Here is a 141,063-nt window from a genome sequence, read left to right on the forward strand (position 1 = left end):
AGCTCCATTCACCCTCCATGCCTCTCTTTCTACAATCCTTTCCACCCTCTTTCCCTTCTCTGCTTCCTGCTCATTCACAGCAGCCTCGCTGAGGCCCTCCTCTTCCCCTGTCCCCCTGCCTGCCCACCCCAAACTGGGACCAAACCAAATCAACAACCCAGAACCAGTGTGCAGGCACCTGGCAGGAGAACCCAGGAAGCTGGACCCCCGGCTGGAGAGGAGGGGTGAGCCAGCATCCAGACCACCCTTCTGGGCTGGCGGAGAGAAGAATGGGTAGAGTAGAGGGGCTTCCTTGAGGTGGGCTCCCAGACACCTCACTCGGGAAGGCAGTTATGCAGGGAAGGGCCCCGGGATGGGCTCCAGCAGAGGGGGCAGCTCTGAGGAGGTGCCCTGGGCTCAGGCCCAGGACGCCAGAACCCACGGACAGCCCCGGGTGTCAGAAATCCTGAAATATGAATCACTCACATCTTGAGATCAAGATGAATGTCTTACTCATTTCATTTATGGTAAAGACATTCGGTGAACAAAACTCTCCTCTACCCAGCATTACGCACTGAAGGTTCCAAATTCAGTAAGCTCCTTCCAGACCTAGCCCTCCTGCAGATAACAGGAGATAAACTTTGGAGAAGTTACCAAACAACTATCTGATGGCAATGGAGTGAACAAAAACTGGCCAGGACCTGACAGAGAGCTGCCACCTGGAGAGGAGATATAAGGGTGAGCTTCCATGATTATAACTTTAGCCTGGGGCAGTGGTAGCCACACAGAGTGACTAGATGCCGATAGAAAAGGGCACCTCTCTGATCTGAAGAGCTAGAGGACCGGGCTCAGGGCCACCACAGCTGCTGGAAAGTGAGCAGAAAATCCAGGAGCAGAAAAAGCCAGAAAGGAGGAGCCTCAACTTCTGTGGATAAATCTGCCCAAATTAGATCATCAGAATTTCAAACTTCTTCTTGTCAAGGACACTGTCAAGAAAAGAGGCAGGGCTTCCCTGGTGGCGCAGTGGTTGAGAGTCCGCCTGCCTATGCAGGGGACACGGGTTCGTGCCCCGGTCCGGGAAGATCCCACATGCCGCGGAGCGGCTGGGCCCGTGAGCCATGGCCGCTGAGCCTGCGCGTCTGGAGCCTGTGCTCCGCAACGGGAGAGGCCACAACAGTGAGAGGCCCGCGTACAGAAAAAAAAAAGAAAAGAAAAGAGGCCAGCCACAGACGCAAAGCAAACGCGTGTCTGATGAAGGAATTACATCCGGAAGAGATCAAGAACTTCCACAAATCAAAAAATAAGACAAGCCAGTTAAAAACTAGAAAAAATATTGAACAAACATTTCACAAAGAATGTTATGTAAATATCCAATAAGCACACGAATAAATGCTGAGTCGTTAATATTAGCTAAAAAGGACATTAAGGGGAAAAATTGACGAAATTTACATAAGGAGTGGGGATTGGGGGAATCATACCAAATTACATCAAGGTGAAGTTTCCTGATTTGGATAATTCTACTGTGGTTATGTAAGAGAATGTCCTTGTTTCTAAAAAATACACTGAAAAACTTAGACATATCTTACATTCAAATGGTTCTGAAGAAATAGTGTATATATATACTATATACACATGTATATGGTATACATACATGTATATATACAAATAACAGTATATAATATACTATTATATTATTAATATACTATTATAGTATATAATATATACTATATATAATATATATAATAGTGTGTATATATATGAAATAGTATGTGTATAGATATATATAGCATATCTATAGTATATATACTATACTATAGTATATATAGTATAGATACTATATAGATACTATACATTCTATTCTCTTTTTCTGTCTCTAAAGCAAATGGGGCAAAGATGTAAGTAATCAAGTCATTGCTGAGCCAGGTTAAGGAGGATAGGGGAGTTCCTTTTACTATTCTTGCGATGTTTTTGTAAATTTGAAAATACATCAAAATAAATTATGAAAACACTGAGGAAGATGTAATGAAATTTTCAAGGACTAACAGAGTTGTGCCCAAAGGACCAGAAGCCAGCATGAAGAGCTACCACTGGCCAAAGTTGTGTCTGTTTCAGCACGATAAAGAATAAGAATTGTAGTGGATTAAAACACATGGAGTCCATGAAAACCCAGGAGTCCATGATGACGGCTCAAAAAAGAGAGGTCCAGAACAAACTAATCTGTTACCCTTTGAAGCATTTATCGAACTAATGTCTTGCTTTTAACATTGGTAATTCAAAGGAAGGAATTAAGTATTTACGCTGTCTTCCCAGGAGGACAGTATTTCATGGGAACCAAATAAATGCACATTTTACAGCCTGATAAATGCAGAAGGAACGGTAGTTAGAAAAACCATTTTTTTTAAACCGTAATTGTAGTGGGCTGAATGGTGGCCCCAAAGATAGCAGGTCCTAAACCCTGGAACCTGTGAATGTTACCTCATTCGGAAAAAGGATCTCTGCAGATGTGATTAAAGATTTGGGGATTATCCTAGATCATCCAGGAGAGACCTAAAGCTAATCACACGTGTCCTTGCAAGAGAGACAGAGGGAGGTTTGATACAGATGTGAAAGGAGGCATCGACGCGGTGATGTGGCCACGAGTCAAGGGACATGGGAGCCACCAGAAGCTTGAGCGGCAGGAAGGATCCTCCCCCGGGGCCTCTGAGGGAGCACGGCCCTGCCGGGACCTCAGTTTTGAATGTCTGGCCTCCAGAACTGTGGGAGAATAAGTTTTAGTTGTTTAGAGCCACCCAGTTTGTGGTAATTTGTACAGCAGCCCTAGGAAACCAAGACAATAATGAAATTAACTCAGACGAAGGTTATCCACTAGTGTTGAAACTGTCAGGTAAGTGACTGTGGGGAATTGGACGGGCACACAGAGCCAGAATCACACCTGGCACACACTTTGAGCAGCAAAGGGGACCAGAGGGGTATCGGCCACTGTGCTGGACCAGGGTCAACCATGACGGCGGGTCAGCCAGGTTCACCACACCTTCTGCTTAATGAAGTGGGGAGTACACACGACCACAAACGGTGAGTCATCACGCCTTTAGCTGTAACTTCTAGAACATAAGGAATATGGGGACAGAAGAACAAGCTAAGAGAATCCAGACACATGGAGAAGGTCAGATAGTCTGCCAGGGAGTGGCTCAGTTTCTTCAAAACCAGTGTTGCTAAAAAAAATTACAAAAAACAAAACCAAAAAACCCCAGCGATGTGAGAGGGACTGTGCAAAATAGAGTGCGAAGGGCAGAGGGGATTTATCGTGACTTCAGCTCACCAACCTGGGCCCTTCCAAGACCCTGACTGTGCATTCATGTGGTGACTTTTTTGGTGTAGTTGCGGAAGCGAAGTATTTTAACCATAATCACCTGCGTCCTCCGTCTCTTTTCTCCCGGCTCATTCAGACACGTCCTCACGATGGGGTCACTTGAACAATCAGGGGCATTTTTAGAATCCGTTTAAGGGAGCACTGAGTGAGCTGAATTGAGGATAGACTTAGGAGTTTGGGTTTGGTAGAATACATGTATCTGTGCGTGACAGGTTTGCAGTAACTTCCACGTGTAGTTCTGTCATTGCTAGCTGTTCTGGAAAAGCTTCCAGAAACACTCCTGCCAGCCATTTGGATAACTTACCCAGGCTTCTGACACCCCAGGGCGTGGGGTCAAAGGTCAAGTCTCAGGCTGAACTTGTCTGGTGAGTCCAGCACCATAGATGTGGGAGTAGAGAAGGAGTACAGGCTCCAGGCTATGGGAAAGTATTTCAGTCATCAGATGTGCAAAGCTGTAAGGGAGGTTACTACTGATGCCAGATCAAAGCAGAGTATCTCCTGTGGGGAATGTGATGATACAACCCATACAATTTTTTTTCTTTTTTTTTTTATTGAAGTATTGGTAATTTACAATGTTGTGCTGGTTTCAAGTATACAGCAAACTGACTCAGTGATATATATATATATATATATATATATATATATATATATATTCTTTTTCAGATTCTTCTCCTTTGTAGGTTATTCCAAAATATTGACTACGGTTCCCTGTGCTATACAGTAGGTCCTGGCTGTTTACCTATTTTATATACAGTAGTGTATGTATGTTAATCGCAACGTATACAATTTTTGAGGGACTCACATGCAGTGGGGTTTATCACAGTGCTTGTTTGAAATGCCAAGCTGGAGCAATTTTGTGAGTAGCAACACGCCCGCAGGGGAAGATAAGCGTTTTGTGCCCCTCGACCATTGGTATTTCATAAACCACGCTCAAGGAACAACTAATTTTCTTGCTAATGTCCCTAGAGAAAACCTTACAAAATTACTGTCGTAAGAAGAGGCAATCAAAGAACATGCCGGCGAAAAAACTGCAGGAAAAGAAATACTAGAGAATTGTATTAGGCAATGAATTAGCAGCAGTAGTCTGACGGTTTTCTAGTTGTGCTATATGTGGATTAGTCACCTTTTAGCTCACAATCATTTTGAAATTCCTCATTCTGAATAAATATTTGCTTCATGTAACTTTATATCCATAGTGCTGTGTGCTGTTTCTTACAGAGGCCCCACGTTCAGGGGCGTAACCACCAGATGCAGTGCGTGACCTGGGGCTGGGCAGACCGGCTCCCAGGGACATTTTGGGGTGAACTGGAGACGCTTGCCCTCTGAGTGACTCTGGGAACAGGGGAGGATGGGTGAAGCCGAGCTGGAGAAATGGGAGGCGGGGGCTCCTCCGGAGTTCATGATTTCAGAGCAGTGCGGCCTGAACTGGTGCTGGGAGAGAAAGGCGGGGCCAGGAGGGATCAACGCAGGCAGACCTCAGAGAGACTGCAGGTCTGGTTCCAGATGACAGCAATAAAGCGAACATCGAGGTAAAGCTAGTCACGTGAATTTTTTGGTTTCCCTGTGTATATAAAAGTTACGTTTACACTATACTGCAGTCTATTAAGTGTGCAGTAGCCCTAGAAAAACAATTTATGTTGGTGGGAATGTAAATTGGTACAAATATTATGGAGAACAGTACGGAGTTTCCTTAGAAAACTAAAATTAGCAATCCCACACCTGGGCGTATATCCGGAGAACACCATAATTTGAGAAGATACATGCACCCCAGTGTTCACTGCAGCACTATTTACGATAGCCTGGACATGGAAGCAAACTAAATGTCCGTCAACAGAGGAATGGATAAAGAAGATGTGGTACATATATACAACGGAATATTACTCAGCCATAAAAAAAGAACGAATAATGCCGTTTGCAGCAACATGGATGGACCTAGAGATTGTCATACTGAGTGAAGTAAGCCAGACAGAGAAAGACAAATATGATATGCTTTTATCTGGAATCGAAAAAAACTGGTACAAATGAACTTATTTACAGAACAGAAATAGAGTCACAGAGGTGAAAAACAAACGCATGGTTACTGGGGGGAAGGTGGGGGAGAGGGGCAGGGAGGGATAAATTGGGAGGTTGGGATTGACATATACACACCACTACATATAAAACAGATAACTAATAAGGAGGCCGAGTATAGCACCGGGAACCAGGGTCCACCATCTAGAGCACAGGGAACTCTGCTCCATACTCTGTAATGAGCTATATGGGAAAAGAATATAAAAAAGAGTGGATACATGTATGTGTATAACTGACTCACTTTGCTGTACAGCAGAAACGAACACAACATTGTAAATCAACTCTACTCCCATAAAATTTTTTAAAAATAAAAATCAGTGTACATACTTTAATTTTAAAATATTTTATTGCTAAAAATTGCTAACCGTCATCTGAGCCTTCCGCGAGTCAAAATCTTGCTGCTGGTGGAGGGTCTTTCTTGGATGTTGACGGCGGCTGGCTGGTCGGGGTGGTGGCTGCTGAAGTTTGGAGCAGGTGTGGCAGTTTTTGAAAGAAGACCCCGATGAAGTTTGCCACGTCAACTGACTCTTCCTTTCACGAATGATTTCTCTGTAGCAGCAGTGCTGTGTGATAGCATTTTGCCCGCAGTAGAACTTCTTTCAAAGTTGGAGTCAATCCCCTCAAATCCTGCAGCTGCCTTATCAACTAAGTTTATGTAACATTCTAAATCCTTTGCTGTCGTTTCAACAGTCTGCACAGCATCTTCACCAGGAGTAAGATTCCATCTCAAGGAACCACTTTCTTTGCTCATCCATAAGAAGCAACTCCTCAATCGATTAAGTTCTATCATGAAATTGCAGCAATTCAGTCCCATCTTCAGACTCCAGTTCTAATTCTACTTCTCTTGCTGTTTCCACCACATCTGCAGTTACTTCCTCCATGAGGTCTTGAAGCCCTCAAAGTCATCCACGAGGGCTGGAATCAACTTCTTCCAAACTCCTGTTAATGTTGATGCTTTGACCTCTTCCCATGAATCACGAATGTTACGAATGGCATCTAGAATGGTGAACCCTTTCCAGAAGGTTTGCGACTTACTTTGCCCAGATCCATCAGAGGAACTATCATCTATGGCAACTACAGCCTTCCGAAATGTATTTCTTAAATAGTAAGACTTGAAAGCTGAAATTACTCCTTAATCCATGGACTGCAGAGTGGATGTTGTGTTAGTAGTCATGAAAACAACGCTAATCTCACTGTACATCTCCATCAGAGCTCTCGGGTGACCAGGTGCCTTGTCAGTGAGCAGTAATATTTTGAAAGGAATCTTTTTCTCTGAGCAGTAGTTCTCAACAGTGGGCTTAAAATATTCAGTAACCCATGTTGTAAACAGATGTGCTGTCATCCAGGCTTTGTCATTGCATTTACAGAGCACAGGCAGAGTAGATTTAGCATAATTCTTAAGGGTCTTAGGATTTTCAGAATGTTAAACGAGCAATGGCTTCAACTGCAAGTCACTAACTGCATTAGCCCCTAATGAGAGTCAGCCTGTCCTCTGAAGCTTTGAAGCCAGTCACTGACTTCTCCTCTCTAGCTATGAAACTCCTAGACGGCATCTTCTTCCAATGCAGGCTGTTTTGTCTACGCTGGATAACAGATGTAGCCACCTTCATTAATTACTTAGCTAGATCTTCTGGATAACTTGCTGCAGCTTCCACATCAGCACTTGCTGCTTTATCTCCTACTTCTATGTCAGGAGACGGCTTCTTCCTTAAACCTCATGAACCAACCTCCGCTGGCTTCAAACTTTTCCTCTGCAGCTTCCTCACCTCTTTTAGCCTTCACAGAATTGAAGAGAGTTAGGGCCTGGCTCTAGGTTAGGCTCTGGCTTAAGGGAATATTGTGGCTTGTTTGATCTTCTATCCAGACAAGTAAAACTTTCTCCATACCGGCGATAAAGCTGTCTCGCTTTCTCATCATTCGTGTGTTCACTGGGGCAGCGCTTTTAATCTCCTCCAAGAACTTTTCCTTTGCATCCACAACTTGGCTGTTTGGTGCAAGAGATCCAGCTTTTGGCCTGTCTAGGCTTTCAACATGGCTTCCTCACTAAGCGTCATCATTTCTAGCTTTTGATTTAAAGTGAGAGACACGTGACTCTTACTTCTCTTGAACATTTAGAGGTCACTGTAGGGTTATTCAATGGCCTAATTTCAATATTGTTGTGTCTCAGGGAACAGGGAGGCCCAAAGAGAGGGAGAGATGGGACAACAGCCGGTCAGTGGAGCAGTCAGAACACTCACAACATTGATCCATTTAGTTGGCCATCTTATATGGGTGCAGCTCATGGTGTCCCAGAACAATGGCAATAGTCATGTCAAAGGTCACTGATCACTGGAATTATCACTGAGCCATAAAAAAAGAATGAAATCATGCCATTGGTAGCAATGGATGGACCTAGAGCTCATCATACTAAGTGAAGTAAGACAGACAGAGAAAGACAAATATCATATGATATCGCTTATATGTGGAATCCAAAAAAATAAGATAAAAATGAATTTATTTACAAAACAGAAACAGACTCCTCACAGACATACAAAACAAACTTATGGTTGCCAAAGGGGAAAGGTCGGGGGAGGGATAAATTAGGAGTTTGGGCTTAGCAGATACACACTACTATACATAAAATAGGTAACCAACAAGGACCTACTGTACAGCACAGGGAACTATACTCGATATTTTGTTATATATATATATATCTGAATCACTTTGCTGTACCCCTGAAACTGACACAATATTGTACATCAACTCTACTTCATTTAAAAAAAAAAAGATCACAGATCAGATCACCACAACAAATATAAAAATAATGAAAAAGTTGGAAATATTGTGAGAATTACCAAAATGTGACCCAGAGACGTGAAGTGAGCAAATGCTCTTGGAAAGATGGTGCCAATAGACTTGCTTGACACAGGGTTGCCCCTAACCTTCAATCTGTAAAAAAACACAGTATCTGCAAAATGCAATAAAGCAAAACACAATAAAACAGGGTGGGCCCGTACTCAAGGAACTTGGATGGGACGTAGGTGTCAGCCCCCAGCCCACCAGGAGGCCTGAAGAGCGTACACACAGGCCAAAGCCATCTCTGCGGTCAGCCCTGCCCCTCAGCCTTTTGCGGGCACCTCCCGGCAGGGAGCCCCAAAGCCCACCCCGAGATGCCGAAGGCGCAGAACGGATGGGAGCGCCCGCTCCGGCGGCACCTGAGGGTTTCTTACCCAAGCCTGACATGTATTTGTTACGTTGTGTTTTATGAGCATTGCACACAGGAATTCTTATTTTCTAGGTGTTTTCCTGGCTCGCTTGAGGGTAATTTGAGAGAGGGACTTCACTATCTAGTCACTCAGCTAACTTAGCCAGAATCCATTTCCATTAACCATCTTCAGCAGAGTTACAGTCCTATGATGTTTTTCTTTCTCCTAGGAGAAAACAGCACTAAAAAAAATCATGGCAAAATAACCTGGTAACTTTTTTTGTTGGCTGCGTTGGGTCTTCATTGCTGCACACGGCCTTTCTCTAGTTGCGGCTAGCAGGGGCTGGTGGCTTCTCTTGTTGCGGAGCACGGGCTCTAGGCACGCGGGCTTCATTAATTGTGGCACACAGGCTCCGTAGTTGTGGTGCACAGGCTTAGTTGCTCGGCAGCATGTGGGATCTTCCTGGACAAGGGCTCAAACCCATGTCCCCTGCATTGGCAGGCAGATTCTTTACCACTGTGGAACCAGGGAAGCCCCAACCAGGTAACTTTTAAAGAACTGGAAGCAGAGGCTATTTCATAAACAAAGGATAATGAAGAAATTTATTTGCAACTGTAAAACATCTTAACAAACAACTAAGTAAGAAAGATTAGTGATAGATGAGTAATAACTACCCTGGTAACAGAAGCATCTTTAAGACTCAACCTCCTACCACTCGGGCTTTTGCTTCATCTTAATCCAGCAGCTCTGGCTGTCTGGCTTCCTCTTCTTCAAAATTAACGTTTCCTGGGAAGAAAAAGGAAATGTGAGTGTGTTACCTTTTTTCTATTTAAAAATGCATGATTTGCTAGCAGATCTTTTGCAATAGGTATTATAAATATTAAACATTTCTGTTTATCAGGCAAAATCATGGAACGTTAAATTTTATCTTATACAGGCTTTTATAGTTTTTCTTTTGGTACCAGTAATAAACTAAGCAAAAGGTTTATTCAGAGTAAATGCTAAGACAAAGAACATCCATGTAAGTGAGAGTAAGGTCCAGCATTATCTTTTGCCTGCGCGCACTCATCAGTGAATAAAATTGCTGGACTATAATTATAAGTAACACTGTTGAAACTCTGATCTCTGTGGAAGCTGTACTCCACGCTTCCCACCCTCCTCCCACACCCCCGTAAGAGCATTTGTGTATTAATGCTGAAAAATTAAATGGTAAAAGCGTTTAAATTTTGAAGGTGTTTGCTGTATATTATTATACGTGCGTTATTATAAAGCGTTATAAAGGTGAAAAGCACGTAGTAAAGTGAAGCCGTGGGATCAATCGACTGGGACCTGCAGCCCGAGGCGTGCCGTATTGCTGAAATGCAGATTAGCAAGGACCCAGTTAGAGAGAACATGCATCGCACGGCTGTCCCTACCAGGACACCTAAGAAGGAGCGACATTCCCAGGGCAGGTCCTCTGAGATGTCCCATCCCTCAGGCCTGGCCCAAGGACGGCCTCGGTCAAAGGCAGAGAAAACCCTGCGCCCACCCCGGCGTGCCTGGTGCCTCCTTCCCTCCCGCCCTCCTGGCCCCCAGAGCGCAGGCTCACCCTGCTCTAAGCTGTCGTAGTGGAATTCCTCTCCGTCCTCCCTGCTGGCGTCTCCCTCCTCCTCTCCAGGATGCACTGAATCTAATTCCCCCTCTGACATGTCGTCGGTCAGAGGCTGGACCTCCTCCACCGGCTCTCCCCCGTCTGAGATGGAACAAAGGGAACCGGTATCAGCAGACGCCTTGCCACACCCACCCTGCTGACAGCAGTGCCCGCTTCTCCATCAGGGGACCACCCCCTAACTCAGAGTCACAGCTCCACCCAGGCCTGGCATCTGCTCCCTCATCCCCATCACAGTGATAGGCTCAGGGATGGGCATCACTGCTCTGAAGCGCTAATTCCCAAGGGCTTTTTATTTTAAGTATACAATATATATCCCAAGGGTTTTGATGAGCATTTGGAGAGAGAAGCTCTCTGTTCCCTAGGGTTCTTGAGCGGATTGGGTGGCAATCTGATAAAGTCACTGAGCTTTGGTCGCCAAAGGGAAGAGGATGCTGGCAAGCAGAGCCAGTGCACAGGAGAGAGGACATCCGGGCGCGGAGCCCTGATCCAGCCACACCTGAGGCTCTCACCCCCCCCACCGCTCCAGTTGTATGAACCAATGAATTAGTATCAGTATTTTTCCACTTAGGCCAATTGGAACTGGTCTTCAATCACTTGCAACAGAAGGGCTCCTGCCCAGTGTAACCTACCTTCGACACTCCACAGCCCCCTGAGGACTTCTTAGGAAGCCCCCAGCGAGGGTCACAGAGAAACACTGTCCAGATCCCCTTTAGGAAGGACCTGTCATCCCAGCTGCTGTCGGAGCCTTGCCCAGGTCACACCCACCCAATCACTGACCAAGGGGAGGGACTCAGAGCCTGCTTCCCGGGGAGCCCTACTCCATCTGCCCCCCAGGGCCTCCATATACCCTCAGCTCCTGGGGCCTCGCCCTGGCTTGGTCCATCCGCAGCGGGCTGCTCCTGGGGGTGGGGCGGGGTCCACAAGGCCAATTCTGTGATTTTGGTCACTTTCCATTTTGGAACGACAGTTACCGGTGTCTCCTCCTCATCCTCTTCTCCTCTTTCCTAAGTTAAAAAATGTAACTTGACCAACATGCATGGGACATTTAAAGTGAGGGGAGACGGGACAGGTTTTGAATTGCATTGGGGCATTTTTATAACAGGATTCAGTGAGCAGAGTAATTGCCAACCCTCCGTAGTATAGTCCAAGGGCTGAAAATGAATCTTGAAAGAACGAGGATGAGACACGAAGGTGAGGGCAAGGCAGTTCCTGTACTCATTCCGCTGACGGCACAAAAGGCGTAACACTTCCCAGTTAAGAAATGACCAGGACTAAGCGCCCTTTGCAGCCGCTCAGCCACATTTCAGCTCTAAGATTCTTTAAACATAACAGAACAAACACTGAAACTGAGCAGGACCTCGTGGGGCTCCTGGACACCAAAGCCTTTGTGTGCCCCGTTTCTTGTTTTAGGGAATAGGCCCCAGCCTCCATGACCTTCCCTGAGTTCCAAAGGGCAGGTTCAAGCGGTTACTAATCAGGAAAGGGAGGGGATGCAGAGATAAGAGGGGAGGAACCAAGAAACAGTGGTGCAGCCTTGGGGCAGGGTCCTCGTTCTGCCTCAAGGGATACACAAAACAATGTCGCTGAGCCCTTCTGCAGAACTAAAACCCCCAAGAAATGGAAGATGTTCATCTGAAGATGTGCATTTGATGAAACTGGAATGTTTCATCACTACTTGACGAAACATTGTTCATTCCAGAGAGAAGGTCACAGTTTGATAACCTTGAGAAGCTCATCAAGAGACCCCCTGAGGCCAGATTAAAGGAGCGCAGGCCCTGCACACACCCTGATCCTTATCAGCAACCCCACCCTTGAACCATTGCTATGAAATTCCTCACCAAATTCCACCAGGTTGGGACACACAGTTTTGAGGGCATTAGCCCACTGTGTCCCCCTTTGCCTGGCAAAGCAATAAAGCTGTTCTTTTCTGCTTCACCCAAAACTCTGCCTCTGAGATTTGATTCAGCACAGGTGTACAGAGGCCACGTTTCGGTATCAACATCACTGTAAGAAAAAGCCTAAAAACACACAAAGACATCCATGGAATGACATGGAGGGGCATAAACCCTGAAGCTCTCGTCTCAAGGGTTATGGAGAGAAAAATAAAATGCAGTGGAAGTAGACAAAGTTCATCAGTTCCAAACGTGGAATAATTTATAATAATGAATAATTCCAACAAAGGTTAACAGCCAACACGTGGCAATCTTACCAAGCATATTGGTCTACGTCTCAGTTTTGTAACTATCACAAAACGCCAAAGATTGAACATCAATCTATAAATATGGAAAACTTCACTGTCGCAAAGATGATAACACCTGTGACAAAGAGTGACAGACCCCTGCCTATCACTTCCGTTGAGTCACTCAGAAATGCACTGCTCTCCTCCGTGTCCAAATGTCTGAGTTTCTCCAGGACAGTGGTGCTTAAACTTGAACTGCACCAGAATCCCGTGGAGGGGTTGTTGAAGTCCAGATCGCTGGTCCCAGCCTGAGTTTCTGATTCAGGAAGAATGGGGTGGGGCCCAAAACTCTTCATTTCCAACAGACTCCCAGGTAGGGCCAGAGCTGCAGCAGGGACTGCGCTTTGAGAACCGCCCCCAAGGGTGTCTGCTCTCTCATTGGCTCCTGTGTGATCATGTGATCCACCCCCCCCACCGCCACCCCCACCCCCCCCACCCCCCCACCCCACCCCCCCCACCCCCCCACCCCCCCACCCCACCCCCACCCCCGCTTCAGGCGCTCACTCCTCCAGCTGCTGGGCGTGTTGGCAGCTGGTTGCTCATAACAGAGTTCCTCCCAGGAACTGCCCTCCATCAAAGGAGGCCACATTGTCCAGGTTTCATGCCCCTGTCCACGGGCAGCCCACAGCCGGTGACTGGTCCACACGTGGGTCACAGGTCCTGGCCTCCATTCAGGACACTTTGAAGGGTCATCCCATTTCAGAGCTCCCATGGGGTCCCTTCAGAACCCAGCTTCCCCTTCTGCCCAATCCCCTTTCCTATACTCCCTTGGGGCAATTGGTCCCCACGCAGATCTGTAGGATCCGTATCACCAAGCAGCTCGTTTGCCTATGAACGCAGGAGTGATATAGACTCTGCAACCTACCACATCTGTTAAGCGATATTCCCCGTGCTGTTCACAGCCAATATCAAACACGTACTTTCCAGGGCCAACGGGCTACGAGCAAAGAGAAACCAAGAAATACTTCACTCTTGAGCGTCAACACCCAGTAGAAAGTACAAAATGCTTTATAAATGTGACTTTCATAAAACCTACCCCGAATCATGGAACTGGGGAAAATTCAGTATGGATTAAAGATGCTTTTGTGAACTAATGGCTAATGGAATGCAAAGTATAGGCCCCCTTTTGTTTGTTTTAAAAAAAAACTTTAACTACATTTTATCTCTTTATAAAAGTAATGTATTTATGACAAAAATTTCACTTAGTTGACCTATACAGTCAAACTAGCTAAAAATAGTACTATTGATATTTTTTTAAATTTTACCTAAATATAGTTGATTTACAATATTGTGTTAGAACTACTAATATTTTGATGTAGTCTCTGTAACCTTATTTCTAATACAGAGTTTTTTTTTTAAATAAAAGTCTGACCGTAACTACACGTGCTGACTCTTATTCTATCTTTACTTAGAAATAGGGCATGAATGACCTCCCACATCACAGATATTCTTCCATAACATCAGTTGTCAACCTGGTATGTTATTTCATCAAAGAATCATAATCTGTTTTACTCACCTACTATTGTTGACATTTGGTATGCTGATACTTTGGCAAAAAAATGCTATGGTGAACATATTCTGAGTTTAATCTTTAGGTCCACCCGTGGCATTTTCCTCGGGGTAAATTTTCAGAAGTTGAATTTCTGGATAAAAGTATGTGTTTATATATATATATATATATATATATATATATTTATATTTATATTTATATTTATATATATATATATTTTTTTTTAAAACCAGAATAAGGCTCTAATAATTTTCTTTCCCACAACAGCACTTAAGAGCCTCTCGTCCGCAAACCCTTATTTTTTCTGGGCTTAACATTTGTTATACTTTTACATTTTTTATATACATGTAAAAAACAGGACCTCATCCTTTGAAGTCACACCTTTTAAGTTATTAGTAAGGCTGAATTTTTTTTCAACATTTTTGAAATGTAAATCACGTTGATTAAGTGCTTTACAAATTAAATGTTACAAATATCCCAACCCCTTTTGTCAGATAGCTTTTACATTTTCTTTATGGTGCTCTCTAATCTATACTGGCTTATTTTTATCAAGTGAAACCTTTTGGGTTTTCCTTTCTATTTTTGTATAGAAAGTCCTCTTCCTCAATCCAAAGGTCATAAATACTTATTCTTCTATCTGTGACTTTCTTGTTTGCATTTAAATCTTTATTTCTTCTAGTAAGTATCTTCCTCTACATGCTGGAGGACAAACTTTGGTTTTATTTTTTCTCCCAAATGGTCATCAAGCTGTCCTAGCACCATTTCTTTTTTTTTTTTTTTTTTTGCGGTACGCAGGCGTCTCACTGTTGTGGCCTCTCCCGTTGCGGAGCACAGGCTCCGGACGCGCAGGCTCAGCGGCCATGGCTCACGGGCCCAGCCGCTCCACGGCATGCGGGACCCTCCCGGACCGGGGCACGAACCTGGGTCCCCTGCATCGGCAGGCGGACTCTCAACCACTGCGCCACCAGGGAAGCCCTCCCAGCACCATTTCTTGACTTCTCCCCACCATGCCTTTTAACTGGAAATGACATCCTTTCAAGTGCTAAATTATTTTATATACTTCGATCTGTCTGTGGACTCTCTAACCTGCTTCACTGATCTATATTTCTCTATCCTAGTATCACACTGTTTTCATTATTGAAGATTTATAGTGTGTTTTCATAACTTGTCAGCAAGGATGTGAACAGGTAATTGTCTGAAGGAAGAAAGTCAAACCAGCAATAAAAGTGTGTAAAGGTGCTGGGCCTCACCGGGAATCAGGGAATTCCACATTAACACTATGAGATAACATTTTTTACCCACCAGATTTGAAAAGAAAATGTTAAAGACTAATACTATCCAATGTTGATGGAAGAAGTGATGAAGAGACTCCCATAGCCTGCTGACCAGAGTATAAACTGGCTTAGCTTTTCAGGACAATTAGAGTAGCCATCATCATTTAAAGTATCAATACTTGTAGATTTCCCAATTCCAGTAACTAATCTACATAAAAACTTCTGAATACACAAAGAGATAGCTTTTTGGGGGGTATATTTTTGTGTCCTGATATAATGTGGTTCTATTTATGTAATTAAAATCCCCATGCTGGGCTTTCCTGGTGGCGCAGTGGTTGAGAGTCCGCCTGCCGATGCAGGGGACACGGGTTCGTGCCCCGATCCGGGAAGATCCCACATGCCGCGGAGCGGCTGGGCCCGTGAGCCATGGCTGCTGAGCCTGCGCGTCCGGAGCCTGTGCTCCGCAACGGAAGAGGCCACAACAGTGAGAGGCCCGCGTACCGCAAAAAAAAAAAAAAAAAAAAAAAAATCCCCATGCTGTAACTCTGTATAAGCTGTACGTGTAAGTCTGTGCCTTTGCGATGCTTGAGGTGGGCAGGTGGGATCCAGAGTCTGGGCGTTTCACGGTTGGAACTACGCTCTGGCACGACTTTAAAGTCTTTTTCTAACTAGCAGAACAAAGCCCCACTCTGCTCTTACTCCTCAGATGAGTCTAGGTTCGCAGCATTCATTGGTTCCTCCCAATTAACTCGTATCAAATTCTCTTTCTTCCACCCACCTCCGTGTGCCGAAAACTATCTCATGAGATTTTGCTGGGAGTGACGTATTCCACGTACAGATTTGAGGAGAACGTGCCTACGCTTACAAAGACTAAAAGCAGAGTCTGCGATTAGGGTGTGAATTATATGGAAATGAAAACTGAGTTTTAAGGGTCTGAGGCTGCTTTATTAAATCAGTTAGATGTTCCTCTGTCAAACTCTTAACACCTTTCATTTGCTCAGCAAACTCTTTCTTCGGGGAAAGTTTCTGCTCAACCCCTGATCAAGGCTACATGGCAAATGCAGGGTGGTAGGTAGGTTTCAAATTATTCAGGGTTTCTCTGCATCCCATCAGGGCTCGGGCAACAAGGACAGGTAAGGCCACAGAGTCCTCCAAACAGAAATGACCCATCACGGGTACTGCGAACCGGAAACCTTCAGACCCAAGGCCTCCAGTTCCACCACCACCTGGAGCAGGTGGGTGGGCTTGGGGCTCCAGGGAGGACCTGGTGGGTCTTCCTCCCTGCGGCTCCGGCTGCGGGCCTCCCGGGGGAAAGAAAGTCAAAACACCCACAGGCTCAACTGCAGGAAATGCTCAGTCGTTCCAGACAAATACGTATTTCATATCCGATTTACTCATGAGACCAAGGTCAAGATGCCCCCAGTGCTATAATGATTCCCGCTGCTGGGAGAGAGCATGAATGTTACTGAGATGCAGAGAAACTGGCTGAGCTGCCCCCGCCCCCGCCCTGCCCTCTGTGGGTATCAGTGAGGCTTGGAGCTCAGCACAGCTGCCCTGTTTCCCTATCTGGAGGGGGTGGGAGGGTTTGCCTGGGTTTGTCCTATTTTCTGCTCACACATTTACACAGGCTCGGGGAGGAGGGTGTTGCTTATTTCATTGGCAAACATCGCTGCCCGCTGACTTACATTTTTGTTCAAGAACTTGCCCTGGTACTTGTGGTTCAGGTGGATGAGCTCGGCCGTGCCCTTCTGCTGGCCGTTCACCCAGGTACCCACGTACTTGCTGCCCGTCTCCGCGTAGAAGTAGGTGCCTTGCCCGTGCCTGATGAAGATGAGGACCGCGATGCACTCGGTTCCGTTGCAGTGAAAACCCTTCCAGGTTTATGAGACACACAATTTTTTTTTTTTTTTTTTTTTTTTTTTTTTTTTTTTTTTTTTGCGGTACGCGGGCCTCTCACTGCTGTGGCCTCTCCCGTTGCGGAGCACAGGCTCCGGATGCGCAGGCTCAGTGGCCATGGCTCACGGGCCCAGCCGCTCCGCGGCACGTGGGATCTTCCCAGACCGGGGCACGAACCCGTGTCCCCTGCATCGGCAGGCGGACTCTCAACCACTGCGCCACCAGGGAAGCCCTGAGACACACATTTGAATCAAGGGGGGCCTAGGCTGAGGTGCGCTCACAAGTGGCTTCTATATCTGGGCCCAATCGAAGCACACCTCCTGCTCGCGGTCCCAGCTGAGAGCAGGCATCCCTGCTGGACAGCGGCGGCCTCCTGCCTACCAGCTGGCTGGCGCGTGGAAAAGGCAGGGCTCCTGGGAGCTGCAACTCAGCGCCCAGAAGGTTCTCCTGTGCCCTCCGTGGCCTGGGGCCCGTGGGTGGGTTCCCGGGAACCTGCAGCAGTACCTTGCTCCCACGCTGGCCTTAAAGCCATGAACCATGGGGCAGAGCTGGCCAGTGGGCTCTCCAGTCATGATTCTGTTGCTTAGTCACCGTCATGTGCTCATGACGTGAACTGATCTGCGGGCCCAGGGGGAGCACCGAACCTTTGGTGAGCAAACCACTCCCCGGTGTAGCTGTCATTGTTGACGTAGTAGTACACGCCGTGGCCATGCCTCAGGTCGTCCGCCCACTCCCCTGGAAGGGCCACACAAAAGCAGGGGTCAGGAGGAAACAGCTCCGCCCTTCACCGCTGTCCCTGCCCACTCTGACCCCCCTCCATCCCTGCCTCTCGGCCGGACCGATGGACACCTGGAGTGGGGAGCCGGCGGAGGGAGGCTGAGCCGGGCCTCTGGGGGGACGGGCTGGCAGGTGTATGTACTGGGCCACTTTTTCCCACTTGGCCGGCGGCACAGCAAGGCTTCAAGCCAGGGTTTGCTGCCCTATGGACAGTGGCCCCAGCTCCACACCCCTGCTGCCTCGTGCGCGTTCAGTGATCCAGCAACAACTTGAAGCCTCGGTGGTCTATTCTCAGCCACGTGCCGGCATTTCCATCTGTTTCCCACCTCGCACCTGCTCCGGCGCCTGGGGCCGCACCCCCCCCACACCTGTGTGGAGCATCCTCACCAAGTGGCCGCGAGCCGGTCTGAGCCCCTTTCGGCCAAAGCAGCGGCGAAGAAGTCCCACGTTAACGTGGACTTTGGGCCGGAAGACTGTGGACTTACTGAGCTAAAATGAGTACTTAGCCTCCGACCTCAGAGAGGAAACCCCTGGGCAGTGACTGCGCCCTGCACCCATTAAGGTACAAACCCATAAGGGGACACGACAACTTACAACTGCCTCCAAAGGCGTTTTATATGTTAGCTAATAACCTTCGCAGTAAAAATTCCTTCAACCCCCTACTCTGAGCGCGTATATGTGTATCTCCACATATGCATATATCTTCTTATACATCACATATATAATATATATAAATAGATACGTTGTTCAAATTAGATGAACATCCACGCTGAACTCAAGATGACAATAATGAGATTAGGTCCATCAGAATCTGGAAAGAATTAAATCCTAAATTAGATTGTGTCAAGTTGATTTAAAAAGCAGATGGGTCCTACGTCTGGAGCCAGGCTTCTAAGATTTACGAAACAAAACCAAAGAGAATATTCCATCTCTAGTAGGAACAGCAGTGACACTGTCCACCCAGGTGTCGGACTCCAGCAGAAGCCCTGTTTGAGGATGCCTCGGTTCTGGTTTTATGTGGCCACCAGACCCGCAGCTCCAGCCCACACCCTCAGAGGGTGGAATCCGTGGTAAGAAGCGCCGCTATCGCACAAGCTGCATTGTGGCCCCCCGACGTTTACTGAACACATACGATCCGTCAGGTCTGGTTCTGAGCATCTCACGTGTGTTCACTCCTCTGATCCTCGCACTGCAGGGGAGAAGGCTGAGGCAGGGAGGGATGGGGTCCCCTGAACCAGGTCACACCTACTGTCACACCAGTTCCAGGGTTGGGCTCACAGACCTTCTTGGAAATCTGATGAAAACTAGATAACTTCCCAGAAAAGCAGCCCAGAACATAACCTTTGCACACCGTTGGCGAGGCTCACAGCCCACCCCCGCTCGTCTCTCTCCCTGGGTTAGGAACGGCCGTCACCGGTCTTTGGGGTGAGACGTCACACTGTCGTCACACCAGGTGACAATGGTGGGTGGGGCGGCAGTGCGGTTCTTGGAAATAGGGGGACAAGAGTTCCTGAGCCACATAACACTGGCACGTAACACACTGCGGCAGAGGTAAGGACGCCACTTTAACGAGGCAGAACGCCTCCCAGATCAGAAGCCTTCGTGAAGGAACCACCATCTAAACCAACAGCGTGCTCATCAGAAGAGGGGCTGGTCAGCAATGGAAGACAGCAAGAACAGCTCCAAGGACACTCTACCACTGAGTACCAGTTGACCTGGGTCCAACCCACCCCCCGAGGTCCGTGCTCGCCCAGCAGCCTCTCTCAGCGCATGGGCCCCCAGGAGGGAATGTGCAGGCCACAGGGACAGTCACATGTCCCCCTGTGGATCCGTTCACTAATTACAAGCCTCTCTGCTTTCTGCATTAACCCTGTGAACACAGGAACATAGATCGTATTTGTTGAATGACTGGGGAACTTGAAGCTTTCGTGTGTGTCTCAGCAACCCCAAGTCCTCCACAACATGGAAGTCTGCTTTGTGGTAATACTTTACCTTCATATCTTGATCCGTCTGGATAGATAAAAGTGCCTCGACCGTGTTTTTTATTTTTAACGTATTCTCCAATGTACCGCGCACCACTTTTAAATTTGTAGGTCCCCTGAAACACATTGATTATATAATTCATATCAGTCCTGAATTTAATCATTGCTAACAGAGTATTAAATTGGGTAAACCACCCACTCAAGCCACCGATTCTGACCTGGCCGTGCCTTTTACCATATTCATATTTCCCTTCATACGTGTCCCCATTGGGCAGTCTCGCTTTCCCATGTCCATGCCGCTCACCGGCCTCGTTCCGCTCCCCTTCGTATTCCTGGACCGAAGAAAACAAGATGATCACAGTTACCATTTATTAAGCACTAATCAGGGACCTCCCTGGTGGTCCAGTGGGTAAGACTCTGCGCTCCCAAAGCAGCGGACCCGGGTTTGAACCCTGGTTGGGGGACTAGATACTGCATGCTGCAAGGAAGATCCCACGTGCTGAAACGAAGACCCAGAGCAGCCAAAATAAATTTTTTAAAAAATGAATAAAATAAATAAAAGCACTAACTATGTGTTAGGCATTTTATAAATAGTATTCCATTGCCTCCTCCCAATCCTTGGCCTTGTCTTACAGGTGAGGTAGGTACCACACCTGGGTGACATGGAGCATCTGTCCAGGGTCACACAGCTGGCACCTGTCCATGGTGGGACTTTCACTCTCTCCCTCCAATGTATTATGATAATCCTTTACACTGTAAACAAAACTGACCATTTTGAGGAAAATGCGAGGTGCACCAAGTTGTGTTCTTTATAGGAACACATTTGAAGTAGCATTTGCGGGTGGAACGTGTCCTAAACCCACCTTCCTCCAATAATACAGAACTTAAAATGCAAATCATCCCTGGGGTGTCTGTGGCCCGAAGACAGCTTTGACCTTCAAGGATGGTGGGAGAGGGGCGGGGGGAGCTGAGGAATAAACTGGGCTCAGTTGTCAACTTGAGTCTCCCAACTCAGTTTAGTTTATCTTATTTTTAAACTCCTCATCAAGAGACTTAAGGTTCCAACCCTCATAGCTAAGATCGATAATTAATCTATCTTAAAAGTAAATCAATAAAAAACGTAATACAAGCTTGTCGCTTCCCTATTTTCTCCATCCTTCATGAAATAAACGTTTCTCAAGCACCTAATACATGAGCGTAGAGTGCAAACAATGAATGATGAAATGGCGAGGAGCAATGAAATGAAATGGCGTAGAGCAGTGACTTGCCATGGCGCTGGATCTGGATAGACATTACACGTAAGCTCAGACACGTTCCGTCAAGGGCTTCAGAAACAAACATTTTTGCAGTTCTTGTGCTTTTCTAGCACTGTTTGGCTCAGAAATTCATGCTCAGATTATAACGCAGAATTTTATAACCTTACAAACTTGTTTCAGGGTTAGTCTACGTCAAAGTGTACAAAAGGCTCCTCCTGCCGCCCCAAAGACCTCTCGATACACCCAGTACTGAGACGCTGGGGTGCCTGAATAGGAAGAGAACCCTTGAACATGACCCCAACTGTGAATCGAACCTGAAAATTATGGACACTAAAAAGTTACAGATCGGTAGGGCCATTTGAGGGGATGAACTAGAAAGCTTACTGGGAAGGTGATGTAGCTTGGGTTCCCCAGAAGCAGACCTTGGAGAGAGATCTTTTTTTTTAAGTGCTCCCAGGAGAAACCAGCAAACGGGGTGCGAAAACAGACGTGAAAGAGGCGGCTGCCAAGCATGGGTGATGTCGGGTGATGTCCCAGACTCAGCCTCATCGCACAGGGGGTTCTGGAGTGTAGATCCCTGCAGTCTGTCCTGCCTTTTAGCACTAGCTGCTGGCTGTCCCGGGATGCGTACATCCTAGGCACTTCCGCCGCTCCCTGCTGGCCAGGTGGCTCCAGTGCACAGAGGTGCTTGTCTTGAGCAGCAAATCAGGCAGAAGCTGGAAGATGGGTGTGCAGAGCTAGTAAAAAAGGTCTGAGCAAGCACACCTATCTCAGCAGGGGTGCTAGATTTTTCAGGTAATTCTGAAACTATTTCAACTCTGTACCCTGCACACACACAGCGGATGAGGTTCCCGACCTGCCAGCCAGGCAATAGTCACCCTCTGGTTTCGGGCAGCACAAATACGCCCACATGGAGCCCAGCTCGCATCACTGAATGTGCATCCCTTACCTCCTCTCCGCTGTCTAAACCAGGAAATATTTCCAACGACCCGGGTCATTTCCAACAAGAGTGAAGAAAGCACATGTGATTACAGGCCTGTATGGTGATACTTCCGGAAGCCTTCGCTGAGCCTGGGACCGCCTTAGCATTTCTTGAAGGCTGCCAGGAAGCAGCTTTCCTCCATCTTCCTTTAATCCTGAGGAGCCAGGCTCCATTACAGAAATAGTTTCAGAATAATATACAAAAATACATTCAAGAATAGTATGGTAGCTTGGGATGACCCAGCCATCCAAGGAAACTGCCTCGATGAAGGGTGACAGCAGGGAAGAGGACGCTTCCAAAGCCTTGGATTTGGAAATCTTTGCCTTTAACGATAGGAGGAATTGGTGGAGGGGGGAGCGAGAAGGGATTCGGCAGGCGGACGTCATAACGTTTCACCTTTCACAGCCATCTTGCAGGACGCAGCGCCCGCTGTGGCCTGCGTGGTCCTTGCTCTTGGCTCGGCCTCCCAGTGGGACTGTGGCTGGCCTCCAGGCCACCCCACTCTCCGAAACCGGCTTCCAAGGGTCCGCGCACCCCTGGGAGCTCCCCCCCCCTTACCCGGAGATCTCACCCCAAGATATTTCTCTCCCTCCTCCTCCAACTCTTCCGAGCCCAGGTCCGACATGATCCCGCCCCAGTCTGGATCCCGGCTGCCGCCTGAGCCTTTCTAGTCGGTAGGTACCAGCTGCCTGCACCGCGTCCGCCGTCGCCACGGAGACGCGGCCAGGCCCGCCTTCCTCCCAACTGGGGCGTAGAAGCCGAAAGGTGGGGGTAGGAGTCACTGTTAACCATCGCATGCTGTCATAGCAACGGGATGCATCCACCAATCGCCGCTTGGGACGGGAGAGAGGCGGGGCCTGGGGCGGGAAGGCGTAGGGAGAAGCCAATGGCAGCCTTCGGGGGCTGTCATAGCAACGAGAAGGGGAGCCTCGGCCAATCGTCGCGCAAGAGGAGGGAGGGGGCGGGGCCTGAGGCGTACTAGGTACCCACCTGCTCGCTAACCTGGACACCACGTGGCTTGCCCCGTTTAACCAGCTGCTGGGTGATGCTGCAACGAGGAGGGGTGCAGGAAGCGCGTCGGGCCAGTCCTCTTGAGGCCTTCACCCCTGCCTAGGGCTGGGCACTGCCCCTTCCCAGCCCCGGCCACTGGTTCCTCGGATCCCTCGGCAGGCCCTCTTCACCTTTCTGAGCTCTCTTCTGATCCTTCGGTGTTGGCGGTCCACAGAGATGTGTTCTTCGAGATCTTTTCTCGTGTTTGTAAACATCTCCTCCTGACTCAAGGAGTCAGCTCCGACCTACTAGCAGATGCAATCTACCCTGATGCCCGTCAGGGTTTGACGCCTCTCCTCCACCCTAGGTGTGAGTCCAGCCCCCTGGGGTTCCCATATGGAGCTCGCTCCCTCACACACGCCTAGACAGTCACTCACACGTGCACACATACACCTGCACATGGACACTCACTCCCACTCGTTAATGGGCCCCTCCTCCTAGCTTCCCTCCGGTCATCTGACCCTCGGCCTGCCCAGGGCCCCTCATGATCTCCTTCCCAACTCATCTGTCACCAGCCCTGATCCCAGCCTGTAAGTTCTAGCAGTGGTCTCTAATTCAACCTCTCTATCTCCAGCCTTTGGTACTCTTCACCACCTCACGTTCCTCCTCTACTCCAAAGCCCAAATGCAGACCAGCCTTATCCACTGGCGTTCAGTCCCTCCATGTTCAAGCCCTAAGTCATCCTCTCAGCCTCACAGCACACCATCCCCTTCTTATACTGGTTTAGATGCTTCAGACAAAAGAAAACCACAGGCACTTGTCCAAGTACATCCTTCACTTCCCCACTTCTATGCCTCTGCCCGTGCCAGACCCTCCCTGGAAAGTCTTCCTTCCCCCAGCCCTGCCTATCAACAGTCATAGCCATTCATCAAAGACTGGATAAGAGACCACTTCCAGAAAAAGCTCCAAATTCATGATAAGGGTACCCTCGTGGAGGAAGAGGGGAATGGGGCTTAGAGAAAGAGGAAAGCACTTCAGCTCTGTATCATCTATCTGGCTATCATCCATCCATCTACCTATATATGTTAAAGGTCTGAGTGTGACAACATGCAAAATTTAATTTTAAGTAGTGAGTTTTTATTAGTATATAATAACCATATTTCTCTGTATTTTTAACTTTCTGCTCTAAATGTTGGACACCTTCCTCCAGTTTCTATTGATCCTTCAAGTTAGCTGTGCTCACTGTATCTCTCTTAATTCCCATCGTACCTTTAGCCATCTTCATCAAACACACAAGACAAGTTCTGTCTCACGTGACGGTCATCTGGGTATCAGGAGCCATGCCGCCCTCATCTTCGTTTCCCCCTCAGCACCTCATGTTCTGCACACAGTGGATGTTCAACCAAGCCACAGAAATCCAGTCCATGTGGGCCTTTAGATCCCCTGGTGAGATGGAAATGTTTCTCCTTTATCACTTTTACTTAAAAGAATCTCTGTTTTGTGTGTGGAAGTAAACAAACACCACCCAATGAGAACAAGCAAAGACTATTTATTCGCGGCTTGCTATAGCAAGGGACTCAGCCACCATCACTTGCATTTCGGCAGAGACTCAAAGGCAGGCAGAGGAGTGGGAAAGCTTTATAGTGGGAAAAAGGAAAGGGGTTGGTGCCCTGACTGCAGGCTGTGGGTGTGGGAAAGCTGCCGGAGGGCTCACGAGAACCGAGACAGCCCGTGTGTTTGGTTACAGTAAAAATTCAGCTTTCTCTGGTTGGTCCTAAGGGGGAAGGGGGGGGCAAAAATTAGGGTGCCTCTCAGTTATAATCAAGTCCTGGCCATTTGGAGCCCATTGTTAAAGGGGTTATTGTTTGTTAGTGGATCAGCTAGTAGAACTAGCGACTGACTTCCTGCCAGTCTGGCCTACAGTAGGCTGGCTTCTTGCGATGGCTACTGTAGATAGTGGGTTGGTTTCCTGGGCTTTGTCGCTGCAACTTGTGGGTCAGAGTTCTATTTCTGTATATGGTTTGGCCATCGTACATTTGTATATCCAATTTTAACGTGTTTTTGCAAATTATACAAATAACTGTGTTTCATCTTAAATCTAAATATTGTATGGTGCTCTTAGCTGCTTTTGAGATTTAATACCTTCAACAATAACCCCAACTTTTTGTTTATTTAAATCTAATATTTAAGTATTTTAAAAAATTGATCTAAATGGAGGGAAAACAGGTCTTAAAGTCATCATCATTTAGTGGAAATATTACTCCCCTAGAGCCAGAATGCCCAATGTCAAATTCTGGGTTCCCACGGCCTATTCGCTTTGGTGACCTCAGGCAACTCACCTGCCCTGAGCCTCAGTTTCCTATTCTGTAAACTGAGGGGAATAAACCCTTCCAAACTCGAAGAGCTGCCCTGGGGATCAAAAATGGTACCTTATTAATGTATCGTTATTTATTATGATAGCTATATAATGCCATCAATGAAGATCTAACAAAGAAATCACATATCGTTAATAGAAAGTTCTCCTCGCACCCACCCACCCCCCTCCCAGGTGTGTCGTGTGATGTTGCTGGGGGTGGGGAGATGGGGGAGGGTAGCAGTGCCTGAGGAAACACAAAGGCCAAATCCATGAGGTGAATGGCTGAATAATCAACAGATCTTCCAGAAGACACACAGCGTGCCAACGTTTCCCTCTGAAACAATAGCATAATGGAAGGTTGCAATCTCAACCGCATCTCAGGCCCAAATCCATCACTTACCGAAAAAAGAAACAATGTACAGGCAAATTAACACACAAGACCCTACAATTATATTGTTTGTTAGTTGCAAAGAGAAAAAGATTGTAAACACCCCAAATTAACAGTTTTTCTTGTGGGAAAAAGTGGGGACTTTAGAAGGACCGATGACTAAGATTTTCTTCTTTATACTTGTCAGTTGCCACATTTACTACAGTGGGGTGTGTCTTTTTATAATAATACCTCAAAATATTTTAAATATTAGAGATCTGGAATGGTAATACAATCAAGAATATGCAACCAGATGTTAGCTTTTTTGCATATAAAAATAAATGTCAGGAATTCAATTTTCAAATTTTCTCTACAAATGCCAGTGAGTAATGTTTGCTAAGTTCTGACTCTGTGCTGGCAGTGTTTGAAGAGTTTTATATATGAATTATCTTAACAAATCCTCACTGTCATTTCTCCATTGTACAGCTAAGGAAACGGAGCCACAGAGAGGTAAAGACATTGCTCAAAATCACACAGCCAGTGGGACTCAAATCATGCCATTTGACCCAAGCTATTGCTGTAAATCACTACACTCTACTGCCCCCCCAGATCTCTGATTTAAAGGCATAACTATGCTCTTCTGGGAGTGACTTTAACCATCTACCAAGCAGAGAACCACTGGCTCAAAGAGCCTTCGATTAAAAGACTCAGAAAGTGGTTTAAGCACACCCTGCCCTGGGTCACATCATAAGCAGCTGGGTGCCTAGCCATTGAATTATTAGATCCTAAAATTTACAACTGGATTTATGGCTTATGCAAATTAGTCAGAATCCTCCCCACCCACCAAATCTTTCAGTCAATCCATAGTAATTTCATTACCCTGCAGGTTTAACAATCGTCCAAATAAGGCAAGATCAGGTAAACATCAGGACCGGCCTCCCAGCCTCCTGCAGCACAGAGCCCAGAAACTCCTTCCAGAAAGAGGCTGCTCCCCGCTCACTGCAGGTAGGAAGCCCCACCTACCCTCTCCCTATGAGACCTGCGTAGTCCAGAAAGACCTCATTCGGCCAGCCTGATGCCGGGCAGCCCCAAACTCCCTGACCCTTAAGCCCCACGTGACACGCAAGTACTTGGTGATCACAGAAGCAGCGATTTCAAAATCCGAAGGCCTGCGAAACTGTGGCATAGCTCATCCTCCTTTCCCGGAGACAAAAAGGTGAGGCCTCACTAGGAGGAGTTTCTTCACTGGAAAAAGGAGGAAATCCTACTTCTCAACCTTGACAGGGAGGCACTTCCCCTACTCCCCCAGCCGGCCCTTCCCATCACCCCCCGGGAGGGGGTTCCCATCCTCTCCCCTCCCCCTCCCCCCCCCCAGCGCAGGGAGCGTGCGCAGATGAGCCCTCCGTGGAGAAGGGAGGGGCGAGGCGGCAGGGCTTCAGGTGAGCCGCGGAGGTGAAGGGCCACGGTTCCTCCCAGCTCCATTCCCCCAGGCAGAAATTATCTTCTTGCTTTTCTTAAATATAAATGAGACCCTCCTCTCTCTACTTCTCCCATCTCCGCCAAAAGAAGGGGTGAAGGACACCCGATCCGTGGTTCTGCCCAGAGGAGCTGGGGATAGTGGCTTCGGCTTCTACGGTGGGACCGCCCCGGGGGAGGAAGGTGACTTGGAGGCCTCCTGGGGGTCCGCTTCCCGTGTTCCACAGCTTTCTGACCCACCTCCGAGCTGGGTCGGGGCTGCCTGGCCGTTGCCATGGCGACTGGCTGAGGCCCTGAGCCTGTCCCTTCTGGACCGTGGAGGACAAGGCAGAGGGGGGTCGGCAAAGTGCGAACAGGGTTGTTTCTGTGTTTGTTTACAAACTGCTCAGATAAAAAGGAGGGACTTTCAACAAAAGGAATTCAGGCCCATCTTCGGTGTGGAAACGTGTGGTTGTTTATTAAAATACTTGTGTTCTTGAGAATGGAACTATTTTATATATATATATATATATGGATATATATATATATATATACGCACAATTATAAACATACACTTTTAGGTATATCTATAGGTAGATACAAAAACACAGGCCTTGTAACTTCTTTTTTAAAATGGAGTTTTTATGGCATTTAGTGGGTAGGAGTCAGACCCAGGTTTGAAATCCTAGCTCTGTTTGCTTCTTTCTGAAGCCAATTTACCCATCTGTAAAACGGAGGTAATAGTTCACTGCCCTTTTAGGGCTGTTGTGAGGTCTAAATAAGATGTTTATAATGAGCTTAGCACGGGCCTAGCACACAATAAAACATCTAGTAAATATTAGCTATTACTAATAATTGTATTATTGTTACTCTGCACTTAGTAAATGTTAGCTATTATTGTTAATAATTACACTGTGGTTACTCACATAGTAACCAAGCACGTTCTGTCTATCCATGGGTCTTTGGGGAAGTTCTGACGTCAGGTTGTCTTGGTCATTTTCAATTGTGTCTTCCCAGAGAGGATCAGATTGCCAAAGATGTTTCAACCAGGTAATCGTGACAATCAGAAGTTAGTCTGTGAAAAACAGATTATGTTTAATGCTTATATCCATTAGCACTGATACACGTGAGGATGGGAAGAGACCGAAGTTTCTAGATAAAGATATTGACGAGTAGATTCTTACGTAAAAGGAACTCTTTTAACTGTTTGATGTTATGTCTCTTATAAAAGTGACAACTGACAAGGAGGAAATAAACAGATACACACACCCCTACACACTTACGTGAGGTATGCGGTTTCATGGAAGGATATTGAGAATGCTATAGTCCAGAAAGGAAGTAAATTCTTTTCCATCCAGGTAGTGGGATTATTCAGTAATTCAGCAGCAGCAGTGGGCGGACGGGTTCATGCAGTCAGGCAGGGTGGAGCCAGGAGACATCAGGAAGTTGGGCCAGCTCGAGTTTATGTTAGGCAGCAACTTGAGGGCACAGACTGTGCTCACCTGTGCTCACCTGTGCTCCCCTCACCACCACCCCCCCATAGCAGTGCCCGGCACATAGTAAGCCCTCAATCAAAGAAGCTTGTGATCGTGGTGTTAGGTAGCATTTTGTAACAGAGTTGTACTTTATGCAACACTTGGGAAAGAAAAAAAAGGTAAAGTATATCAATTTCTCATTCTTTTTTTCTTCTATCTTGTTTTTTTTATTCTCCTTAAATCAGATTCCATTTTCCAGGGGCTCTCTCAGTATGTCAGGTAAATAACTATGTCTTAGTGTGTGCTGGGCCCCTGGTCATATACTAGGGGTTATGAGGAAATGAGGGAAGAAAAAGTACAGACCCATTTGGGGCAAGCTTGACATTAATCCATGCTATTTAAAAAATTACCCAAACTATGATATCTGATGACTACATGTTAGTGCCTCAACCTAGAATGGATATCCTTTCCGACTAGTGGATAGGAAGGTTGCTTCTGTGTTTGATATTACCTGTCACCTTGCTCTGGCCAGTGGTAGAGGTGGTGGGAGAGCCCATGGTACAAGGGGCTGCACCTTCTAGGCCTAAGGATGGAGCAGTCTCTCTGAGCAAGGAGCAGGTGGGGAGGCTGCAGGCCGCTCTTCCCAGAGTCGGGCTCACCCTACCCAACCTTCAGGAGGTCGTAAGGACCAAATAAGACGGTGAGGATGAGAATGCTCTGGAAACGGCAGATGCTGGAGAAACGTAATGTGTAAGTTGAACTCACATTTTTAATTCACTGATTGTACAATATTTGATGCAAACAGAAGAATACACGTTCATATGTGTCAGTGATGTAGCAAAGTCACACACAAATACCCGGGAACCTACTTCCCCAGATAAAGAAATGAATGAAGAAATAAAGAGAATCACCACGGACATCTGAGTACAGAGATCTCTGTCCACACCTCAAATCCGACTCTGTAGAATTTGGTTATAGAGAATGAAGAGTTACTGGGCCGGTGGGAAGGAACCTTAAGACTAAATATCTACTACCACATTGCCTTTTAGAACGGCCGGCCTGGGCCTGCTCCCTCCAGCAGAGTGACCGATTCCTGCTGCTGCCTGGTCTGCTGTAAGTCATTTCTCTTCTTTGCTAATTTGCTGGGCAAAACAGCGACTCCCCATGCCTTTACTTTGTACTTCCTTGATGATTTGTGAAGATAAGCACTTTTCCCTAAGGCTCGTTCTCCATCTACATTAGCTGTTGTTAACTATTTAGATCACTTTTCTCCAGGACACCCTCAGAGATGCGTGTATGTCGTGCTCTCTTTCTGAAATGCAAGACCTACCTGGGTCTTGTTTCTCTACCTGGGGAATAGTTCTTCAACTTTACCCAGATGTCACCTCCTGGGGACGCCTTTGCCGGCTGCTTCAGGCCCCTCTGACCATCCCTCTGGTTGTGCCTGTTGCCCTCCTTGCATAGTTGTGACTTGTGTTTCGGGGTCAGCCTCCCTAAGGGTCCCAGGGCCTTGACCCCTGCAGTCTAGCGCAGAGCCTAGGCTCGGATTATTAAAAATTACTAAACGCTCTTGGCAAATTGGGGAAATACAGTAAAGTACAAAGAAGAAAGTAAAGAGGACCACTAACCCCACCTCCCAGAGAGAGGTGCCCCTGCTGGCATGTGGTGCGCGTCCTCCCGGGCTTTTTGAATGGGTACATATAATGTGTGTGCTTAATTGAAGTCGTTTTATTTATCACTTACCATTATGGGGTGACATGTCCAAACTTCTTCAAAAGTGTTTAAAAGACTGAAAAGTATGTCACCTTAAGGATATACCAAAATTATCTTGACTCGATCAAGATTTGATAAAAGAATGAATGGGAATGTTTAATACAAGTTTGAAGGATGTAGGGGGCGTTACCTAAGGAAATTGTACTCCATTGTGTTACTAAGAAAATACCGTTTCAGGTGTCTTTTCTGGGTACCTCATTCCCCCCTGCTCTGGGATGACCCCCTGAGGGGTCCTTTCTCAGCTCTGGGTGCTGGCCTCTCCTCTGTGGCTCTGGCGTACCTGCTTGTCTGTATGTACAGGCCCAGAGGGACCTTTAAAGTACAGTCCCTTGGTTTATAACACGTATTTTACCGAACCACACCTAGGCTGAAAAGTACTGAGCCTTGCTGAAGACCGTATAAAAATATTCCAACTTGGTTATCCTATTTATCTGCACTAGCTCAGCTGAGGGGTGACTCCCTAGTTGATGGACCGGTTTCCTATTTCCCTTTCCCCGACCTGCTATGACCTTAGAGGCTTAAAACTAGGAGGAATTTACAGCGCATGGGCTCGGGCAACACGTGAGCTCCAGAGGGGAGCTCCGCTGCCAGGAACACTTGGCCGATGGCAGCAACAGTCCCTGCATCCGGTGCAAGCCTCTCCAGCAGCCCCGCTGGAGTCAAGGCTCTCGGGCGCCCTCCAGCGACCACTCCCCTCACCCCAATACAGAAGAAAAGCAAGAAAGCGCTCAACTGGAAAAACTGCCAGGGCCCTGGAAGCAGGGACCTTTGCCCACCTGTCTTCCACGAGCAGTTCGCCAAGGACCGCCCTCGCAAATGGCAGATGCCTCAAGTGTTAGGTGTTATCATCGGACTCACAAAGCTCCTCTCCCCCAAATGCGTCCCACCTCGGGTATCACGGGGTCTAAAATCCTACCGCTAACAAGCCGCTGCCTAGGCTAAGCACGTCGTTCTATCTTTTTTTTTTTTAACATTAACGTTTATTTTTATTGTTTGAAAATACACGGCTTTGTCCTTTTTGTGCCTCTTCTCACAGCCCAGAGGCAACTGCTTCCCACTCTTAGCCTTTTCTCCACGTTTCCAAAGACGATGAGTGCACCGCGACTGTACTGTCCAGCTTAGACCTCTTGCTCTGCAGACGAGATCTAGCTCTCTGACATCCCCGAGGATAGTTCTAAGTGCTGTTAAGGCTGCTGCCTGGGCTTTTCCCATCCAGGAGGAGAGCCTTGGGTCGGGACAGAAGGGGTGACTCACAGAATACGTGAGTCAACTAGGGTCGAATCAAGAGATCTGCAGCCCGAGGCAGCCGGAGGCCTGGCCGTCTCCTCTCTGGGCCCCTGGGGACCCAGCAGACCTGCTCCTCCATCCTTGGTCAGGCTACGGCTCCTTGGTGTGTGGACTCTTGTCTCCCTGGAATACAAGATGTGCTTCTAGTGCGAGGCTCTTCATTCGGTTCTTTACCAACAACATTAGCAATGGAACCAAAAATCTCCCCGGCTCACCGGTTGAGCGCCCCATACTGCTAAAATTCTTGCTTTTTGATCAGTGGAGATAAAATGAAACGCCTTCACGGTCAGGAAACGCGTTCCGTTTCCTTCTCTCTCTAATAATATTTCATGCTTTTCTGCTTTCTAAGCTGGAGGCATTTTCACGAGCTCTGAAGCCCAGTATCCTCAAAGCTCCCTACAGGGAGCCATCGGCCCGCTTCCGCCCTCCCCAGGCAATGTCTGCTCCACCCTGGATGCACACGCCTCGTGGTTTTCCTGCAGAGACAGAGCTTCTGGGCAGAAGGTCCTTTTCTCCAGTCTTATTTCTCCTTGCAATGCCCAGCACTAGCACAGAGCTTGTTTGCGCGTAGTAGGTTTGCATTCCTAGTGCCTCTCTACCATGGATGACCCAACCCTCCAGCAGGTGTCAGAGTTACCTCTTTCTTAAGACCAGGGAACAGGAGTGAGTCTTCCCTGCGAGTTGGGGGCCGCGAAAGCCAACCCTTCCAAGTGGAGCTGTCCACCTGTCTGTCCTCTCTCAGCGCCGCTGGGGCTCACGGACACGCTTCCACCACCTCTCAGATGGGCGCTGAGAGAAGTTCATTGTCTCATGACCCTCTGTCTTGTCTCCAGGCCACACCTGCTGTCCCCTCCCCAGGGTTCCCAATAGTTCCCCGGAACCCTCTCCATTTCCCCAAAACACCTCCTTCTTCACTTTCACAACTGACTCCCTTCTGCGACAAAGGGGACAGAGGGAGGAACCCTCCCCTCGTACCAGCCCACCGGCAAAGTGACGGCTCTCTCCCCTTTTTCCATCGTCTCTTCTCCAACCCGAGGCTCATTCCTCCTCACATGTTCTGGATTCCTCGTCTTTCCGCCTCTGGAGGGACATGTGTCATTCAAGCACGCAGCTCCCTTTCCTGGACGTGTGGACACCCACCCTCCCTTCTGGCTGCTCTGGGACCTGGGCCTCCCGTGAGAAGGGGCTAATTTCCAGGTCTGGGGCAGGAGGTGCATGGGATGAGCTTGTGAGGACATCTTGTCACCCTAGAAAGCAAGGACACTATCAAAGGTACCCGGGTCACGTCAGAAGGACTCACTGGCCAATGCGATTCAACAAGGAGAGTAACTGGAATGGATGCAAATACAGCAACTGTGGCTCAGGCCACTCGTGCGGAGAATAAAAAAGCAGAACAAAGGAAAACTCACGGCTAACTTTTGAAGAATAGTAGAAAGTCAACTCATTACTTTGACAAGTGGCAAATAAAGGAATTCCACGTGTATCCTGCCTCTCCCATATGAGCCGCGCTTCAGAGTTAACTAACTGATGAGGGGAAGTTTCTCTTTATAGAAGTAGGCTAGCAAATAAAAAGGAAACAATGAAATTATGATGTCCATTTCACAACTACGAATTCTACTTCTAATGAATTAATGAACTTAGGCAAGGAACGTCTAAGTACGGCAGAAGATGACCAGATACCAGGTGCCTCACTGGCTTGAATCGTCTGGAATCTGATCAAGCCTCGGGAGCTCCTTGCCAATTTCAGGTAGTACAGGAAGTACATAAAGAATATGTTCGACCCCATCACAACGATGGGGTCAGCACAGTGCAAAGCGTAGGAGACTCTGCAGGAAGAACGGCCTGGCCCCCGTGACAACAGCAAGAAACTGCTTAGGACAAAGAGGCAGGGGGATCTCCAGATGGAGAGATCTAGGAGACACATCAGACAATACATGTGTGGACTGTCTGGGTCCCCATCCGAACATACACTGACAGAGTGAGACCATCTATAGGGCACTCAGGGGAGTGAGAACACGGGCTGGGGATTTGATGCTATTATGGAATTATTCTTGCTTGGGGAGCCCTGATGACGGTAGAGTGATTATGTTGAAAACTGTATCTTTTAGAGATACACACTGAAACTTTACAGGTGAAATAGAACGTCTGGGATTTTCTGCAAAATATCCTGGGAGAGGAAGTGGGTCAAGACAGAGGAAACAAAATCGGTGGCGCATTGATGAAGCCAGGCAGTGGGTACCTGGAGCTTCGTTCTAAGGTTCTCTCGACTTCCATCTACGCTTGAAAATGTCCATGCACTTCCCTGGTGGTCCAGTGGGTAAGACTCCACACTCCCAATGCAGGGGGCCCGGGTTCGATCCCTGGAGGGAGAACTAGATCCCCCATGCACGCCGCAACTAAGACCCGGCACAGAAAGAGAGAAAGAAAGAAAGAGAGAAAGAGAGAGAGAAAGAGAGAAAGAAAGAAAGAAAGAAAGAAAATGTCCTTGCGTTTAAGAAATGTCCTTCCTCCCCGAGTCCTTCTCCAGCTTTGGGCCCTTCACTTCTCCCCAGCGCAGCCAACCTTCCTGAAATGGTTTTCTGCTCTCCTTCCTCACCCCCACCCAGGCCTCTGCCACCCCCCACCCAGGAAGCTTCACGACCTCCAGGGTGAGGCCAGTAGACAATGACTTCCTTGCAGCCTCCAGCTCCACGCCCGCTCCCTCCCCATCAGCAAACACTGCCTTGCTGCGGCTTCCTGGACATCACACTCTCTGGCTTTTCCCTCTGCTCCATCCACAGCTTCCAGGCCCTCCTCCCTGCCTGGCCCTTGGATACTGGCACCCCTGGGGGCTCAGCCCTAGTCTCTGGGCCCCGGGCAAGCTTTCTCCTCCCCTGCTGTCTGTACCAGGCCTCTCTCACCCACCTAGGATTCTTCCAGAGACTCCAGACTCACACATCCAACCCCAGTTAACAGCCCACGGGAACCAAACGCTCAACAAGTATAAATTAATTCCTTGCCCGCACCCTGCCCCTCAAGTCTGCCTGTCCTTCGTCTGTCGCCTCGCTCCACGAAGATGCCGCCATCCAGCTCGCTGCCCAAGCCAGACAGCTGGGTGTCATCCCAGCTCCGTCTTCTGCTTCCTCTCACCTCTTGGGCCTTCCTTAAGTCTGTGCTCCCAGACAACCATCCTCGGGCTGGATTGCTGCCAGGGTCCTCAGCCTCCCCCCTCCCTTTCCCTGCTCCGTCCCCGCTCCCCATACCAGCCTGCGGGCTCGTGTCCACGCTGTGCCCCCTCTGCACAGACCATGTCCCTTCTCTTCCCCGAGCGCTTGGCCAACTCCTTGTATGCTGCTGAGATGTCACCTCCTGTGACCATCAAGTCTGGGTCAGGTGACCCTCTTTTGCACCCCATGTCCCCTACTGCACTGTGTGACACAGTGCTGTGATGATCGCTGGTGACCTGTCGTCTGACCTCTCCACTAGCTGGGAGCTCTTGGTGGGGAAGGACCACATCTGTCCTGGGCTGCACTGTGTCAGGGGGGCTCCCCCGGCCTCCGCCCCCCTCCTAGATCAGGGCAGTTGGAGGGCAGGAGGGGAAGTGGGGCTGCGGACTCCCTGCTTCTTCCCCGCTGCCGCTTCTCTACCAAAGTGCCGCCCTGGTCCAGGGGGTCCCTCTATAGCCTCAGCGCCCTGGGTTCCAGTAATGGCCCACTTCCCTGGCCTCTTCAGGCCTCGGGTGCCCACTTCCTGCTGCCTCTGGCCTGGGAGTGCCTTCTCCACCACCTGCTCAGACTTATTTAGCCTCGTAGTGGGTTAAATAATGTCCCCCTCCGGCCCCGCCCTGCCCCGCCCCACAAACTCATGTCCCTCCCTGAAGCTCTGAACGTGACCTTACTTGGGAATAGGATCATTGCGGATACAGTCAGTTCCGTTGAAGTCCTCCCAGAGTAGGGTACAGCCTAAATCCAACATGACTGGTGTCCTTACAAGAGGAGGGGGACACAGAGACACAGACACACGGAGAGATGATGTGAACACAGACAGGCCAGGTGACGACAGAGGCCTATTAGAGCGATGCACCTACAAGCTAAGAAACACCCAGGATTGCCAGCGATGCCGCAAGCTGAGAGAAGGGCACGAAACCCATTCTCCCCTGGAGGCTTCAGAAGGAGCACAGCCCCGCCAGCATCTTGATCTAGACCTGTGGCCTCCAGACCTGTGAGACCATAAACGTCCATTGTCTTAAGCCCCCCAGTCTGAGGTCTTTAGTTATGGCCGCCCCAGGATATGAACCCAAGTCCCTTCCACTCTTGCCGCAAGCCTCTTGCTCTGTGGATTCTGCAAAGGCAAGGCCCCAGTTGACTGAGGCCTCAGCGCCTGGCACGCTCTGGCCCTGGTAGGCACCCAAGACACATCTGTCGGATAAGAGTGAATGTGCCTCTCATTTGGTCTGTTCCTCTTGTTCTGAAATAAAAATCAAAATAAATTCAAAGCAAGCGTGGAAGTCTCGAGTTAAAGCAGAGGCCCGGCCAGGCAGGTGTGCTGAGCGGGCAGCCCCAGGTCTGGGCACCCTGGACTCATCTCTCTGGAACCCTGGCCATGGGCTGTGGCAGCGGCAGCCTGAGGGCACACCTCCACCGGTCCCCACGCTGTGTCATGAGTTCGAAAAGCTGGATATGAAAAGTTCAACTGGGTTGGAAATTCATTTATTGATTCGCACAAGAAATGTCAACATTACACCTAGAAAGAAAAGGAAGAGTGTCAGATTCTTAAAAATAATTTCAACTTTTGTGAAATTTGTGTGATTGTAAAAAAGACTTTAAAGTTATCATCTACCTGCGCCAAGAAAGAGTGTCCAGAGTGACATCCCAGCTGTGCTCCGTCCTGAGCTTGTATGCAGTCATTTCAAGCATAACACCTGATACGACCATCAAAGCAATCACACGTTTTCGTTTCAAAATGTGAACCGTTTTATTTGGAGATTTCATACAAATTTACTAACTTCCTTAATTCATTTTTAGGTGTTTCTTACAATCATACGAAAGATTAATATAGAAACTAATATTTTCTAAAAGATTAATACTTTAATCTTTGTAAAATTCACAGATGAATATTTTCGGCAAGTGTTATGTAGACCACCTCAGGTCCGTCTGGTTTTCCCCGGTGTGCCGTACAAACATCATCGTTTTCTAGGTGAGAAATGGTGTGGAAACGTGGAGCATCCCCGTGCTGAGTCCTTCCGCACCTGTTCATGCACTTGGCAAACGTGGATGCGACCTTCTGAGTAGGGCAAGGCCCCGAGAACCCCTCCAGTCCCAGGCTAGGGGCCAGGAGACAGATTTAGAAATAACCAGTACCAGTTGGGTGTGCTAAGTCAGGAGCAAGAGGTAGCTACAGTGCCCTGGGAAAGGAACAGACAAACACCTGCCCTGGGTCTCGAAGTCTGAGCTCACTAGGAAGAGCCGGGGTCTGGAGGGCTAAGGCAGAAATAGCCACTTAACGTGTGAGAAAGTCCTGGAAACTAGAAGAGCGGTCCTGAGCTTTGGTCGTGAAGTCGAGAGTGGGTTAGGGTCTTGTTTTCCAGCTACTAAGGACGGAGGCTCTTTCCTGATCCGGAGGGGGATCTCGAAGGGTTCTCATCAGGAACGCCAGGGTCCCGTCTGCTTTAGGAGGGCAATGTGAAGGGCTGGAGGAGTGGATTCGGGAGGGGAGAGCTTGCAGGCAGGGAGGCTGACGCTCAGGGAGAGAGGAGGAGCCCGGAGCAGAGCCTGGGGTGGCTGGAGAGAGAGGTGTGCCAGGGTGGGCAGGCTTGCATCACCATGAAAGGAGAGTTAGGGAAGGGAGGGAGGAGGACTGTGAGAGAGGAGGTCTGCGGAAAGAGACCTCGCCAGGGGGAGGGAGGAATCAGGAGGCGCGGGCCACCTCCCTTGCAGGATGAGGGGCCGGCAGCCATCCTGCGGCTGAACCTCAAGGCTACAGTGAGGCTGGCCAGTCTCCTTCCTGCACTGAGAACGCTTCTCAAAGGCCTACAGAAGCGATGCATTCGACACCCAACTTAGCCAACGGGAAAGGATAGCAGGGTGTCCCCAAGCGCAGGCCTGGCAGGAGGTGGGTACCTGCCAGGAGGCTGTGCGCACTCTCCTTCTGACGTCTTTGGGCAGTTACTGCCAGGCCTTGGATTGGTTTTATTTATTTATTAACATCTTTATTGGAGTATAATTGCTTTACAATGGTGTTAGTTCCTGCTGTATAACAAAGTGAATCAGCTATATGTATATATATGTCCCCATATCCCCTCCCTCTTGCGTCTCCCTCCCACCCTCCCTCTCCCACCCCTCTAGGTGGTCACAAAGCACCGAGCTGATCTCCCTGTGTGATGCAGCTGCTTCCCACTAGCTATCTATTTTACATTTGGTAGTGTATATATCCATGCCACTCTCTCACTTCGTCCCAGCTTACCCTTGCCCCTCCCTGTGTCAAGTCCATTCTCTACGTCAGCGTCTTTATTCCTGCTTGGATTGGTTTTAACTTTAAGCATTGTTTTAACAAGGGGGAGACTTCTTCCTGCAATTTCTTCTGCAAAACATGCTTTCTGCCTCACTGGGCCCTTCCAGGGAGGTGCTTTCCTAGGAGCTGGGCACCTGGGCTGGATTTAGATGCCATGTGTCTACCGCGGGTGCTTTGCAGGTACCCCAGGAAAATAATCAGGCTTGTGCGGGGCGGTGCCCGGTCACTTTTTGGCAAGAAGTGAGCGTGGGATTCGCGAACACTGTTCCTGGGTGAGGTGGGAAGCCTGTTATGGTACCGGGGAGGGTCCGTCTGGTTCAGGAGACTGAGACCCAGTGCGGTTCTCCAGCACAGCCACGTGAGGGGCGTGTCACACACACACACACACACACACACACACAGGTGTGATCAAAGATGGTTCACCACAGCCGATCGTGGGCCCCATTTTCACTTAATACGAGGCTAGTCTCATGAGTCTGACCCCTGAGAGGAGGTAATAAGAATAATGTCCAGGAGACCAAGGCTGGCCCCCTTTAGTGCCGGTCCTTTCTCGGGAAGCCCGGCTCCGCTGCTGTCCGGGAGGACTTACCTTGAGGACAAAGGGTCCTTGGGGAGCTCTTCTTTGGTCAGTTTCGAACTCAAGCCCGGGCGCCCGCAGGCAGGTGCAAGGAGCGGGGACCGCGGGGAGGAGTCCTGAGCGGCGGTGGCCCGGGGTCTCCTCGTGGCGGCGTCCCCGCCCGGCCTCCCCGGGGCTGGCTGGGCCTCCGGGTGCGCTCCGGGGCCGCGGGAGGACCGGCGAGGGGATGAGGGGGAGGGGCCGAGCCGCCGCCGCCGCCGCCGCCACCGCCCGGCCGGGCGCCCCGCTGCCTCAGGAAAGTGAAAGGGCCGCCGGGGCCTCCGCGCGCCGCCCCAGGAAGTCGCGAGCAGGAAGCGCCGGCGGCGCCCGGGCCGGGCAGCGGGGCGCCGGCCTGGGGGCGCAGGTGAGACGCGGGGACCGGGAGGGGGCCGGTGGGGAGCGGGCGGCGCGGGGACCCCCTCCCCACCGCCCGCGCCGGCCGGGCCGCGGGACTCGGGCGCCGCGGCCGAGCGACACCTGCCAGCGCGGGCGACGGGCGGGGAGGCCGGGGGTCCCTGCGCCGGGCGCGCGTCTTTGTGCTCGTCCGGGGCGGAGGCGTCCAGCGGGCCCCGGGCCCGGGGCGGCCCTTGCAGCGGGCGGGGGCGGGGCTGGAGGAGCGGCCGGGCGCCCCCGGACCCGGCGAGCGGACCCCGGGGGAGCCGGTGCCCGGCCAGCAGCCGCCCAGCGGAGCCCCGGGCGGGGGCGAGCCCAGCCGTCCTCCGGGCCTTTTCCCCGGCCGGGCGACCGCGGTGACAGCCCAGCCCGGGGCTCGAGAGGGGAGCCCCGCGCGGGGTGGGCGGCGCGGCGGGACGTGGGTGTGCCCGCCAGTCCTCCTCCGGGACGGGCCGCGGGGGAGGAGCCGACGCCAAAGCCGGCGGGAGGCTCGGAGCGCCGGCTCCCTGGGCCTTCGGCTTGTTCGTCTGAGCAGCTGGTTCCCGGAGCCGGTGAGCCTCCTGGAGGGATTTGACTGGACTCAAAGCCCCGGAAAGTCACCCGGCTTCGGGGCCCCAACCGTCAGGCTCTTTTTTCCAACACCCCCCAGCCGCCGGCCCTCCCAGCCTCTGCAGCCACGCTGCTGATCCTGGGGACCTGGCGACCTAGGACTGCGACCAGGATCCTGGAAGGCCCCTCTGCACACCGCCAGGTTTGGATTTCTCCGGGTGGAATTCCAAAGCCCGCCTTCCCTTTATTCTCCCTGAGCTTTCTGTCTGGAAAGTGCCCACCTGCCCTTGAATCTGAATTGTGTGAGGATGTTCGAGTTGGTAACTAGATTAGATCTCCCCCTCCCCCCATGACTCCTTCTTTAATGTCTTTTAAGGTCAACCTTGAGAACCCAGGGCTCTAGACCTCCAGTGTCTCACCATGTGGTTTTGGAACGGCATTTGCATGTTCTGTGTTGTACCTGCCACCTTGAGGTTCTGTTTGTTGGTGGGAGAAAGTGGTACAGGTAGAGGATTCCTTTTTGTATTTAAGCCCAGGAAAGAAATACTGGCTATTGTCATTAATTTTTAATATTGCTTACAGCCTTTAAAGCACAGACCATACAAAGTGTTTTCTCTGAAAAGGAAGTTGTGTTTCTCTCTCTCTCTCTCTCTCTCTCCTAAAAGAAAAATGTCTGAAAACTTGTTTGGGGAACATGCATTCCCCCCCCCCCGCCTCCTGCATTTCCCTTAAAATAAGACCTACTTTGAAAAACCTTGCCTTTAAGTAGATTCTTTAACATGCGCCTGGGGCTGCTTTGATTACTGACCACAGTGCTTCAGTTGTGGGAAGACCCTTTCAGTGTTACGCGCATCATTGCTTTTGAGACTCATTTTCGTCTCCAGCGAGTACGAACTGTTCCCCAGGTAGTGTGCTGAGGGTTGGGCTCCAGAATGTGTATTGCCCTCAGGTCATCCCATTTTATAGTTATGTAGTTTATAGAGTAGGTTGGGCACTTCCGGAACATGGGTATAAAAATGTATATTTTAGATTGTAAGACAGATGCTCTAATGGGGTGTTTCTGAAGTTGCTATCTTTAACAGTAGAATGAAACTGGGTATTCTGACACTTTTCCCTACTGGAGTGGTGAGTTCCAAGGGTGCCTATTAAGAGCCGTTTTTTTTTAAAGTAGTTTTCTTTTTTATGTGCTTGGATTATGTGCCAAAAACGGGGCTTAAACCAAGTGATCTGCTCCAGTTCTGCCGCCCTCTCTTTGGAGGAGACCTGCCCAGAGGAAGCAGGTTGGAGGGAGGAGGGCACTGAGGGAAACTGGACCAACCTGAATTTGCCCCACAGCGTCCAGCCAACCCAGATCAGCCTCCGGGCCTCTTCCTCGACAAGGCAGTGGGGCTCACAGGAGAGCACGGAATTTGTCACTGGTGACCTTGGCGGTCTTGACTGGCTGTCGCTGGAATGATTTTCAGTGGGCACCGTCCAGGCTTTGGAGGAAGGGGCCTCATTAAATAGAGCTCTTAATGTCCTACGTGTAAAATCTCTATGTTTACACATCTTAATTGCACTTACAGTGAAAACTTATAGCGCTTGAGTTCACCCATTTTACAGAGGGGTAAGAACCATGGTTTTAAACGGAAATCAAGATTTTTTTTTTCCTCCTGACTTTTCCAGTGTCTTCTGGATTTCTTTTTTTTTTTAACATCCTACAGGTTTTACCAGAATTGAATTGAGGTTCATTGATTAGTCGATGTAATAGATGGCAATAGAATATTTCCAGATGAGCTGTAGGTACCTAGAGAAGCAGCATCTGGACAGAGGAGGAAAGTTGACTCTGACCATCCATTTCCAGGTGCTATAAAACTTAGCCCAAATCCTTTACTCTAAAGGAGTCACTCAAAGATTGTTTCTCAAAGTATATTTAGGTCCAAACAGGAGTCCACTCATTCTGAGCAGAATTTTAGTAAAATGGTTTTTTTAAATATAGAGATTTGAGCAAAAACATTGCGAAGCACTTGTGGAGCTTGGTTCAGCGCATCTCCTGACCGCTCGCTCTGTGCTGGGTTCAGACCAGGGGATGGGGACCAGGTGGCTGCCTGCAGCGCTGGGCCTTCCTCCCTGATTTCTACTGAGACGACACCAGCTGCTGTTTACGGAGCATCTCCTCCCCACCGGGCTCTGTGCTGAGGGCTGTCCATAGATCACTCATTGCATCTTTATAACAACCCTAAGTAGGTACCATCATCCCTATTTTCTAGCTGGGGAAGGTGAGGGAGCAGAAAGCCGGTGGCGTGCCCGGGATTACCCAGCCCAGGGTCAGCTGTCGGGGCAGGTGGCACTCTGGTGGGATGAAGAGCTGCGGCTGTGACATAGTTAGGGCCCCGGTGGGGTGTGGGTGCAGGCCGAGTGGCCGGGCTGGCTGTCCAGAGCAAAGCTGTAGGTCCCCTGGCTGGAGCAGAGGGGCCTCAGCGCCTCACTGAGAGGAGATGGGAGTGGGGAGGGTGAGAGAGCTTGGCAAGGTGCATTTTGAAAACTCACTCTGGAGGGAGAGCGGGAATGAACACGGGAAAACTCTTTTAATCGGGAAGACACAGGCGCTGAGGAAGAGTTGAGGTCTTCTAAGTCGGAAGTACTTGCTATTACTTATCTGTTCTCTCAAGGAAGTTGTTTAAAGACACTGAATACATTTCAGCTTTAGCTCCAGATGAATGTTTAGTCCAAAGTCGCTTTCTTGGACACCGTTATATAACCTGTGACTTTTCGATAAGCTTCCGCATGCACTGCGTGCTGTGTGATTTAATGCATGGGTCCCAAAGGTTCCTTGTCACCGAACACAGGAGAAAAACTGAAGACTGGCACGAGTCGTGAGGTTGGCCTTGGGGCAGGAGACCAGGCCTCCCTGCGCCTTCCTTCCCGTCTGGCTCTGCCTTCAGCCCTGACTACAGAATGGGGCCGTTTTCCAAGGCCTCTGAGGTGACCACAGGTGTGAGAAACGAGGTGGCACAGACGAGCTGAAGTTCACTCCCACGGCATTCGTGCATTTAGACTCCATTGCAAAGCCACAGTCAGATGATGGGCTTCATGACCTGCCACCTTGTCCAGGCCTATGTTCCTCTCTGTTACTGGCTCAGACGTAGCCCGGGACACAGCTTGGGGGAATGGAGCACGGCCAGTTCCCTGGCACCCTGGTGACGGAGCACCTGGTGCGACCACTGGGCACATATGGGTCTCCTGTGAATATGAATGTTAGCTCTGCAGAGTACTGTGATTGGGAGTGAACAGGTTGATCTCAGGAGGGCTTCCAGATAAAGACGAATTCAGTGGTTCTTTCTTTTTTTTTTTCCCCACTGTCCATCTGTTTATTATTTTTTTAACATCTTTATTGGAGTATAATTGCTTTACAATGGTGTGTTAGTTTCTGCTTTATAACAAAGTGAATCAGTTATACATATACATATGTCCCCATATCTCCTCCCTCTTGCGTCTCCCTCCCTCACACCCTCCCTATCCCACCCCTCCAGGCGGTCACAAAGCACCGAGCTGATCTCCCTGTGCTATGCAGCTGCTTCCCACTAGCTATCTATTTTACGTTTGGTAGTGTATATATGTCCATGCCACTCTCTCACTTTGTCACAGCTTACCCTTCCCCCTCACCATATGCTCGAGTCCATTCTCTAGTAGGTCTGTGTCTTTATTCCCGTCTTACCCCTAGGTACTTCATGACCTTTTTTTTTTTTTCCCTTAGATTCCATGTATATGTGTTAGCATACGGTATTTGTTTTTCTCTTTCTGACTTACTTCACTGTGTATGACAGACTATAGGTCCATCCACCTCACTGCAAATAACTCAATTTCGTTTCTTTTTATGGTTGACTAATACTCCATTGTATATATGTGCCACATCTTCTTTATCCATTCATTTGTTGATGGACACTTAGTTTGCTTCCATGTCCTGGCTATTGTAAATAGAGCTGCAATGAACATTTTGGTACATGACTCTTTTTGAATGATGGTTTTCTCAGGGTATATGCCCAGTAGTGGGATTGCTGGGTCATATGGTAGCTCTATTTTTAGTTTTTTAAGGAACCTCCATATTGTTCTCCATAGTGGCTGTACCAATCCACATTCCCACCAGTACTGCAAGAATGTTCCCTTTTCTCCACACCCTCTCCAGCATTTATTGTTTCTAGATTTTTTGAGGATGACCATTCTGACCAGTGTGAGATGATATCTCATTGTAGTTTTGATTTGCATTTCTCTAATGATAAATGATGTTGAGCATTCTTTCATGTGTTTGTTGGCAATCTGTATATCTTCTTTGGAGAAATGTCTGTTTAAGTCTTCTGCCCATTTTTGGATTGGGTTGTTTATTTTTTTGTTATTGAGCTGCATGAGCTGCTTATAAATTTTGGAGATTAATCCTTTGTCAGTTGCTTCATTTGCAAATATTTTCTCCCATTCTGAGGGTCGTCTTTTAGTCTTGTTTATGGTTTCCTTTGCTGTGCAAAAGCTTTGAAGTTTCATTATGTCCCACTTGTTTATTTTTGGTTTTATTTCCATTACTCTAGGAGGTGGGTCAAAAAGGATCTTGCTGTGATTTATGTCATAGAGCATTCTGCCTATGTTTTCCTCTAAGGGTTTGATAGTGTCTGGCCTTACATTTAGGTCTTTAATCCATTTTGAGTTTATTTTTGTGTGTGATGATAGGGAGTGTTCTAATTTCATACTTTTACATGTACCTGTCCAGTTTCCCAGCACCGCTTATTGAAGAGGCTGTCTTTTCTCCACTGTATATTCTTCCCTCCTTTATCAAAGATAAGGTGACCATATGTGCATGGGTTTATCTCTGGGCTTTCTATCCTGTTCCATTCATCTATCTTTCTGTTTTTGTGCCAGTACCATACTGTCTTGATTTCTGTAGCTTTGTAGTATAGTCTGAAGTCAGGGAGACTGATTCCTCCAGCTCCGTTTTTCGTTCTCAAGATTGCTTTGGCTATTCCGGGTCTTTTGTGTTGCCATACAAATTGTGAAATTTTTTGTTCTAGTTCTGTGAAAAGTACCAGTGGTAGTTTGATAGGGATTGCATTGAATCTGTAGTAGAGTACAGATTCTGGGTAGTAGAGTCATTTTCACAATGTTGATTCTTCCAATCCAAGAACAGGGTATATCTCTCCATTTATTTGTATCATCTTTAATTTCTTTCATCAGTGTCTTATAATTTTCTGCATACAGGTCTTTTATCTCCTTAGGTAGGTTTATTCCTAGATATTTTATTCTTTTTGTTGCAATGGTAAGTGGGAGTGTTTTCTTAATTTCACTCTCAGATTTTTCATCATTAGTGTATAAAAATGCCAGAGATTTCTGTGCATTAATTTTGTATCCTGCTACTTTACCAAATTCATTGATTAGCTCTAGTAGTTTTCTGCTGGCATCTTTAGGATTCTGTATGTATAGTATCATGTCATCTGCAAACAGTGACAGCTTTACTTCTTCTTTTCCAATTTGGATTCCTTTTATTTCTTTTTCTTCTCTGATTGCTGTGGCTAAAACTTCCAAAACTATGTTGAATAATAGTGGTGAGAGTGGACAACCTTGTCTTGTTCCTGATCTTAGTGGAAATGGTTTCAGTTTTTCACCATTGAGGACGATGTTGGCTGTGGGTTTGTCATATATGCCCTTTATTATGTTGAGGAAACTTCCCTCTATGCCTACTGTCTGCAGGGTTTTTAATCATAAATGGGTGTTGAATTTGTCAAAAGCTTTCTCTGCATCTATTGAGATGATCATATGGTTTTTCTCCTTCAGTTTGTTAATACAGTGTATCACGTTGATTGATTTGCGTAACATTGAAGAATCCTTGCATTCCTGGGATAAACCCCACTTAATCATGGTGTATGATCCTTTTACTGTGCTGTTGGATTCTGTTTGCTAGTATTTTGTTGAGGATTTTTGCATCTGTGTTCATCAGTGATATTGGCCTGTAGTTTTCTTTCTTTGTGACATCTTTGTCTGGTTTTGGTATCAGGATGATGGTGGCCTCGTAGAATGAGTTTGGGAATGTTCCTCCCTCTGCTGTATTTTGGAAGAGTTTGAGAAGGATAGGTGTCAGCTCTTCTGTAATCAGTGGTTCTTTCTTACACATCATGTGAAGTTCATTTCAGTGACCTTTGAACAAGCTGCCCCCCACCCCACCCGAGGACGGATGCTCTAGCCCTACCTGGTGGCTCTCATGGTGGGAGCGCCCTGTTGCAGGGAAATCCAGCTCTGCTGTGGGCTGGGTGGCCACACCACGTGCGGTTACTTCTGCCAGGGCCTCCGACGGTGCCATTGTCAGAACACTTGACTTTTCCACCCCTCCTTCTCTTTATAGAGAGCCGAGCTTCTGCTGGAAGGAAGAGGGGAGGTGAGACCCCACAGGACACCCCTGCATGCTTCCCAGGATTAAGAACCTATTTATGAAGCATCTTATTTCGTGACCGAAGCTCCACGGTCAGTGAGACGTAAATGGCCCCACTTCCCCCCGGCATTCGCTTCATCGTCTCGTTCTCCAGGGATCAGTGGTAAGTCCTTGGGCACGGTGCGTCCGTGCAGCCAGTGCCCCCTGCCCCCAGTTTCATGATAAAACGCACGTGGATGACCAGCCTCCCCAGAACTGTTGAATGGTTTATTGGTGGTGGAAGCGGTGACCAGGAACACGGCTGAGCTGTCCATCTTTGGTTCTGACAGTGACAGACAGACTGAAAACCTTCGAGGTTTTCAGTGGTTTCTGGTCCACTGAAGATAATCCTGGCCCCCACCCACAGAAAAATGACCACTGACTACTGGCAGGGTAATAAAAGGGCTGTGGGTGAAATAAGTGTATTAACTCTGAGCTTAGTGAGTGGCCTCGCTGGGTCAGGACTTTCAGAGAGAAAATGAAACCTGAACAAGTTACACGCAGATCACTTTGTGTTCTGAGAGCACCTGGTGTGCTCTGAGAAGCTCTCTCCCAGGAGATTCGCGAGTCCCACACTCCCTGGAGCAGGCGGATGGTGAGGGCGGAGTGCAGAGCGGGGCTGTCTAGTCTCTAACCCACACTCTCAGTGGGTTTTCTCCCCTGCTGACCTCTGTTGGGAAGGAAGAATTGTTCCTCTCCCCTCTTAGGTTGAATGATTGGGGGCATGTGAATTAAACGGACAGAAAAACAGATTCACAAGAGAAAAGACAGATTTAACCACGTATGTGTGGGAGTTCACAGAAAAACGTGACTCCAGGGGGCCTTAGAATTTGGGGATTGCATGCCATCTTAATAGGGGAAGAGGGGCAAGAGAAGGGTGCTTTTGGGAGAACAGGTAACTTTTTGGAAAGGTAGATGTGCCCTTAGGAGACTAGCTGAGAGCTAGGATACCGTTGTGCCAGTGTCTGTTTAGGTGTGACGTGGACACGTCCCGTTTCTGGCATTAAGACTCAGTCTCTCCTGGCTGCTCCCCGGGGAGGATGTATGACAGCTGAGTTCTTTCTCAGAGGCTCTGCTTTTAGGCAGATAAGCGATTTCAGGACTCACGCGTCTTCTGCTCAAAATAACGCTGATGCTGCAGCCGCGTGTTCTGAATCCCTTCAGCTCCGTCTCACTGGCGCACTCTTGGCCTCCGCGCCTTTTGCAGCGTCTCAGGCCCAGGCTGGTGGGTGGAGCGCCCACAGGATCTCAGGTGTGACTTCAGACATCTGGCTCTTGCCACAGCAGTTCGCTTGTCCACTCGTCTCCCGTCTACTGCTAATCTAGCCACAAGTGGTTCCCTTTTAGTTAGCGGGTGTTTATCTTTCCCTTGTTTTGAAACTTTATTTTGATACAATTTCAAACTCACAGAAGAAAATAAGCATGTTACCAGGAGCTCCTGTAGAACTCTTATAATCACAAATTCTGTTTTTTTTTTTTTTAAGGCTGAGACCTACAGAGATAGAAAGGTGCTTCTCACACTTAGTGTGCCTGGGAATCACCTGAAACATGTTAAAATGCAGATTCTGACGCAGTAGATCTGGGTGGTGACTGAGTCTTCATTTCCCAGGTGATGCGGTGCTTTGCGTCCATAGACCACACTGTGAGTTGCAAGAAGATAGCGTATTTGTCTTCATTTCTATTCCATCTCTACCTCCAACTTGCTCTTTGACCTTGAAAGGTTATTTAACCTTTCTAGATCTCAGCTTCCTTAGCTGTAAAAGAAGAGAATTAGCTTTTCTTCTAACATTCCTGCGAAGGACATTTTTTCTGTTTTTCTACCCAGCATGCGTTGCCTCTTCCTCACAGCACTTTGATTTCCTTTGGGGAATAGACTTCCCTCCTTTGTGTGCAGGTGTGATAGGTAGGTGAGTCTCAGGATTTTCCATCCCGTTATGGCAGCCCTGTGACCTTCCCCCATAGCCCAGGTCCAGCAGGAGGCAGGAGAGGACCTAAGGTGGGCTACGGGCCTCTCTCTTCTGGGACTTTCCGTCTTGAGTTGAGTGAACCTAGGGCAGAGGAAATGGTGAATCGCCTCTGGTCCAGCCGTGGGGGGCCAGGTTCAACTGGCAGACAAATTCTTAACATTTGTCCTCATTTGCTTCTCCCCCTACTTTCTCTCATCTCTGTGTGTGTGTGTGTGTGTGTGTGTGTGTGTGTGTGTGTGTGTGTGTGTGTGTGTGTGTGTGTGTGTGTGTGTAGATGTACGTATACACACACACACATTTTTTCCTGAACCATTTGAAAGCAAGTTAAAGACATTATGCCCTTTTATTTCTAAATACTTCAGTATGTACTTCCTGTGAACAAGACATTTTCATATAACTGCACACAAAGATCAAAACAAGCAAGCTTAACAGTTATAATGCTCTTATCTAATCCACAGTCCACACTCAAAATTATATCAAATGTCCAATAATGTCTTTTACAGATTTCTTTTCCCTGGGCCAGGATCTCGCCTGGGGCCCCACTTTGCATTTGGTTGTCCTGTGGGTTTAGTCGACTTTAATTTGGAGCTGTTTCTTGGCTGTCCTTTGTCTTTCATGAGCTTGCCATTTAGGAAGGATACAAGCCACTTATCTTATGGACCGTCCCTTGTTGTGTGTGTGTCTGGCATTTCTTCATGGTTAGGTTCAGATTATGCATCTTTGTCAGGAATAACACAGAAGAGAGACAGCTTCTCGCTGATGGTAAAGGAGTTACGAATATTGGTGGCGGGGGAGGAGGGACAGAATGAACCATGTGGTGTTGGGTTGGAATTAAAGATATCAAGAAGAACTGGAGAGGAAGTAGGGGGAGAAATGTGTGTGTGTGTGGTGTGTGTGTATGTAGTAGGTGTGTGTGTGTGGTGTGTATGTATGGGGGGGTGTCGTGTGTGTGTGTATGTAAAATGCCCTCTCTCTGCCCGCTGAGGGGCCCTGGGAACAGTAACACCCGGCAGCAGTGAGCACACCCGGAGCTGCATCTCAGTTTCTCTGTAACGTTTTCCACCGAAGGAGCCAGTCAGGCATCCTTGGAGGCTGGGTCAGCACTGGGCAGAGAAAGTGAGATGAGCCTGGAATATCTTGTGCCAAGAAATAAGGAAGTGCTTAAAAATGAAGGGGCGCTCACTGGCCCAGTCTGGGATGAGATTTGAAATAAACGATACCAGTAATGGATTATAGCCCATTGAATAAAACAAGCATCCAGTGAGTCCATTCTGCTCTAACTAAATAACGCATAAATGGGAGGAAGGAAAGCTCCTTCCTGCGGTACAACGCCAGCCGCTAAGTAGGGCAGGAGCGTCCACGCTGGAGCGTCGCCCCCTGAAACCATCAGGGCTGCTTGGCTTAGGCAAGGATCATCGATGGACACACACGACGGGGGGAAGGTTGGAGGAACAGGATATCTAGATAACCTCAAAGTACGTACCCACAAACTCCTTATTGACTACTAGAGGGAAAAACTGTAGCTCCTCTGAGGGGCGACCACGCAGAAAGCCCCTAAACCAGGCGGTCAGTGATAACGTCACTGACGTGGTGGCCCTCCTTGAGGGTGCTCTGGAGAGACACGGTAGGCCTCGTTTCCTTGTTCCCAAATGAGGGATGTCTGCTTACTAATTTCTGTGCCAAACGATACTGTTCAGTGACTCGTCTAAAGAACTTTTTACTTATTTGCATATGACCGAGATAAATAACACTCAGGTAAGGAAAGAATATTCTCCCTCGAGTCTCTGAATTGTCTGGGAATGCCTGCAGCATTCTAGAACATCGCTGAGGAAGCTTTGAAGGTGCCTCGCTGAGATAGGCTTTTTTTGCTAGAAACTTGGGGTTAACCCAAACACTATTCTTGTAGTATTGGTGCATACAGAGAATGCTATCTATTGTTACAGAAGGTAAGTGGAACACTGATGAAGTAAAGGTTTAAATAATTCATTTTTAATTGTATTTGCTTAATATTCATAAGCCTAAATGTAACACAAAGCAGAAATGAAGCATCGGATTATATTCGCATCCTGGCGCCGCTATAACAAGTCCACAAACTGGGTGGCTTAAAAGAACAGAAATTGGGGCTTCCCTGGTGGCGCAGTGGTGGGGAGTCCGCCTGCCGATGCAGGGGACGCGGGTTCGTGCCCCGGTCCGGGAAGATCCCACATGCCGCGGAGCCGCTGGGCCCGTGAGCCATGGCCGCTGAGCCTGCGCGTCCGGAGCCTGTGCTCCGCAACGGGAGAGGCCACAACAGTGAGAGGCTGCGTACCGCAAAAAAAAAAAAAAAAAAAAGAACAGAAATTAATTTTCTCGTGGTTCTGGAAGGCAGATGTCTGAGATCAAGGTGTCGGTAGGGCCATACTCCCATGGAAGGCTCAAGGGAAGCACGCTTCCTTGCCTCTTCCCGTTTCTGGCGGCTGCTGGCGGTCCTAGTTTTCCTTGTCCAGCTCTACCTGCATCACCACGTGGCCTTCCTCCCTGTCTGTCTCTGTGTCTCCCCCTGGCCTTTTATAAGGACACGGAGCTGGATTTAGGACCTTAGTGGATTTTAGGTCGTACATGAGTTAAGTATGACCTCAACGTAACTAATTACCTCTGCAAGACCCGATTTCCAAATGAGGCCAAATTCTAAAATTTATGGTGGACATCAATTTTTGGGGGGACAGTATTCAACCCACTGCAAGATGGATAATAGGAAACAAATATTATCCAAAGTCCTTGCTTCACAAGTGATAAAGGAAGAGGGTGGACGAGGATAGAATTACAAAATGAGAAAGGGCTTCTGGAGGATTGTTTAATCCCCATAACCCAGGATAACCCTGCAGAAGTAAAAAGTCTGCTCGCTCGCCCGGACGGGGGTATTGCCATGGCCGCTAGGAAGGCACCAGCCCCACAGTGGTTTAAAAGTGACCAGTGGGGCTGTGTTTAGGCCTTCCAGAAGTGGAAAGCTCAGCCTCTAGCTGCTGGATCTTCCCCTCTCCTCAAATGCTATGTAATAAGATGAGGAAGGAGAGAGGAAGGAGTTGAAAACAGAGGGAGTAGAGTTGGCCTGATCCTGGCAAAATGAAAGATCGGGTTCCTCTTTAGGCGACATACATTCTGTGTGTGTCTAGGAAACTCCCGGTTTGCAGGGTAGGTTGACCCTTTGCCCTGATTCTGCAGAGCAGGTTCCCTCCGAGAACCCTGCTAACTGGCAGGCCAGTACTCTTCCCAAAGGACCTGATTCATCAAGGTGTTTCACCTCCACCCAAAACTGAACTGAAAATGTCTGGAGGCAGGTTCTCCACTCTGTAGCCCTCGGTGTTCTCGGGGCTTTCATGGTTGTGCTCCAGCGTGTGGCATCCCCCAGCACGGGGCGGTCATGGGAACCACTTCCACCCCTGCAGGCTCTGGGCAGGTGAGCATCCCATGCAAGACCGCCCGCTAGACAAGAAGGCGAGGGCCCGGGAATGGCTGCTGGGTTCCAATAACCTGGACAGCTTGACAGCCTAGGAACGAATGCAGGTGTGTTAGGGCCCCAGGGGTCTTCAGACCTGATCGAGGCATATGGACGAGCTCGTTATTTCGGGGTTTATTTATTCTATTTAATAAATATATTAAATGCACTTAATAAAACTAGAATATTTATAAGTGGAATGTTCTGGGTAGAGAGTGGAGACCATGAACCTGAGGCCCATTTTCCTTTTAAATTTATTTATTTGATTTTTGGCTGCTTTGGGTCTTTGTTGCTGTGCACGGGCTTTCTCTAGTTGGCGGCAAGCGGGGGCTACTCTTCGTTGTGGTGCGCGGGCTTCTCATTGCAGTGGCTTCTCTTGTTGTGGAGCACGGGCTCTAGGCACGCGGGCTTCAGTAGTTGTGGCACGACGGCTCAGTTGTGGCTTGCGGGCTCAGTAGTTGTGGCTCACGGGCTCTAGAGCACAGGCTCAGTAGTTGTGGTGCACGGGCTCAGTTGCTCCGCGATGTGTGGGATCTTCCCGGACCAGGGCTCGAACCCGTGTCACTGCATTGGCAGGTGGATTCTTAACCACTGCGCCACCAGGGAAGCCCCCCAAGGCCCATTTAAGTAGACCTGCTCTTTCCAAATCCTTGTGAGCTGGGTGATGATGAAATTCAGAGTCTCCTGGCCAATGGCACACCTGTAAGCTGGTTGTGTGTAGCATCCTTGAGGGCTCCAAATCCTCTCAGACTCTGATTTGGGAGGGGCTGGAGGTAACTCAGACTGAGTATTTTCTTACTCCTTGTGGAGATGGGAAAAGGGAGCTCTGTACCCAGATGGGGGCCGATCGGGGTCCCCCACAGTCCACACTAGCCCTAGCAAGTGGGCATCAAGCAACCAATGGGTCTACCTATGGGCTGGAAATTCGGGTGTTGAAAGTTCCAGTGGCCTAGAACCTTCATAAGCTGGTGCAGAGGAGCAGGGGGTGGGATGCGGAGAGCTTCCAGCAAGGAGTTGAGAGACCTCCACCCCCTACCAAAACGATGACTTTCAGAAACACAAGGACAAAAGCCTAGACTTTTGTCACAGGTCCACTGTACTTGCATAGTCTGTGTTCTTTGCGATAGACGACACACTCACTGGGTTTTAGTTTCACTTTTTTCCTACCTGCTCACTGGCAGGGGCTGGAAGAGAAAAGTCCCAGGAAAACCATGAGTCAGTGTTTCCTTGATGAAGTGGGCGTGCTGTGCCCTCGCTAAGCGCAGGTGTTCCGGAGGTTGACGGTTTGAGTCCCACGGTACTACCAAGCCCTTTTTTCCCACCTGAAATATGACCTTTTGTTAAAACGCTGGCAATATTTATTTGACTCCTGCCTTTTCTGGTGGCCAGGGAGCCAGACGCCCTCAGGAGTCTTCGTGTTAGTCCAGAAAGCTACCCTTGAGAAGTAAATCACAACATTGGAAACGTGGGTGGGAGACAGGAGGAAGGCCCTCTCCTCATCGAGGGCCTTGAATGAGCCGCCTCCCCGGGGGCCGTGGCCCCCCCTGCGGCCCCTGTCTGTTCTGTCGCCCCTGCCTCCGCCTTGGGTCATTACGGGTTTAAGCCCGCACGCAGTTGGAAGGTGATTGGCCTTTGCAGACCAGAACAGGACGGGTTCTTCAGGGGTAGGGGCCCCAACGACTTTATCCTCCTGACCCGTTGTCTTCCCCGAAGGGCCGCTTTTCTATAGGGTGGTTCAAACATTTAGAACCACATTTAGACTTCTTGCTAAAGTATCTTCTTGTCTGTAGTCTCCATACACCTCAGCACTTCCTCTCGAACTGCTTTTCTCATAAACCAAGCGCAGCAGCAGGGCTTTGGGCCACTAGTTTTTATGCCGTTGGCCTTATTCATAGCTTGTCAGCGTCACTGAGTTGTTCTCACTGAGGCCGGTGAAATAGTTATATTTCCGCCTTGCTGTGTCCTTCTAAAAAGTAAAAAATAAATATGATCTTAAATGCCCAGGGTAGCGGGCTTATAAGTCGCTTGCAGTTGATTCCGTTACGCACTAAATCATCATTCCTTTTTGTCTGCTTTGTAAACCCATGTGTACATCTGTGTCCCAGGTTTCTCTTTGGTTAGTTTTTCTCATGATGGTTTAAATAGTTTCAATTAACAAAGTAAAAGTGGCACATTTTTAAAATATTGTAGGGGTGTTATAAACAGGATTGATCTTTGATGTAGGACTAAGTAAAAAAAATACAGCATAAGGAAATTTAAGAATCCCGTTGCAATGGATTCTTAATGCACCTTTTTTTTAAATTGAAGTATGGTTGGTTTACAAGGTTGTGTTTAATTTCTGCGGTACGGCAAAGTGATACATGTATGTGTTCGTTATACATGTATATGTTCGTTTTCATATTCTTTTCCATCATGGATTATCCCAGGATATTGACTATAGTTGCCTGTGCTCTACAGGAGGACCTTGTTGTCAATCCATTCTCTATGTAGTAGTTTGCATCTACTGATCCCAAACTCCCAGTCCAGCCCTCCCGTCCGCTTCCCTCCCCCTCGGCAACCACAAGTCTGTTCTCTATGTCTGTGAGTCTGTTTCTGTTTTGCAGATAGGTTCACTTGTGTCATATTTTAGATTCCACACATAAGTGATAGCATATGGTATTTGTCTTTCGCCTTCTGACTCACTTCACTTCGTATGATCATCTCTAGGCCCATCCATGTTGCTGCAAACGGCATTGTTACATTCTGTCTTACGGATGGGTAATACTCCATTGCATATACGCACCACATCTCGTTTATCCATTCACCTGTCGATGGGCGTTGAGGCTGTCTCCACGTCTTGGCTATTGTAACTAGTGCTGCTACGAACAAACAGAAGGTGCATGTATCTTTTCGAATTACGGTTTTGTCTGGGTGTACGCCCAGGAGTGGGGTTGCTGGATCGTACGGCATCTTATCTTATTTTATGTCATCCCTGCCACTGTTTTGTGTTTCAGGTACAGAGCCTTCATTTTTATTTTGACATTTTTGCTGTATGCAAGTTTTCACTTATCTCGAAAGCCTATCAGCATAGTTAAGGTAAGAAATCATTAACAGCACCCGATGTCATTTCCTGCCTGTAATCTCTGTAAGGAACTGGTGAGCCGGTTGGGGGGAAGGGGAGTTTGGGGGAGAGCAGTAAGATAAATGGAGAAAATGGATTGTTGAGAAGCAAGGTACTTTGCTGCTTTGGTTTTTAGTTTCTCTTTTCTGAAATTAATAGCTTTAAAATGGTTTTGGGATTTATAATTTCAGAGGTGGTATACTTTCGGTTATATTCGTTGACTGTCCCAGAATTCTAAAGCTTAATTACATATCTATTCTGTCTTGTGTGAACTTTCCCTCCGAATATATCCAGTCTAAAAATGTGCCCCAGATTGCTCCTACGGTCATTAGCCTTTGATCCTAAGTCTGGCAGTGGTGGTGTTTCTCCATTATTCTTAGAACACTGAGTTCCTGTGTGAGTGATGGGTGGGCAGGAAGTTATTAAGCAGGCATTTAACTCGACTTGGGGAAAAGAAGATTAAAGGAGACAGTCCTACGTAGTAGCCAGTTGTAACCTGGGGAAAAGCAGAGTCGTTTTCTTACCCTCACTGGAATGACGTCATTTTGCCTGCAGACCGTCAGCTGGCTTGAATGGCTGCTGAGCCTTTATCATAGAAGGGACAAGGAAATCGTCCAGGGCCAAAGGTAGTTCATTTACAGCCCGACTACCCCTCCGTCACTTTCTCCTCTTTGGCCGGGACGCAGGTCCAGGACTGTGACTCCACTGACCTTTGTAGTCCTGCCTCCTCTGCTCCCCGGGTCGGGGGGAGGAGGGGCCGACTGCTGGACAGCTGTCGTCTCGGGCTCCCGGCCGGTGGCAGAGGCAGTGCCGAGGCTGTTGCTTCCCTGGACGGTTCTGTGTTCCCTGGTCTCCAGCAACTCCCAGTGGGCGTGAAACACCATCCCTCTACTCCAAGGACCCTAGAATTCCTCGACCCCTAGTAAGCAGGCATTTCCCCGGCCCTTCCGGTCGCTTGCAAACTTCTCCCTTTTTTAATGTACGAAGTTTGAATAACTATGGCAATCTTTGCAGACCTTTTATAATGCAGTTTTCAAAACAGAGCAAAGGATGGGACAGGAGAGGGTGGGCCGTCCTCCACTTGACCAGTGTCTCTAATATCAGTACCAAGGACCAACCCGCCCCTGTCAACTTAAATACTACTAATTCCTGCCTTCCTGGTTAGGGAAGTACACATATGGCTCAAGAGAAAGGCAAGTTATGAAAAGGGAAGAGACCGTTGAAGGGACCTTAGGGAGTGCCTAGAACTGAAGGAGCCGGCGGGGTCGGGAGCCTTCCTGCGGCTCCGATGGATCCTGCAAGGCCGGGCGAGGGTCCTGGGGCCAGTCCTGGCCTGCTGGGGGCGTCGCGGTGCAGCAGCAGCCTGGCAGGCGCGGGGCCCGTGTTGGGACCGAGGCAGCATGCTGAGGGGGGCTGGCCACTGGAGGGTCTCCTTCTGGTGGCCACGAGGGTCCCCATTTAGCCAGGAAGGGATGCGGCATTGTTCCAGGCCACTCTCGCGGCTTCCCCGTCGGGGGCTTGGGGCTTAGTGATGAGGGGTCCGGCTCTTAGTTAAGTTTTCATCAGTCACGGTGACTGCCGCTGGCTGAGCCCCGCGCCTGACAAGGTGCGTGCCTCCCTTATTTAATCTCATCGTCACGGCCGTCCTGTGCGTGTCCTTTTGAGGAAACTGAGACTCAGGGGCCTAATTCCTCTGTGCAGGCCAGGGCCACCTCAGGTGAATTCCACAGGGTCCGGCTGACTCCAGGGTCCCTGCCCTTACCCTCCCTGCCACGGGTCTCTAGGGCAGGTGTAAGAAGCTGGGTACAGTCACAGCATCACACCCAGATTTTCTTCAACACGCAGGTTGTCTGACTTAGCACCTTAGACGTGCCTGGATGTGTGGATTGGCCTAACGCAGAACCCCGGGGCTTCTTTGCCTTCTGAGATAGATCAGATGTCACACTCCATACGATAAGTTACTTTGCAATGCCTTGTGCTGTATTTAGCTCATCTTATTTATAAAACTAGAAGTAGTAACGGTGCTGTTGACCCAGGGAACAGCCTGAATTATCTATAACCTACATTTATTAGCACATTATGAGCAAAACAAAATTAAAATACATTTGCGTACCTGGAACTGATCGCCAGGGGTGATGAATCCTAAAGTGATTCGTATTCTTTAATGTCACTTCCAGGGACGTGACATGTCGTGGTGGCACGAGGCTACTCTGTTTAGACTTAGTTTAACCACTGATGAAACCTTTCGTTTTTCTCTGATTTTAGTATATAGCAAAAAGGAAAAATAAGTGACAGTGATGAAAACAGGGCTGGGAGGAGGTGGGGTTACAACCCCGCTGTCTTCTGAGAGCGGCTCCAGTACTAGCCCTGCCTCTTAACTGGAGGCCGATGGACAGGTGGGGCCTGCACGCTGCCCGAGGGACACTCTGGGGGCTCTTCCCTGGCCCCCCACCCCCGGGCTGGGCCAGGACAAAAGCCTGAAAGCAGAGGGTTCTCGGGGAGAGCCTGAGCTGCAGGGGATCCAAGGTCCCCGAGGGGAGCCGTCACATTGACCGGTCTGAGTGTGAATGTCCAGCCCTCTCCGCACACACGGGACCCAGGAAAAGAAAGCCGTGAAATCCTCAGTGGCGGACAGAAAACAAAGCCTGAAAGGCTGGAAGTGCGTACCTTGGCTTTGGGTGGGAAACTTGCTATCTGGAAAGTTCTACCATTCCCAGTATTCGTATTTAAATAGGACACAACCCCAATGAAAATCTCAGCAATGTCTTTTTTAACTGAATAAAATAATCTTAGAGTTTATGTGAAAAGAATGACCAAGAATTAATTACCAAGGAAAGTGTGGAAAAGGGAACATTTTTTAAGCTACTATAATCAAATTATTATGGTATTGCATGAGGATAGACAAAGAGGCCAGTAGAAAAATATAGAAAATACTGTGGAAACATACAGTAGAATGGCTGACAGAGGTGACGGGAAAAGTATAGTTCATCTAATAAATGGTGTTGACACAACTGCAGATTCATCTGGAAGAAATAAAGTTGAACCCCTATCTTATAAAGAATAGATGGATGGATTAAAGATTTAAATGTAAAAAATAAAAAGTAAAAATCCAAGAACAAGATGATGTCCCTCTTAGGGGTATGAAGTTGGGAAATCCAAAGGAATGATGGACGGAGGGGGTGAAGAGGCAGTTCACAGACAAGGGATATAGGGATATACCACTTTATACCCACAAAGTGGCAAAACCCCTAAAAGAGTAATAGCCCCTGTTGCTGGCAGTGATGGCGGGAGAAGACTTTCAGGTACGGGTGATAGAGATGTGAAGTGTTACGGCCTTTTGGAAAGCATCTGGGTAACACCTGTTGAAATTAAAAACGCTTGTCCTTCAGTCCTGCTTCTGGGAATCTTGTCCATAAGAATGGAAGCGCCAGCCCTTAGGAGTATTTGCATAAGCATCTTTTTTGTAGCATTGTCTGCAATTTTTTTTTTAAAGGAAAGAAATAAAACGTGGCTATTCTGTGAACTTACTCAGCAGCTGAAAGTGTGAATAAATTGTGGCACACCCATATTCCGATATGTGCAACCACTTAAAAGAATTCATTGGAGCCAAACCAGTCGACTCAGAAAGATTCCCAGCAGGTATTTTTGAGTCAGAAGAGTCAAGGTGGACATAAGTCCGTGTAGAATGATCCCATTTAAAAAAAAAAGACAGTGACCCGAAAGCTTCCCTGTGTACTTCTGTACACCTTTGTGAGTGGGTGTACCTTTGCATATGCAGGCGTGTGTCTGGTCCATTTTCACGTGGCTCCTGTGCACTGACCACCTCCTGGGTGCTGGGGCCCAGGTTGTCTGTTCTTCCTGTTTTGAGCGCTGTCTCATCCACTCTTGCTGCCGTAACAAAATACCATCGACTGGGTGGCTGTAGCCAGCAGACATTTGTTGCTCACAGTTCTGAAGGCTGGACGTCCCAGGTCAGGGTGGGTGCAGCAGGGTCAGTTTCTGGTGAGGGCCCTCTTCCAGCTTGCACACGGCCGCTTCCTTGTAGCTTCACTTGGTGGAAGGTTGAGGAGCTCTCTGGGGTCCGTTTAAAAGAGCACTAATCCCATTCATGAGGGCTCCACCCTCATGACCTAATCACCTGCTAAAGGCCCTACCTCCTAGTACCGTCACCTCGGGGGTTAGGTTTCAACACGTGAATTTGGTGGGAACACCAGCCTTCAGAGCACAGCGGGCGCCAGAGCTTTCATTTCGCTTCTAGGACTTCTTTTGCATAATGCTTTGGAGAGTTCTTTTAACCGAGAGCTTTATAAAAGGAGTCTAAAGGACTAGTTAAAATAAAAGGACCCACACAACCTAATGAACCCTAGAAAATTTACTACACATATACATTCTGCATAGATTATGGACACACACATGCACGTACGTGCGCACCCACGACACTCCGTGTGTCGTTCAGAGGTGAAGTGAAGCTGACACAGCCCCCCTCCTCCTGATGAGGCCCGAATCCCCGGCTCTCAGTCTCCTGCCCCTCTCAGCATCTTCTGGACCCCTTCCCCACTCCCACAGGCAACGAGCAGCTCGCTGTAGCCTTGGCCAGAGAACCGAAGAGCCCATGTTTTTGGAATGAATGAGCGCATGAAGAGTTTCTCAGGGTGAAACTGCTCAAGTTCAGAGTTTAGCGCGTAGAGTCTTCATTAATGTACATTTATGTAAATACATTGGCGCCTAAGGGACTGCACGGGCCCGCGTGTGTGGAGCTTACGGGGAACATGTCTCCTGCAGCTCCAGCTGCCCAGTGCTGGGGGTGGAGGACGCTAGAGAGGGGATCTGTAGGTGGGAGGTAAGTGCACACCCCCGTGTCTCTGCTCCTCCCCCCCCCCACATGGTGCTTCGTGACGTCATGGCTGTTTTCTGCATCCTTCCATGATGTCCACACCTGTCTTCTCTCACTCCCCACCCACCCACCCCACCCCCCGCCCACCTTCCCGTCACTCTGGCGTCTTGCGGTTTATTGTGTTGTTGCCGTTCCTTTGTGTATTACACAGACATTTCTAAACACTTAGGAGCCCCGTGCACCTGGAATGTTCCATTCTGCTCTTCCCCCTTGGCGTTTCACAGCCGTATTTCTCGGCTGCCACATTGTCTTTTGAATGATCGACTTTTAATCACTGCCTGGTGTATTTTGATTCATTTTATGTGTTATCTGTTGATATAACCACACGAGGCCTGCTAGAAGTCCAATGCGTTATCCATTGCGCCACCCATTGCGCCACAGAGCCAGTTTATGTGTTATCTGTTGAAAGGCACATGTGTAAGAAATTTGCAAAGGAGACTGCTTTTATGAAAGCAAAGGACTAGCTCCCCACCCCCAAAATGATTTTATAACCTGGTAAGGATCAGTTCACCTGGTGAGTTTTCTTTCTGACAAACTAAGTTTATCTTAGTTTCATTAATCCTTAATTTTCCTGCAAACACCAGGTTTGGGGAATAAAACTCATTGGAAAGTTAAAATACGGCAGAGTCTTATTAAAAGCTAACATGTGGTCGTTTAATATCCTCAGAACTCTTTATGCTCAAGTAATGTCAAGCCTTTTATTGCTTTTGCTTCAGCTTCTCAGCGGGGTGGGCTGGAGATTGCATTTCTCATATGAAGGAGGAGGTCTGGGGAGAGAAGGGAGCTGAATGAGATTAGGGCCAGCTGCAGGCCCTGGGGTGCCCCTGTGTGGGTGGACCCCAAACACACAGCTGCCAGTCGCTGAGCCTTTCTGGGCGAGGGACCCGGAGAGGAGCTCTCTGCACACACCTCCACATGCCCGTCTTTACAGCAGTGCCGACGGGCCGCGCTGTGCCGGCTTCTTAAGAGGCTGTGGGGAGTCCCCGTGAGCCGGCCGAGGTTGGAAACTGGGACAGCAGCACCAGGATCCCGGCTCGGAGCCCGTCTCCCTGACCGGCACCTCTCATCCCGGGACAAACCAAAACAGAAAACCTCTTCTGCTTGTTAATGCAACAAAAAGGGATGATTTCTAATCCTTTATATCCCCCGTGCATGGTGAAGGAGGATGTGGACCTGCCAGTGGGAGCCTCGTCCATAATGGTCCTCTTCCCGGGCTTCCGTGTAAGGCGTGTGTTAGGAACCCCACGCCAGCCCCGCTCAAGGGTCCCCCTCAGCCCATAGGGGTCCTTGTGTCCTGCCTGTGGCTCCCTTACTGAAAGGTGAATGGACAGCATCAGTGGTGCCTGCAGGCCCGGCTGGCCTCCAAGAGAAGCAGCAGAGAAAGGTGGGCGGACGCCCCTGACTTCTGAAGGCAAAGAGGAGAAGGAAATGATCACATCAGGCGGGTGGGGAAGTGCTGGCAATCCAGCTTTATGCAGAGAGGCAGGGCTCCCTGTGTCCCCATCCCAAATTCACAGCCACGTCCGCAGTTTCTCAGGCGGGCAGGGAAGGGGCTCGGAGGATCCCAGGATGACGGCGCCCGGCCTCCACCACCAGGAGTGGGAGCTCGGCGGAGGAAAGCTGTCTGCAAAGTGTCACTTTGAGTTTGGAAAGCGGAACCTCTGCTAGTTTTAGCGGAACCTTGTGTTTAAATTACAGCAGAGCAGCCCAGCGATGATGACAAAGCCACGTAACCACAGGGTGGCTGGGTCCTGTGTGCCAGGCCAGGTCTCGAGGGCATGTGTCCGTGTAAAATCAGGTGTCCCGCCGTGGCTGACCACAGCCCTAGCAAGGCGGCCTTTTAAAGGAGATCGGCCTCTTTAGTGACCCCTCCTGAAGAGGCGGGGTACCCACAACGCGAAGGGGGTGGACAGGCCTCCTGGCTGCCCCCCGCACCTGGTGGACTGGGGTGCAGCTCCCTGCCCGCTGCCCTGTGTCTTGACCCCGGGGCAGATGCTCCTTCCGGGGCCAGGCTTCCTCACAGCCCCCCAGGCCCAGCCTCTCTCAGGTCGCAGCTCACTAAAGGCCGCCCCTTCGGGACCTCTGCTCCCCCTGAGGGCCACCTCCTCGACCTTGAGGACGCCTCCTTTCTGCCCTCGCTCACACCTGATGGATTGGTTCATCTGAGCCCCGTGTAGCGGAAACCCCAGAAAGCGCCCAGCAGGGGAGAAGTGGGAGCCGGGGGCCACCTGGGAGGGGACACGTGTGACCCCCAGGTGGCACCGCAGGCGCATGGAGTCCTGCCTGCTTCCTCTTGTGTTTTAAGGAACAAGTCACCTGTTACTCAGGTCCCCATACCAGGACGGCCCCGGCTGCCCTGCGGCACTCTTCTGGAAGTGTGGATGCCTCCTTAAGGAGCACCTTGAGCTAGTTTTGGGGTGGGGGGTGGGGGGTTGACATGTGATTTGCACATAGTAAAGTGCACAGATCTGCGGTGTCTAGCCTAGCAAATGTTTACACGCTCACCCGGGAAATCATCACGCAGGTTAAGGTCTGGTCCCGTCACTGTTGCCCTTCCCTAGGTGATGCATGTCACCTGGATTTATTCATGTCCCTCCTCCGGAGCTTCGTAAACGGAGTCTCCCATTTGTGCTCCTTTGTGTCAGGCTTACTTTGTTTCGAGATTCATCCTCGTCCTTGTGGACCTGTAACTTGTAGTCAATGATATAAATCCAGCAGGATGAATCCATTCTTCTGTTCTGGGCAGGTGGGCCCCCATGCTGCCCGGCTGCTCTGAGCAGTCGTCTCTGGGTGGCCCGGTACAGGCTGTGTCCGCTGTGTCTGTGCTCAGGAGGAGACGGCCCCTAGGGAGCTGGAGGAACCGTCCTCGTTGGCAGGCACTCTGTGGGTCCCCTAGACACACCGCCCCAGAGGTGCTGTATCCCCCTAGAACGCAGTCACCCTAGGACAGCTGTAAGGAGAGGGGCGGCTGAGCCCCATCTGAGTGCACTCTCTCTCTCTCTGGCTTCTGTCCTCCCCATGGATGTCCCAGGGTGAGCTGCACAGCTACTGCACGGCTTCGTATGAGGGGGAGGTCGGATTCCACAGCCAGAGCCCAAAAGCCGGGGACGCCCCCGCTCAGCAGCTCCCAGACAACGGGACCGACTGTGGCTGGGCCCCATTTGGTGAGTTCTCCGTCCGTGCCCCTGCTTTCGTCCCGTGACTGAAGCTGGCCATCCCTGCGGGCCTCCTCCACAGGTGGCAGTCCCCGAGCCGGCTGGCTGATCTCAGCAGCGGTGACGATGCTGTCAGATGCAGCTGCTCTTCCAGGTGCGAACTAACCTCTCCTCCCAGCAAACCAGCCTCGCACCTTCAGGTGCTGCACGTTTCCCGTGCCCGTGTGCAGGGGTGTCGCTCAGTGGTCAGATCTGCTGCAGGTCATCTGCAGGTTGCATTTGTCCAAGCTGGAAGTTAGGACTTACAGAGCATAAGCTGTGGGTGGAGAGAAGAGAGCAATCTCAGAGCTGTGGTGTGGGGCTGGCCTGGGGGGCCCGAACCAAAGCCGGGGTAACATGTGAAACAGAACAGAACCCACAAGCTCACCGCCAGCAATGGGGATTTGACCTGATGGGAGTAACGTTTATGTAGCGATTATTGGAAACATGGTGGCTTGATTTCCAGTTGCTGTATTTTCTGTGTTCCCTTCTGAGGACGCCGCCCAGACGTAGAGAGCAGAGGTCTCGTACGTCATTGTACCTCTCCCGGCCATAAATTGGTGTTTAGTGAAAAGTAAACAATACCCTCCTTTTCCTGTTGCTTTTCGCCCCACGTAGATCAGGACAACTTCCAGCAGCTGCTCGGCGCCCTGGACTACTCCTTCCTGTGTGCGTACGCTGTTGGCATGTACCTGAGGTAGGTCTGGCTAAGACTGCAAGACCCAGGTGGTCCGCTGGGTGCAGAGCGCAGCTCAGGTACGGCTGAAGACGCGGCCCCGCCCGCAGGTGGCTGGTCCTCCGGTCTCTCCTCAGAGACAAGGGTGAGGTGGAAGCCAGCACACGGCCCGGGTGTCCTGCAGATCGGGCAGACTGTCCTCGGACGGCTTTCCTGGCCCCGGGGTTGGATGAACTGTGAGCCCTGCCGTGACCCGGTCTCTCAGGAGCAGGGCCCTGGCAGCTCCCCACCCGGTGAGCACGGCAGAGCCTCCTCTTCTCTGGTTTCAGGGGCCGCCGTCTCTTTCCTAACCCCGCCTGGCATCAGAGCAGTTCACACAGCGGGTGCTTGGCGTGTCCACCTGGATGGCCCGCTAGGCCGGAACAGAGCCTCCCCTGAGTGCCAGAGGCCGTCCTGCCTGGCGGTGGGAGGTGTGGACCCCAGAGGCACGTTGCTGGGATTCGATTCCGGCTTGACGGCCCGCTTGGGTGGCTTTGGACGAGTTACCGCACCTCCTTGGGCCTCAGTTTCCCCTTCGCAAAATGGGGGAAACAGTAGTTCTTAACTCACAGGAGTGTGGTGAGGTTTAACTGAGTTAATACGTGCAGAATGCTCAGAACAGGGGCCTGGCCCGTGCTGTGTTCCCAGTGCCTGTTACATACGATCGTTAGCCCATTCTTTTTTTTTTTTTTTTTTTTGTGGTACATGGGCTTCTCACTGCTGTGGCCTCTCCCGTTGAGGAGCACAGGCTCTGGACGCGCAGGCTCAGCGGCCATGGCTCACGGGCCCAGCCGCTCCGCGGCATGTGGGATCTTCCCGGACCGGGGCACGAACCCGTGTCCCCTGCATCGGCAGGCGGACTCTCAACCACCGCGCCACCAGGGAAGACCTGTTAACCCATTCTTGATCCAGTTCTGAATTGGCCTAGGGAGGTGGTAAACACTAGTGGGTAATAACAGGACGTGCAGTTGGCCGGTTAAAAACTACTGCTACTGTGTCAGTCCAGCCAGGTTTAACAGGAAAAACAAAACAAAACTTACAGGGACTAAGGCCTTTAGTCCAAAGAGGGCTTTGTTCAGAGACACAGAGTTTCAGAGCTTTGGGAATCTCTGGAATCCCTGTAAACGTTTACCTTCTTCCCTGAGATCCACCCAGACTGTGTTATCACCGAGGCCTGGACCCCGTCCCCAGCTCAGGACTGTCTGGTGTCTGGTACCCAGACAGGCGGTTTCTGCTGCTGGAGTGGCTGTCACCCCTTTGTTGAACTTGCACATCTGCATGGAGCTGCAGGGCTTGTCCGAGTGCGGAATGCATAACACGGATGCAGCGCAGAACGGGAGCCCAGCTGCGGAGAAGGACAGCGTAAGCCTCAGGCGCCTCAGGCGCCTCAGGGCGTGGGCTGCGACCGGGCTGCTAGCCGCATTCCATCCTGCGGTCAAATATTTATGTTCTAAAAACCGCAGTTTTACTGGACACCAATCATCAATAATATAAAAAGACCCCAAGGGTGGAGTGTGTTTTTCTCAGTCACTAGAAAACACTAGTTGAAGGTGGTTCTCAGCTGGGAGTGATGCTGTCTGCTAGGAAGCATTTAGCCATATCTGGAGACAGTGTTGGTCATCTCAGCTGGAGAACGGGGTGCTACTGGCATCTAGTGGGCAGAGGCTGGGGGTGCCGCTAAGTGCGCTACAGGACACAAGACAGCCCCTCGCCACAAAGAATTACCCGGCCCCACATGCGAGTGTGCTGAGGCTAAGAAACCTGGTTTGAATAAAGTGGTTTCATTATTGCTTATTTATTGGCAAAGATCGTTCTTCATGCAACTCGCCAACGAAGGTTCTTATTAAATAATTTTATTGTGAAATAGCATTATGTATTTCATAATAACCTAATGGGAAATCCACAGTGGCCTCGTGACGGGGATGAGGGTGTACCCTGCTTCCTCGCATGCTTCCTCGCATGGCTTCTTAGGGACATCGTGACACGTTGCTAGTGAGATGGATGGTGTTAGCGTAGCAGGTAACTCAGACGTGGTGGCACCTTCGCTAACCCAGGTCATCGCTGGCAGGTTCAAGCAGGTGTGGCGTGGCCTTTATTACCTGTAGGAGCCTGATACGACGTGGAATGCTGTCCATTCCGTTAGGCCTTTTCTTTAAAACTTGAAAATAGAGACCAAGTTGAGTCCCAGTATGGTCTAGCAAGACTAGAGGACGTTTGTAAGCCCCGGCCGATGGCACTAGCTTGCAGGAGGCCCGTCTGACTCTGGCACTTACTCCGTGACCTTGGGCAGGTCAGCCAGCTCCTCTGGGACATGCCCCCTCTTCTCTGAAGTGAGCAGGATGAAGTGGATAATTCCTTTAGCTCTCGAATGCTCTCGAGTTTGTATGTGATCAGTTTCTACTCAGCTTAAAATTGGACCTGAATGCTGTTTACAACTTTAAATAACTTCCTCTGCTTTAGTGTTTAATAGGTCATCTGCGTGATACTAGGTTGATCTTTTTTTTTTTCTTTGGTAAATTCTGAAGGAAGATCTCGCTGGGGTATTTGTTCTTGAGATGAAAGACCAGAATTTTGGAGCTGGTTCCCAGGGTCCTGTTCACAGGCAGGCAGGCAGGCGTCATCCTTCATTACGTTTCATATCTATCTGACTCCTAGAATGATTACGTGGAAGGAAACGAGACCCACAGAGTGTATGTAGAGATTGCAGAAGGCTCACAGTCGTTTGTGGTTGTTCTCCAGCTCTTTATTCACTTAAGTCACAGTGTCAAGCTGTGTGACACAGTGACGTGTCCTACAAGGCAGTGAAGGACGTATTTCACATGGCACTGGGTAGTGAGGTGTGATGGTGGTAAAGGCCTGTTGAATGTATGTCCCGTATGAAACGAGATTTTCACCCTCCCCGGCAGCCCTGGAGCTGTTTGGTTGAGCACCCACTACCTTGCCAGGCACTTAACCGAATTTATCTCGTTGGAGCACCCAGGCAGCTCTAGGAAGCAGTTCTCCAGAGAGATGAGCTCTTCATGGCGTCACGTTGCTGTTCAGAGGGAGCCTGGAGGCTTTGCCCCACGTTTCAGACTTTACCTTAAGGAAAAGGCTCTGTCTTTAAACCAGATCACGGTGCTCGTGGCCAGAGGGTCGTTGGCAAGAGCGCCTCTGGCCTGGCCGCCGATGCAGCGGCTTGATGCCAGCCCGAGGGCCAAGAGACGTGCTCAAGGTCACAGGGGACCCCTTTTCGTATTTGTCTACAGTTCGACAGTTAAACGTGGTTCTCTTAAAAATATACGTTCACTGACTGTTGTTTATATAAAACAGGATTAGCCAGCAGGACAAGGCTTTGGTTTTGTTTTTTTCATTGGCAGGCATCATATATGTCAGAGTGTCTCAGTTTTATTATTTGACAGTGACTTTTGTTAGAAAGTCTTAAAAGGTGTTGCCAGTTTCTGGTTAATAAATGCTCCGTTGAAAAATGATTGTGATGAAAATTTACTGGGAATTGGAGTGCTTTCGAGTTCTAAAAGCTCAGAGCAGGAAAGCACCCAGCAGGGAGTCGCTGGGTCATTTACATCATGGGTGTGTTTGTCTTCTCACATTTGTCTTTCTGTTTTCTCTGTCCCCAGTGGCATAATAGGGGAGCGCCTGCCCATTAGGTATTACCTGACTTTTGGAATGGTGGCCAGCGGTGCTTTCACTGCCCTGTTTGGGGTAGGGTATTTCTACAACATCCACAGTTTTGGATTCTACGTGGTGACCCAGGTAAGGTCTGGTCCACGGCTCACCACGTATGGGATTTCCGTGATGAGCCGGACGGGGTGTTAATGTCACGGGTCCCAGGTTCTGCCAAGAGAGGACATGGCAGGTGGCGGGAGTGGGCGCAGAACTGCGTCCTGGCTGAGGCCAGGGTCAGCGCCATGGCAGGTGGCGGGAGTGGGCGCAGCACTGCATCCTGGCTGAGGCCAGGGTCAGCGCCATGGCAGGTGGCGGGAGGGGGCGCAGAACTGCGTCCTGGCTGAGGTCAGGGTCAGCGCCATGGCAGGTGGTGGGAGGGGGCGCAGCACTGCGTCCTGGCTGAGGCCAGGGTCAGCGCTGGCACATCCAGCCCCTTTTCTCTCCTCTGCTCTGAAATTCCAGCAGCCGGGAAGTGTTTCTTAGTTTCAGGAGTTGCCGCCTGAAGAATCCTACTTGTCGGTACCCCGGCAGGGGGCTTGAGGCATGAAGCCCTTCTGAGTCCTTCTGCCTTAATTTGGGCTCATTTGAGATGTTCTGTCTTGGGTCAGACTTGACCGCTCTGGGGTTGGGGGAATGAAGGGCGTGGGGAGGGGAGGAGGTTGAGGGGACTTGGGGATTGTCGGGGGGCAGTCAGCGGGGGGCGGGGGCGGAGGGGGCGGGGGAAAGGCCAGGGCCTAAGGGTGCTGCAGGGGAGTGAGGGCCAGACGAGCATGCGGCCTGGCCCTTCCCGCGGGGCTCAGTGCTTCCAGGAACTCCTGGATCTGCCCCTCCCCACAGCCCTGTGGATAATATTAGCTAGAAATGGAAAATGACTTGAAACAATGATGCTGAGCTTCCGAGGCTCCCCAGACACAGCCCAGGGAGATGTGGCAAGGTCATCAGGGCACATCGTGTGTAATTTGCTTTTAAAATTTTCACCATAGGACTCGAAAGAGTTTGGCTGTTTTCATTACCAAAGCAATGCACACTTTATGGTGATACAGAAAATCGGAGAGAAGGAAAAAACCTATTTCCCAGAGTCCCAGCACGTTCCAGGAGGGAAGGCTGAGCCTGGCTGGCCCTGAGGCCGGACCAGCGGCTCCCAGTCGGCCTCTGGAGGCTGGTCCTTCCCGGGGGCAGTTGGAGGAGGCTGCCCTGAGGCCCCTGAGACTAAGGCAGAGCCAGTTGCTGATACACTTCCTGAATCCCTTCTTCAAACAAGAGCTCGGGGCGCTCTTGGCAAGTTGGAGAAATCACTTCTCTAGGCACTAGTCAAGGTTCTGCTCCCTTCGGTGGTTAGCAACAGTACCTTCCTCGTGACACAAGAAGGGAAAGCGTGCAGTTCACAAGCCGCCCTATGGTATCATCGCAGTTCTATAAAAAGGAGAGGGCTTTTCTCTTTGCATAAAGTTTTAGCTTGGAAAGAGAATGGACAGCTTGGCCCCAAGCTGTTGACAGTAGTTCATCTCCGAGCAAGAGATTTTCTTTTCTTTTTTTTCTCTACTTCAAAATTTTCACAATAGGCACGTACGACTCTCGTGGTAAGATATATGCGTATATTGTTAAAATACACGTCTGGCTGTCGAGGCTCATATCGAATCGGGTTCTGCCCCTTCCTTTTGTGAGAGTCCCCGCTGGGCGCCCAAACCCCTGAGGCCAGGCTTGCGGGTGTGGGTGTCCCCCCTCAGCGGTCTCTTCCTTTGCCCTCTGTCACAGATCGTCAACGGACTGGTACAGACCACCGGCTGGCCCAGCGTCGTCACCTGCCTCGGCAACTGGTTTGGCAAGGGGAGGTAAGGAAGGCAGCCCTGCTTCCAGCAGCGTTTGTTTTCAGAAGATTCTGATGAAAACCAGACCGTTTTTCTTTAGATTCATTACAGAAAAAAACACGTCAGTCTACTGTATGAAATAAGATGACTGAAACCTCTGGGTCTTGAGGGTCTAAGATTCAGGCAGGCCTCTGTTTCAGGAGATGCCACCCCCGTTGTGGGCAGGGTGGAGTCTGGGTCATCTGCGCAGCCAGCCAGCAGCCCGGGCCTCACCTGGCCTCCCGGGAAGCTGGGAGAAATGCAGTCAGGGCCTTGCCCCAGGCCTTTCGAAGCAGAAGCTACATTTTCACAGGACTGTAAGGCACAGGGAAGTGTGACCTGTCCAGGTCACCCAGGGCCTGGTAGCAGAGCTGCACCCAGTCTCCGGTGACCTCACTGCGGTCAGATGCCATCGTAACGTCTGTGTGACAGGCAGCACGGCCGGGCCCACGGTTAGAAAGTGGCCGAAGATGCCGGACAAGATGGGGAAACTAAAACAGGAAACTCACTCCTCCAGCCTTACTTAGCCTCGTTCGTCTGGCAGGTTCTTCAACGTGAACTTTGGTTAATGGGGTATTTCATCAAATGATCGTATTTAGATTGCAAAGGCACAAATTTAAATTTGGGGCCTTTCAAGAATTCTAGGAAAAGGCCTCTTTCTTCTTTTAGTCATAGAATGAATAAGCTCAGAGACATGTAATTATGCAGCCGGAGGTAAGTGAAGATACTGTCCTCTCGTGAACACCCCTGGTCCCCAGCCTTGCAGAGGTGGTGTGTTGCGCTGCCTGTTTACTTCTCCACCAGCTCTTACGCTGTGCAGGCACTGTTGTAACCTCACGTACTGATCCGTGTAAGCCCCGAGACATCATTTGCCCCCTTGTGTTTTGCTGTGTTGCAGGCGAGGTTTGATCATGGGGGTCTGGAATTCCCACACGTCTGTGGGCAACATTCTGGGGTCCTTGATCGCTGGCTACTGGGTGTCCACGTGCTGGGGCCTGTCCTTCGTCGTGCCTGGGGCCATCGTGGCAGCCATGGGGATAGTGTGCTTTCTCTTTCTCATTGAACGTAAGTACCGGTGGGTGATGACCTCTCCCCGGGAGGGCTTTGCGGGGTTGCGGGGGGTGGGGGGGGCGGCGAGTTTAGGAGAAGAGGCTGCTGCTGCTTCATCGCAGGCAGGGATGGGGTTGTCCGGCTCTCCCTTGCCAGGAAGACTTCCTTCTTAGGTATAGGCTTCCCTGATGAGCCGCTGCTCTCCTGGTCTTGCTGGATTTTCTGCTGTTTCCTGATTTCTGGAGTAACCAGTGTTGACACTCCTCCCGCCCTGTCCTCTGGCCCCACGGCACTGGGCATGCGTGGTCTTCTGCCACGCCGCCCGCTGCCCAGCCCACGTGGCTACACCTGCTCACGTCCGTCCTGCTGCCACAAACTGAAATGGGCCTCACCAGCCTGTGTGCCTTCTGATAAGATACAGGCTTGCCAATGTTTTCAAGCCATGACGTGACTTAAGATCATATACCTTAATTAGGTAGTGTTGTACCAGAAAATCCAAGCCTTTGGTCCATCCTAGACTCAATCCCAGGCTTTTGTTTTAACTGAATTTTAAATTAATTTTTTGAATAGAAATCGGCAGGACAAGCATTGCTGACAATTACACTAATGACAGAGAAGCAGGTGCTCCCTTAGCTGGTACGCGTCAGGGTGCTCCAAGCCCGAGAGCTGTTCTGATGAGCTGTATCTCGCGTTTGCCTCTTTGATTTGTCTTAAAGCAAAAGGAGATCGTGTGGCACTAGATGGCTCCCGCTGTCAGCCCGCAGGTAGGGCTGCTCCGGAGTCAGATGACCTCATCCCTGGGAAGCGCCAACTATAGCTTCAGCTTCGCGTTCGGAGTTGCGTTGCCGGTTTTATCTTCCAAAAGGTTAAGGCGCTGTGAAGTTTCTCACTTCTTTTTGCTTGTTGCTAATGCTAACCTTTTCATTTTTAAAATAACCGCCGTTTAGTGGAGCACACGTCAGGCTCTCAGGCCAGCGTTGTGCTGTCAGTGAAGAAGGAAGCCACGGTTAGATGAGGAATCAGACGCCCCCCTCCCCTGGGTGTGAGCAGAGGGCACGGGGTTGCTCAGCTCCCATCTTCACCGTTTTCTCCAGGGGCCCAGTAAGCTTTTAGCAACATCTCGAAATGGCCCAAACAAGTGAATCGTTAGACAGATGGGGGCGCGGGGGGAGGGTGGGTATTGTGACTTCCTTGCCGACGTGCCGACCTGCGGCATCAACTGTCGCTTGTGTGTCACCGGAGATCCAGGAAGGATCGTCGTGTCACCTGGACTCTCCAGGGGCTGCTTCCACACCGTCACCTGGACAAGGATGCGCTTCCTCTATGTTAGTGCAGGGACACCCCCCACCCCCGCCCCCGCGTGCCTTCGGCCCGAGGTCCAGAGTCCACGGTGGCTTTTATTCTCTTCCTCAACTGATAAAGGGGCGGCTCTGGGGAAAGGGGCGGAGTGACAAGGAGCGGAGGGCCTGGCAGTGGACGGGAACTTGTTTGCTGGCCCGGCCAGGGCTCTCAGCGCCAACACCGTTCAGCTCAGTCATCCTGGGCGGGGCAGGATTTCCAAGAACGCGGAAGCCCTGGTTTGGTCGTTTATAATAAAACGAGAGCGTCCTCGCACTGAGCCGCCGCTCCTGTAGCTTCCAAGGGGGCGCGAGGCCGGGGGTCTCTCCTGGAGTTGCTTTCCCGCCTCTGGCCGTCCTCTCACCCCCTCTCCTGTTTCCATGGTGACCGTGGGGCTCTGCCTCCCTCCCTCCCAACCCCACCCCCGCCCCGCCCTGGCCCACTCTGGGATGAGATGCACTCGCTCAGCTTCCCCCAGGCCCGTAAGGTGTTCCTGGGAGATGTCCTGGTACTGACTCAGGGAACAGATGAGCACTCGTGCCCCCTCCTTGGCCTGTGCGGAGGCGGCCCCAGCGGGCACTGAGGACGGACGGGGCCCTGGGGGGCCACGGGCCGCCGGGAGGGCGCTGTGGGCTGAAGTCCGGGCCACAGAGGCTGTTCTCCCCTCCTCCCTCAGCCCATCGCATTCCCCTGGGCCGTGTCAGTTCTTTTCACCTGGAGTCTTAGCCTTTAGCTGTTAGGTGTCCAAGGTAAACATGGTCAGGGTTGTGCAGGATCGTCCGTTGAGTTCCGTGCCCCCATTCTTCATGAGGCCGCCAAAGATTTCCTCCCACTGGGCCTCCTTTCCTGCCCTCACCCCTGCGCTCCCCTCCCGCTGTCCCCATGGCTGGGGCGGGGCTCTCTGGTGTCCCGCGAGCATCGCTCAGTCACCTGGTCCTCGCTCTCTCCGCCGTGGGCCGGTCACCTTTCCCCGGGACTGGCCGGCTTTGTCCGACCGCCCGCGGCTGCTGCTTTCCTTGCCTGGCCTCCACCCAGCTCACCAGGGCCCAGCTTGTGCGGCCGGGGGCACCTTCCGGACTTGGCGTTTCTCCACCTTCTCGCTGAACGTCTTCCTCTTGAGCTCGGGCTCTGGAGGCACTGCTCTGCGCACATGACTTGGACAGGACGCCCGCCGACCGTGCCTCTGACACTTTCCTCTGGGGGCGGCTCCTGCAGCCGACCTCACGGGAGGAGGCGTTTCTGTGGCCCCCTAACCCTCCCACGCTGGGACCCGGCACCCAGGGCCCCCTGTCCACGAGTGTCTCAGCGAAAGGAGAGAAGCCGGTTCGCAGGCTCAGACACCCTTACTCCTCCTCGCGCAGCCCGAGCCGGGCCCTTGTGAACAAGGCCTCTCCTCCTGGGCCCGACGTCACCTGTCAGCCTGAGGCCACCGCAGGCACAGGCCTGTTGCTCTAACAGACCCTCCACGGCGGAACGAGAATCAGACCGCCGGGCCCTCTCTGCTGAGAGGATTGGTACCTGTACTCCCCCTGGTAACAAGGAGGTGGTGTCCGCATGAGTGATGATGAAAGCCAGCTGCAAGCAGTGACCAGCACATCCTGTGTCCGAGAGCAGAACACTGCAGAGAGGAGAGACCGGATCCACGTGCGTCTCGGTGGCTTACTTCCGCTCCCTCCCGCTCCCTAATCCCCTACTGCAGGGTGGGCGGGAAAGCCCCAGGAGCGCCCCTTCTCGTGACCAGCAGCGAGGGACCGGCTCGGCCCTGTTCCCCCTTCCTGCCGGGGCTGGGCCCAAGGGACAGGGCACCCCATCCACAGGCCCCTCCAGGGCTGCCTGGGAAGCTGCCCTCAGACGTGTCCCAGCCAAGGGTCACTGGTACTAATGTCCTGCAGGGTGAAAGCCCAGGAAAAGCCACGTCCTGGGGACCAGCCGCACCCCATGGAGACTAACCCTGGGGCTCACAGCACAGCTGGGGAAAGCCACGGGCTGGGGAACTGCTGATGTCACTGCACATCCCCAGGGCCATCGGGACCATCAGGGCTCCCCAGGCCCACCCTCCGCAAAGGGCGGCGGGGAGGAGCCCCCAGCCCAGGAGCACATGTGGTCCAGGGGCCCCTCCGCGGTGTCACCCTCTATCTCGCGGGAGGGAACACCGCTGTGGGAAGTTGAAAGCCCTGTGGCTCGGTTTGTGTTTCAGGGTGGTTAAACTGTCTCACCAAAACTTATAAAAAAAGACCCGGGTTCTGGGTGATGGGGAAGGAGCAAGGCTGTTACAAGGCGGCTGTCTAGATTCTCAAGAAGTGGAGTTCGCTGGCCAGGGCGACTCGTGGCCCTGAGCCCGGCTCTCGTTCCCGGGTCACACCAGCGTGATCTTAAAGTACGAAGATGAAGAAAGCCTCGCTTCTGGTTCTGTCCGCTTCCACATGTCCTTCCCTCTGTCGACAAAAAGTTAAGCAGTGGATCTAAGAAAACAATGGGACATTTTATTCAAGCTGAATTTGAGGATTGTAACCCGGGAAGAGCATCTCAGAAAGCTCTGAGGACTGTTCCGCCCATGAGAAGTCAAGACACAGTTATGTAAGGTTTCTGAGACAGAGGGATTATCGACAGTTTACATAATCCAGGTCTAAGAGGCATCGTGGTGGGTCGCGTGGTCCCTGACGGGATCAGTAAGGAATGTTTAAGGAGTTGTCCTGTGGATGCTGGGGGAACGTTGCTCCTCTAGGCTGCACAGGTATTCCTGCTCGTGGGGGAGGTTGGGTTGATGCCTCCTGTGGATACACGATGCACGGTGCGCGGCAGAGGACGCCCAAGGGCAGAGAAGCATTTTGATGTGCACGTGTTTCTTGTCCTGCCGTAAAACGCGAAAACACCTCCTTGCATTTAGGCAAAAGGCATTTTGTTCTATTTCAAGGTCGATGTTTTGTGCCCGCTAATTTTCCTTCTAGTTAATTCCATAACATTAAATGACTCATCCCAAACGTTATTCAGAGCCCCGCTACTCTGATCTGCGGGTCATGTTTTTCTAGTTCCTTCTGATACTTACGTCCTTTGCATGTACCTTACACGGCTCGTCACCATAGTGTATTTAAGCTCTGCTTATTTTTACTTGTAAACTATTTTCCATGTTGCAAAGCAGCCTTCATATTCGTGACGATTTACGTTTGTCGGTGCTGGTTTCGTACCCTCCCGGCTTCGGTGCGTGGGGAGCAGGCAGTCACGGGGCCCGCGTGAGGGAAGGGGCACGTGTGGGTTCTTGCGGGGGTGGCCGAGCTGCGCCCTCACCCCACCAAATGTGCTGCCTCGTGCATTGTCTTTTTCTGAAATTGTTGCTGATGTAGTAACAGCATCAGAGGGTGCCTTGCTTTGGTTTACGTTCTTGTGTCAGAGGAAGCAGCCAGCCCTGGTTCACTCTGTTCCGTGTTTGGTGTTTCAGATCCGAAGGACGTCGCCTGCTCTTCCTCCCCGGCCACGGTAAGGACGTGCTCCCTGCTTCTCGTGTCCTCAGTGTGCTGTGATGATGACTGTCACCAGCCTGGCCCTTCCTGTCCTGTCAGTGGGTAACAAAGTGTGGACAGAGGTCCTGCCCTGAAAATACGGGCAGTTTTAGAAAAAGATTAATCATAATGATAACAACCAAAACCAGACGAGGAGCTTGGTGCAGTCTGGGTTAGGGACTCAGAGAGCGACCAGGAGCTGGGGACCGGCCGGGCCTCACGAGGAGCAGGGACATCATACTTTTCCTGGGCGGGTGTGACTACAGGCTGACGCAAAGCTAAGCTGGCTGACGTCACTTGAACCTGGCGTCCACACCTGGCAGGTGGCCCGCTAGGACCGCCCAGCACCAGGACCACATTCCCTGAGTCATTGTCACTGCTTACCGCCCCTGACCTGCTCACGCCCAGCTGCTGAGCAACCCTGCGGTCTTCGCGGCCCTGGAAGGGCGCTTGCCCCGCCGGCGTCCGCAGAGGTCTCTGCCTACCCCCAGGTAACTAACTCTGGGAGCTGCCCAGGCCAGCTCCCCGCCCCTGGCCTTCGGCTTGCCCTCTCTCCTCTGTCGCTCCCAGCAGGGGTGTCGCCCTTGCACCCGGTTTCCTGCTTAACCTTAGGGTAGACCCCCCGAGTCGTGCTCCCTGACTTCCCTCTCCCGGCTCCCCTCCTGTCCTCTGGCCTCCACCGCTCTGCCAAAGCCACCCGCCAGGGCCCCCAGCAGCACGGTCTGGCCGCACGTGGTCAGCGCTCTGGCCTCACCCCTGACCTGTCACCAGCGTGTGATGCGGTGGTCTCCTCCCTCCATGAGATGCTCCCTTTGGGGGCTCGTAACATGCTCTCCTGCTTCTCTGGTAACATGCAGAGCTCTTTGCTGGCCCTACTCTGGCAGACCCCCAAACATGGGAGCCCCCCCCGGCCCGGTCCTTGGCCCCTTCTCCCCTCTTCCTGCTCTCACCGTAGGAGATCCTGCGTGGGCCTGGGGCTTTCAGCATCCTCACGGCACCTCTGTGTGCGTTGATGTGCAGTCCCCAGCGTGGTCCTCTGCCCTGAGCTCCGTGGTCATAGGTCACACTGCCCACCCGACATCCCCACAGAGGCGTCTGGGTGTCTTCCCAGACTTAACATGACCAGAATGTTCTCTTTATTTCACCCCATAAACTTGCTAGGCCCCTGGCATTCCCTGTGTCAGTCAGAGAACCGCTGTCCGCCCGTTGGACAGGCTGGATTCCGAGGACTCGTCCCAACTCTTCCTTCCATCAGCCCCGTGGCCCATCCATCCCCAGGCCCGTCAGCTGTGTGTGTGTGTGTGTGTGTGTGTGTGTGTGTGTGTGCGTGCATGTGCACATGTGTGTATGGAGTCATCCTTGTGCACAGCTTCAGACGTACGGGAAAGCGTACCTGTGCTAGAGGCATTCCTGCACTTGTGTGTGTGACCTGGGGCCCAAGCTTTCCCCGCTGAATCCTCCCTGACAGCTCACTGGGCCTCCCCAGGGTACATGGGGCAGGGTGGCCCACGGAGCTGGGGTTCCTCTTCCTCTTTCTTCCTCACAGGGGTCAGTCAGAGGGAGAGATTGGACTGATTTCTGGGGGCGTTTCATCAGCTTCTGCCACAGCCCCAAAGTTCTCTTTCCCACAGGAACTCTACTCACTTCCTGTAGGGCCCTGGAGAGACCGGTGTCACAGGGCCTTCTCGAGGGGCCCCAGAGCCTGGGGAAGTGAGGGCGAGCTGGGCTGGTTCTCTGTCCACTCTGTCCTTTTGCACCTCCCCCTTATCGTAAGCAGAGCTTCCGTGCAAAGCCAGATGCACTTGCAAGACATCTCACAGGTGCTGACTTCTAAGTGGAGCCGTGTCCTGGGAATTTCCCATCTGAAGGTGTTATTTTCAGCATCAAGTTCTTCTCCTTTCCAGTTCTTTAAAGTTTTCATTATGGAAATTTTAAAACACGTAAAAAGGTAAAAAGAATAGTATCATGAACCCGCATGTGCCCATCACCCTGCGAGTCTTATTTCATCAGTACCCCTTCTAATACTCCCTCCGTCTCCTCATGATTTATTTTGTAAGCAAATACCAATCATCATATTATTTTGTCTCCAACTATTTCAATATATGTTTCTAAACTCTAAGGACTCTTTTATTAAAAACAAACAAACAACAAAAAACATTACTGGGGCTTCCCTGGTGGCGCAGTGGTTGAGAGTCCGCCTGCCGATGCAGGGGACACGGGTTCGTGCCCCGGTCCGGGAAGATCCCCCATGCCGCGGAGTGGCTGGGCCCGTGAACCATGGCTGCTGAGCCTGCGCATCTGGAGCCTGTCCTCCGCAACGGGAGAGGCCACGACAGTGAGAGGCCCGAGTACCGCAGAAAAAAAAAAAAAAAAAAGCCATAGCTAACGTCATACTTAATGGTGAAAGCTTAGACGCTTTCCCTGTAACGTCAGGCACAAGACAAAAGATACCTGCTCTCACCATTTCTACTTAACGTTGTACAGGAGGTTCTAGCCAGAGCATTTAGGCAAGAAAGTGAAATAAGAGACGTGCAGATCGGACAAGAAGAAGTAAAAGTGCCTCTGTTAGCAGATGACGTGATCTTGTATATAGAAAATCCCAAGGAATCCACCAAAAACCTATTCGAGCTAATTAAAAAATTAGCAAGGTTGCAGGATACAAGATCAGTGTATAAACATCAATTCTATTTCTATACGTTAGCCATGAACAATCCAAAAACGAAAATAAAAAAACTTCATTAACAGCAGCATCAAAAGGAATAAAACACTCAGGAATAAATTTAACCAAGGAAGCACAAGACTGATACACTGCAAACTACAAAACATTGTCGAAAGAAGTTAAAGAAGACCTAAATAAATGAACAGGCGCCCTGTGTTCACCGACAGGAAGACTTAATACTGTCAAGATGGCAGGATTGCCCCAAATCGATCTACGGAGTCAGTGTAATCTATATCGAAACCCCAGCTGGCTTCTTGGCAGAAATTGACAAGCCGATCCCTGATTTCATATGAAAATTTAAGGAATCCCGAGAGGCCAAAGGAATCCTGAAAAAGAACCAAGTTCCCAATTTCAAAACTTATTACAAAGCTGCAGTATTCAAGACTCTGTATTACTGTCGTAAGGGTAGACATACAGATCAATGGAATAGAACTGAATTCAGAAATTAAACCCTCATACTTACGGTCGGTTGTTTTTTGACAAGGCGCTAGGACCATTCAGTGGGGAAAGGATAATCTTTTTAACATGTGGTGCTGGGACAGCTGGGTATCCACAGGCAAAGAGTGAATTGGGAACTGTTTGTCACGGCGTACACAACATTTAAATGCATCAAAGACCTAAATGTGAGAGCTAAAACTATAAAACTCCTAGAAGAAAATATAGGAGGACATCTTCATGACCTTGGATTAAGCAAAGCCTTCTTAGATATGACACCAAAAGCACGAGGGGTGGAAGGAAAAATAGATAAATTGGACTTCACTGAATTTAAAGCTTTCATGCTTCAAAGGGCACCATCAAGAAAGTGAAAATACAACCCAAAGAATGGGAGACAATATGTGCAAATCATATATCTGATGAAAGACTTGTATCTAGAATACATAAAGAACACTTCGAACTCGGTAATAAAAAGACAAGCTAGTTTAAAAAGGGGCAAAGGATCTGAAGAGACATTTTGCCAGAGAAGATAAATACATGGCCAGTAAGCACATGAAAAGGTGTTTAGCTTCATTGGCCATCAGGGAAGTGTAATCAAAATCACAACATCACAAATTCAGACCCACTAAGATGGCTAGAATCGAAAAGACAGATAATAGTAAACTGGAACCCTCGTACACTGCTGGTGGGGATGTTAAAATGGTGCAACCACTTTGGAAAACAGTCTGGCAATTCCTCAAAAGGTGAAGCATAGAGTCACCATATGACCCAGCAATTTCACTCCTAGGTATATCCAAGAGAAATTAAAACATACGTTCATTGTACAGACACACACACACACGCGCGCGCACCCCATGGCTCCAGTGGTCGAGCTCTGTCTTGTCCGGCAAGCCATGCTCTCCTTCTGTATGGAGGGTGTTTTGTTCCTTCTGAATCCATCTGCTGTTGTAGGAAGTGACTGTGTTTTTCACTGGTTAGAGGAAAAGTCGTTTAGAAATGTCAAAGCCGTTAAGGAGAGTTGAGTTGCATTCATCGGCAGTTTTACGTTTCTTTATTCCTCGGTCTTGGATTATTCTTCAGGAAAGGCTTTGATTTTCACCCTCCGTTATCTGAGGGTCTGGAGCCTTGAGATTAAACGGATTAGCCTTTGTTTTGTTTTAATCATTTGTCTTATTTTCCCTTGATAGCATTTTTGTGAAGATATTTCGTGTCCTTGCTGCAGTGAGTCTAGGTGTAATTTCTGTCCATTGATTCGGTAATTGCTCTAACTACATTTTTTTCTCCCAGCATCCAAAAAGCTACGAGAACGGCACGCACAGATTCTGGCCGCAGAAGCAAGCGCTAACCGAGGAGAGGAGCAAATCTCTGGTGAGTTGCACACGAGGCCGCTTGGCAGGAAGGCAGGAAGGCAGAGTCCTGCCTCAGCGACATCTGTCGCAGACATCCAGGGTCTTGTATTTCTTCAGTTTGCCTTTGTTAGTTTGTGAATCCAATTTGTAAGCGATTCATTCATCCGACAGCTGTCTGCAGCATTCAGGGTTGCAGCACCGGTGCCACGGACATCAGTCCCAGTGTCCTGTGGAACTCACATCCTGGGGCGGGACGCGTGTCGGGTAGAGAGAAAACCAGCAGCAGACAGAGCCACCCAGAGGACTGAGCAGGCACTAATTCAGGCCTGGTGTTGGGCGCTTCCCGAAGCTGGTGGCTTTGCGTGGAGCTGTCAGGGAGGTGAGGAGTGAGTCTGCACCCACGTGGCCCAAGGGGGTTTCAGGTGGAGAGAGCGTAGGTGGTCTGGGAATGAGAGCGACCCGAAGGCAACATAGAAAGTCGACCTCCAGCCCTCCACCCCTTCACAAGTGGGGAGGCCAGGATGCAGTCCAGGGCTCTTCCCCAGCGCTGGGCTCACCCTCCCCTCTCCTTTCAAGATGCAGTCAGCCTCGTATCCCCAGATGCGCACCCGCCCATACAAGGGCTGACTGTACTAAGCCATTGTACATGAGGGACTTGAGCGTCTGCAGATTTTGGTCTCCGCGGGGGATCCCTGGGACCAACCCCCTGCAGATCCCGGGTACCAAGGGATGACTGTCCTTCCAAGAAATTCCTCCCATTGCTTCTGCCTAGCTGACCGCATGGAGCCGCAAGGGCATTTTAGGTTTGGTTTTAATTCTTGAAAGTATAAGATATTCTCTTTTCTTTTTAAATCTGTTAGCTTAAAGGATAAATGTGCTAAACAGGCTTCTTACTTTTTTTTCTTTAGTGCCCAAGGAAGTTATTTCTGGTGGTTGAAATAATGGAAGAGGGAAGCATGGTGTCTCATACATCTTGGTTCTTAGATCTTAGTGAAATTCAACTGAAATGCTTTAAAATCTCTACTCACTTCTGAGTTTGCATCAGAAGCAGGTGTCTTAGATTGGGCTGCTGTAACAAAAATACCCTAGACTGGGTGGCTTAAACAGTAAACATTTACTTCTCGCATTTCAAACGTTTGTTTCTGGAGGCTGGGAAGTCCCAGATCAAGGCACCAGCAGGTCTGATGTCTGGTGAGAGGCTTCTTCCTGGCTGGTAGGCAGCCGCCTTCTCTGTGGATCCTCAGGTGAAAGAGCAGGGAGAGAAGCAAGTTCTCTGCGGTCTCTTCCTACAAGGGTATTAATCCCATCATGCGGGCTCCACCCACATGGCCTCATTACCTCCCAAAGACCCCACCTCCTAATACCATCATATTAGAGATGGGGGTTCAACATACAGATTTTGGGGGAACACAAATGTCAGTCCATAGCATCAGGTCTTAATCAATGTCCAAATGGCTATAATTCCTCTCCGCTTGTTACTGAAGACTTATCTTTTCTCTGTGTTCTAATGTAGTTACTGACCAGTAAAGCTAGCTCTCTTCTGAGCATAACTTCCCTCTTCCTCTTTTCTGTTCCTTCTATTAAAGTCTATTTACTAACATGTCACCAAAGAGACAGTTACGTATTTAGAGGCCCTCGTAGGTCCTGTTTCAGGCCCGGCCACGCCACAGGCTGACTTTGATGTGGACATGACCGGGCAGGTGTTGGCCGCAGTGGACGGCTGTCCCCTTTCAGCTGGCCCCTGCGCGCTAACCAGGCTTTGTGTGGTCCCCGCCCTTCCGTAGCGTGGAGAGCTCAGGTGCTGGAGGTGGCTCCTGGGTCAGCAGGCAGGATGTCCCACACGTTTGGCAAGACACACTGGTGTCACCTTTCCCCGCGTGACCTGGCTCAGATCCATGGGCTCGGAGTGGAGCCTTACCCAGGACCCTGATCCCCACTGCTTTTCACCTGGGACTGCTTAATTCCCTTCTATGCCAGGCATGGTTCTTAGACTTTGTGGGGAAATACGTAAAGAAGGGGGTGGGCAAGGAAGAGAATGTGAGCAAAGAGAAAGAGGCTCCGGGGTCTCTCGCCACGCGGCGGACCTGCGTCCAGCCCTCGTGGGTGTTTACCATGTCGTCTTGGGGATGTCAACCTCTGTCGTCTTTGTAGTCACATGTCCTTCATGTCATCCTCAGCTTCTCTAGGGTCTTTATCTTTTTAAATTCTTTCCATTTTGTGTTCTTATTTTTTATTTTTGTTTATCTTTTTAAAAAATTTATTTTCTTTGACATATAGTTGAATTACGACGTCGTGTTAGTTTCTGCTGTACAGCAAAGTGACTCAGTTATACATACATATATATTTTTCATATTCTTTTCCATTATGGCTTATCACAGGATATTGACTAGAGTACCCTGTGCTCTACAGGAGGACCTTGTTGTTTATCCATTCTCTATATACCAGTTTCCACCTGCTAACCCCAACCTCCCAGTCCAACCCTCTCCCACCCCTCTGAGGGCCTTTCTGATTGGCTGTGGCTCAGCGGCCACTTCAAGACCGCTGAGTGGGTGTTTTGATGCTGAAGGTTTCTCCACCCGGCGTGCCAGTGCGACTCCATCTGAGGCCAGCACGCGGTGAGGCAGGGCTGAGCCGTCATCCGTGCAAACGCCCCGTGTGCGTTTGCTCTATCACACGAGCCCTTTCACTCTGTGCATGTATAAACCTCAGAGGAGGGTCCCCAGCTGAATAAGCCCCCAGCCCCCTGAGGGCTCCCCATCCCAGCAGATCCCCCGGGGGCTCCAGGCACACCGCTTCCCCTGCCCTGTCCGCCCAGCAGGTCCCTGTTGGCTCCGAGGAAGAGGCAGCCTTGCTCTCCTGATTTGCTTTGGAAAACCCGCCATGACCTCACACATCCCTCTGTCTCCTCCAGACACTGCAAAAGACTGGACTTGGGTGGCTGGGACGGCCCCCACCCCCCAGACTGTGCATAAAGGATGAGCAGGTGTGGGCAGGAGGCCCATCCTCAACGAAGACAGGGCCTTCCCTGCCTGCCTGAGGGGCTGCTCGTGGCTTAGAGCAGAGGGGCTGGGCCAGGGCTTTAAACCAGCCCAGTTTACAGAGCAAGGAAGGGCCAGGTGCTGACCCAGGGCTGTGACCTGGTGGGTTTCTGTGCTGGACCTGCAGTTACTACTGTCCTGGCTGAGCAGAGTCTCTTGACTTTCTTTTTTCTCTTTATCTGGCTGTATTTCATGGTCTACCAGTCGGACCACTTAGTGTTAAAAAAGTCTGTCCTGTGGTTCTCAGCCTGGACTACACATCGGGCTCTCCTGGGGCCTGCCCCTGAGACTGCTGTATTCGGTGTGGGGTGCAGCCTGGGCACTGGGGTCTCCCAGAGCCCCCAGGAGATGCCAGGGTTGAGAACTAAAGATTTCATCTCCTACACTGGACAGCCGGCGTAATTCATGAGAGAAAACTTTATTTCCAAACGCAAATCATAATTCTCAGTTTTCATATACCTTTGCGGAATGGTCGTCAGGAGGATGTTCTGCGTCCTGAAACATCAGAGCACGTGGTTACCTGCGACCATGTTCACCAAAGGCCGGTTCTCAATGCCTGAGTCATGGCGGGCACTGGGCTTCTCGGTGATGCAGCCCTTGCTGCCCGAGAGCTGAGGCGCTGCGTGCTCAGTGCCCGTAGGGCTGCGGTTGCTGTAACCTGCCAGCCTGTTGCCCAATTTCTGTCTTTCACCGGAAGAGAATTCTAATATCAACAGTGGGATACCGCAATGCAGTGCCTTTTTTTTTTAATTTAACTGCATTTTTTAATCTAACTCGTGTAGATTATAGTGAGATAAGTACAATAAAACCTATTTGGTTTTGTGGTAAGTCCAATATACATAGAAACATTGCTTTTTCAATCCTTGACCTGTATAGTGCACTCACGAAGGACACTTTTAGATCATCCTTGCTCTGACTTGATATCCCACCCAGAGTTGAGGACCACAGTTCTTTGTTTTAATGAAGATAAACTTTTTTTTTTTTTGCGGTACGCAGGCCTCTCACTGTTGTGGCCTCTCCCGTTGTGGAGCACAGGCTCCGGATGCACAGGCTCAGCGGCCATGGCTCATGGGCCCAGCCGCTCCGCGGCATGTGGGATCTTCCCGGACCGGGGCACGAACCCGCGTCCCCTGCGTCGGCAGGCAGACTCTGAACCACTGCGCCACCAGGGAAGCCCTAATGAAGATAAACTTCGTCCTTTAGGGATGTCTGGAATCAGAATTTATGAAATAGTGGAATTTCTTTATGAATTTTAAAATAATATTGTTTTTGATCATGTATGTCCTTTGTGAGCTCCTTAAAAAATACAGGATCATGGAAAGAATTTATCGACATTTCATACAAATTACATGTAATTCTACCATTCAGTGATAACCATTGTCGGTTTAGAATTTAGCTTCTTTCTTCCTATAAATAGATCCTTTAGTTACCTACTTACAGAGGTACATATTTAAACATTCTTTGAGATCGTGATGAAAATGTGCTTTTGAATGATGTCTTATTACTTAATGTATCATAAGCACCTTCCTATGTCATCAAATCTCACAAACATTTTTTTTTACAACCGCAAGATATTTATATGGATGTACTTTAGCAATTTTTCTCAATGATGGTGTGACATTAATGTTATCATATAAGTATTTTTCCACTTCCCAAATTATTTTTCACAGAGTCCTAGAATTGTTGGGTCAAAGGATAGGATTTTGTGTGTTTTTAGTTAGTATTTCCCAAAACCACGTGAATGTTAATGGTCATAAGGCAATGGACACAGTGCAGATGTCACCCAAGGCGTTCCCCAAGGCCTTTAGTGGGGCAGCTTACCACACCTCAACCAAGCAGACTACCTGGTGACACCTTTTCTTTTCTTTTCTTTTATCGTTTCTACGGGATCTGTCTCCAGGACCCAGAGATGCAGTGCTTACTGCTGTCGGATGGGAAGCGCTCCGGCCACCAGAACCACATGGTCGTTCTCCCGGCAGACGGCGGCGGCGGCATCGCGGCCATCAGCTTCGTAGGCGCCTTGAAAATTCCCGTGAGTTACACGTGTCCAGGAGAGTTTCAAAAGGGGGCATTTATGCTCCCTATGAACAGAAACCGGCCTGTTGATAACCAAGCTTAAAAAGAGAAATCCGTGATTCTCCGGATCACGTAATCCATAAATTAGAAATCCATAGCATGAACCAGAAGTTGCAGACAGGTCAGCTCAGGAACGAATAAGGCTGCAGAGTTGTGTTAGCCTCTTACTAGTTATAAAATATATTGTACGTGTATAGTATGTATACGAAATTCATGGGCTCCCTCAGCAGAGCATCTGGGGAGCCATGCGGAGGACCCTGAGGAGCTGTGTTCTGCTGACGGGGAGCCGTGGAGGGTGCTGAAGACAGAGCCAGGAACAGAGGCAGGATGAGAGGAGGGAACACACCCCGCCCCTGGGGGCCGGCATGGACGGCCCCATGGGCCACACTCAGAAACACCTGGGCTCCTGCCCTTGGGTCCTATCCAGGGGAACAGACGTGGGTCTCATACAGCAAGATCGCTTCCCTCACGCTGGCCTCTGGGAAAACCAGCAGAGAGAACCCAGAAGCTCCGTAGCGCCTGTGTGGGAGCTGGAAACTAAACGGTACACCCAGAGCCTTAGAATCACGGCCCAGAAACGAAAGAACTGAGAACTTCGGCTGTAGAACAGAAACTTCTGCCAGTGCCCAGATGAAACTGGGCTGTGGAGGACCCTGTTGCCGGTTTCCTGCCAGAAGAGAATGTTGAAGGCCAGGCCTGGACATCTCTGTGGGCTGGCCAGAGGACATGCTGGTTCTAAATTAAAAAGTTATTTTTTAAATGTTGCTAATAACAACAAGTAACTTTTCTGTTGTACCTTATTGTGTAGCCACCTCAAATACTTTTGCTAAAAAGTAGGGTGCACGCTATAAGTAGAAGTGGGGTGGTGGAGAGAACAGGCTTCAGAGCCCTGGCCTGGCCTGACCTGGCCCTGCTGCAGACGAGCTGGGTGTGCCTGGCAAGGGTGTTAACCACTCTGGGCCTCCATTTCCTCACTGTAATACAGGCTCAGGACCTGAATTACTACTTAATGCTGTTCTGGGGATCAAATGAGATCATTAACTACACAGTAAGCACAACGCCAGGCACATGGTAAGCATGCAGTACCCCACCCACACACACCCTCATACTGGGTCTGACTGTGAAAACATAGCTTGCTTAATTTCAAAGGCACTGCCATGAATTGCATATTGTGTGCTTTGCCTAGTTTCGAGGGATGTTCGTAACTATGCAGTATAACCTGGGAGGAGCAGGGGAGGGAGTCAGTACCTTAGTGTTACCTGATTTCTCACTCAAATTTCCCAAGTGATATCTGGACTTACTGTCTCACAAGGGCCACCTCTTTGTAAACGCAGACATAAGATGGAACACAAACAAGCGTTTCACAGTAGCCGTGAGACTCCAAACCTCAGTGTCCTCGCTGAGATCTACGTCTCCCTTTTGGGTGTTAACCAAACTCCAGTTCTGCTGCTTGCCCTCGAAAATCAATACTCGAGAGGCAAGTGTTGGTTAGAACGGAAAGTCGCTTTAACCAGAAAAGCTGACAGCCGGGGAGAAGGCGGACTCATGTCCCCAAAACCACCTCCAAAGATTCTGCTTGGCCATGAACGTTTTTAAAGAGAAAAGGAGAAGAAATCCCAGTTAATCATTGAGATAAGGGGTCAGAGTTGTCACCATCCCCCAGTGTGTGCAGGCTTGTGTGCAGGCTTGTTGACTTCTTGTGATCTTTCTTTAGATGCTATCTTGTTCACAGGCTTATGGACAGGGAAGCTAAGGAAGAGATCTGGTCATCCATTGATGTTAATTACTCATTCTTCATTTTTACTTCTTTGATCTAGGAAAGAACCAACAGGTTAGGCAAGGTATTGTGTAATCAAAAGATTTGACAGGTGTGCTTAGGCCAGAGACGCGTAGACCATGGGGGTGCCTGGTTTAAGGTTAGTTACAGTACAGCTCTGCTAAAGTGACGAGAGAAGGGCATCTCCTGCAGAGAGCTCTTTCCTTCCAAAAGCTGCTGACAGATCCCCCTTGTCAGAACATCATCCCATTTCTATGAGTTCATGGGAGAAGGTCCATCTTCTATAACTTCTTCATGCTGACATAGGATGCCATATTCTCAGAGTGGGAGAAGTTGGCATGGGGCACCTCTCTGCTGACAATTTTAGTTGCCTGCTTATGTGCATGGGCAGAACAAGCTACAGTTATTGGGTTGGCCAAAAAGTTCGTTCAGGTTTTTCCATAACACCTTATGGAAAGACCCAAATGAATTTTTTGGTCAACCCAATATTCTGATGCCCACAAAGACAGAGATTATTATGTGCAGTAGTGTTAATCCCATTCTCTTGAGGCCAGTTCTCAGAACTCTGCTAACCGTAGGTCCAGTACAGCTGAAGACGCAGCAGCTGTGTCATGGCTACAGTCTGGTCACCACACAGTCGGCTTTCGCCTCTGGTGGCAGTTACAGTATCTGTAAAACAGCTCAGGAATGTGTGTCAGTTACTGAAAGATTCTGTGACTCTGTTCTCCTGGTTACTAGCAGCTCAAGCCTATTCCCTTGTGACTCAGGGAGGCCTGGGAGACTTCAGCTTCTCTACAAACAAGAGGCAGGGGCACGCAGGGGCCTTTGTACTTGGACGGGGAGGGGGCGTTGCAGGGTTCTGCCTGGTTCCGTGGGTGTTTCCCCAACACCCACTAGCTTGCTTAGTCCCAGGCAGGCGGAGGTAGCCTGTGTATCTTACAGGATGGTAGGAATCGTTTGTGCTGTGTGTTTCCAGATCTCTGTCCTCTGCAGTGATTTCAGTTTTAGGGGAAAAGAAATAGCCAGTAAATACTCAGTAACTAGATGACCCTGCACGACGTCTGTGCCCTTTGAGAACCCCTTTACTAGCTAAGTTCCAGAGAGATATGGTGTGAGAATTAAACCAGTAGTATTTTTATTGACTCTGATCTGATGTAAAGACATTGAATTTCAACCTTAAAAGGTAAGAGTCCATATCGGTCAGTTCTCCAGTTACCTCACATCCTCCACAGCAGTACAGTATCCGTGCATCTGGAGGTGCTGAAACCAGACCCAGGACGTGGGCTGTTTTCATGGGAATGAAGTGCTGTGCAATTCTATTGCATATTTCAGCAAACCCGCTGGGTCCACTTTCGGGGTGAACCCCTGCTCTCTCTCTCTTTCAGGGCGTGATAGAGTTCTCTCTGTGTCTCCTGTTTGCCAAGTTGGTCAGCTATACCTTCCTCTTCTGGCTTCCACTGTACATCACAAATGTAGGTGAGTACGTGTTGCTGGCGTCACAGCTGGGAAGTTCTGTGCAGGGTCTGTGATCGGGACTCCCTTTTATCCACTGGTGTCTATAGTCTTGGAAAGGAAAGGGATGCATGATGCTTTTGAATCAAACAACATGATTAGTAGAAATGTACAGACAAAAAGAATTCAGACAGCGACGTTTCATTGCCGTAATGGTAACCTGTATGGGGTTTAAAGGGCTGGCACGGTATATCCCAGCTTGGCTACAAATTCCATGGGGTTCTTCCTATCTGGGGCAGCATACTTTTAATGTAGGCTGCGTCGGACTTTGGGTCACAGCAGCTGGTGAACAGGAGCAGAGGCCTGAGGGATCTGAGATAAGAAAGGCTGAGTAACTGGCCTGGAAATTGCTTCCTGGAGATGAGCTCCAATTCTGGGGAGCAGACAGTTTGTCTCGCATTTCCAGTCCAGCAGGCGCTGAAGCCGGAAATTCTGACAGAGCAGACTCGCCCCGCAGTGACGCCCACTCCCTGTCCCGTGTGTGAGCACCCGGGAAGATGGGCAGGGACCAGCAGCTCCTCCGGGGAGAGGTCCTGTGCAGGGGCCGCAGCCGCGGCTAAATGGGGACAGGGATGGTCAAGGAGGGCCCCGAGCTCTGGGCCCCGGGGTCAGGGAGTGTGAGGACAAAGTGAAGAAACCAGGGTCCCCCGGAGGAGCGGGCTGTAGCGAACGTGGAAAGAGGAGACATTTGGGACATGGGGGCTCCAGAGTACAGACCAGTAACTCGCGGCAGTGTCGTAGGAGCAGCAGAGGTGGATGTGAGCCCGAGGCCGGAGGGCGGAGTTTCTCGGGGATGGAGGTTGTGGAGGCGGCGAGGGGGCCACCCCGTGTTAGCAGGGAGCTTCCTTCCCGGGCCGGCGACCTCCACTCATTACCGCAGGCAAGGCGCACACAGTGTAGACACGTGGGTGCCTGATAGGCCGGCCCTGCGCCTTCCACCCCAGCGGTCTCCTGTGACTGCGAGGGGCTCACATCGTGAGTTACCGGCGTTTACCGTCCGAGGGATTGTTTCAGAAGAGCAGAGCTCCCGGTATGTGCCGTTAGGGCCTCTAGGAAGGGCAGGACCTGATTCACGGTCCGGAGGCTCCACCTCCAGGCGCTGGCCAGCCGGAATCCAGCTTGAAACTCAGGCTAAGTCCAGCGACGGGTCCTGAGCTGAGCGTGAGGACACCTCGGTCTCCTCCTCTGGAGGAGAAGGTTCCAGCCGCCTCCGGCCTGAAAGCTGGGGGTCCTACGGTCCGTGTCCAGGGCGCTCTTGCGGCCAGCCCCTTCCCCAGGTGGTGCCCCACAGCCCCTGCCTCGCCTTCGGGCCGTGTCTGACTTCACGGCTGCCCCGAGGGGGACCCAGAGCAAAGGCTGGGTGTTGCTTAGACGGAGCCAGGGGAATCCGCACCTTTAGGTGAAGAGTGTTCGGTTCCCATCCTTTCTGTGTGTCTGCCCACAGAGCGGACTCCTTCTTCCTTCTCCTCTGTACTTACTGCCTTGACACTAATCTGATAGTGTATCTCATTGCTGCCTAATCTGATAGCGGATCTCATTGCTGCCTGGTTTAAATCATGCTTCTGAAACAAAGAGCGTGGTGTGAGCTCGCACGCTGCTGCGACGTGCTTGCGGTGACGCTCTGCTGTCACGTTAATAGATCACCTCGATGTCAAGAAGGCCGGGGAGCTCTCCACCTTGTTTGATGTGGGCGGGATCTTCGGTGAGTTCATTTTTGTTCTACTTTGACTGAAGCCTTCACCGCCGCAGCGCTGCGTGAACGCCCGTGGCCCGCGCACTCTTGGAGTGGACTTCCAACCAGGAGGCCCCCGAGCCAGGCCTCTGAGGGCAGGTCCCTCCCCATCCTGGGCCGTGAGCGGTGCTCCCTGGGGACCAGGGCACGCCTCATGTGGGCGACAGACGGGCGGTGTCAGGACCCTCACAGGCAAAGGGGCTTTGAGGCCAGCCTGAAAGCTGACCCCTAGACCTGGGTGCCCTCGGGTCACGGGTCAGCAGCGCTGAGGCGGCTTCCTGCTTACGGGCTGTGGAAACGGGTCTAGAGGGGAGGTCGTTCTCTTCTTGCCGCTGCTGCAACACGGGTCCTGCCCTGGCCACACACGCCCCTCAGGACCCTCCCTCTCCCTTGCAGGTGGGATCCTGGCAGGTGTGATCTCCGATCGACTGGAGAAGAGGGCCTCCACCTGCGGCCTCATGCTGCTACTCGCAGCCCCGACGGTGAGACCAGCCCCCAACCTCGTCAGGGCACCCGCGCCTCTGGAAACAGCTTCTCTGTCTTCCCCGCAGCACACACGCCAGCTTCCCGGGCCCCCTCCTCTCAGGGCTCTGGTTTCTGGGAACGGGCATCACCTCAACCCCAATCAATGCCCTGGTGTTCGGGACAGACAGCCTGGGAGGGGACACGGAGCTCAGGGGGAGCTGCCCCAAACCCAGGCCCCTCCCCTGGGAGCTCAGAGTGGGGCCACCCCCCTGGGTTCCCAGCTCACAGGGTGATCAGACCCTGTGTGTCTGGGACAAGCCTGGTGGCAGTTGGCCGAGCACTCTGGCTGCCTGTCTCTGGGTAGCCTGCCAGGGCGGCGTGGCCTTCCTTCCTTTCTAGGGGTTTCCACGGTCTGGTTGGCTGCCTGAGAATCACTTTTCAGAAATACGCATTCCTGGGTGATCTCTCAGCTAGTCGTAGTAAACCTTTGTCTTTCTCTGGTTTTGACACCGTTCACAGCTCTACGTGTTCTCTGCCATCAGCAAAATGGGTCTAGAAGCCACCATCGGTGAGTCTATGAGGCCTTTCTTCACTTTCACACACATTTTTTTTTGTCCACACAGCCTTGTGAAATGAAACTTAAAAATCAACAAAGAAGCAGTTTGTGCGACGTAGCTACAATTGTCCCTGTGTCCCTCTTTGGGGGATGGGGGGGCAGATGGGAGGGGCCCATAGACACTTCTGCTCCCAGACCTGAGGCCTCAGGTTTAAGGGCCAGCGTGGGAGGGTGCAGGCCCCTGGGCTTGGGGCGGTGAGAAGCTCTGGGCGCCCAGTGCAGGAGGCACTCAGAGAAGCCGCACGTGCCCCGGAAGGCAGCAGGCGGGGCTGCGGAGACCTGCACCCCCAGCATCAGCAGCCCAGGGGCACCGTCCCCTCTTAGCTGCTCTGTCAGCTGCCATTCTGGACACGGTTGCTATTTTTAACTTCCTGCAAGGAGCGCTATCAAATTATGGCTCTGACGCTGAGTAACTACGTCTTCTGTTGTCACGTGACAGCAGTGGGGATTAGCAGGGACCCCGTTAAAAGTTATCCACAGGGCAGGTTCCTGAATCAAGGAGACCATGGAGTTTCCTGGGACCCCTCGGTCCAGAAGCTTCCACACGGAGGAATGCGAACCAGGGGATAGTCTGGGAAAGTGAGCCCAGGGGACAGGTTATGAGCTCGGTGGTCCCGCCCATGCGGAGCTGGGCTGTGCAGCTGTGGGTGCAGAGAGGAAGCCCTGTCTGCTGCAGGCTGGTGGTGGCATCCAGGCGCTCACCTGCGTCACGTCTGTGCCCGGGTGCCGGGGCTCTCAGTTCCTCTTGGCTTTTGACAACACTGCTGCCCGTCACGTTTGAGCAGGCGGGGACCAGGTCCTCTGAACGGCGCTTGGATCTTTGGGAAGTGTGATTGGACTTAGAGACATCTCAGGGCAAGTTTGAAGGAGGATGTTTGTGACGCTTGCCCCAGCAGTGGCCACTCCCCGCACCGGCCTGCGTCCCGACCCGTGTGTGATGCCGGGATGCCCACCTAGGAGTAGCTAAGACGGTAGAGGCTCTCCCGCAGGGCCCTGTTCTGCTGGCTGAACCCCCCCTCCCGGTTTCTGTTTCCTGCAGCCATGCTGCTCCTCAGCGGGGCCCTGGTCAGCGGGCCGTACGCACTGATCACGACCGCCGTCTCTGCCGACCTGGTGAGTGAGGGCAGCTCAGCGCAGAGCCGGGGCCAGGTGCTGCCCGGGGCGGCCGCTCCGTCCATCATGACTCAGTGGTCTCTGTTAGTAAAACGGTCTGTTTCTATAAGCACTCTTTTGCAGATGACCAGTAAGGATGCCAAGAGTCTTCTGAAGCAAATAAGGGGACATGGCAGTCCCGTCCCATAAACAAGTGGGCTGAGATGGCCTGAGGCCCGAGGTCCGAAGCCAGCAACTGGCTCGCTCCTCCGAGCTGCCCTGGCAGCCCCGGAGGCTGGTGGCCGTGTGCCCCAGAGCCCCGCCCACCCCGGCTGCCCCCTCTGTGCCCAGCCCCCTGCTGGTCTTGAGGACTTTAGGGACAAGCCCAGTGGGGTCCTGGCCCTGGGAGGACACACTCCGGGTAGTAGGCCAACATGGTAAAGAAATGGTTCCGGTACAGGGTGGTGAATGCCACGGCAGGGCCACCCAGGGCCTTGGAATCCACGGGGGCTCCTGACCAGTTCTCCCTGGAGGGGAGGCTTCTTACAGATAACATCTGACTGTCGACCTTAGGGCCCGTGAGAGAGCAGGGCTGTCTCATCCACCTGATAGGAAAGACAGTCAATTTCGTGCAGGGGCCACGTGCAGACATCTGAAGGACACACTGCACTGAAATACAAAATCCCCTGTTAGAAGGTAGTTTCCATAAATAAACGGGAGAGAAGAGGCAGGTGTCCTGCACAGAAGGGTTTATGCAGGTCCTCTGCCCTGGGGGAGGGAGAACACCTCCCCTTTCCTAAGGGGCAGGCTGTGCACAGGGATGTCCTCCCACAGAGGGCAGCGTGGGGAGGGGGAAATAGAGTAAATTCTCAGGGGAGAAACCTGACAGCCACGCCTCCACCAGGGGTCACTGCATTGATGCACGGATGCCGGGTAAGAGGTGACGGGCACGGCCCTTCACGCCCGTGGTCCCCCTCCCAGAACCCACACCCCATCCAATCACAAGAAACGAGGAAAGTCCCAGAAATAAAGTCTGAGAAGCTGTCACAGCCACGAGGAGCCCCAGGAGACACAAGGACTAAATGTTGTTCAGTGTCCTGGGTGGGATCCTGGGACAGAGAGAGATTAAATTGGACACGAGGTGAAAACCCAGGGGTCTGAATCCAGTGTAGATTTTCACGGGTACTGCACGGTAGTGGGTCACCCATCGCGATGAACACGGCCGGAAGGTGTAAGGTGTTAACACAGGGGAAGGTGGCAGCAATCTGCTCTCTCTTTGCAAATTTTCCGTGACTCTAGGACTATTCTAAAATTAAAAGCGTATTTAAAATCGCGAGCATTTCCCCAGAAGTGGTTTACAGACTTGTGGGCAGGGCGGCCGGGCGTCTCAGCCATGTGGTCCTGCGTCCCCTCCCCCAACCAGCTCCCGAGTGCCCTTGAACTTTCCTGCCAGCTCCAGTGGCCCCCTCTTCACTTCGGCGTCTCTCAAGCCCTTTCTGCATCAGACCCAGAAGCCACCAGCCTCCAGCTCACTCTCCCGTTTAGAAACCACAGCAAGCCCATGTCTCTGCAGTCCCCACGCCTGCTCCCGCGGCCCCTTCTCCCTCGGCCCTCGTAGAGCCACCAGCCTGCCCTCACGCACTGTCCTCAGCATCCCAGGCTCTTTGCTTCCAGGCAGAACCAGAAGTCCTGTCCTGACAGGGGAGCAGAGAGCAGAAGAGGAAGGAGGGGGTGCTTTTCTCTTCCTCGTCCCCACGAGGGCTCTGGCCCACCCTCTCGTTGACAGACGGCTCCTAAAACTGCCTTTACAAAGCGTGTCCAGGCTCCTGTCTGTGTGAGCACAGAAAATTCGGGAAGGGTGTACACCGGCCCAGCAGCGTGTTTGCCCTCATGGAGTTAGAGGCGGAGGAGGGACTTTCACAGATTCCGGAAGACGTGGATCCTGGGGGATTAACTCGTCGTGTGTGTGTGTGTGTGTGTGTGTGTGTGTGCGCGCTTTATTTTATGCTGTAGATGTTTGCATACACACACAAGCACTTGTATTTTACAAGCTTTGGTTTATTTGTACAGTTTTAGGCTTCCAGGCACTATTTTTCCTGCTTTATTTTTTCCTTTTATTGTCCTCAGTTTGTGATTTTTTCCCCCCAAACCTGTACGTGTGCTTTTTGAAAACCAGAGGTCCTGTTGGTTTTTCATTTAGGACTTGTGCCCCTCCGTTGGTTTCTTGGGTCCTGCCCTGTTACCCGTCCCCGGGCACTTGCCACTAATTAGACACTGCAATGGCGTCTCAGCCACGGCACAGAAAGCCCCAGGCAGACTCGCGGACGCAGGCGTTAGCACTGGTACAGCTTAGGGACCGGACGAACACCATATTCATCTTTTCATTTTCCACGCTGGCCGATACGATGCCTCGGTGATAGTGCTGAGGAAAGATTTGCTTACTGAAGAGAATTCTAAGACCTTTTTCAAACTAGAATATATTTGGACAAGTATTTCTGATGAGTTCTTACTATTGAAAGCACTTGAAACTTTGCATCTTTTTCCAAGGTGAGATTGGGATGGAACAGAACTTAAATTTTCTGATGGAAATACCCGTTTTGCTTTGCAAAGGGATTTGGGTGAATTGTCGTAGAGGAGGTGTAGGTTTATTTCTGCCTCTGCTGTTGCTGGGACGTGTTTCACATTTGTGTCTCCCTCTCTTCTAGGGGACTCATAAAAGTCTGAAGGGAAACTCCCACGCCCTGGCCACCGTGACCGCCATCATTGACGGCACTGGGTCTGTAGGTACGTGGATGCTTTTAGCCCATCACTGTGGCCCTAGGGGAGACACATGGTCACATCCTAGTTAACAGACGCCCAGGGTTCCAGCTGCCTTGGTGATGTCAGGATCAGCTGGCCTTAAACTGTGAGCAGATCAAAAGCGCGTGCAAACCCAGAGCAAACAGGCGGCTGGCCCTGCCTATCCTCTTTGGTCGGATGGTTCCAGAGGAGACCTGCGCACGTGGCTGGCAAAACCAGGTTTCCTCGGTCTGAAAGGAGGTGGACCCAGGTTTCCTTCCAAGCCGGTGGTGGGCAGACTATGGCCCACGGGCCTCTGGGCCACTGAGTGTTTCTCACAGTCGTTTCAAGGGAGATAGGATCTTATTTCAATATAAATGACAGGTGAACTGGTGGGTCTCGTGGCGCACAAGACTCCGAGTGTTACCAGCCCCGTTAAGGATCTTGGAGAGAATGCAGCAGCATATTCCAGAGGGAAAAAGGAGCAACTCACGGCTCTGAGCTGGGCCGATGGGAGCTGGTAAACAGCAAGCCTGTCTGACTGATCCGTGAGTCAGAAGGCTGACAGCAACGTCCATGACCTTTGTTGAGCCTCTTGGGAGGAGCACACAGACCGGGACCCCTCCCGCCAAGCCCCCAGAGCTGCCTGCCCCGGGCTGCTGCGTCGGTGAGGGCCCCTTTCTGGCGACACGGGGACTGGAGCTGGGAGGTGGGCTGGAGTGGCCCCGCTGGCTGTTGCGGATGTGTCACCTGCTGCCCCAGGCCCCTGGAGTAGGGGGACACTGAGAGAGAGGGCAGGCCAGGTGGGGCGGGGCCCTGGGGGTCTGGAGCACCCTTGTAGCAGTAAACCAAGCGCTTGCCGGACAAAAGCAGCTCTGCAAGCACAGTTCCACCCAATACTGGCCTCTCCTTGGGCCCTCCTCGGTCCACCCTGTCTGGGGCGTGCGGACCCCTCCCTGCCCAGGCTCAGGGCCTCTCCCCGCTGGCCCGCCCTCCTCTGGAGCAGCGTCCACCTGTCTGCTCTGTACTGTCCTCTCTCCCTGCACCTGAATGGAAGCCCCAGGAGGACAGGAGTTTGTTTCGTTCTCGGTTGTACTCTGAGCCCCGGGACGGTGCCTGGGATGGAGCAGGCACTCAGTAAGTGGGTGAGGAAGGGATTGCCCGGTGGCTCTAAGACGGGAGATCGCAGGTGGGCGGGGCGGTCTCCCATCCAGGCTGTCGGGTTCGAAGATGAGGGGCCGGGTAGCAGAGGCCTCAGCCTGCACGGCTCACTGGGACAGGGCCGCATTGTGATACTGGTCTCACCACCCTGATGTTCTCGGTGAGAACATCCCCTCGGGGGCGCCTCCTGGGAGCCGGGGTACAGGTCTGGGGTTAGGGAGGTCGGGCAGGGGGCCGTGCCGGGTGACGGGTGTCCGCGGTCTGCCAGCACGCCCCCCCGGGCTCACATGGCCCCTGAGAAGTTTCCCACAGCCTGGAAGATGCGCTGTCGGGAGACCCCTGGGCTGAGCACGGCTCTGAGGGGCTGTGTGACCCGGCCGCATCCTCTCTACCTCCTGTCCACAGAGGCCTCTGTCTGAGTCAGTCCAGCGCCCACTGTGACACCCTTTTCTGAAAGCAAATTGAGAGCTTGGCCGGCAGCCCTGATTGCATTTTAAAGCAGAAGATGGGGGATTAAAAAGAAGGAAATTATGAAGTAGCCTAAAGAACACATTTCTCTTGATCTTCTCAAAACAAGAGGGAAGCAGAAGTTCTTGGCCCAGGGTAGAGACTCTGCGTCTCTAATTGGGGGCAGGCTCTGAGCTGCAGGAGGAACCAAAGCCCAGCTCTGGACACCTGTCACCCCTCACGGAAGGAGGGCAGAGGCTAACTCAGACCATCCCTGGCCTCTGCACTCGCTGCTGGTCCTGCATCCTGGGTCTGGCTGAGCCTCGGACTCCACGGGCTCTGGCAACCCCAGTGCACCAGGACAGAGGCGGTGGTCACCATGGAAACGGCAGGCAGGCGCGTCCACCACTGTGTCTCCCCCACTGTTTCTCTGCTTAAGTGCTGCCCAAGTAGATGGAAGCAAAGCCAGGCTCAGGCAGAGATGCACACTGTTCCAGCAGAAGTTCTGTTCACAAGGGCGTTTACCCTGATGTGTTTATTAAATGTTGTAAATGTTGGTTCCAACGGAGACAGAGCTCGACTAATTGTGAACAAGCTGGTGCCTTCTCTCAATTCACCAGAGCCAGACGGTTGCAGGGACACCAGTTCACGTGTTTGGTGCGTTCACAGGGTTGAGAACTGCATCCCGGTGGGCTGCAAGGCTGGCTGTTTCTTTATGTTTATGCAGGGCGATTAAATAGAGCCCTGAATTTCTTCAAGTTAATTTTTATTTTCTCAAAGTAACACACAGTGTTACTTTAGAAACCAGATAGTAGTCTTAGAAACGTATTATAATGCAAAGTGACAGTCCCCTGCCCACGCCCCCTCCGCCGCCTCTTTCTAGAAGCCATCGCTTTCGACCATTCTGTCCCGTCTTCCCCACATGCACAGTCACACCTCCCTTGATCCATCACCTTCTCTGCTGTCCTCCTGGTGAGGAAGCTGGGGCCCCTGCTCCCCACGGCCCCTCCTCTCGTCCTCCCCAGCCATCCTGACTGCTTGACGTCGCTCACTCTTGAGCCCAGAAATAAACTTTACCTATTACACCCTTAATATGCACGTTTTTGGTTTTCCCCAAAGTAACAAACGTCCTGTTTTCCCTTTTGTTTACTGTTCTGTCTCGGCTGTTCCTTCCTCTCCAGCGTGGCCGGCAGCCTGCGAGGGGCCCTGCAGCCACGTGACCCCTGTGCTCTGCCTAGGACACGGCTCTCATCCCAGAGCTGCTTGTACTGCCCTCCTGCAAGCCCCTTTCATGTCTTGGCCACGGTGGACCCCTGTTTCCTAGACCCCGTGTTTACTTCTCCTCTTGGTGGAAAACGTCTCCTAGTAGCTTCCGAGGAATGGTTTGCAGGAGGCAGATTTGAGGGCCTGGGAGTCTGTGGGGTCTGGATTCGGTTCTCTCCCTTGGGTATAGAATTCTAGCCGAGAGTCCCTTTCCTCCAGAATTCTAGTGTCTTCTAGCTCCCGCTGTCACCACAGAGAAGCCCGTTGTCACCCTCAGCCCAGGCCTCCACCTCTGACCTCTGGTCTTTCCTCTTGGAGGCCCCCAGGCTCACTTTACCTCTGCAGCCTCTTTGCATCCCCCATGCCCCGGGCACCTGGGGCCCACCCAGCCTGGAAACACATGCCCTGCATCCCTGGGAAAGTGTGCTGTGTTTTCTCTTTGACGAGTCTCCTCTCCTGTTCTTGTCTTCCTAGAAAACCCATTAGTTGGATGTTTCACTTTCTGGATTCATCCTTCAATTTTCTTTTTTCCTTTTGCCTGACGACGTCTTTGTTCTCCTCTACTTTCTCCAAGATGTTCTCGGCTTTCCTTCCCAACTTCCGTGCTGAACTTTTAATTTCAGGCATCACCATGTTACATTCATTAGTGTCATCCTGCCCTTTCAGTGCATCCTGTTCTTCTTGGACGCAGTGTTGTGAGATTGAATGCTGTGAAATTGCTGAAGCTGGATGGTTTTCAGACACAAAAGTGGGAGTTTCGCATGATTCAACTTCTTTTTCTGTTAGTTCTCCGAGGGTATGACATTTTCCGGGGAATGTTCTTCCCCACGGTTTCTTTATTTCCTCCAGATTCCCCCTCCTCCCGGCTTGTCTGCTTTCACGTTGAGGCTTTTTCCTCTACACGGGTGAACCTTGGCCATCCCATCATATATTCATATTTAAGACGGAGCCACTAAGAACTCGTCAGAAGCCCTTTCTGCATGGGGCGCATGTCAACTGCTGGTCTTCGGGGTCCGACTGGGGTCTGGAGGAGGAGACCCGCCCCCCCAGGACCCACAGGGGTGTGACCTCACGGCCAGCATTCTTGCCACTGGGAGGCAAGGTTAAGCTTCTGCTCTCCTGGGGTGTGGGTGTGGGGGGGTGATCACTGAGTAGTGATGCTGAGGAGGAGAAACCCGGGGTCAGAGGGGCCGGAGGGTCGTATCTCACCGTTCATTACAGAAGAGTCTCAGCCAGATCCCGTGTCCTCCTACCGCCCCTCTGCCCCTGCCTCGTGCACTTGGACAGTCTGGCTCTGAGCTGGGAGTCCCCGGCCCCTTCTCGTGAGCAAGGAAAACCATGCCAGTCACGCCCCTTAAATCCCATCCTCAAAAGCAGTGCCTTCTCTCATCCACCCGTCTCCTTGTGGGTTTCATTTTGTTTAACTCAGTTATGGTTCATCCTGGGGTGTTCGGGAGGGAAGAGAGAAACACGTGTGAACAATGCACGTTGACCTGGAGCCCTTCTGTGACTTTCAGAAAACACAATTGCTTCTCCGATTATAAAAGTAGTAAGCGCTCTTTGTGAACCCTTAACACTAGCACGTCTGACGTAGGAAAGACCCTCATCAACCTCTCTCTCAGAGGTTAAAGCTCAGTCAGGAACTTGGTGGGAATTCTCCACGCTTCTGCCTGTTCCGAGCCACTGAGCCATCCTCCACACGTTTCATAACTTATTCCAGTCTCTCTTAGGAAAATAAACAACTGCTGCAACAAACATTCTTAAACAGATATTTCTGGATATTTTGAGGAATATTTGCTTTCTTTTGTTTTATCATTTTTTTAAAAATTATTTTGACATAATTTGAGACTTACAAAAAGGTTTCAAAAATAGTACAAAGAAATCACATTTGCTTTATCATTCCCTCTCCCTCCCTCCCTCTCTCTTTTCTCTGTCTCTGTACGTACACACCCACACACGGGCACATATGCATACACACGAGTGTATACTTATGAATATACACGTGCATGTTTTTTCCCAAACCACTTAAGAGTAAATCGCAGACATGCTGCCCCTTTTACCAATAGCTATGTATTCAGCGTGTATTCCCCCAAAACCAGGAATTCCTGGTATAGCCACAGTACAATGATCAGAATCAGGAAGTTAACAGTGATACAGTATTAACATCTACGAACCTTATTCATATTTAGCCAAATATTTTTATAGCATAAGAATGTCTAAGGTTGTGCCTTAGGTTCTGACTGCTTTATAATAATTTTTTAATGGGATTGTTGGGTCAAAAGAATGGATATTGTAAAGTGAGGACACATTTTTAGATTTGCCTCCAAAAACAGCTTGGACCAAACCTGCCTTCACCAGTACAAGTACCAGGCTTTTTTATCCCTGATCAGTCTGACAGGTGAGAGTGAGATTTTAGCGTTTAATGTGGTTTTTCTTTTTTGGGGTCATGCTCCGTGGCTTGCGGGATCTTAGTTCCCCAACCAGGGATCGAACCCACTTCCTGAAGTGGAAGCTTGACGTCTTAACCACTGGACCGCCAGGGAAGTCCCCTTAACGTGCTTTTTTAAGTTAGGAGTAAGGTGTCGAGCACCTTCCTGTGTATTTACTGGGCCTGGGTGTTTTGGGTAGTCACGTTCCAGAGTTTTCTGCACACAGCACCACGCGTGTCCCTTTGCCTCGTTCCAGGAGCAGCGCTGGGCCCACTGCTGGCCGGGCTCCTCTCCCCGTCGGGGTGGAGCAACGTGTTCTACATGCTGGTGTTTGCAGACGCCTGTGCCTTAGTGGTGAGTCATCTTGCTTTCCAGCCAGGCAGCTTTCACGAGTGTCTCTGCGGCTGTCAGCCACACACCGGGGGCACTTTTTCCTGCGGACTCCTGCGGCTCTTGGCAGAGTTTGGGCCGGTGACAGACCCCTAAATGTTCGTGGTCCTAGGCCCTTTCTCTGGTTTAAACAGATGTCCGAAGCAGCAGCGGGTGGTTTCCAGCAGGTTGGGAAAGAGGCCTAGTGGGGGCTGGTGTGGGCCTCGGGCGGGTTCTTGAGCCCCTCTGCTCCGAAGCACCCGCCTGTGCAGTGGGCAGAATAACGGCACAAGGGGCGGGATTTACTGTGGGGGTTAAAGGGGACGGTGCCCTTAACTGGCCTCCTACCCGGTGCCGTGACTGCTCCCACACCCCTCCTGCCCCCAGCCGGCCGCACTGGGGAAGCAGCTGGTTCCCGCACCCAAACCGTTCTAGAGTTCAGAACAGGAGCCGGGGCCGCCCATGCAGCACTGAGCACTGCGGTCTCTGCGCCCCGCGTCTGTCCCCTCCTGCATGCGAAGGTCGGAGGCCTTCCCCGGGATGGAGAAGGCCGGTCCCGACGGCACAGCCCTGCAGCGGCCACCTGCAAGAGTGGCCACCGCGCCTCCCCGACCGGTCACCCCGCGCAGGGGCCCAGACCTGAAGCCACCGTCTCCTCTCGCATCACCCGGAAAACCGAATGTTGATCCCATTACAAATGAGTTGAGGATCTTGGAAATATCAACTCCATCAATTAAATGAAACCTTTATGTTTTCATTCCCGGAAGCCCAAAGACACAGCTCCCCCCATTTCATACAGAATCAAATACCGACTCTCAACTTATGAACCTGTTAGGTGTTAAAGGCAGCTCTTCAATTAAGTCCCCAGATCGTTTCCGCCAAGTAGCAGTGACACTTCCATCGTTATGGCTGTTTAAGGCTGAGAACACTTCAATTTCAGAAATACCAGGTAATATATACACTAAACTTCCTTTTAAAGCACAGCTAAACTCGTAAGAGAGGAAAGGCTATCCCCAGGACCCCAGAATGTAAAGATAACTAAAATAAGTACCCAGGCTGATGCTGGAGCAGCCAGGGTGAGTCGTCGGTCTCAGGAATTGAGGGGCTGGGTGGTTATGCCTCCCCTCCCACAGCCCTGGGACTAAGGCGCGGTGCTGGGCTGGCCCAAGGTGCGGAGCTGGAAGTGGAGACCCCTCGTCAAGGCCGGACCGTCGGGGGGTCCCTGCGTGTGGTGAAAGCATGCACGTTTGCACACTGGCACAGAAGACAGCCAGGATGTGCGCCGTCTCAGCCCACACGCCAGACCGGGGGCAAGTCTGCCCTGAGAACTTCTAGCCATGGACCTGCTTACAGTAACCTTCCATTTTTAACTTAGCATTATGTAAATACGTAACACCTACAAAAAATTAAGTTGGTTCTAGGGTGGTGATGTACCTGGTTCTTCGGCAGAAGCAAATCCCAAACCATGTGAGAGGAACAGAGTTCACCCCCCGCCGCGTGGGGCCTCTAACACCCAGCTGCAGACGAGCTCACACTCCCAAATCAGGAAACAGTAGGGAACGGCCCGCTGTGATGCAGTGACGGGCACAACACACAGACCCCCAAACGGCAGGTAAAAGGGTTATCGCATAAACCGTCAAAATAAACACTTGTAACATTACTAAGATGATCATACTGAGTGAAGTAAGTCAGAAAGGGAAAGGCAAATACCATATGATGTCACCTGTGTGTGGAATCTAAAATATGACACAAATGAACCATCTGCAAAACAGAAACAAACTCGCAGACATAGAGAACAGACTCTGGTGGCCAAGGGGGAGGGGAAGTGGGGGAGGGAAGGGTCGGGAGTTTGGGGTCAGCAGACGCAAACGATTATACAGAGGATGGATAAGCAACAAGGACCTACTGTAGCGCACAGGGAACTGTATCCAACCTCCAGGGATAAACCATAATGGAAAAGAATGTGAAAAAAGATTGTCTCTGTGTATAACTGAGTCACTTGTCTGTACAGCAGAGATGGGCGCTACACTGGAAATCAACCAGACTCCAGTTTAAAAAAGATGAAAAAAAATGACTAAAGATGGCAAAGAAGGAACTGAATTCACGTGCAAAGAACAAGACCTAAAAAAGACGGAGCTGGTGACATACAGGTGTAAGGAAATCATCCAGAATGAGCCCAGAAAGGGGAAGATGGAAAATACTAGGGAGCAGATAGAGATTGGAGGCTCAGAGGAGACGGCCCGGCACCGTCCAGCAGGAGTCCCAGAGGAAGAAACTGGAGAACCTGAGGTCGAAGCAGTCGTTGAAGAGAAAAGAGCTGGGAGTGAGGGGTGTGGGAGAGGATCCCAGCGGGTCTGCGGTCACCAGCGGACGGCAGACTGGCTTGGAAACCCCGACTTCAGTTACTTACAGGAAACACACCTGAAATGTCAGAAAGGACGAAAGGGAAAACACGTAACAGGCAAACAATAACTGCGAGCCCGCGGCACCGGCTAGGTTAGATGAGAGACTCCAGCCAAAATCGCTGCAGGAGAGAGAGCGAGGACAGCCAGCAGACGGCTCCGTGGTTCCACTGAGGACAGTCTTTTCAGCCTTAAAGACCAGACACGGGCTTCCCTGGTGGCGCAGTGGTTGAGAGTCCGCCTGCCGATGCAGGGGACGCGGGTTCGTGCACGGGTCCGGGAAGATCCCACATGCCGCAGAGCGGCTGGGCCCGTGAGCCATGGCCGCTGAGCCTGCGCGTCCGGAGCCTGTGCTCCACAACGGGAGGGGCCACAGCAGTGAGAGGCCCGCGTACCGCAAAAAAAAAAAACAAAAAAAAAACCAGACATGCCTCTTCTCTTCTGGGGTCTGTAGGCCAGTTTCACCACCTTCCACATCTGAGGCTGGACCTCCACGAACCCGGCAGGTGACTCTGGGGGCCTGCGGACTGTCTGGCTGTCCTGCTCTCCGAGCCCCGGGCCTTCCCCTCTCCCTCTGACCCCCGTCACACGGGCCTGCAGCCACCTGGGCGGGCTCTGGGGCCGAGGCCCTCTCCCTGCTGGGCAGTGCACACAGACGGCCGCTTTTGTCACGTCTGAGAAGTTGGTGGGGTGACCAGCAGGCCCTGAGGCGGCAGGGCCGGGGCTCTCGCAGAAGCTACCCCGTGGAACAGGGCTGCTCCAAGGGTGGGCGGGCAGCCTCCGGTGCTGCTGGTTGCGGACCCTCGCCTGGTCCTCCATTACCCTGGTCTCCCCCAGTGTCACCGTGACCATGGGTCACCTTGTCCTCACTCTCTTTTTCCCATTTGGACACTTTATGACTGGACTGGTTTCATTTTAAACAGACATCCTTCTGGCTGGAATCTGTCCTAAGGGCGTTATTCCCAGGAGCACGGCCTCCGCAGTGACACACGGGACTCGGTGCCCAGCAGCCCTGCCCTGGGACCCGGCCCGTGGGCAGCTGTGCGGGGCACTCCCACCGCTCTGCTTGAGGCTTTTAAGTTCTTTACGTTCTGAGGAAGAGGCCCCTCCGTGGGCAGCTGGTCCCCCGCGCCCCACGGGAGAGCCGCAGACACGGTGAACTTGAGCGCCCGCTGGGTTGGGCTCCCGGGGGGCGGGGCTGCTCGGGCACCTTCCCGCTGCCAGCAGGGCACCACCCGCAGGGTCTCCCAGCAGTAACCGTGGCCTTGTCTTTGCTCTGGGTGCAGTTCCTGCTCCGCCTCATACACAAGGAGCTGAGCTGCCCGGGGTCGGCGACGGGAAACCAAGCTCTGTAAGTGCGCCCTGCCCCCTGCGCCCCTCAGCCTCTGAGCGCCAGCCCGGCCTGTCTGCCGCCACACCTGCTTCTCCTGAAAGACCACAGCTCACCCGTGGTCCCTGGCACTGCACGCCTCATTCACTCTCATTTTTCCTTTCCTAATCAATACCTGGTGTGGGTGCGATCCCGGCAACCTCTCCTCAAAATGGAGGGGAACAATGTGTGGGAAATTCGCCTCTTTTCTGCTCTTTGGGCTGCAGCTTTCAGACAAACGTAGCAGCTCCCAGGCTCAGCCTGGCTCTGCTCCCGCTTCCTGTGTCCTCTCCCCTTTTCTGTCCCCAAGGCCTCGGGACAGGAAGGGAGAAGCTCCAGGCTCTGCGCTTTGGGCGTGAATTGAGCGCTGCAGGCTGGGAGACCAGCTGCTGTTTCACCCTCCTCTTGCAGGTTTAAGGAGCACTGACCCCTCGAGTCCCGTGGAGGGAGGCTGGGCCAGTCCTTCACAAACTGTCTTTCAAGGAAGAGTTCAAATAAAGGATCCTGTGTTGAAAAGAGTGATTTACCCTTGCCTTTTGCACATTCACCTGGGAAAGGCACACAGGCCACTTTGAGAAATCCTGGCACTGTGTCGGCCGGGCCGTGGAGCAGCTCGTGGGCGGTGCTGGCTGCCGCCCGCCGAGCCCCACGAGCTGGCACCTCGGGGCGCCGGGTGGCCCCTCTGCATCCTGAGTGGCAGCGGCCGGGACTGGTGTGCAGCGCCCAGGGGAGCCTCGGTCTCTCTCAGGTATTTCAGCGCGGGACGTCCAAGTGGGTGGAGCTCAGATGGCAGGAACGTGCCGGGGGACAGTCAGGATGCTGCAGGCAGTCGGGGTGCGGACCGCAGAGACACCTCTGCAAGGACAGAGCTGACACCTGCATCAAAACCAAGACAGAGCTCAGACCCATCATGTCACCCAAAAGATGTCCCCAGCACTTCCCCCTGCTCTGCACCCACCCGGAAACGGTCCAGGGTGGACTGCGGTGAAGCCGTCAAAGCCTGTGGACAGACTGGAGGACAGACGGCCGCCCCGGAACCCCGGGGGTTGCCGTCACCGGAGCCCCAAGGGCCCCGAAGCCACTGGCCCCGGGTGGGGTCGCGGGGAGGACGCAGCGAGGCCGGGCCCCCAGCCCAGCCCTGTGTCTCCCCCCATGACGCCACGCGCAGACCTGGGCCTGTCCTCGGTGACACAGCACTGGAGCGGATTTATTTGCTGAAATGGGTGACGTGTTACAGAAGCTTAGGGAACATACGTGGCATCTTGTCGTTGATTCAGACAAGCTCCGATTGTTCTCTAACCACTTGTTTCCTCGGGTGTTGCCTCTCGGCTGTTGACCTTTGAAATAAAACGTTTAAAAGAAAAACCAACTCAGGCAGAATGTCGGTTATTTCTGCTCACGTCTCCATTACATTCAAAAAAGAAAACTTCCAAATAGAGCTTCGCGCTCTCGCTTTTCTCAGGGTCGGACACAGTCCGTGGTTTTGCAGCTGGAAGCAGAGACCGTTTCCAGCAGAGAGGGGGTCACCTGCTTGTGGACAAGTCCCCAGTCTACACAGAAGGTCGTGCCCAGGCCCCAGCAAACCCAGCGGCTGGATGTTTTGTAAATCATGTGATGCAAGGAATACCCCAAGGTTTGTCCTTGACCATGAAATGTCACACCGGCAGGAGCAGGGCTGCGCTTGAAAACTGCACAGTTCAGGGCAGGCTTTCAGACGTCCTTCTCAGAACAGGCATCTTCTAAGGTGACACACGTCTTTGTCAGACAGGGTGCCGAGTGTTAACACCTGTGCACTGAAAGGCAGGCTGTCCCTGGGGCCGTGGTCAGGGTCTGGCCGTAGACCACGGCCGTCTTGTTGTCCCCGCTCTCCAGTGGCGGGCAGGCGAGGTGAGGGCCCTTCTGAGCACACTGGTCCTCACAGGGAGCTTGCTTTTTTTGTTAACCGCAGTTACTTACACACTTAGAAAGCTTCCTCCTACTAAAGGTAAAATTTCCATCGACGCTAAGTGGATTCCATACGGTTTCGCACACACGGTTCACTCAGCCTCATCCTTCTGTCCCTCCGGCATCCTGTGTTTCATCCTCTGCCTCTGGCCCACACGTCCTCATTCTCCCTCCCTGCCCTTGGCTGTAAGCATCCTTCTCGCCCGGCCTCCAGGGATGGTGGTGGCCTGAGTTTGTGCCCTGCAGGCTGCGGCCCCCTTGCTACCATACAGCCTCTGTCCTTTTTTCGTTACTAAATTGCATCAACGAGGGCAGGAAAAGACTCAGAGCTCCCGCCTGAGAGCACAGTTCTGTCTGGGGCCTGAGCTGCTCAGATGCCCAGGTGAGGTCTTGAGTTGACCCAATTCAATTTTGCACCTTCCCCGAAGAATAGCTACCCTCTGTTGTGGTTCAGCAACAGAAAGCTTTTCAGGAGGCGATCGTTGTTTTTCCCAACCCAGGGCACTAAGGTATTAGAAGAAAATCTTCCACAACCCACAGAGGAAGAGGGGCGGCCATCCTGAGCCTGCAAAGGGACAGCAAACAGCGCCCTTGTGGGGGAGAGTGGACCCCTTTAGAAAAGGAGGTTCACACACGGCTATTTTCTAAAGCAGCCTGGCTGAAGCCTTCTCTATCCGTGAATGGAAGATTTCATCCTGACTTTTAAGGAAAAAAGTATACGATTTCAGTATAAAAATACATCATCGTTTCATTCCGCGCAGTAGCTGGGATAATATCCTTCTGCAAGTAGCCAGCCGTGGTGCCTACGTGCTCGTATTCATATGGAAATGTAACTCTGCCCTTCTTGAATGTATATGTCAGTAAGATTTTCCTATTCCAATCCATAAAAAATGCCCAGGATGATTGAAATGCAAGCTGGCGACAGGGGCAGTGAAGGAGCCAGGGGCGGGGCTACAGCCCTCCAATCACAGATGAAAGAGAAACTGGTCCTAGAAACTTGCCATGATAAAGAGCCCCCTCCGATCACCAGCTTGTAAAATCCAGTAAGAATAAATTATTGGAAAAAATGAACTGGAAAAAGAATATGTCATAACTTTTTATCATTAGATTCAATACACATACAAGCACTCTGCCGCGTTGCTGTAGGAGTTTGTGAACGCTGACTCCCCTCTCTGCTCACCCTTTTTAAAAATGTTATTGGAGTAGAGTTGATTTACAGCAGTGCGTTAGTTGCAGGTGTACAGCAAAGCGATTCAGTTATACATGCACATACGTTCATTCTTCTTCAGGTTCTTTTCCCATATAGGTCGTTACAGAATATTGAGTAGAGTTCCCTGTGCTCTACAGTAGGATCTTGTTGGCTGTCTATTTTATATATAGTCGTGTGTGTATGTGAATCCCAAACTCCTAATTCATCCCACCCCCCCCCGCCCCGCAACCCACGTTTCCCCTTCAGTAACCATCCATTTGTTTTCGAAATCTGCTCATCTTATCGTGACCTGTAACCAGTGACCCACCAGACACACCCGGAATAGGAGGGAAGCTTGCAGGGCAGGGAGCTGCGTGGCTGCCCCCCCATCCCGGGGATGGGGGCTCCAGGGTGGATGGCTTGGAGGCTGGCTGTGGGGGCGCAGGGGCTGCTGTGAGTGACCCACACTGTGCGTCACGTGGAGTGTCCCCAAGGAGCGTCAGCCTGGCTTCCGGGGCGCCCCAGGGCTGCCAGGCTGGGGAGTGCCGGCAGCTCCTCTGCTCACTGGCCGGGCTGCAGGCGTCTGTTTCTCCAACCAGAGCCCAGTGTCAAACGAACACATGGGCCCCTTGTTCAAAAGTCAGAAGAAAGTGCTGTTCAAAGTACTAGAATATGAAACGTTTTCCCTCTTCCCTGGGGAGGGGCGGTAGGAGACGGGATCACGGGACCGCTGAGGATCCAGTCCTACAGCCCCTTAACACTGCCCCGCCGGACTTCACTACAAACCACAGATCCAGAGAGAACACCCTGCAGGACTCAACACAGCAACGGCAGAGCAGTAAACCCAAGCACAGGCCCCGTGGCTGCGGCGGCCGTAGCCCGTGAAGCCATCATGGCGACGCCGCTGCCCGACGCAGGCTTAGACAGGACCTGCAGGCCAGACGGGGAGCCCGGGGCCAGAGTCAGCCGGAGGGGGCTCGCGTGCTCTCCCTGCCACTGTGCGGCCCCTGCACGTCGTGCAGCCCGTTCGGGTTAGGGTGGCCTGTGGGCGTCCTCCTGTAGGGTGTCTGAAAGGTCCCCCCACCCCCCACCCCAGGAACGGCCACGGGTTCTGGGCTCATCCTGTTACCGATCAGGGTTCTTGGCCTCCTTAACCAATAGAAGTTGATCAGAGGCCAGACGAGAAATGCAGGCAGGGCTTTCCTGGGGCCCCTGCTGCAGCAGGCGGGATCGGCAGCAAACCCCAGGTTCCCTTGCTTGCCTGCTCCCCGAGTGGGGGGCGAGCTGTTCCTTACATGGGGTGAGGGGAGGGGTGTGTCCAGGGGTCAGGCCGGAAGGGCAACTTAGGTGGTCTGCCCACCCCTTAGGTGGTGGTGTGTGTAGGGGGCACGCGCAGTGGTGTGTGCAGGGGGCCTGTGCAGTGGTGTGTGCAGGGGGCCTGCGCAGTGCCCCGCCTTTGCTCTTGGCTCTGCAGAAGTGGCACTGGGTTTTGGTCTTTTTATATCTTGCTGTCATTAATTTGCCCCAGCTGTGCGTGCACGCAGTTATTTTTAGTCCCTTATACTTTCTTTGTATTCTGTTGCTTGAGAAGACGTTTGTCCAGGTGCAAGCCCTGCAGCAAAGGGTCCCGAGTCCCAGCCTGTCTCAGTCCTTCCAGGTGCTGGGCTGGCCTGCCTCTCCAGCTGAGCCAGTCAGTTCCTTTCAAGTCATCCTTTCACCAGTCAGCCTGGTGTCACTGTCCCCTGAAGGCTCAGCCTTCCTGATATGCTTCTAAGGAAGCGTGGTTAGGTGTCCCCATCCCCGGCCTGTTCCCACCTGGCCCCTGCCGAGGGTGCTAACTGACTGGGGCCACTTTACCAAGGCCCATGGGAGCGGGGCCCCGAGGGCAGTGCCACTGCCACAGGGACGGGGTTCCACGCCAGGAGCCGGACTCCCCCACACCCCAAATAAAGCACAGGAGCTGGCACCCTAGACCCACACAAAGCCCGACCCTGAAACTGGTGAGTCACCGTCCCAGCTGAGGTGCTTCCGTGACAGGGCAGGAGCGTCACCTCCAAACTCACTGCAAGCCAAATGGGGACCTTGTGACATCTTGACAGAGGGTCCTGGCTCCGCTGAGCCATTGCAGGGGGTACCCCACGGGCAGAGCCGGGCCGTGTCCCGCAGCTCAGAAGGCGGGCAGGCTGCTAGAGGTTTGCCCCTTTTGATGGGCTCATCCCCCCTTTCCTTTTCAGTCGGATGTCTGGGTACCTGTGTCCTAAACACCATTTCCTCTCCTCTTCCCATTGGTTTTACTTCTTGATGATTTCCCAACAGCACCAAATGGCTTACGGTCCGGCCGGGACACATCACGCATGCGTGTTAAGTGTGCACGGGTCCACCAGTGTTTAAAATAGATCGATTTAGACTATTTTTACTACTTTGAGTCAAACTAAACCTACAACCAAAAACAGATAACCCTGGCCAAAACATATCTTTGTGTGTCGTAGTCGACGTGACTGAGGTCCCCGCGTGGGTTGCATTTGCACCAGAAAAGCCGGGTGTTTGGGGGCCGCAGGAGAAGCAGGTGGCTTGCTCCAGAGGACAAGGGCTACAGCATCCTCTCCACAACGTGTCTGACCCCAAAAGGCTGAGGCCAGTACTGCCTTCCCTCTACCCCTAAGCGAGAACCAGCCCCGTTCCAGGGGAGCCCCTCACCCCTTCATGTACAACTCATCAATGATTGTAACTTCACAGCCATGTAGCAGGGATCCAGGGCAAAAGGTGGAGGGCTACCCCTACCCTGGAGAGGGCCCCGGGCCTCCCTGCCCTTCAAAGTCAACATTATTCTGACCTTACCAGGTTTCCTGTACTGCAGCGAGTGAGGGTGTGTTTCCTGTCGTGTGTCGGCGGCCCCCGGGCACCTGCGCTGGCCTCTTGAGAGCTTTTGCCCGTTTTCCTGTTGGGCTGCTGGCCTTCTTCTTTCTGCCTGGCAGAGTACCTCCTGGAGCTGGTCCCCGTCTCTGATGGTTGGTTTTCCGCTTGGCTGGTGTGTGTCTGTGTGTGTCGTGTGTGCGTGTGCATGTGTAGTCCCCTACTGGTTCTGTGTGTCTGTTGGAACCCTGACCTGTACAATGTCTTCCTCTCTTGTCTTCAGGTTTTAAGGGGACATGTCTTATTTTTATAATCAGAACAAGTAATAAAGTTAATTTTGAAAGTAGGGGTAACACTAGGGAGAAAGTAAAGACCACTGTTGTGGGTTGTGGTCTCCCGGGCCAGCTGTGTTTCAGCACGTTCTCCCAGGGGCTGCAGCAGCAGCAGCAGGGCTGTGGAGCCTAGGACCCTGCCACACCCTCAGGGACATCAGATGTCACCAACTGCACAAGCGCTGCGTTCAGAACCCCCGGCCGGGAAGCCACACCTGTGAAGACACCTCTCGGGTGCCTGGAGTCATGACTTCAAACCCGATTGGTAGACTGGTGTCATTCTTTCATCCAACACACATGTCTCCCGGTGCTGGAGAAAACCAGCGACAGGCAGGGTGAGTGCAGCCCCTGCCTCGTGGGGTTGATTCTGTGGGACATAGACCAGAGCAGCAGACAGACCAGCAGTGCCGCGTCGGGGGGCCAGTTCTAGGAGAAACTAAACCAGCATGAGGGGACAGGAGGGAAGAGGTTATTTTACGTCGGATGGTCGTCTTTGAGGAAGGGGTAGTTGAGCAGAGGACTCAGTGACGGGATGGAGTGAGCCGTCCAGGGAGCCGGGCAAGCTGGCAGGACGGTCAGCGGGCACCACGCACAGTGGGCGCTGCCTTAACCAGGACTGGCAGGGCCAGGGAAGGAGGGAGGGAGGTGCAGGGGGAGGCGGGGAAGGGGGACGGGATCCCCGGTGGGTGAAGGGGCGGGTGGTAGGGGGACTGAGGACCTGATGGAAGGACAGTGCTGCACGGTCCGGACGGGCAGAGGAGGTGGTCAGCGGGCCTCAGAGCGGAGACTCGGGAGGTCTGCCGATCCTGGCACAGCAAGGCTGAGGCTGTGGTGGCGGAAATGGGGGCTGACATGGGGGGAGGCAGGCCAAGCTGGGCAGCTGGCGATCGGGAGACAGGGGTTAGAGACGGAGGGGCAGCAGGAAAGCCGAGCTGGGTGAAGCGCAGCAGAGGCTCGACGTGGGCGCAAGTCACAAGCTCGGAGCTGACAGACGCCACTTGACGATGGAGGACGCTGAGACCCAGAGAGAGGCCCGGTGGAGACCAGCCCAGCTGGTCTGAGCTCCACCCACCGTCCCTTATAAATGCCGAGGCCAGCAGACCTCTGGCGGCCAGTACCCCTGGAGACGCCCTTGTCTTTACAGCACCCCTTCCGGCTACCGCGACTCATGCCTCCCAACCCATGGGACCGCCCATGCTCCAGGGGTCCCGGCCCCTGACAGACCACCAGGGGCTCCCCCCCCAGCCAAGGGGCTGGAGGGCTCACAGGACCTGCAGGCCTGAGGGTCTGAAAGGCCCAGACCCCTGTTATGTGTTTTCTTTTGTTCTGATTTAATAGAACCCAGATCTGTTGCTGCCACCAGAGGGCCTCCCTGCGCTGAGTCACAGAAGGACCTGTGGAAGTACGGCCACGTCCCTGGGGGGCTCCTCTGCAGGGGCTCCCTGGGCCCCCAGCCAAGCCCCCAGGCTTCCCTCAAGGGCTGGGTTTTCAGAGGGTCCCTTTGCTTCACTGTCACATTTAATGTGGTACAGGAAACCGGAGGGCAGGTGTCAGATGGCCAGCCTGGCAAGGGGAAAGTTGGACCTGCAGGCGGTGGGGAGGGGTTGGGCCCAGTGCAGCCGGGGGCAGGGGGCGGAGGGGGGCCTGGGAGGCAGGGGGATGGGGCCAGGGGAGGCACCGACCTTGTCAAGCTCAGCTCCACCGTGGGCGGGGGGGGGGGGGAAGCTCCATCACGTTCAGTCGCCACCCCCTCCTCCCGACACTCGTGAGGCCCTGCCTTCCCCTTCGTTTAATAAAATAACGAAGGGCCGAGGTCTAGACAGGTTGACTGCTCAGAGCTCCCTGAGCCAGGTTAGCATCCACGTTTCTGCCCGCAGCTTACCGTCCGTCTGTCCTTCCCCAGAGAGGCTGGAGCAAACCAGCAAAATCCTTGTGATTTTGTTTTATGGTCTTTTTTTTTTAATACTTCTTATTAAGCGAATTTTCATGTCTACATGAAATGGACAAGATAACGTAATAAGCTCCTCACTCCCGTCCCCGGCCTCAACAGCCATCCCGGCACGTTTCCTGTTTCCTCTCCACCTGTGCACTTTCATTTTCCTCTTATAATGTTACATATCTTTGGGTAAAATCTGGAATCATATCATGGCACGCAAACACCTTCACTGGCTTCACCAGCCATTTGCTCAGCTCTCTTCTGTAGGAGCAAAGACCAGACGCTGATCTCCACTGTCCAGACAAAGTCACTGACGGCCCGAGAGCCTGAGCAACTTCCCACAGCACGTCCGCAAGATTCAGAGCTGGGAGCCCTGGGGACACGGGTCCTGCTGGTGACCTGACCCCAAGGGCAAGGAGTGAGCCCCACCGACGTGGTGGTGTCACCTCTGCAGATGACGACACATGTGCCACCTGGACCGAAGCAGAAGGGTGACGACACACGTGCCGAGTAACTAGATCCTCCCCTCACCTCCTCGGCCACAAGATTTCATAAATCCCATCGCCTGGGGTTGAAAAGGAAGAGAAATGAGTAAGAAACTCAAGATACCACTAAGTTCATTTTTAGAAACTGCAGCATGAAATGAGAAATGAGTGTCTCTAGAATACCAAGTAGGGGAAATGATAAATCATGCCTCCAAATCATATGAAATGCCAGGAAACCGTCCAAGTACCCGTGACTCAGAGGGGCCTGGGGGCGGGATTTGATGGGACCGTGAACTACTGCAGGACTTGTTGCAACTCAGCAAACAATCGATGGTGTTAACCGACATCCTCCAGGGAAGATCAGCTCGCTCTCCACCAAAGCAAACGCAGCGTGAGGAGCAGTGGCGGCTCAGCACTTCCAGGGCTCCCGAGTCACGTGGGAACAAAACTTCAGGCCTGGGCTTCCCTGGTGGCGCAGTGGTTGAGGGTCCGCCTGCCGATGCAGGGGACGCGGGTTCGTGCCCCGGTCCGGGAAGATCCCACATGCCGCGGAGCGGCTGGGCCCGTGAGCCATGGCCGCTGAGCCTGCGCGTCCGGAGCCTGTGCTCCGCAACGGGAGAGGCCACAGCAGTGAGAGGCCCGCATAACCCAAAAAAATAAAAAAGAAAAGAAAAACTTCAGGCCTGTTCCCTGAGCTAGGACCCGTGGAGGGACCCCCAAAGGGCTTTCAGGTATATGGCCGGGTGTGTGCCAGGGTTTACCCAACCCCGAGAGCTGAGTCACCACACCTCAGACACCACCCTGTGTGCGGTCAGCACGACCCAGAGCAGGGGCTGGACCATGAAACCGTGTGTGCTCACCCTGACCACCCTGGCAAGCCCGCCCGCAGGGCTCATCCTCCCGGCCCTGAAACTACATCAAGCAGGCTTGTAATGCGTCTGTTCCCCTGGAGTCCCTAAAAGTCCTCCTGCTTCTTTAGTCCTCTGCGGCAGTCATTCGCATTTTCTGCCAAATATTCTCGCCCCTTCCAAGCACACGCAGCCATTGTGATGCCAGCCCCCTGCCTGTTCGGCCAACATGTCGTGAGAGGGGTGACACGTGTCCCTTCTGGGCTGAAGCATTTAACTGCCCGAGTGTGACCCCCCAGAGCAGTTTTCCCTCTGCCCTTGTGGCTGGTGACTTTGAGATGCTGGCTGCTCTGCGAGCCTGGCTTAGATGTGAGCAGAGCCCCTGACAGGCCCAGGGGCGGGGTCCCCGCTGCGAAACCTACACAGCTGAGGGGCTAGCAGGAGGGCCGTGCAGAGACCATCATCAGAGGCGAGAAGAGGGTCATTCCTGGTGGGCTTGGTCACTCATTTAGTAAAACTGTCACCTGTGACCCGTGGGAAGCAGGTCCTCCACCTTAGGACACCGTAGCTCTAGGGGACACGGTTGGAAATTGGATTTTAGCGTGTGTGGGTTTAGTTGCTGTTGGAAAGACATTATACAAAAAGATGAGCTCAGAAAATAATTCTCTGGTTTGTAAGCGGGATGAAAGGCAGAGAGTCAACACACTGAGGAACTCGCAGGGCTGGAGAGAAGCTACTGATTCTCAAACCCCAGCGGCAAAGTGGCGAACCCGAGAAATGCCTGAAGCGGCAGCTGCGCAAACCTCAGCCGTTTCCACGGGTGAGATCAGGGCACGGCCTCGCGTCCATTCCTAAAACCTCTCCGTGGATCAAGGCGACTCCCAGGGAGTCATTCCATTCCAGGTGGACACAAGCCAAGAGAAGGTCGTGTCCCCCATGTCGGCTCGTAGGCTCAGAGACCACAGCCATCTCTCCACCATCGGGGTGAGAGGACGATCCCCCAGAGAGACTACAAACCAGGAGGAAAACAGCCATTGCTCGTCATGTGCGGTAGCTACACTGCACGAAGTCGCTGTGAACCCAGAATTAGCGAAACCTGAACCATTGCTCCACAGGGGAAAAACGCAGGGTCAGGGTCCTGCGAGCCTCAGGCCACTACATTTTCATCAGTCAATGAGCCTCTCTGGTGACTGGACAGCTCATTTCATACGTGTTGTGGATTCTTTAACGCTGAGCCCACGCCAGCAGCCCCGTAACTCACTCCTGTAACGAAGCTCATATCGCACATGTGTTTTCTCCGGGGAGGCACGTCCCAGCCTTCCTGCACTTAGGACACTAGACAGCCCTTCCCGCTGTGCTTGGGGCCATTTAAAAAGCAAAATCACCAGCAAAGAGCACAAAAATGTGAAAAACGTGGCGCTACATAGGCCCTGGAAAGAATGCTGGTTTGCAGCACGAGCTGAAACAAGCGGGCAGAGCCACCCTGTCACCCTCAGCTGGGGACTTGCACATCCGGCCCCCCAGATCCTTTGCCTCTCTGTGCATGTCAGAAAAGGCCCCTAAATTCCTCGAGTATTGATTCGAGGTTACAAATAAATTTTCTCGAGTAGATGAATTTAAAAACAGAATCTGCGAATAACGAGGACCAGCTGTGGTTGAGACTGATGGGAACTTAAACATACCCTGTTCTCATAGGAGCAGACAGGCTAGGAGAGCAGCTCAGCCCCCCAGCAGGGCGGTTCCCCCGCGTCCAGTTCAGACGTGACCGAAGACAGCAACAGCAAAGGGAAAACACCCACGGGGCAGAGCCACAGCCAGAGCACGGTGGACGGGGCTCTTCCCACCCCACCGGGATTCCAGGATGGCGCAGAGCTGGGACTCCTGTGTGCCTGTCCTCCTGGCCCCGTCCAATGGGTGTGAGGGTCTCTGTCATCCAAGCCCAGTTCTGACATTTTATATGGAATGTGGAGGGGCTAATTTGCCTTTTCATCCAGATCTCTGACCCCATGGGAACCGCTGGGCATCACCCCCAATGCAGAGACCCCCACACACACACACTACCCAGAGAGCCGGAGAGTTTTGTGCAGGACTGAACAGGAGCTGGGGGTGGTGCGGGCAGAGCTATTTCCAATGTGAGGAGAGGGAACCTTGGGCAGTGGAGCGGATGCGTGGGCATCAGTGCTACTCACCATGGCCTCGGTTCTCTCCACTAGGCACCCAGCCGGGCTCCCAGGGAGCAGACCCTGAGATGGAGCTGAGCACGTAGGCTATTTGTCAGGAGGTCCCTTGGGATCGAAGCCGTGGTGGAAAGGAGGGGCAGAGAAGGACGTGGCAAAGGGCGCTGTGGAGCTGCTGTGCAGATCAGACCACAGCCTTGGGCAAGAACCACCCTCAGGTCCGGGACGGCGGGCCGGGTCCTCCTGCTGGGCTGCTGGCTGCCTCCCCGCTGCCGATGCCCCCTGCTGCCCAGAGAGCCTCTCTTTCTGCTCACTCGTGTCTACCCACCAAGGCCCCCACTTACACCTCCTTGTTCCTCCCCTCACGTCCCCCTTCCCCACCTGTTCAGCTGGCCAAGTCCTTCCCCATCGCTCGTGAATTCCAGTACCTTCTAAGATTGGGGCTGCCTCTCCTTCCACACAGAGCGGAGGACCAGGTGGGCCCAAAGCTCTGCCCATGGGGAGAACTTTCCCTCTCCCTGGAGCAACCTGAGAGAGGCTGTCGTGTGGCAGCCGTGCTGCCTTGGCTGGGATGGACCCACCCCTGAACTGGGCGGGGCTTCTCCTCCTGTATCTGCTCCCCGGGAGTGTTTTTCATTTACTATCTTGACCAGGGTCAGGGGCATTTCCAGAGGCTTCCACCTGTCATGTCCCACTGTGATTGTTTTTACCCCCCAGAGACTAAAGACCCAGAGCGAGCTTGCTCCAAGTTTGTCCTAATTATAATCTGGGCTTGGGGGACGTGACCATAGGGGGTCAGAGACCCAGTGGACCCACTGTAAGCCAGTCCTTGGCCATGACCACCTATAATTACTACCTGGCTTCTATATACCCGCCCCAACAGGGGGCCACTGTGGACCTCTGGGTCCTTAGGTACCAAAGTAAACTCTAACCTATGTCTAGCGATCCTTAAAATGTTTGGAGACCCCCCCATACACAAGGGAATGGCTGCAAGCCATTGTAACAAGCTCGCGTGTTATATGGTCCATTCCCCTAGGGACCCAGGCTTCTCAGGTCTGGAAAGAGGGCAAAGGATCATGACTCTTTAACGGGGCAGCTGTTCTTACCCTCGAGATAGCCATCCTTGCTTTTGTCTCATGGTCTGCGCTGAGTGGTCCCCTTGTTGGCTGCGTGGACATTTTGCCCCTGAGGATGCTATTCTCTATTAACCATTTCAGAGGTCTGCAGGTTGCCCTACCGACCCTTCTGCTCTCTGCAGTGATTCTGTCCAGCTGTGTTCTGTGGGTCCTCACCCACACCCGATCCTACGGTTTTCATGTCTTTGTCTCTGGGGCTCTTGGTGAGCCTGGTTATCACGGCCCCTCCTCCGGTGAGCCTGTTCCACAGACGAGGCCGCTACTGACTTCTTCGTGAGGCTGGTTCTCGTCTCACCGACGCATTTCATGTGCCTATTGTCAATGGTGTGACCTGCAGGACTTCCCAAGGAAAAGAAGCATCTCGTAGGTTTGGGGCTCACACAGGTTACGCATTCCAGCCAGGTGTGTTAACATCTCCCGCTATCGTTGCATTTGTAGATTTTTCTACTTATTTTCATTCTGTCAATTTTTTATATATATTTTGGTAACATGTTATTAAGTGCATACAAATTTAGAATTGCTATATCTTCCTGGTGAATCAAAGTATCTCCCTTTGTCATTCGAAAATGGGTGTTTCTAGTGATTTTAATCTTGAAGTCAATTTTGTCTGAAATTAGTATATATACACTAGTTTTCTTTTTGTGAGTATTTGCCTGGCATGTTTTTTTTTCATTATTTTGTTTTAAGCCATCTTTATCCTTACTTTTTAGATACTGTGGGATGCAACAAAGCAGCGTCTAGAGAAACATTTTGGGTCTTGAATGCCTTTCTTCAATGAGAAAAATTCTTAACCGATATTTCTTCGATATTGCTTCTGCCAATTCTTTTTTTCCCTTTCCTTTTCAGACTCCTGTAAATATTTACAAAACCTTCTCACAGTAGCCTTTATGTCTTTTCCCTCCTATTTTGTATGTTCGGTCCTGTGTCTCTCCTTGCTTTATTCTGGATGTTTGCTTTTAACCTGTTTCAGATTCACTCGTTTTCTCATGAGGTAATGGAACATTCTGTTAAACCAATCTATTGAGTTTTTATTTCAATAATTGTATATCGCTATTCTCAAATTTGTATTTGGTTATTTCCATTTATGTTATATCATTTTTTATAGTTTTCAATTCTCACTCACTTTAACATTTTGCCTGGTTAATTCCAATATCTAGAGCCCCTGAGGGTCTGTCTAATTTCATTGTCCTTTGTTTCTGCTGGTTCTTGTCAATACTATCTTTTCTCTTAGTGTGTTCGGTTATTCTAGATTTTGTACTGGACAATGCACTTGGAGCAAAAAGATTTTATAGAAATAATTGATGAAAATATTTTTCTCTGAGAACTTTTTGTGACTGCCAGGCTCCTGGTTATATTAGCAATCTGGAATCATTTTAATCTAATTGTAATAAGTGAGATTTTCTGAGACATCCTATGTCTGAAAACTGGACTGAACTTTTCGTGAAGGCTTGTTTATTTCCAATTCACTTTTTTTCCCTTAGGTGTAACACTTTGGGGTCCCAACCCAAAGAAGAAGGCTTGATAAGACCCCCAAACTTGGAGGACCTTGAACTCTAAATGTCATCCTCTCTTACTATGGGATGGTAGAAGGCACTGCTCAACTTCTCAGTGGCCTCTTCCATGATTGGCAAACACTCTTAGTAGAAAAACTGCCCCAGAAGCTGGGTTCATCTTTCCAAATTTTGATCTTCTCCCTGACGTTGGCCTCGTGGTTTTCACTGTCTTATTAGTCCATCAGTAGTCAAGAATTTTTTTCGGATATTTTGTTCAAATATATCTTGCTGTCCTCAGAGGGAGGGTTGGTCCAAGTTGCTTAGGTCAGTATTCCTGGAAGCACAAGTCTTTACACTGTTGTTCTCAGCATAAATTTAACAATTCACTCTTCTGACACCAAGAGATCAAAGCTTCAAAGATGCTCAGTTTGTCATCCTGACTACGTCACTCTATACTCTGAATACAAATGGGAAAAACAAATACAGTCAGACTTTGTACGAAGTTCAGAAGCTCGAGGACAAGCTGACCTAGCACTCTAAGTAGGTTGCATTTCCAAGTTCACCTGTCAGGGGGTTGCCTAGATTTCAGAGTGTGTGTTCCCATGCAGGACAACCAGCCCACAAGAGCCCCGACGTGGGGCTGAGCCACTGAGGCCTCGTGAATTCTGGGTCACAGGATCAGAGGTGCAGATGGGAGGAAAACTACAGGAGCCAGAGATGGGACCGCCTCCCTGTCTGCCAAGTAGGAGGAGGGCCCAGGAGAAGATGTTTAATAGGCTCACTCTGCCTTTGGTGTTTGCCCACCTCTCTGCGCTCTGAGCACCCAGCCTCCAGGCACCCTGTGCTTTCCTGGGGTCTCCAGTGCCCTGTGCCTTCCTGGGGTCCCCAGCGCCCTCTGCCTCCCTGGGGTCCCCAGCGCCCTGTGCCTTCCTGGGGTCCCCACTGCGCACTGGAGAGCCTCACCCATCCTGACTCCCACCCACCCTGCTCCACGCTCCCAGTTCATCTCATCCTTTTCCCTCATCATAAAATCTCAAACTCCTCCTTTGCAGCCGTCTCAGCTCATAGCTGACAGAGGGAGGAATCCGCTCAGACCAATTCCAAGTCTGTGAAGAGGCACCTGGTACAGTTTCAGGCAGCAGAGGTAACAGAGTGGACAGAACGCTTGCAGAGAAAGTTGGTGACATTATCTGGGGGGGAGACAATAGGAGAGACAGTCACTGAGGTGCCCTACTTTAACTATTCAATTCCCTTAATTAGGTCCTACTTTTCCAGAACTTTCTCTCCCTCCAATTCTGAATCCTAGGGATATTCCAAGTCTGGTTATTTTTTCAGCTGCTCCAGGGCAGAGCAGTGTCTGCCTTGTATCAAAGGGGACCCGTGACGGGGAGACAGCGAATGGGAGAGGTCAGGGGCCGCCCTGAGGCTTCTGGAGCTATTTGTGTTAATAAACCAGGCGTCTGTAAGGCTGGGATTATCTGGAGTCGTTTTTTAGGTTTTTGCCCTGACTGAATCAAATTTGATTTACACGCTACAGTGTTGCTGCTGGGGTTTTGGGGGGGGGGGGTGTTTCTTATTATTATCAGTTTACAAACAATCAAAGTCAAGCTTTTATTCCTGGCAGGTTTCGGTTGCCTACGCTTTATTTAGTGGACATTTCTATTGTGCTCAGTTTTTCTAGAAAACAGAAAACCTGCCTGGTTTTGTTGCAACCACAAGAGGAGCTCACGCTGTAAGCAGGTGGAGGGTCGTTGGAGCACCTGAGCGGTTTACAACTCTTTCCTGAGGGCCAAGCTTGGCCCTTACCCCCTACATGATCAGCGTGGCTTTTCCCCATTTACAGGTAAAGGAATGAGGCTCCTGGAAGCCAGCCTCCCTGCAGGTCACGGCTGCCGCCCAGGGCCCTCCCCCGCCAGCTCTACAGCACTGCGTGCATTTCTCTGCAAACTTTATTCTTATGGTTTACAGGGGTGTCTGATCAAAGTGTCTGTAGCAGAAAACCACATTCACAAAGGGGCTATTTTTGGACAACAAAACTTGGAATTGTTTTTTCCAAAGGGACTTCTCTGGGCTTTCCAGGGATGAGGGGACATTTGACATTCATGACCCACTGCAGGTCTGGGCAGAGTTTACTCCCTGACAGTTTGGTGTTTGAAAACGACACGGCAGACTCGAGAAGAACGGAAGACGTCACGTGGACAGAGGCCGCGTACGCAGTGCCCGTGCCTGTGCTTCCAGCGGGCATGGCCTCATGACTGACCTCGCTTTGGACTCCATCTGAGGTCTAGCCCGGCCAGCATGACCTCTGGGGTCCCACGAGGGGCTGGCTCCGTAGGCACCCCCAGAACAGCCCTTCTGTGGCAAAGCTTGTCCCAACGCTGACCCATCCCTGAAGGTAACAGAACTAAGGCCCGAGCTGAAAGGGATTTGAGGAGCTTCCGATGCGGAAGCTGATTAAATGATTTGCTCAGAATCCCAAGGAAACCGGGAGCAGAGCCAGGACAAGACTTCCCGCCATCCACTGCTCCACCCGTCCAGCCCACCTCGCCTCCTCACCGTGCCAAAGCTGGGTGTGATCTCCCTCACACACACGTGCACTCATACATGCACTCATCCGTGGCCAAGGTCATCTCTGCATTGTTCACTAATCATTTTTCTAGCTCCATCAATATGTATCATTCTGACCAGGGACGTTATCTTTCTCCTGCCAGGTATGCTATCCTACTCTGCAGTACGGTCAAGGGTGTAACACTGGCCAGCACGCATTACGCGTGCCCAGATGAAACGAATGCTGTTTTGTCAACAAGAAGCAGCAAAGCTCACTGAATGATGGCAGTTAAAGTAACAGAGGGCCCAAGATGAAACAAGCACGGCACAGGAAGTGAGAGCAGGGAACATACTCGAAAGCGTTTAAGCCAACTGCAAACTCCAAGCTTCCAAACTTCTCTTCAATCTTTGACAGCTTGATAGGTAAAGGACGGGACTCCTGGTGACTTGGAGGATGTCTTCACGTGCCCATCAGTGCGTGTAGGTCCCAGTGGATTCCTTATTCCCAGCCTTCGCCCTGTCTCTGTATGGTTTGTCCACTGGATCTGAAAAGCCCTTGACATTGCCCCACGTTGCAAACATTGACAAGTTTTTGCCACAGTTGTTGATTTTTTTTCTAGGTATCCTGGAAATGCACCCAGAATGGGGATCCCAGTGGTCCGTGGTGGCCGGCCTCTGTAGGACAGGGCAGACGGTGGGCAGGCTCTTTCAGCCCGGGGCTTCCTGGCAATTGTAGGAAAGAGGGTCCAGGAAGAACCTGCAGGGTGGCAACAGCACTTTGGGCTCCTCGCGCCAAGAGACCAACGGGCAGAGAAAGGTATCGCCATGCGGCCAGGATAACTGACCTTGATGGTCATGTGGCTGCAGGGCTGGTGGCGTGTAAAAATGTGGTTGGTACCCATCTAATCCCCTGGGGCATCTTTGTTCTCCTATGTTCAGTTCAAATGGTCAATGGACAAGCACAGCGAACGCAGCCTGGTGAGGGGATGGTGACCCTCAAGGGTGACTGGCTGGCTTCCCTGAGCTGGCTACCTACACCTGTGTGCAGTGGTGGAGAGAGGTGTGTCCAGAGGCGGCTATGCCACGATGGCCAGCGTCTGAAGGATCATCTGACTGTGCTGCCAGCCGCCAGCCTGCTTTGCTGCCGGCCCGGTCCCGGCCCATTCTGAGCCCGTCTCTCCAGCTTCTCCTCGATTCCGTGCATTCATTATTCAGTGAGGGTGGCTTTCTGTTGTGTCAAAGCAAGAATCCAGGCTGGCACCCACGCTTGGCACACCAGGCAGGTACCCAACGGCACACACTCTTTTAACCACAGATGCTCTTGTTGACGTCTGAAGTAATTGGCCCTGTTTTTCCTTCCAGGCTGCAGCCCAACCGGAAGATCACCGTGAATATCTTTGACCCCTCAGTGCATTTATTAAAGAGAAATTGGGCACGTACGAGCCTTCTGGTGGCGGATTATTTTTCTCATCCGAAAGAGGGGAAGTGGGGAACTCCCTGGTGGTCCAGTGGTTAGAACTCCGTGCTTTCACTGCTGAGGGCACGGGTTCAATCCCTGGTCGAGGAACTGAGGTCCCACAAGCCACACGGTGCGGGCAAAAAACAAAAACCAAAGAAAGAGGGAAGCTGACAGCGTCTGTTAAAAGGGGAGGATCAGACAGTGTCCGAACTGCTTTCCACACACAAACTGTCACTCCACTCACGACCCCCTGCAGCTCCCACCCTCTGGTGGATCCTGGGACCAAGGCTCGTATGTTTGCCACAGATATTACCTCTTGAAAAACTGTCACACAGGAGACTTAAGGAGTTAGTTTCTGATTTAACTGGGTATCGCCCTGGGGAGTCCCTCTATAGGGTCCCCAGGCCACCAACCCCTCCCACAGGCACCAGGGTGCCCTTCACATCAGACAGCAACCCCCTCGTGTGCTCACTTCCCTTCTTGTCATGATGGGTCCAGAAAAACAAACGTTTTAGGTTCAGTGGTTATCTTCAAGCAGCAGGGCCTCGCACCCAGACAGGACCTCATCGAGGACTCAGGAGGGCACAGAGCAAGAATCTCAAATGGGCCCCTTTTGCCTTTCCGATTTTTTTTTTATAAAGATTCTTTTTGATGTGGACCATTTTTTAAACTCTTTATTGAATTTGTTACAATATTGCTTCTGTTTTATGTTTTGGTTTTTTGGCCGCGAGGCACGTGGGATCTTAGCTCCCCAGCCAGGGATCGAACCTGCACCCCTTGCCTTGGAAGGCGAAGTCTTAACCACTGGACCGCCAGGGAAGTCCCTCTCTCAGACTTCTAAAACTGGAAACTTCTGCCCCTTGTCCTGTGAGGAGCGGCGCCTGCCTCGTCCCCGCTGCCAGCAGGACACCCCGTCCACTGCTCTCTCAGCATCTCTGCTGAGACTTAACTTGTCCCAGGGGTGCCTGCGGTGGGAACACCCAACGTGAGTGGGATTCATGCCAAGCAGGTATTCTAGAAAGTCCCCACCTTTGTCCACAGGCATCTAAAGGTGAAGATGGACGAGGCCATGCTCACTGGAATAATTGCCAACTTGAGTTGACTTAACTCACAGTTACCTGGAAAATGGCGCCCGAGTGCACAGCTGGGCCCTTTGAGCTGAATCCTCGTTTCTCGTCCCAGTACTTTCATGTTCTGTGTAACGCTAAGGAAAAGTCTGATCTCCATCCCTACTTCGAAAACATTACAAGGCACTGGCTCTGGCAGCAGAAAAAGGGTGGAAATAGCAGATCTCAGGCATTAATGTAAACATCTGTTCCAAAGCACACTATCTTCCATATGGACGAGTGAGAGCATGTCCAGAAATGTAAACCATCTCTTTTGTATTAGTATTGCAATGAACGCAATTAAAAGCTAAAAATAGGAAAATGTCTACCATTAAGACACAAAGACATTTAAAAAGGCGACTGTTGGGGCTTCCCTGGTGGCGCAGTGGTTGAGAGTCCGCCTGCCGATGCAGAGGACACGGGTTCGTGCCCCGGTCCGGGAAGATCCCACATGCCGCGGAGCGGCTGGGCCCGTGAGCCATGGCCGCTGAGCCTGCGCGTCCGGAGGCTGTGCTCCGCAACGGGAGAGGCCACAACAGTGAGAGGCCCGCGTACCGCAAAAAAAAATAAATAAATAACAAAAAAATAACACTGCGGGACGAAGGCATAGGCGTACATATGGTGCCTTGGCCAGTTTGCTGTCGCCCTTCACGAGAGCATTGCCCACAGGTCTCAGGTGCAGGATTCAGCCATCGTGACATGCCTGCTCCTGATGAAGACGTGACTCCCCTCCACACCTCCCCCAAACCCGTTCTGAGTCCAACGCCTGGACTCAGGACAGGACTGGTCACCGCCCTGTTGGAAACACCAGCTGGCATCTGCCGGTCTCCCTGGTCATCCTGGGGGAGGAGGAATCTCAGTCCCCAGTGAGATGTGCCTCTTGTCACCTCATGGAAGCTGGTTTCATCTTCTACCTCCCAGACATCACTGCCTTTACTCACTCATTCCTCGAAAAAAAAAAGAAAAAGTAATTCTACTATGTGTGTGACATCACGCTGGCTGCCATGCAGATGACCGAGGTGAATAAGACATAGTCCCAGCCCTGGAGGAGTGTACAGCCCGCTGGGGATGGGACGTGATTGGAGTCAGGGACACTGCAGGGAGAAGTCCTGAGGCTTAACGCCTCCCCGCGGCCCTGCTGAGTCAGGTCCCCACGGCTCAACTCACTGACTCAAGTTCCCGTCGACTGCGTTCCCAGCGCGAGCCATGCCTCAACGTGTGGGGTCTTAAAAGTACTATCTATTCTATTTTGATTAAGCGTCTGTCATCTGCATTTCCACTTTGGGACAAGCTGTCAGTCACTGCTTCCCTGCAACGCACGTGGAGATGCGCAGGCTAATTTAGGGGCAACTGGAGGATGACTCACATAGAAGAACTGGTGAGAGCTCGCCTGTTAGAGGAGCTGTCGAGATGGGGGGCATGTGTCCCTTTATAACCTCCCCGTACGCCCATCACACACCCTACCCTCGCCTGGGGTTGTCAGCCCCCTGGATAATCCTGATCAAGAGGCAAAGAGGATGGGGGCTTCCCACGGAGCCTGGCTGTGGACGCCGGGCCCGCGTTTCCTCACCAGCAACACACACCCCGCCCCCTGCACCAGCCAGTCCCAGCCACAAAACCCTTGGCACCGAAACAGTTGGATTCTGGCTTTGCAGCAATCAGGAAACTCTGCGCAATAGTTCTCAGCACCCACCCAGGTGCTGTTTGAAAAATACATCTGCCCAGGCCCACCCTCAGAGATGCTGATTCCCTTAGTCTAGGGGGGGCCCAGTCATCAGCATTTTTTAAAAAACTCCTCAGCAGATACCCAAGGGCACCCGGAGTTGAGAGCCCCGCTCGGCTGGAGGAACTTTTCTGCACTGAGGACTCAGAGCCCTAACGAAGGGTCTTCTTTCTCCTGGACTCGGCCTGAACCCAGCTCTGGAGCACATCCCTCAAAGCGCCTTTGCTTGGATTAAAGTAGTGACTTCTGAAATTCCTGAACTGCTCTCGCCTATTTCACATGAAAAGCTATCATTTCTTTTCCAAAACAATGGAGTAAAATGGCCGTTTTTTGTATCTACCGATATATAAGGTGACATTTTGTATAAAACAGACACCCATACTAGTCATAAAATTAACCTGAAACTACAGTCTTCTCCAGAGCTGGGGTCCAGGACGTGGTAAGCGTCGGGATTACGTTCCACAGCCCGCTGCCGCGTCAAGGGAGCCTGGTTCGTACTCACTGTGGTCTAAGCTCCTGCAGACCCTGCAGACTCCTGGTCCAGGGATCAGGCCTCCCAGTTCTGCAAGGAGGCAAGACACAGACCGGCACGGCCTCAGTCCCATGGCGGAGAAGCTGCTGTGATGTTCACAACTTTCCTAACATAGACAAGGCCGGGCCTTGAAGCGGAAAGGAGTCGATGTCACGTCTTCGAGCTGAGCTAGACTATGTATTCAACCTGGAAGGCCGCTGACGCTCGTGGCATGGACATTTTTGGTGCTAAGACTGAGATATTCCCTTCTATCCCAGGAGAAGACTTCTCCACGCCCCCTAATTATTTGTTTCTCTTCTTTCTTTTTTTGGTTCATGTTATTCATGGATAATGGTCAACCTTCATTATGATCGTGGCACTGGTCACAGGTGGACCCAGAGGGAGAGGAAGGCCGAACCACGTTACCTATGGACAGGTCCCCAGCACAGACATGCTGTGCCTCCCTTCCCATCATCCTCCCCAGACAGTACTTGACCCCGAAGGAAAAGAGTTGACAGGGCTGCCCCTGTTACTCCCGCAGACTGGCTGCCCCCATCCCGACGTCGGACACCAGCTTCCGTTCCCTCCCGTCCCCTTTGGGCTCTCGGACAGTTATTGCGGTGCTAACACCCCAACGTCTTCCCTTCACTGTTAGAGCTTCTCCACTTTACATGCAGCTGCCTCCTGGAGGGAAGTTCCGTAACTCCTTCATCTTCCAGAAGCGCCCATTAAACTCCTGCTGCACACAGTACGCTCTGGGGAGCCCCACTCCCACCCACTCGCCCCTCGTCCACAGCAACACAACCAGGCTTGCTGTGTAGACCAAGGTGGTTGTGCCGTCCACAGCGGTGCCGCCAGAGGGTTGAGTGGGGCTGAAACCCAGCTCATCTCCCAGTGTGGTCCCAGAGTTGGCACAGGACGCTGCAAAGGGGCACCCTTGACCTCCACCAGCGAGTCTAGACTCCTGAGTTTATTGGAGCGGGAACAGAACTAGAGGCGGGGACTCGGCCTGACCGTGGAGCTGGGGCCTCGGTCTCCTCCTGCCCTCGGGCTGGGATTTGCACCATCAGCTTCCCCAATTCTCAGACGGCCGTCCCGGGCCTCCAGTTTGCAGACGGTGGGTCCTAGGACTTCTCAGCCTCCCTCATCATGGAAGCCAGCTCCTTAGAATAAGTTTATATGTATCTGGTTCTCTGGAGAACGCTGATGAGTCCGGCCACAACGCCTGGATTCTGTCCAGTGTGTCTGTGCCCTGAGTCTGCCCTGCACCCCCTGAAGAGGACCCCACACAGGGCGGGACCCCGAGGGGCCCGTCCGTCTCTCTTGCTGCACGTGCAGGAGCAGAAGGGCCCTCATCTGGAAGCAGCTGTCACACCCACTCCCTCGCGGTAGTCTAAGTGGATTGTCGCCAGGTGGGGGGACAGCAGGAGCACCTCCACTTCTCCAGCTCAGCCTTCATGGACCGTCAACAAAACAGACCCAACCAAGGACAGAAAGACTGGCCGGGGAACTGCCCATCTCTGGGGCCATCGGGACAGAAACCCAGGGCAGCCGAGTGCCTAGCCAACACGGTGTGACACACAAGAGTGAGTCCAGGGCAGGGGATCCCCAGTCAACCCCGTCCTGAAAGGCAAGAAGAGCCCGAAGGTGAAGAACAAAGAGCCGCCCCTGCTGTGGAGTCTGTTCTGCCACCTTCAAGAGGTGGGGAGGGACGAGGGAAGGGAATAAAACAGCTTGTGATTGTGGCCACTCGCAGGGCTGGACAGCCTCCCTGGGCTGAGGCAAGGTGGGTAGCCTTGAGGGGCTGCCTGCACAGCCCCGCTTCCCACCCGGAATTTACACCTATGTCCTGGTAACGCACTTAACCCTGTACATCAGGAGATGGAAGGGAAGCAGGTCGCTGTGGCCCAAGAGTGTGATTGGACGGGAGACGTCCTCTGGGCAATGACTGGTCCTCTCACCCCATCCAGGAAGAGCAGGGTTGGAATGTGTGTGTGTGTGTGTGTGTGTGTGTGTGTGTGTGTTTGAAAATACACACCTGTGTTGAGAAGGGAAAGAAACTCCTCCGTTGGGCTCAGAGAGAGAGCTGCCTGCGTCTCCTCGGGAAGCGCTTTCTCTTGAACGCAGCCGGTGGGCCCCGGAGGGCAGCCCACCCTCCCTCTCCCACTGTAGCTCAGAGCAACTCAAAGGGTGAGGCATCCTCCCCTGTACCAGAGGGGAGGGCTGGCCCCCACCCTGTGGCCCCATTTCTGCGCGTGCAGCACCTCACTCTCCTTCCTCTCCCACACAGAAGCTTGCAGCCGCCTCTGCCTGGTATCTTCCCTCCTGCCAAAGTCATTCCCTCCCCGGAGCCCTGATGTCACCCCAACACATCTGCTTTGGTAAAGAGGTGTCAACCGCAGCACTTGCCACCCCCGGAGCCCATGCAAGGACCTCTGCACCCCGTCATGCTCAGGTCCACGCTCGGACCACAAGGCTCCTCCCTCCCAGGCCCGGGTTGGGCCCCTGGTCCCAGCAGACACAGGCTTGTTAGGCAACGGCTCACCGGTTCGGTCCGTGCCTTCTCTTGTGACTTGTGTTCTCCCACAGACCCCACAGGCATGCCCTTAAGTAGCCCCCCTGAACTCGAGGGATCCTCAGAGTTTCTCTTCCCTTGTGCCCAGGAGCCCAAAGCATCTCCAAGCTCATCTGCCCCCTTCACTTCCCCTCCAGGCGCTCTTCCCCAGAGCCAGGCCTGGGCTAAGGGGCAGGACCCCTCCTGTCCCACCCCCAGGGCTGTGTACCTGTGGGCAGTTCTTTCACTTCCTGGCCTCCGGTTCCCTGATCGTAAAGGAGGATGAGAATGAGGTTTGAAAGGTACATAAAATCCCTAACGCAGACAGGTATATAATAGGTACTCGAAAAATGTGTTTCCTTCTCCATCAGCTCTCCTCTCTGCCACCCCAGTGAATCTTCCTAAACTACCACCCTGCTGTGTCCACCCCCTAGATTCATAGGTTGAAGTCCTAACTCCCCAGCATGGCTGTAGTTGGGGTAAGGAAGTAATTAGGGTTAAATGAGGTCATCAGGGTGGGGCCCTGGTCTGGTGGGATGAGTGCCCTTATCAGAGGAGACCCCAGAGCTCACTCTCTCGAGCTCTTTCTTCCTTCCTTCCTTTCTTTTTTTAAATGACATTAATTCACATCATTTTCAGAAAATAAAAATAAATGATGATTTAGAAAATAAAACCATTTAGATAATGGTTAGCTTATTACTTTGGAAGGTGATTATTGCAATCATAAAATATGTCTCTGTTTCATTTTTTTTTTTATTGGGGTATAGTTGTTTAACAATGTTGTGCTAGTTTCTACCGTACAGCCAAGTGGAGTAGAGTTCCCTGTGCTATACAGCAGGTTCTCATTAGTTATCTACTTTATACATATTAGTGTATATACGTCAATCCCAATCTCCCAGTTCATCCCACCTCCCACCCCTAGCCCCTGCTTTTCCCCCTTGGTGTCTATACATTTGTTCTCTACGTCTTTCTCTCTCTCTCTCTCTTTCTTTCTTTCTTTCTTTCTTTCTTTCTTTCTCTCTTACTTTCTCTCTACCACACACCCCCCACTGAGTATATGAACCAAGGAAAGGCCACGTGAGGACACAGGGATACAGCAGGAAAGCATTCCATCCACAAGCCAGAAAGTGAAGCCTCTCCAGAAACTGAATTTCCTGGTGCCTTAATCTCAGACGTCCAGCCTCCAGAGCTGTGAGAAAACCAACCGCTGTGGATCAAGTCGTATAAGCCTGTGGTATCTTGTTACAGCAGCCCCAGCAGACAAAGATCCACCCCAACCATGTTACCCTCTTCCTGCCAATGGTTCTCCTCACTACTTAGTGAGGTCAAGGTCATCGGGCAGGTGATTCAGGCTTCCCCAGGTCTGGCTCCAGATACCCTTCTGGTATTATCAACCCACCACCTGCAAAACTCAACAGCCTGGCCATACTGGGCCCAACTGATGTCTGACTCACAGATGGACAGACAGATGGGCGGTCAGGAGGGCTCCTGAGAGGGGAGCAAATTCAGCACCTTTCACAGTGACACAGGTGGGGCCCGAGGGTGGAGTAAGTGTGGCCATCATCAGTTCCTGGAGGGGGAACTCCACCCACAGGCATCTCCTTCCTGGAGCCCGCTCCTTCCTGGAGCCCAGTCCTTCCTGGCTGGCTCCCTCTCCCCCACTCCAGGTGAGGGATGCTGAGAGATGAGGGATACTGACAAGTGAGGGATGCTGACGGAGCGAGTCATGTGTGCCGTGGGCCCTCCAGTGAGAGGGACAGGGGACATGGTCCTCTGCTCTGTGGAGCCACGGTTTCCGTTAGAGCTGTATTTTGCTTTCTAGGATGCTTGAACTATTCACTTACTTTTATTTTATGTGTTCAGTTATGCAACCAAGATTTATTGAGTCAACGCTGTTTAAGGGGCAGCGTCCAGCAGCGAAGGAGGCTGACAAGTCTCTGTCCACTCAGAACCTGGAGTCTGACGGTCCATGTGGAAGAAACACAGGACAGCTAGCAGCAAAGGACAATCTTCCAAAAGAGGCCTTTTCAGTCTCTGCAGAATTTTATCAAAAGTGAGCAATTTTATCTTTATGCAGGTGGCAGACTCATCTGTCTCGTGTTTCTGAAAGGCTGACACAGTCAACTTTCCCATCTTTTTTTTTTTTTAATTTATTTGGCTGCGCTGGGTCTTAGTCGCTGCACACGGGATCTTTAGTTGCGACACGCAGGATCTAGTTCCCTGACCAGGGATCGAACCCAGGCCCCCTGCATTGGGAGCACTGAGTCTTCACCACTGGACCACCAGGGAATTCCCTCCCATCTTATTTAAAAGGTCCCTGCAATGAAATGTGAGTTTTAAAAGTCATGGTCTAGAGGTAGGTGCTGCTGAGAATCTGTGAAACCCGAGAGTTGTTCTGAAAAGGAGACACAGGACAAAGTGTCCCCTCTGGCCTCCGTGAACGTGAGTGGGTTGGAGGAGGATACCTGCTGCTGTGGCCTCGGGTGGGGTTTCTGCGAAGAGGCCCCTCGAGCTGGGCTGCACTTTCCCCTGAAGCTGATCGCAGACGACAGCAGGCTCTTCCCAGCTCTCCTGGGTCATCTTTTACTTCTCTGGTGCCACGTGATTGGACAGGTGTTGCTAGGAAGAACAGACGCGTAGACACGCTTCCCGCACTGATGCTCTTCTCTTCCTAACGCTCCAATCAAAGGGCTCCTCGCCCTGCACCTGCCTCTCCAGTACCAGGGGCCACTCTGCGTCTGCCTCGCTTTGGGCATCTCCCAGCTCAGTCTAGACAGACTGGCATCTGAAAGGGACGGGCGAGCCTCCCACCCTCTCCCCGCAGAGAACAGTGCTGGTTTGCAAAGAGGAAGGACCGGCCTGAAGTGAAGGGCAGGTTGCCAGGGAGCAGGGAGCAGAAACTGTCTTTAGGTTTTCATCGTGCCCATAGGATGCATGTCTTCCCTGTTAACTTTTTAGACATTTTTTCACCTAATTCAATAAATTCTGGTATATTTGGGCCGTGACAACCATTGCACTATTTGTTTTCCTTGTTTCCACTATTTATATACCATTTTCTCTCCTTTCTTGTCTTCTTTAAGATTTTTCCAGTATTTTCTATGATCATTTCCTCCACTCATCGTAGAATTTGTAACCAAATAGGAAAAAAAAAAAAGAGGGAAATCCAGAAATGACTTGTATATCGCTTTAATATCTGTAAGAAAGATTGTGAAAAAATGCAGGATTCCATAATGTTAAAGGTCAGTGCAAACAGATGAAAAAATATTTAAGTATCTTAAATGAATGGAAATTAAAGGTGGAAACAGAGGGTTCATTGTTCTCTCTACTTTGTGCATATTTGGAAATTTTCATGATTATAATATTTTGAGCACCAAGAAAAGGCAAGTCCCCCTGAAGCCTGGAGGGGGTCTAACAGTCTTGGTGGGAATTGATGACTCTGTGAGGGGACAGAAAACTTGGGTCATACACAGCTTAAATCTTTGGGATGTGAAAACAAGGATTTAAAAGAAGGGATTTGTGTTATGAAACTACCCCTTTTAGTGGGGCTCTCTATGTCCAAATGTGCTGTCAAAAATAATTCACTTAGCATCCTGGCCAGTGTAGACAGTCACATACAACTGTAGCGGGACGAGACTCCACTGCCCCCAGCTGGTTTGGGCATAAGCCATTGTTTCCACAGTGGCCTTTTAGGGTTCACTTCTTAGGACCTTTCAACATCAGAAATATTTGGAATTATGTACAGAAATTTTAAGAAAATCAAACTCACAGCCTATAGTATTTTCAAGTTAAGGGATTTATGGGCAGTTGAAGTTTTATCTGCTCATAATTAGGTTCACTGCAATAAAGCCCTGCCTGGTTGCTCCTTTCAATTGATATAGGAGTAATTGATCTGGACTTGGGATGTGAAATGGAAATGTTACTAAATTTATTTTCCGTTTTGAAACATACAGGAGAAGTCGCCATGTTTAGAAAGTGAATTTCTCGGCTAATGAGATCAATGGTAAAGTCTGATTTGTTAATCAGATAACTGAAGCTCTCACCAAGAAAGTTAACTTTGCTAAACTTACACACGCAGTTGAAAATATTCAGAGGGGTTTAACATTTGCTTCCATTGATCAAAGCCTATGTTTAAGAAAATGGAACCGTTTCCAGTTACCAAAATTATAAATATGGGCTGGTAAACACAAGGAAGAACTAGTTATGCAAATTCTCAACTTCGATAACATGAAGATTATTTTTTAAAACCAAAGCCAATTTCTGAGTTATGTTTTCTGTACAAAATCCAACCTTGAGGTGCCCAAACTCACATTTAACCCAAGAGGGAAAAGGCAGACAGAAGCCAGCCGTCTACGTTTGTTACATTGCAAGTGTGCTCTGACCAGGGCGCTTTGTGAAGTTCCTGCTGGCCAGGAGGGGGCCCCTGCGAGGGGCTTTTAACCTCGGAGAATCGGGACTCGGGAAGTCACGGCTCTGCTTGTCCACCTCTCTGCCATCTCCTCGTCTGCACCTCCCTGGCCTCAGCTCTGCGTGGTGCCTCCCAGCTTGCACGCAGCCCTCCCTGCATCGGCTGACCCTCAGCTCCTCTGTCCCAGACCCTTCAGGAGACAGCGTCCCCCTTGTTTCCTCCACACCAGGTCCCCACCCCACCCCAGCCCGACACGTGCTTCTTCCTGGGGCCACATGAATCAGACGCGTGATCTCCAGTCCTCATGATGGTCAAGCACAGAGCACTGGACTGGGAGTTCCTGTTCCATTCAGCCGCCAGACGCCGAACCTCGCCTTGGGCCCTGCTCTCCCAGGGAGGGGGTAAGGTCACGGGGGACAAACGTCCGCCGGAAATCTGGCCTTCCCCAGAGTCGGGGACCCCGGGGCACATCACCACAGCGGGGTCCCCGGCCCCACCTGCACTATTCCACTTTCCAGGATCTTTTCATGCTGACACCTGGGTCCCAGTTTATAAAATCAGGAAGGAAGCACTCACCCAGCAGCCTTCACAAATCCAGCAGAGACTCAGCTCAGCTCAGCTCTTCCGATTATCTCTCCCCGGCATGTCTTTATGTAAAATTGTCCGTGTTCCTTCCCCACCGAGGACCGTGATGTGCTCCCTTGTCTGTGTGATATTCCGAGGACCTTGCCCAGGAAGCGTTGGCTTGTGCATCTGAGAGCACAGCCGGGCCTCACTGTGTGTTCGATGTGGGATCCACCGGGGCCGCGAGGAACCAGTCGGGCAACTGAGCCTGTTCCTACAGCCCCTGAAGCCCTGGTCTGCACTGAGATCCTGATTCCACGTTTATGTCCAAGCTGGGAAGTCTTTATCAGGTGCCCCAGCTGCAGTGAAGACACCAAAGCTGTGAGAGGCGCCTGGACCCGGGGCAGCAGGGGTTGAAACTCTCATCCAAACTGCAGCTCTGGGGGTCACGGACAGACGTGTTCAGTGCCAGCACCCGCCGGCTGTTGGCGTAAGTGACATCATCTTGGGCCCGCTAGGTCCCTCCTGTCCTTCCGCTGACCCTACCCAGGACTGTACTGTGCAGAAAATCCCCTCTCGGTCATCAAAGGCTCTGAGGTTAATAGATATCGTTTGATAATTATTAGGACCAGGTGGCTTCCATGCTTTGCTAGTCCCCAAACAATGATGAACGCTGATGTGTTCCCAGCACGAGGAGCGGTTGCCCATTCAATCTTCTTGACTCAGGAATGCACGTCCTATTTCCAAGCACGCACCCCATGCCCTAGGCTAACTGTAAAACTGTCCCAGTGGCCCCTCAGGGGTGCAGAGTGCAGCTGTGAATACGGACCATTGCCTGCCCGACCCACCCTGCCAGTAAATTACCTAATAGTAAACCGACCCATTGATTAGACAGAGCCGCCTGCCTCATGTTTCGGTGTCAAGACGCCTTCCTTCCCTCCATCCTTCAACACCCACCTCCCTTTGCCCCCTCAGGGCATGCTTCCCCTGGGGACCCCAGCCTGATTTCCTGCTGCCCCACCTGCATCTTGAAAGCTGAGCAGTGTTGTCCCAACCAAAGTGGAGCCTGAGACAAAAGGACAGAGATGCACCCCTCGTCACATGTTCTGTGTAGCTTTATATGGTCCTGTCTTTGCCAGCGCATTAAAATAGTTGCAAAGATGAAAAGCCGCAAAGCCGATGTATTAAAACTTACAACGCTATTTTATTTATATCAAAACAGAATTAATGATAATTTTACTCCAACTTAAGTTAATTTAAAATTCTTTAAGATAATTACTTGGATAAGAAAACTTGGCAAACGTGGAAAATCTTAAGTAAAAATAAGAATGGTCTGAACCAAAGAACGTAGGACACCAGAAGGGAGCCGTAAGGTAAACCACAGACTTGCGCGGTTATGACGCATCCACGCAGGGTCACCAACTGTGACAAATGAACCACTCGGGTAAGGGGTGTCGTTAACGGGGGAGAGAGCTGTGCGTGCGCAGGGGGAGCGGGGATGTGGGAAATGGCTGTATTTTCCCCTCAATTTTGCTGTGAACCTTACACTTCTCTAAAAAAAAATCAAGTCTTAATAAAAATAATAAATCTAAAAAATAAGATTAGCAAACCAGTAGTTTTTGAAAATATTATTAAGTCCGCTTCCACGCGAGCCAGGTGTAGTGCGTTGAGCGGTGGTCCCCACGCACCCAAAAGGTGCTCCATCCGGAACCCACGAACGTGACCTTGTTTAGAGTCAGTGCCTCTGGAGGTGCAACCAGGTTAGGGTCTCAGTGTGAGGTCGTCCCGGACTAGGGTGGGCCCTGAAGCCAATGACAAGTGTCTTTATAGAAGACAAGAAGGGGAGGAGACACACAAGGACACCAGCTGGGAGCTGGGAGGGACTCTCGAAACTTCAGAAGGACCTGCCCTGCCCACACCTTGATTTCACACTTCTGTCCTCCAGACTGGGAGAGAATACATCCCTCTTGTTCTAAGCCCCCCAGTTTGTGATAAATTGTCACAGCAACTCCAAGAAACGAATACCCCAAGGTTTCACGTCCCCTCCCAATGCCCCCAGCCCCCCGCCCTGCTCACACTTCAATAAGGTTTGGCGCTGCACTGGTTTTTATTTTAAATGTTGATGGTGCATTTTTTCAATTTCATTTTGATTGTTTAAAAATGTTGCCTCTTTTACATGGCTCCAGTGAGCAAGCATCTGGCTGGCTAAAGGAAAGGACTGGCTGGTATCCGGAAGACGGGCCACCCTTGGGCCCCTGAATATTGACACACCACGCCCACGCCCCCCGCGGGTATTGACATGGGCCACAAACATCTTCCACGTGCCCATCCACGAGATCCACCAGTGTCTCCCGAAGGCCCACCTCGTCACCAGTTTTCCACCTGTGTTCCTTCCACGTCTCTGGCCGAAAGGCTAACCCTTTCCCACCCACCATGGATCAACCGAGATGTGGTCCCCGGCCAGCGCTACACTCGCAGGAGGGGGACAAGGGCTGGCTGTGCCTGTCGGAGCCCTGATCGCTGGGAGCACCCCTTCACCAGGGTCCTCCAGTGACACTTTGATGGCAGCGCACCGGCCGCGACTCCCAGCCGGTGGCAGCAACCTTCTCTTCAGAACCTTCTCTTCCCCAGGCCCACGCGTCTCCTGCATTAAAGGGCCCCAGGCTTGGGCTGAGGAAGAGGTGGAGATGGACCCGACGGGACCACAGGGCCCTAGCTCCCGGCTCAGACAGGTTCCCAGTGCCTTCCAGGCTGCTCTGACCTGGTCGTCCCACAAAAACTTCCGTCTGCTGCGGAATTCCACTGTGCATCTCCAGTATCATGGTTGGGGCCACGTGGTCCCCAGAGACCTCTTTTAGGGGTGGCTGCACTTGCTACGAACTGTCTTAGCTTTCGGGGATGATGCAGTATGAATACCACAGTGATGGAGGAGATCCTGTAAGTACAAGAATGTGGTGCTGGCGGAGGACCAAGGGCAAGAAGGGGAACCTATTTATCCCCGTGAGGACAGAGTGCTGCCCCTCGGTGAGTGACGGGGCTAGTGTAATTCGCCGGCCACCAGGAAGTCAGCCCGTCCCATGAGGGGACACAGGTGGCTCAGCAGTGGTCCAGGGCGGCACTCAGCGGTGGGAGAGCCAGGCTGCCTTTGGTGGAAGGAAGACCACGTGGACCAGGTGGTGCAGACCCTCCACCCTGCAAAAGCAGGCAGCTTATGCCTGTCCTTCCTGATCGGGATGGAGAAGAGGCTTTCTCCGGCCAATAGCCGCGTAGCCACTGCCGGGGCTGCGCTGACCTCCAGTAAGGATACGACCTCTGGACCACTGATGAGCTTCGTGAAAACCCACTGTCACGCTCTGGGGTCCTTTGGATGTTTGCACCTGCGCAACAGGTGAGCTACATGGGCCCTGGTCGTGAACACACGTGCGCTTGGCTTCAGAGACCTGGCCACGCTCGAGAGCTCTCACTCGGCAGCCTCACACAGACCCCAGTCCCGGTCCTGAGGCTGCAGGGGCCACGGGGGTCCTTCACAGCTGCCCCTCTGGGTCTTCCTTGCTTATCCAGTAATTGGAAATTTCCTTGTTTCCTGTGTAGGTTAAGAGGAAGCCCGGAGGCTAAACTCTCTTCCGTCTCCACTAGGAAACCATGACAACCCGGCTTCTCCCCTAGTGCTTTGCCTCCTTCCATGCTGGCCCCTTGATTATGGGAATCATCAAGATGCTCTGATACCTGCGTTTACCTGTGTTCTGTTTCCCTGGCCAGGAGGTTACCTTGCATCTATGACCAACCCAATCCCAGCCCCCACTCTGAGCATCTGTTTTCTGGGTCACCCCTTGTACTGACTACCTTATCAGTCAGGATAGGGGGGATTCATTTTTTATGTGTGTGGTACGCAGGCCTCTCACTGCTGTGGCCTCTCCCGTTGCGGAGCACAGGCTCCGGACATGCAGACTCAGCGGCCATGGCTCACAGGCCCAGCCGCTCCGTGGCATGTGGGATCCTCCCAGACCGGGGCACGAACCCGCGTCCCCTGCATCGGCAGGCGGACTCTCAACCACTGCGCCACCAGGGAAGCCCAGGGGTGGTGTGGGCAGGGTACAGGGGAGCCTCAGAGACGGAAATCTGGAGATCGTCGTGGTGGGGTTGTTTCCACCCTGGGCCCGTGGGGTGGGTGGGTGAGCACTCACCAGGAACCTGAAAGAAGCCCACGGACAGCAGGCCACCATGAGCAGAGCGGTGACCTTCAGTCAAGGGAGACAACGGGCAGGGGCTCTCCTCCCACCACCAAGCTCCTGCCAGGGCTCCCTGTTGGCAGAACCCAACAGAAGCCAGAGGATAGGGGCCTGGTGGTGCACCCACGTGGGTCAGCCCCAGGACAGGCAAAGAGAAGCATGGAGAAGGGACCTGCAGGGGCGGGGCCCACAGCACAGTGTTGCCGCCCTGTAGCCCTGTGTGATGCCCTCCACCGTCACAAGGCTGCTCCCTGTGCTGGCAGGCCGAGCCCCACCTGCTCAGGGCTGGTCCTTCTTCATTTGGGCCCAGGTCAGTGCCGCCTCCTCAGAGGCCTTGCTGACTCTCTTAGATCCCCGTTGTCCCCTCTCCTTAGAAGGTAAGCCACGTGCAGGCAGGAGCCATGTGCCCCCAACACCTGGAGCAGCGCCTGTCACCAAACAGGTACTCAATGAGTGTGTGTCCGCCTGCCCGCTAGACTTGTGAGTGAATGTGCCGACGTTTGCCCAACCCATGCCAAACATCTTACGTAGTCATTCATCCATCCATACATCTAAGCTCCCATGCGTCCATGCGTCCGTCCATCCAAGCATCCGTCCATCCATCAGTCATCCGTACATGCGTCCGTACATGCATCCGTACATATATCCAAGCACCCGTCCAAACATCCTCCCAGCCACCCGCCCACACATTCATCTAAGCGTCCATGACATCAACACGTACATATGTCCAAACGTCCATCTGTCCATTCATCCATGTAAGATATACTCTGCTGTCTCTTCCAGCACCAGCAACTCTCCACCCAGCGCCCACGGCTTAGGACAGCAACCTCATCTTTAACTCCTCCCCTGGCTTCTTTTTCCGGAGATAATGTGTTGAAACGCACACAGTGACCCTGAGATGTAAATGCCATGGACAGAGAGAGCTTTGCCCGCGCTAAGGTCACCACAACTAACCTCCTCACCGATGCAAAAGAGCTCTCCCAATGACGGAGGGCCCAAGGGGGACATCGTCACACCCACAAGGGGTGGGCAGGGAAGCCCTGGCCCCAATTAAAGCAAAGAAGAGAGCTCAGAGAACCCTGGTTTTCACTGTGTTTACTCAGAGATAGCGTTTCTCCTTTCTCTGTGAGTCAGCTAAGTAGATTGAACAATGATTCATGTAAGTTCTGTCACCGAACATCAGATCATCATGGGAAAGAGTTACATGCAGTCAGATCGCTGGGTATTTATTCCACACAGTGATAACTCCTCAGTCTGACTAACTCTTCCACTGACGTGGATGGTGAGACCAATATCATAACAGAGCCCTACAGACGCCGCAGCTCAGCTGAGGAGTGCTTCCAGAGAGGCCTGCCTTTTCCAGTTTTATGCCATTTTGTACACCATTTTCTTCTCTTTTTTAAAGCTAGAAAGTGGGTGGAAGGCCAGTGTGTAAAACCTACTGACAAACAGGGATGTTAGTAGCATTTTGGGAGCTCCTGGCCTGGCGTTGTTTTTGTTACCGCGAACACAATTCCATCAAACCCACGTGTCTGAGAACAGCATCTCTTCAAAGAATCCATCCGGATTGCAAAATGATAAAAATGACTATTTCTAGAAAACCGAAAGACTGTGTGTTTTCGTCAGCTGCCGTGATGAGGTTTTCATGGAATTGGCCTTGGAGGCTCTGTGTGTTTTGTGGGTGGGATTAGATTAACCCACACACACCTGAGAGGGATTCGTGTGGAGTTTGAATAGAATTTTACAGAGTTCATGCACACACAAAGCACACACACACACACACACGCACACACACACACAGGAGCACACACAGGCGCACATGCACACACACACACAGGCACACGCACACACAAGCACACATGCACAGACTGGGGGAAAGCTGCCTTTGACAGCCCATGCCTGCTTCCAAGAACCGTCGAGCTCTGAGCTCCGTGACCTCCCTTGCAAATTCTGATGAGCATCAACGCCTCAGAGATGGAGAAAGGAACACGTGACACTGATGTAATGTCCCAGCTACATTTGGGGTGGTGTCAGGGGGACAGAGAAGATGAAATTTTCTTCACTCTCCTGGCAATCTATAAATGTCTACGAAAAACTCGTCCTCAGGGTCAGGTTACAGGGGACTTCCTGGGTCCACTGACAGTGTTGAGCTACTTTTGAGTAAAATATTCAGGCTAGCTCTGCTGACCCACAAAACACAGACAGAGGGGCTCCTGGCCACGGCAGGGGATGACCACAGCCGGCAAGTAACTTGCCCCAAACTCAGATGCCCTCCAAGGAGGGCAAAGTGACAGGAAGGGCTTCAAGCCCAGCCCCAGTAGAGCCCTGTTCCAGGAGCAGACCCCGTGCTGAACCCTTATGAAACCATCAGTCTCATCAGGTGGGCTCCTGGGGGCCCTGCCCACGCTACCTGGGTCTGGATTGGGGACTTTTCAAAGGGGAGGTCACTTTTGGATGAAAGACTACCTTTCAACATTTTGCTTTGAAGTTGCCATTGCAACCTCGGGCTTCTCATCAAGAGATTCACGGCTTAGTTCAAAATTAACTCCTGGGGATTCCCTGGTGGCGCAGTGACTGAGAATCCGCCTGCCGATGCAGGGGACACGGGTTTGTGCCCCAGGTCCGGGAGGATCCCACATGCCGCGGAGCGGCTGGGCCCGTGAGCCATGGCCGCTGAGCCTGCGCGTCCGGAGCCTGTGCTCCGCAACGGGAGAGGCCACAACAGTGAGAGGCGCGCGTACCGCAAAAAACAAAAAACAGAAAACATTAACTCCCGTTCTTCCTCTTCCAGCACATGGAGAGTCTTTTTTTAATTTCTTTTTCTTTTTTTAATTGAAATATAGTTGATTTAGAATGTCGTGTTAGTTCAGGTGTACAGCACAGTGATTCAGTTATGCATATATATAAATCTATTCTTTTTCAGATTCTTTTCCCTTATTGAGGGACAAGTATTGAGTACAGTTACATGTGCTACACAGTAGGTCTTTTTTCGTTTGAGACTCTTCATTCCTTATACATCCTTCCTGGGTTTAAGATTGTCTCAGGGTCATCTGATAGGTTCCTTCCCAGCGTCTTTATTTATTCCCTCCAGCCTTGGACGGTTTGTCGAACTGTCCATTCTTCCTACCCCCCACGTGTGAGTGCTCATCAAAACACCCTTCCTGTCACCTCCTTCTTTCTGCAGCCACCGCATCCCGCCCGGGCTGGGAGGAAGAAATGAGCATCTGTCCAGGCGCCTTATCGAACGCTCTGCAGAGAAGCAGCTCAGTCATCTGTGAATTCCACAGCAGATGATAAACTCCTGCAACACTGCTGGCCCTCAGCCTCCAGCTTGGGGAGCCTGGATTGCTCGGTGACCACGGTCACGGAGCTGGGAGCGGGCAGCTCACAGGGTAGACTGGTTTCCCAGCCAGAAACCCGTCCAGCCCTTCCTCACCTCTACATCCAGACGG

General features: G+C 51.5%; 2 protein-coding genes and 1 long non-coding RNA gene across 31 annotated transcripts in view; 1 reads left to right on the forward strand and 2 right to left on the reverse strand.

Moving 5' to 3' along the window:
• Positions 1 to 9,179: 9,179 nt before the first annotated feature.
• Positions 9,180 to 26,879, reverse strand: RSPH1 (radial spoke head component 1). 2 transcript variants are annotated; one of them, XM_033856140.2, is made up of 10 exons: positions 26,764 to 26,879; positions 22,743 to 24,604; positions 20,152 to 20,265; positions 19,944 to 20,049; positions 17,819 to 17,909; positions 16,964 to 17,099; positions 13,360 to 13,431; positions 11,103 to 11,259; positions 10,193 to 10,336; positions 9,180 to 9,390 (listed from the first exon to the last, which is right to left on the reverse strand). In XM_033856140.2, exons 2-10 carry the CDS (start codon positions 22,794 to 22,796, stop codon positions 9,338 to 9,340), a joined length of 927 nt encoding a protein of 308 aa, XP_033712031.1. In that variant the 5' UTR covers positions 22,797 to 24,604; positions 26,764 to 26,879; the 3' UTR covers positions 9,180 to 9,337. The 2 variants fall into 2 exon arrangements, with proteins under 2 accessions (XP_033712031.1, XP_033712030.1); XM_033856139.2 differs by lacking the exons at positions 22,743 to 24,604; positions 26,764 to 26,879 and adding an exon at positions 21,574 to 22,549.
• Positions 26,880 to 26,971: 92 nt separating this feature from the next.
• On the forward strand, positions 26,972 to 105,489 carry SLC37A1 (solute carrier family 37 member 1). Of its 28 annotated transcripts, XM_033856121.2 has the most exons (22): positions 27,972 to 28,993; positions 29,490 to 29,564; positions 29,864 to 29,927; positions 46,283 to 46,472; positions 54,784 to 54,865; positions 62,816 to 62,948; positions 63,597 to 63,675; positions 67,311 to 67,446; positions 69,115 to 69,191; positions 70,105 to 70,271; positions 75,031 to 75,068; positions 79,533 to 79,613; positions 84,533 to 84,664; positions 87,871 to 87,961; positions 89,637 to 89,699; positions 90,126 to 90,211; positions 90,714 to 90,762; positions 91,850 to 91,923; positions 94,608 to 94,686; positions 100,237 to 100,334; positions 104,038 to 104,102; positions 104,532 to 105,489. In XM_033856121.2, exons 4-22 carry the CDS (start codon positions 46,417 to 46,419, stop codon positions 104,545 to 104,547), a joined length of 1,602 nt encoding a protein of 533 aa, XP_033712012.2. In that variant the 5' UTR covers positions 27,972 to 28,993; positions 29,490 to 29,564; positions 29,864 to 29,927; positions 46,283 to 46,416; the 3' UTR covers positions 104,548 to 105,489. The 28 variants fall into 28 exon arrangements, 20 of the variants coding, with proteins under 20 accessions (XP_033712014.2, XP_073660635.1, XP_033712012.2 ...); XM_033856123.2 differs by lacking the exons at positions 27,972 to 28,993; positions 29,490 to 29,564 and adding an exon at positions 26,972 to 27,100; XM_073804534.1 differs by lacking the exons at positions 27,972 to 28,993; positions 29,490 to 29,564 and adding an exon at positions 27,305 to 27,323.
• Positions 105,490 to 140,387: 34,898 nt separating this feature from the next.
• Positions 140,388 to 141,063, reverse strand: part of LOC141278505 (uncharacterized) — a 2,835-nt gene continuing 2,159 nt past the window's right edge. The window contains exon 3 of the long non-coding RNA XR_012331268.1: positions 140,388 to 141,063. This exon is cut by the window's right edge and continues 487 nt beyond it. This is a non-coding gene — a long non-coding RNA (uncharacterized lncRNA).

Source organism: Tursiops truncatus, chromosome 4, assembly GCF_011762595.2.
Source record: "Tursiops truncatus isolate mTurTru1 chromosome 4, mTurTru1.mat.Y, whole genome shotgun sequence".
Lineage (NCBI taxonomy): Eukaryota > Metazoa > Chordata > Mammalia > Artiodactyla > Delphinidae > Tursiops > Tursiops truncatus.

Bases quoted from the DNA above. Each gene is read 5' to 3' on its own strand.
- SLC37A1 (XM_033856123.2), top strand. From the start codon at position 46,417: ATGGCCCCACTTCCCCCCGGCATTCGCTTCATCGTCTCGTTCTCCAGG. The intron at 90,212-90,713 runs GTGAGACCAGCC...CACCGTTCACAG, and splicing joins TGCTACTCGCAGCCCCGACG to CTCTACGTGTTCTCTGCCAT. The intron at 100,335-104,037 runs GTGAGTCATCTT...CTCTGGGTGCAG, and splicing joins CAGACGCCTGTGCCTTAGTG to TTCCTGCTCCGCCTCATACA.
- RSPH1 (XM_033856139.2), bottom strand. From the start codon at position 21,822: ATGTACGCATCCCGGGACAGCCAGCAGCTAGTGCTAAAAGGCAGGACA. The intron at 20,050-20,151 runs GTCAGAATCGGT...AATGTGTTTCAG, and splicing joins ATGGTAAAAGGCACGGCCAG to GGGACCTACAAATTTAAAAG. The intron at 17,100-17,818 runs GTTCGGTGCTCC...CATCTTCATCAG, and splicing joins GAGTGGTTTGCTCACCAAAG to GCACGGGCAAGGCACCTACT.